Below are 144,179 nucleotides of genomic sequence, written 5' to 3'. Positions count from 1 at the left end.
TTTTCCTTGAGAAACGAGTAAAAAAAATTCCTATCCAACTTTCACGTCAAGATGTGCAATAGTAGCATAAAAGCAAGTCAAATGACATGCTATTCCACGGTAGCAATGCCAAGTTTTGGCACGGCAACCCAAAAATCATGCTTTAATGCCCAATTCTAATAGTTGTTTCAAATACAAAATATGTTATATCTTGAAACACGATTTAACATATTTCAAAATATAGAAAAGTGAATTGTTTTACTGATTTGTCGTCCAAAACATGCCAACGACTATAAATTAAATTAATGATATTTTTTTTTAGACAAAACAATGGGGCATAACATGCTAAATATAGTAGTTTTACTATATTGTTTCAAAAAATGATATTGAGAGAGATTGATATAGCATTATCATTCGAGATTCTCTTACTCTGTCAATTCTTTGTCCTTATTTTGTATTATTTGAATTGTTTCATCTAAGTTGATGAGTAGACTCTATGATTCATCGAGTAAACTTGTAGCTAGTTCCATTGAATTTCGGAATCAAGTCACCTCAAAATCTAATCGAATCAATCCGTATTTACAGCTGGCAATAACTATAAGAAGAAGCTTTAAATAAACAAATATATAATATAGTTTAAGCAACAAAGGCCAAAATGGGCGAAAGAGAAGGGTTTGTCTTTTGACCAACAAAATCAATATTTGAGATACCCATAACTTTGAATTAAGTGTAGTAAATGTACGAGAAGTTATTTTTACATGAAATCTTATAATTATTTGCATTTTACTTTCAAATTAAGTTATGAATAACGATGAATGCACACGGTTGACGTGGCAAGGGCACATACCGTACATCTTATTTATGTGTATCCTGATGAAAATGATCTATGACTCTTTTGTGTGGAAGCGTAACAAGATTAAAGAAAAATTAACAAAATGAACACATAGGATTTACGTGGTTCAGTAAATTACCTACGTCCACGGAGGAGAGGGAGAAAAATCTACAATCAACGATAAAGATTTCAGACTTTCTGTCCATGGTTTCAAGGAACCTCACAGAGTAACAAAAAAAAAAAAAAAACCATAAGAAACCCTACTCTAAAATACAATATACTGAAAAAAAATTCACCTTGGGGGCATTGCCCCCGAACCCCTGCATGGGCCCAATCGAGTAACTTGACTTGGGATGTAGCCCTCTCGCTTCGGATTGAGCCCACTACGCATCAAGAAAAGTCCTTTTTGATATTGTTTTGCCTCTTGAAGTCCAAACCCAATAAGAATGCTAGACATCTCACAACAGGTTATGTACCTTGCCATGTTAGCCGTGCATCAAAATCGCCTACATTCATCTCGATTCTTAAGATAAACATTCACAAATATATAAACAAATAAAATATTCAAACAATTCAAATATTGCGGATGTCTTGTTTGATTTTGTTGCATAGTCTTTGGGCGGGGGAGGGGGGGGGGTGGTATTTATATATTCATCATTTTGTTGGTTTAAGCCTAAATACCCAAAATTAGTTTATGAACTTTTAATATAAAAATGAACATACATATGTCCACTTAAAAATCATGTGAGGGGGACACCCTAATTTTCATCATTTCGTGAGTTTAAGCCTAAAATACCCTAAATTAGTTTATGACTTTTAATACAAAAATGATATATATATATATATATATATATATATATATATGGCCACTTAAAAATCATGTGAACCTTACATAATATTTTATTAATATGTTGACCCTATTAGATTTCATTCAAATTATAACAACAAGCATAATTTTATGGGCAACTATGGTAAAGCTTTTAAAACGTTTTCTTGAAAATTTATGAAAGGAGTCTAGTTGACAACTTACAAGTCAACTCAAATGAGTAAAAAATGTTGAATTTATATATATTTGATAAATAAATTTTAGTATCTTAAATGAATAATAATATTAATTTTGCATTTTATACACAAAAAAATATTAAAGATTGGGATGCCCTAGGAAGGATTTAGTACGTAACATATCATGATGATATATATTTAATGACCGAGAGTGCTTGTTTCTTTATGATTTTTTTCATCCCAAACAGAATATTTAAGAATAATACTGAAGTGACCTAAATATTGGTCGTGAAAGTGTATGAGAATCATAAATGTTTTTCCTTGAGAAACGAGTAAAAAAAATTCCTATCCACCTTCACGTCAAGATATGCAATAGTAGCATAAAAGCAAGTCAAATGACATGCTATTTGGCAGTAGCAATGCCAAGTTTTGGCACGGCAACCCAAACATCATGCTTTAATGCCCAATTCTAATAGTTGTCTCAAATAAAAAATTGTTATATCTTGAAACACGATTTAACATATTTCAAAATATAGAAAAGTGATTTGTTTTACTGATTTGTTGTCCAAAACATACCAACGACTATAAATTAAATTAATGACATTTTTTTAGATAAAACAATGGAGCATCACATGCTAAATATAGTAATTTTTACCATATTGTTTCGAAAAATGATATTGAGAGAGATTGATATAGTATTATCATTCGAGATTCTCTTACTCTGTCAAATTTTTGTCCTTATTTTGTATTATTTGGATTGTTTCATCTAAGTTGATGAGTGGACTCTATGATTCATCAAGTAAACTTGTAACTAGTTCCATCAAATTTTGGGGCCAAGTCACCTCAAAATCTAATTGAATCAATCCGTATTTATGGCTGGCATTAACTATAATAAGAAGTTTTAAATAAACAAATATGTAATGTAGTTTAAGTAACAAAAACAAAGACCAAAATGGATGTGAGAGAAAGGTTTGTCTTTTGGCCAACAAAATCAATATTTGAGATACCTGTAACTTTGAATTAAGTGCAATAAATGTACAAGAAGTTACTTTTACATGAAATCTTATGATCATTTGTATTTTACTTTCAAATTAAGTTATGAATAATGATGAATGCACACGGCTGACATGGCAAATGCACATACCATACATCTTTTTTTGTGTATCCCGATGAAAATGATCTATGACTTTATTGTGTGGAAGCGTAACATGATTAAAGAAAAATAACAAAACGAACACACAAGATTTATGTGGTTCGGAGAAGGGGGAGAAAAATCCACTATCAACGATAAAGATTGCATACTTTCTATCCACAGTCGCAAGGAATCTCACAGAGCAAAAGAAACATAAGAATCCCTACTCAAAAATACAATATATACCCACACAAAAATTCGCCTTGGGGGCATTGCCCCCCGAACCCCCGCATGGGTCCAATCGAGTAATTTGACTTGGGACGTTTCCCTCTCGCTTCGGACTAAGCTCACTACGCATCGAGAAAGGTCCCTTTTGATGTTGCCTTGCTTTTTGAAGTCCAAGCCCAATAAGAATACTAGACATCTCACAACAGGTTATGTATCCTTGCCATGTCACCCACGCACCAAAACCGCATGCATGCATCTCGACTCTTAAGATAAACATTCACAAATATATAAGCAAATAAAATCTTCAAACAATTCAAATATTACGAATGTCTCGTTTGATTTTGTTGGTTGGTCTTCTATAAAAAGGGGAAAAGGGGGGTGGGGGGGATACCCTAATTTTCATCATTTTGTAGGTTTAAGCTTAAAATATCCAAAATTAGTTTATGAACTTTTAATACAAAAATGAATATATATGTCCACTTAAAAATCATGTGAGGGGGATACCCTGATTTTCATCATTCCGTGGGCTTAAGCCAATACCCAAAATTAGTTTGTGACTTTTAAAACAAAAATGAATATATATGTCCACTTAAAAATCATGTGAACCCTACATAATATTTTATTAATATGTCGACCCCTAATAGATTTCATTCAAATTATAATAATAAGCATAATTTTATGGCCAACTATGGTAAGGCTTTTAAAATGGTTTCTTGAAAATTTATGAAAGGGTGGTTAGTTGGTTTTTTTTAATTATTAAGATGCTACTTAAGCCATAGTTTTTAAAATGACTCCACTGAAATGTTCATCTAGTCTAGTTGACAACTTACAAGTCAACTCAAATGAGTAAAAAATATTGAATTTATAAATATTTGATAAATAAATTTTAGCATCTTAAATAAATAATAATATTAATTTTGCATTTTGAATAATATATATATATATATTAAAGATTAGGATCCCGAAGGAAGGATGAAGTACGTAACATATCATGATGCTACATACTATATCTTGACGAATGGATTTTTTGTTTTAATGACCGAGAATGCTTGTTTCATTATGATTTGTTTCATCCCAAACAAAATATTTAAAAATAATGCTGAAGTGACCTTGATATTGGACGTGAAAATGCATGAGAACCATAAATGTTTTTCCTTGAGAAATGAGTGAAATTTTTTTTTATCCACCTTCACGTCAAGATGTGCGATAGTAACATAAAAGCAAGTCAAATGACATGCTATTCCACGGTAGCAATGCCAAATTTTGACACGGCAACCCAAAAATCATGCTTTAATGCCCAATTGTAATAGTCGTCTCAAATTCAAAATATATTATAACTTGAAACACGATTTAACATATTTCAAAATATAGAAAAGTGAATTGTTTTACTGATTTGTCATCCAAAACATACCAACGACTATAAATAAAATTCATGATATTTTTTTAGATGAAATAATAGAGCATCACATGCTAAATATAGTAATTTTTACCATATTATTTCAAAAAACGATATTGAGAGAGATTGATATAGCATTATCATGCGAGATTCTCTTACTCTGTCAATTCTTTGTCTTTATTTTTTATTATTTGGATTGTTTCATCTAAGTTGATGAGTAGACTCTATGATTCATCGAGTAAACTTGTAGCTAGTTCCATCGAATTTCGGGGCCAAGTCACCTCAAAATCTAATCGAATCGATCCATATTTACAGCTGGCATTAACTATAATAAGAAGTTTACAATAAACAAATTATGTAATATAGTTTAAGCAACAAAGGCCAAAATGGATGTGAGAGAAGGGTTTGTCTTTTGGCCAACAAAATCAACATTTGAGATACCCTTAACTTTGAATTAAGTGTAGTAAATGTGGATTACAGCCATATCAAATGTGTGATCTAATTATTGGATCAAATCTTTGCTTTTGAAACATTTTAGATTTTAAGATTTAGATGATTAATTGAGTACAGCTATCTTTGTTTTGTTTGATTGCATGACGAGGAAAGTAAACTCAATAAGCTTTCACCATTGTGATGTTTGGAGTGGGACTTCCACTTTTGATCGTTTTCATGCATCAATATGTTAATGGTTTTGGATCTTTTTATTTTGTTTTGTTTATAAGACACTAAAATTAATAACAAACCCACCACCAAAAACTGACATCATGTTAGCCTTTTGGGTTAAGTTGGTGCCTTTACAAGACCTAGGGCTTGACAACTGTCCAATTTTTTTTAATGTTTTAAAAAAATAATTATTGGATTGAGTATGGATATGATAGACTAATGCCCTATTATTTTCGGCACCAGTTATCATTTTAAAACTCGTCTGAGACCAAGATGACTCATCTCAAAGATGGTCCAAGTCGATATTTTGAAAATATCTGTCGAGCTGAATCATCTGCAACATTGACTTGTCGAAGATCCGAATTGAGGCATGTTTTGATATAAAATAACTTTTTTTTTATTGATCTAAATTTTGTCAGCTTTATTAAATATACATTGTGTTAATCTAGTAGTGCAGTTATAATAAGAAAAAAAAATCATAATTATTATTGGATGTGCTATTGGCACTTTAATTTTTACTTATTACACCCCAATTTAAACATAAAAATAATGAATGATTTGTGTGTGTGTGTGTGTGTGTGTGTGTGTGTGTGTGTTAGATTACCATTTTTTAGATTTTGGATTTTATATAAGCCTAATCCTAACTCTAAACAACTATCAGAATTGCTTGAATGAATGAGTGTTAATGGAGCCAAACCCTTGTAATGTTTGAATACAGGGGCAGAGCTAGGATTTTCTTGTAGTGGGGGCAAACTATGGTTAGTCGTATAGTTGAAGAACTTTAATGGTTTTAGGGAGATTTCAGTTAGAAGTTGAAGAAAAAGATATTTTAAGTCGTTTTCAAAAGGCAATGTCATCAACAAAAAAATTGAATGGAGGTGAGGGTGTGAGGACAAATGGGAAGAGAAGCGAGGGAGTGGGGACAAATGAGACATGTAATTAGTTGAAAATATAGGGATGTCGAAAGTCTTGTGGGGGCAATTGCCCCCACCAACTCCTTACTAGCTCCGCCTCTGTTTGAATAGCGTGTTTTGATCATTAAGTTGGAGTCAAGGAGGTAGAAAGCGGTGTCGGGTAGAGTAGCTCGACCGAGCAGATCAACATGATACCGTAATGCTCTGACTAAGGTCTCATCTTTTCCACACGAGTCATTCAATCAAAAGGTGGATGCCCATACTCAACCAGAAAAAAGTGACTACATGAAGAGAACACGGCAATCAAACTTGTTTGGTACGAGACCCCATTTTCCATCAGAGTGTAAGCAATTGCCGCCCGCATCAATTCAAGGCTAATCCCGCTATCCTAGTCTTCCACGCCAACATCGTTCACACATCCATCTCATCAAAGACTTTGAAGGTACGCTCGAGACTTCCATTCCAAACTGATCATACATATTCACAATAGCTATCCGTCACATTGACTTTTCACTGATCTCGTTAACGTGTGCCCTTAGGGCATACGTTAAAGTGCAATACATACACTTTGAAAATTGGATTTTATATCAAAAATGGCCTTTAAAAAAATCTTTTATTATCATATTACCCTCAAATGCTTGCTCCCAAGGTGTATTTAAAATGCACTTTAACATGTGCCCTTCCAGGTTAACAAAATCCAATCTTTAATTGGGGTGTGATAAATAATTTAAGAAATTGGGGTGTAATAAGTAAAAGTTGGGGTGCCAACTGCCAGTAACAGCTCTCTTATTTAAATATAAATATATAATATTAAATCCATTTAAATACTTAGAATCATTAGAGAGATGATTTATGAGTCAACTCGGTACCCGTGTCTGGTGGATGGCATGACAAGACGTGATAATACCTGGTTTTAAAACTATGGTGTCAATTGTCTGGGCTAGCAGCCCAGCATAAAAGGATTGGATTTAAAATAAGTAATTAGGCCCAATTTTTTATGGGCTTACATGGCAAGGTCTACTTAGATAGTGGGCCAGGCTTAAATAGATTTTTGGACCCCTAATCTGACTTCAATTTTAACTATAGCCGGGCCCATGAAAACTAACAAAAACATTCCCAAATTATTAACACCAATGCAAGTAAGTGGTTAATACCAACTAAATTCAACTCCAAAAACCTTATCATAACTAAAACAAAAAAAAATAGTAAAATCCAAACTAAAATTTGACACAAACAACCTCTTTTCTTGATTTTTCTCTGAAGATTCCCAATATCGATTGGCTCCTTATTGTCTAGTCGTCGCTTTTTTTTTAATCAATTTATAGTAGTGATTCTAATCATGGTTTTAAAAGTCGTTTTGATGTCTTGCCTTGTCCACAAAGGAGACCGAACCGTTTCAGACAAAATTTAAATAAAAAAAAAAAAGCCTTAGAATTAGAACAAACCATGTCTTTGAGACGACTTGTCTCGTTGGTGGACGATACCAAGACAACTTGGACGAGTTGTCTTGGTCTCGGACGAGATTTAAAACCATGATTCTGATAACCACTTATTAAGAGAGTGACTAGTTGCAGATCACTCATTACCAATTGCACTCCAAAACAAATTTAAAAAAAGAAAGTTGCATTTCTTTTTTTCCCTTCATCCTCATATATGCCCACAAACAAGGCAGCCAAGCAATGGCCTATTTATGGATCCCACCTACTCTATATGTAACTTTGAAACATAGTGGCAAAGTCGAGATCTGGGAAAATTCGAAAAAAGAAAGTTTCGGAAAAAGTTGATAAATTAAAAAGTAAAAAATAATTGTTTTAAGTATAAAAAAATGTATTATAAAAAATAATACTTAAAAATGCTAAGAAAAATAATGTGATTTTAAAAATAAGAATAATCGTTGAATAAATAACGATTAATCCTGATTTTTGAAAAAAAATATATATATATTGTGATTTAATTGACAATTGTTAAAATCGTGATTTTTTCAAAAAATCGCAATTTTTTGTCACTGCTTTGAAACTGCTTAAAATTTTACATTTTCACTTGAAATAAAAAATGAAAGGCGAACAAATGAAAATAAATACCTGGGTGCGTTCATCCTCAATATACAGTGTGCATGCTTATCATCCATTTATGAAATTCTTAGAACTTCCTTCCTAACCCTAAGATTTAAAGAGCAGATTGAAAACAAACCCAACAATTGAAAACCACAAGTCATTTGTAAGAAAGTAATGGTGTGCAATAGGGGTGCAACTTGGTCCGGTTCAAACTGAGAATCGAACCAAACCAATAGTTTTGGGGTGGTTTGGTTCGGTTTGATTCCAGGTTACAAAAATGGAGAACCGATCAATTTGATTTGGTTCTTGGATCAAGCTTGTATAGAATTGAACCAAATTGAGAACCGAACCCCTATGCAACAAAGATATATATATATATCTGTAAATAATAATTATTATGAATTATTTTGGGCATTAGGACATAGATTGGTTTTTTTTTTTCATGAATAAACTATTAACTTTTTATGGATAGATTAGTGATTATTGTATGAAATTTTATGTTTATTACATGTTTATTTTTTCACTAAAAATTATTACTTACAATATATAGAATATTGGCAATCCGTAGAATCAAATCGAACCAAACAGACTTTAGTTCGATTCTGATTCTTATTTAATGGAACTGACCTATGTCAATTTGATTCCAATTTGACCTCAAATTGAACCAAGTTGCACCCTTAGTGTGCAAGTAGTCGGTTCGAAAATAAATTTTTTCTTACATTATTAATTACTAGTAGGTGGCATGCCCAAATGCAAATGTATTACAAAGATTTATGCAATTTTTGTAAGAGCCTATTTATAATTTAAAATATTAATGAAGGTAATTTTGAATATATAAGACTATAAGAGGATATTTTTGCAATTTTTGAAAACTAACATGAATCTAACATTCGTGGAGTTATAATCTTATCTGTTTTGATGAAAATGACGTTAATAATATTAAGATTAAGGTTAAATAATATATTAATTGTTGGAAATCAAACTCAAAACTTGGTTTTTGATTGTTAGAAATACTAAATAAAAAAATAAAAAAAAAATCTCTGATTAAATCAATTTAGCTAAGAGACGTGTAAATGCTTCTTGAAGATAGTCGAAGCCCCTCGTTTGTGCAAGGAAACACAACAAAACTATTTTCAGAATTTAACCTAGTTTGGACTCAATCACATTTCTATATAAGTTTGCACTACTTGATAGAAACTTGTACCTTACCTTTTTAAGATGTTAAAGAAGAAAGATGAAGAAAATAAATCTCACAAAAAAGTGGAGAGAAATTAAGAAATGTAGGAAATGTGTGGAGTCAAGGAGTTTATAAAATGGTGGATGTATCATCATTAATTGATATGTGTCCCACAAGTTCTTTTAACTTAGGTGCATTGTACATATATTTATTGTATAAATGTTCCAAAATGTCTTCCTACCTCAAGTTCATCTCTTCTGTTAAATCCATATTCGTCTAGAATTTTTATTAAACATTAATGAACCTCAATTTATGAACAAAAATAATTGTATGGACCTTGAACTATGCACCTAAGACCATAAACTTAGTTTTAGATCCCCTTTTATAAATTTGATTTACTTAAACCAAAAACAATATTAACAAATGGAATTGATGTCTTAACACCTTTCGATTTTCATAACCTGACCCTCATACTTTAGTTCTAAGTATATTAGAAGACATAATCGATGTCAAACATAATTCTACATCATAAAATTAGGTGGCGACTCCAATCAAATCTGTAAAACTTAAAAAGGATTACATTTAGAACAAATTTTAGTACTTTGGCCCAACAAAAATAGAGATGTATTAATAGAATTGGATTTTCTAAACACAAGATCAAAGAATATATTAACAAATGAGAAAGCTTACATTGGCGATTTGAGTTCAAATCGAGGATCCATACAACACACAAGCCTATTAGCGATCTGGCCCATTGTCGGTCGCCCTTCAGAGTTTTCAAGTAGGGCTGAGTTAGCAATATCAATTACGGTATGAAGTTGTTCGACATTTGCATCTCCATTAAGCTTTGGATCCAACATTCTGACCATATCATTGACATGATCACTCTTACGGTAACCCTCAGTCCACTCCGCAAGTGATGCGGATCCTTGTATCGACTTAAGCCCTGTTATTAGCTCTAATAGAAGAACTCCAAAACTATAGACATCACTCTTTGACGATACTTGACCTGTTCTAAGGTAATTGGTATCGGTGTACCCAAACGAACCTTTTACTACACTTCGTACTTGAATCCTAAGATCGTGTCCCAACTTGCAAAGCCCGAAGTCTCCAAGCTTGGCATGATTGTTGTCGATTAAAAGAATATTTGAAGACTTGACATCTCTATGTATGATGGGCGGATCAGCTTGTGAGTGTAGATAATCGAGACCACGTGCAATGTCTAAGGCTATGTTCAAGCGGTTAGTCCATGAAAGTATGCCAAACGATTGGCCCCTGTGTGTGTGCATTCGGTCGAAGAGGCTCTTGTTCGGGACATACTCCAATAGCAATAGTTGTTCTCCTGCGTGTGTCAGTAAATTGTTATACCAAAGTTCTAAAACTCGACGAATCACCTTGAATAAAAGATTATAATTTTTACAATAATCATATTAAATTTTCAAAAAATTTCAAATAAATTATATTTGGTAAGTAAGTTATAAAGTTGAACCCATGATTTCAAAGTTGCATTACGACATGTCAACCAACCGATCTATGGGTGTGAGTTCTAAAATATTTAATAAATCAAATCATATCTGACCAATTTAACAAATCCTCAATCTAAAACTCAACAATAATTTTAAAAAAATTACCTTGAATAAAAGAAAATCATATTAATTTTTTTTAAATTTTAAATAAATTGTATTTTGGTATGCTCAAAGTACAATATGTCAACCAACCCATCTATGGGGTTAGGATCTAAAATCTTTAATAAGTATAAATCAGTCCAATCATCAGGTCAGTTCTTAAAACATTGGTTTGATCTTACCTTTTTCCAAGCAAAACCCAATCAATCCAACCAAATTGGGATGAGAAATCCTTAGCAAAATTGAAACTTCGTCGAGAAACATCTTCCGACTCCCTCCTCTCTCCTCCATTACTCGTTTAACGGCACCAAATTTCCCCTCACCGAGCGCTGCAAGATACACAAAAGAAGTCGCTCCTACCCCAATTCGAATGCTGAAATTGCCCGTCGCGATCTTTAATTCTTCAAGTGCATAAGTCCTTAAAACACCACAATCCTCTCTGCCTCTCTGCTTCTCAACTTCTTTCTTGTTCACTTGTTTGTTCCTAGACTCTACTTGTATACATCTTCCTTCTCTCTTTTGTAGATAGAGAAGCAATTTTCTCAAACCAATGAGTAGAAGAATTACAACCAGAATTAATGCTATAGCCTTTAGATGTTTTGGATCATTGGTGGATAATCCTAGGAACCACATTTTACTATACTAAGTTTTTAATTTTGTTCTCTTGTTCTTCCTATCTTAATATCTAAGAAAGTAAAGGAAGAGAAATGTATGAGTTCAAGGTGATCAAATGAGATTATCTCAAGTGGTAGGTGAAGTGTGAGAAGATTCTTGGGTTTGGATTTTAGTGTCCAATCAATCATTGGGAAACTAGATATCATCAATAAGCCCAAATTGATGGATTCTTGTTTTAGGTTGTTTCTAAGGTTACCCTTGGTTTGTGTTGAAGATTCTTACCCCAATAATATAGCAACACATGGAAAGAGATCTATTTTTCAAAAAAAAAAAAAAAAAGAAGAGAGAAAATAGGGGATCCCAAACTTTTCAAAATTCAGGATAGATTTTGTCCAGCATGGTTGGACATTGTATGGACAAAAATAGTTTTACTAGATGTGATTTTTTGACTCGAAAATTTTCACTCGGTCTCGACGTGGCAAGGGCATAGAATCATAGATCTTTTTCTTTCAGATACACAAGAAAAAAGATCTACAGTTCTGTGCACTTATCATGTCAACTGAGTGAAAATTTTCGAGTCAGAAAATCATTTGTGTAGTTTTATAATTTCTAGTTGAAGTGAAAATTGGAAAATTCGACATGAAAATTAAATGGTTCAAGGCCCATGAATTTTAGAAACTCAATTTCAACAGCTCAGGTTCGTTGACAATTTTAACTTGTTGAGAAAAATTTGACAGCCTTGAACCTTCAAATATGGGTTTTTTTCATGTTGTGTGACAATTATCTTACCGGTACAAATTTTGAATTTGAAGAACGACTAATGAGGTATGCAAGGACCATAATGCCCCTCAAAAAGTATCTTTTCATCTATTTTGGGGCTAGTGATAAGGGTATGTAATAGTATTGATGGATCAAGTTTAGATTTAGCACTTATTTACAAGATTAATTTGGTTTTAATTCGGATAGATCCTGAAAAAGTTCAGGGAATATAAAATTTTACTCTAGAGGTTGAAGCCAATGGAATTTTATAGAAAAATCAATGTCTTTAAGAGGGATATTTCTAGAAAAATTAAAAGATGAAACACCTGCTATGGAACCTTTAATAGGGGAAGGTGTTATAACAAAAAAATCAACGATTAATTGATGATTATCATCAGTGAAATTGACAGTTTAAGTGTTTATAATATCCAATTCAACGATGTTTTCTATATCATTGGAAATATTATTCGAAGTTGTGATAATGATGCAAACAAAATGTTCTTCTTGGAACCTAAAATATTTATCCTCCCTAAACATAATCCAAACATAAGTTCCATTTGGAATAAAATAACATAATAACATATAAATGGATATTTCTTTAATCTGTTTCATCAAACTCAAACCATCTTATTATACCTTTAATTGTCATTATTAGCCTATTAGATTCTCTCCTAATCTTCAACTAATAATATTATAGAGATGCTATTAGCACACCAACTTTTACTTACAACACACCAATCCGTATGTAAAAAAATTTCTTAATTTCAACAGGAGTGGTGTGTTGTAAGTAAAAGTTGGTGACAAAACTGTAGTGTTTTTAGTCCCAAGATTCAAGACCTTGGGTGTTCCCCGAGATTTGTACTTGTGAATCCCAAGGATCATGTCTTGTTTGTCTGTGATGAGATCAGACCAACCTCAAAATTTGTAGATGTTAAAAGTCTTGAAACTCATCAAAACTCCACCCTCACTGAAGTTCTATCCCTCCATCAACAATCCCGTAAAACACAAACATGTCTTCTTCTTCTTCTTCTCCACCCAACACACCAAAAATCCTCAAAGAGAACCATCTTTGGCTCATGCCTTTAACCTCATCAGGTCCTCCACCACAAGACCCAATTGCATGACCATCTCATCTCTACATTGTTTAGCCCTTAAACTAGGAGCTTTAGCAGACTTACAAACCTCCACCTTTCTTCTCACCTGGTACTCTAGAACTAGCAATTTGGGTTCCTCATGGAATCTGTTTGAAGAAATTCCCGAAAGAGATGTGATATCTTGGAATGCAATGATCACTGGGTGTGTTTATAATCAACATTTCCAATTTGCACTAAATTTGTTTGAGAAAATGATGATCAAAGAGGGAAGTGGGTTCGACTCCACGACTCTGTTAATTGTCTTATCAGCTCTATCTCATATGAACAATGACTCAAAACAAGGTCGAATTCTTCACTGTTTGAGCTTGAAACATGGAATGGATTCAGATACGTTTCTTTGTAATGCTCTTATAGATATGTATGCAAAATATGGTGACTTGAGCTCGTCGGAGTCTATGTTTGAGGGAATGAAACTTAAAGACACCACGACGTGGAATTCAATGATCCATGGGTGTCTCTATAATGGTTTTGCCAAAAAATCATTATGGTATTTCAGGGAAATGGGTTTATCCATTGGTGTTCGAGCAGATAATTTGAGTCTGTTGAGTGCTATCTCTGCGTGTGCTTGTTTAGAAGAACTACATTATGGACAAGCCAGTCATGGGTTCGGAATCAAATTGGGGTATGTGGAAACAAATCAAATTTCTGTTGAAAATGCCCTTATTTCGTTATATTCTCTATGTGGAGATATCAAGTCAGCAGAGATGGTTTTTAGAGGAATGATTCGTAAGGATGACGTGGTTTCATGGAATTCAATGATCCATGGGTTCATCAAGAATTGGATGGTTTTAGAAGCCTTTTGTCTTCTACGAGAAATGCAGATAAAATGGAATGTTCAACCTGACTCGGCCACATTGGTTACCATTCTACCACTTTGTGCCGAGTTAAACCTATTGCGTGAAGGAAGAACTATTCACGGGTTTATAGTTCGGAGAGAAATGGGGTTGGATTTGTCCGTAACAAACAGCTTAATGGATATGTACTCGAAATGTAACTATGTAAAGTCTGTGGAGCTCTTGTTCCACGCCATCCCTGAAAGAGATTTGATATCATGGAACACGATAATTGCAGGATACTCCTTGAACAAGCGCTCTAAAGAAGCTCGAGCTTCGTTCAAGGAGTTGCTTCGTTCGGGTCCTCAATGCAGTGTCTCGACTCTGTTGGCTGTTCTCTCTTCTTGTGATTGTCCCACAGAGCTTCATTTTGGGAAACTAATTCATTGTTGGCAGCTTAAATTGGGATTCTCGAATAATGTTCTAACAGTTAACGCCCTCATGTTCATGTACATTAATTGTGGAGACTTAGCAGCTTCTTTTGCTATGTTGCAAAGTACTTCAGCTGTATCAGATGTTGTTTCCTGGAACACTGTCATAGTAGGCTATGTACAGAATGATCATTTGTGGGAAGCTCTAGAAGTTTTCAACCAAATGCGGCACTGCCATCCCCATATAAGTCCCGATTCTATCACCCTTGTAAGTGTCCTATCAGCATGTGGGAATCTAGAATTGCAATCCAAGGGGAGGTTTCTGCATGGCCTCGCTCTTAAAACACCAATGGGTTCAGATATTCGTGTAAGAAATGCCCTTGTAACCATGTATAGTAGATGCAAGGATGTTGCAAGTGCGGTATCAGTGTTCGTTACCAATCCTTATCATAATTTATGTTCATGGAATTGCATGATATCGGGTTTTGCACAGAACAAGGATGGTATACGAGCACTCGAACTATCTCACCACCTTGAATATGAACCTAATGAGATCACCATTGTTAGCATTCTCTCTGCTGCTACTCAACTTGGAGCTCTAAGACATGGAAAGCAAATTCATGGCTATGTGTTCCGTTTCAAACTCGAACATAATTCTTTTATATTAGCTGCTCTTGTGGATATGTATGGTAAATGTGGAAGATTAGACATTGCAATTCAAATATTTCGAGACTCACCAACTAAATCTGTCGCTTCTTGGAATTCTATGATTTCTGCATATGGGTTCCATGGTTGTGGTAGGAAAGCGATTGAATTGTTCTCTGAGATGTGTGAGTCTGGCACCAGAGCAACTAAGAGCACTTTTGTGAGTTTGTTATCTGCTTGCAGTCACTCCGGGCTGGTCAAAGAAGGATGTTGGTATTATGAACGTATGTCGGCGTTTGGGGTAGTGCCAACTACTGAGCATCATGTTTGCATGGTTGATATGCTAGGAAGAGGAGGGATGCTTGGTGAGGCTTACAAGTTTATCAGTAGGATACCAACCCAACCTGCAACAGGTGTCTGGGGGGCTCTGTTAAGTGCTTGTAAATATCACGGAGATGTAAAGATGGGGAAACAGGTTGCGGAACATATTTTTGATACAGATCCTGAAAATGTTGGGTATTACGTTTCTTTATTCAACATTTATGCCACTGCCGGAATGTGGAGTGACGCTGTGGAGGTTAGGAGAATGATTCAAGATAGGATGTTGAAGAAACCACTGGGTTATAGTCTTATTGACGTTTGTTCAACATGAAAATCATTTTAAGGGTATCATAGGTGGAAGAAGACTCGCCATTTGTATGATATTTTTTATTGGGCTAGACAATGCGATGGCCATTGGAAATTTGTGACTAGTCTTAGACCAAGTCGTTTATCTGACATCCTGGGTATATTCTTCCTTCTAACAATGATCCTTCCTTCTTGACAATGATATACGACTACTTGGTACAAAGAAATTGTTTCCCTACAAGGAGAATCAATGTTGGAAGTAGATCAGTCACGGTGACTAACAAAGAACATCCAGGTTTGATCCAACTGTGATACTAGCCACTCACGAAGAGCTCTGGAGTGTCACTCCAGAGTAGCTATCCCACAAAGAGAAGAGGGAGCTTCAAAGAATCCTATAATTTGTTTGTCCCTTTTGATAATAAAGGAAACATGCAATTTTATTCTCATTCAAAATCATGTTAAATGAGGGAAAAAGTGGTTCTATTTGTGCTTGAGTTCAAATTACTATTATTAAACTATTAATACAATATTGTTCAGAAATCAAATTCAAATTCAAATTCAAATTCAAAGTGGGATGTGATGATCTTTCCCATATTTCTTCCATAGGGCAGAGTGCCATTTCAAATCCTGTTATTTGTATCTTCTTTTCAATAATCAAGGAATCAAATAGTTCCCCCCCACCCCGCACCACAAAAAAAAAAAAAAAACACAAAAAAAAAAAAAAGCACACAACCACATTGTCAAGGGCTTGAATTGCTTTTCCAAAGGCCAGTATAGAGCATGGATGAATCACAAAATAACAGAATCAACCTAACAAATGAACAACTCAATGCCATGCCGTAACCAACCCAATAAATACTTACTAGGGACTATGACCACAAGCATCACAAACTAAAACAAACTCTTAACGTAACACCTCTTAATGCAACCCAACAAATTCTTAAGGAAAGATGTGCCATAAAATTAAAAAAATCACAAGATTACAACATATCATTCAGAGTACAGTTTATAAATGGGTAAGTTACAGACAGCACAAAATGTAAGGATCATTTGGACACAAGTACCAATTAAAAGAAAGTTACCATCCAATGGAAAGCAATTGAGATAACAAAAAACTCTTTCAACATCTTTATCAAAATTCTTCTCAATTTAGTATATAAATAAACCACAATTAACAGATTAACAGTAGCGAGACACTCAATTCTTCTCGCCAAGCAGTTTCCATACATTTTACTAAAAACATGCCTTCAAAGTTACCAGGAGAGAAAACAAAGTGCAGTGATTATAATAATCACTATTAGCTCACCTCAATTTAAACAAAAACCAAGGACCGAAAGCAAACTCTAGAGAAGAATAAAATATGGGTAACACTAATACATGACTCGCCAAATTATTACTCGATCATGCATTGTACAAGCTTTCTCCAGTGGCCAGTATCAAGCCATCAGCAGATGACTCATACTGGCTCCGTAATTAGCAGATCAATGCGCGCTTGTTTGAACCTCACTTACCAAAGAAATACCTATAAAGAGATGGGGTAGAAAACTTGAGTTGGTGTTTACATTCAAAAATATAAAATAAAGAGAGAAGATGAAGGTAACCTGTGGAGATTATTTTAGTCATCAAGGTAGTAATAGGAGCCAGCAGATTTTTGATCCCTGTCTTTTGTGGAGTCCAATTTGTTAATCCTTGGCCGATAATTTGTTGGGTCCCGCCTAAATGTAATATCTAGTTGCTGCAACACAGTGGATAAAGTGCATAGGTGAGAAGATTACTCAAGGATCAAGCAGTAAAAATGTATGAAATGTGGCAAATACTATATCAGTATAAAAGTTCACATTCGTGTGATAAAATCTCACAATTCACTAAAACAAAAAATGTTAATATTAATAACTCGTCCAAGTGAAATTCAAAATGTACAAATTACTAGAATAAAATGGGCAATATATGTAACTATTTATAATGACATGAAACCAATACAGTTGAGTGTACAATATTCAAAATGGAATTTTTTCAGAAAATTGCCATCATTTTTTTGAAATTCAAGGGGTGTCTGAACCCTGGGTTTAAAAGGCAAATACATGAAAAAGTAATTTGCTTGTCGATAGCAGATTCTGCAGTTGCAATGGAAGTGGAGGTTTTCAGAAGATCGTGTGGTTCTTAATGTGAAAGGTTTACACAGACAAGACAAGTATAAAAACTGGAATGCTTCAGGTGTAATCTCCTTAATTTTTATATCTTTGGGATAAGGCTTTGTTTGTGTTGTTGAAGTACCAATATCTCATCTTTGAACTACAATAGATAAAAAGTTGAATCGCAGAATTCAGAGCCGTTCCAAGAAAAAAAGAAAAAAACTAAAGTAAACTAAAAGAACAGAAAACAAAGAAGTAAGGATTGAGGCTTACAGAAAGGAAAAGGTTCATCCCAGTCAACAAAGACTGAGGAGCATTTGCGATACAATCCACAGACGGTTTCCCCTCATACACAATAACTCTGTCCGCAAGGTAAGTTGCCATTATGAAGTCATGCTCAACGACAAAAGCAGTCTTCTTGGCATGGAGAATAAACCTCTTTATGACTTTTGAAGCAACAATACGCTGCTCTGAGTCAAGATAAGCACTCGGTTCATCTATCAGATAAATATCTGCAGGCTGCATCCACCAAAACAAACCATCAAAGCAATGTCAGCACAAAAACCACAATAATTATCAAGAATTTGGATAAAGGAAAGAATCTCTACATATTCACAAGTCAATCTGTAGTTATAACAAAGCAAGTTGCATTCCCAGAAATATATCCCACTCATTAAAGCTAAATAACCTACTATCAGGAGTTTTCACACACCACTCTTTTTATGTTCAGCTGAAAATAGATCTAGTTGAAGAATTTCAATAGGAAGCACCTTAAACAAAAAAGCCCTGAACCATTATCAACGCTTTACTAGAATATGCTGCTCAACAGTTCAACATTAGAGTTGAACTTTTCACCACTGTTTTGAGGTTCAAGATGTTGACATCTTACAAAGAAGTGTATGGACGTACTTTCCGATTTCAAACGTAGTTTTCCAACCCTGTGGGTCTGTGCCAATATAATGTTTGGATACTTGGTCAAATAATATGGCCTCTAGAAGTTTACTATCATCCCTTCTTCTTTTTTAATAAATGGCTCACCATCATTCTTGCAGAAGGATTTCAAGATTTAGGACCTCTCTTACCTGGGGCATTTGTTTGTCACAGTTTTAGTCAGGGATTGATTGTAAACCTCAAGTTTAATAATCCTGCTTCAAAACTCAGATTCTTGGTCACAAAGATTCATTAGTTATCTAAAAAGGGAATTAGTAATGTTATACAGTACTATTACAAAGTTTTCTATATAATTTGCTATTACACTAAACAACAAGCAACTTAGAATGCCATTAAGTGAACTGGGTCTAAAGGAGACATCAACCAAGTAGAAATGTTACAAAATGCGAACTTAAGTGGCACCAAATTGGCTTTTTTTAAGCATAACCACACTATTTGAAATACGTTAAACAAAAAATAGCATCCCCAACAGCTGCAGTACTGAAACAAAATAAAAATGCAAAACATAGGCTCAACCCATGGTCAGCATTTTAGAACATATCAAGTCTTGACAATTTAGTAAATTAACTACTAGGCCATGTAGATAAAACAACTTTTGAAATATTTGAAAGAGCAAGAATCACAAAATTAACAATTAAAAGCTATTTCACCATTAAAAAACTGCATACCTTCCCAAGACAAAGACAGAGTGCAACTCTTTGCAATTCCCCACCAGAGAGATTCACAACTTCTTGATCCATTAATTGCTCAATTTGAAGTGGTTTCATGACGTCTGACATGAACTGAGGATGCATGTACGAATCACGAATTTTTTGATGTAGTAAGTGCCTGACAGTAGATTGAAATTTTGGACTGATCTTTTGTGGCTTGTAAGAAACATTAAATTCAGGAATTTCCACATCAGAACCACCCTCCACCTCATCAGGTTTCAATAGACCAGCCTGCAGTTGTGAAAAAATTAAGGTGGTCCAGGAGAGAACACAACTCGGACCAAAGTCCATTTTACAAATATGAGAAAAGTAAGTAATTATTTTTAAAAAAATGGTAAGAAACTGTACCAGCATACGGATGAATGTTGTCTTCCCCGTCCCATTCTCACCAAGCATTACGATAATCTGAGAATCAGTAAACTCACCTTCAAGAACACGGAGCTTAAAATTTCCCTGAGTTTTACTCATGGTTGGGTACTTATATCGTGCATATGACTGAATCTCTTCGGCACTTTCTTGTGGAGTTTCTGCAACCTGAAAATGATAAATTGTATAAACCAAAGCACTGGAAAATCAGGGAATACGACCTACACCACCATATAGAATTGCTACCTTAAATGTGAGTGATTCTTCTCGGAATCTTAGATTCTCAGTAGGGACGAATCCAGCCAAGAAGATATTAATTCCTTCCCTAACAGAGAAGGGTAGGGTTACAACTCCATACGCTCCAGGCTTCCCGTATAAGCAGCAAATGAAGTCTGATAAGTAATCTAGGACACTAAGGTCGTGCTCCACAACAATCACATAGCTGAAGAAGACAACATAACATTCTTAAAGTTTTGCTTCACAAGAAAAATGTGCAACTTCTTAGAAAGAATATGTATGGAAGCAAACAAAACCTGTTGGCCCTGAGCAAAGATCGAATAACTTGAGCAGCTTTAAGCCTCTGTCTTACATCAAGATAACTTGAAGGTTCATCAAACATAAAAATCTCTGCATTCTGTATAGCAACCACAGCAATGGCAAATCTCTGCAGCTCTCCACCTGATAAATCACCCACATTCCGATCTATAACCTGATTCAGCTCAAGATTAGCACATAGTGAAGCCTTCATTTCTTTCTCATCTTTCTGATCAAGAACTTGCCCAACATTCCCTTGGACTGCTTTTGGAATGTGATCAACATATTGGGGCTTGATGATTGCCTATTGAATATTGAAGTCGTTAGTCAAAAGAAAAAAGAATGCAGAAGAATGATATAATATCCTAATTTTAAAGAAGGTAAAGGAAAGGTAAATTCTATCAGTTCAATCTATATAAGAAAACACAACAGTTGTCTTCCCCCAATGTTTATCCCCCATAAAGAGCGGTAATCTCACACGCATCTCGAGGACCAATTTCAACTTTATACCCTTTTCTCTTCTCACCTTTCCAAGATTACCCCTTCAACCTCATTGCCCTTTCTCTTTTACCCATTTCCAGTAATACCCCTCTAACTCTATTGTCTTTCCTCTTCTCCCCTTTTCCAATAATACCCTTCTTACTTTGCCTTTAGTCATTTACCCTTTTTCCAACAATACCCCTACAACTTCATTGTTTTTCCTCTTTTACCCCCTTAACTAAAAAAGATGATGACCATGCCATAGGCACAGGGTCAAACTCTAGTATCTCTATATTGTTAAGCACATCACATTCTGATGCAAAAAATGCCAGTAACTATCCTCCATCCTGTTGTGACCTCCTATGTATTGATTAGAAGCAAAAATAATTCCAAGAAAACATTGCTGCGATGAAAAGATACTGCAGCATTGCACCAGTTTAGACACTTTTGTACCTTATCATTTTATAAAATCATGCAGAGAGGAAAACCTCACTTCTGAGAAATACACCATGAAAATTATCTAAGAATTAGAGAGGAAATATATCATACTCAAAAAAAAAAAAGTGAAACACTATTGTGTGGTGAATGGGAAAAAAAGAAAAGAAAGGAAAAGAAACTACATAGATACAAAAAGAAGAATTAAAAACAACACAATCAACATAAATGAAAAGTTCAGATGCAATGTTGCAGACAGCAGCCATCTTAATGCTGCATTTATTAAGGGAGCACCTTCAGATTGTCTTCTAGAATTCGAGTAAAATAGTTCTGAAGCTCAGATCCTCGGAAGTATGTCAATATTTCCTGCCAGTCGGGAGGATTCTGCAAAGAAAATAACAACAGAGATTATCCATTATGTATGTGTGATGGAATGAGTATAAGAGAAAAGATTCACAAGAAAATGCAATTACATTGAAACGACCCAAATTTGGTTTCAGCTTCCCAGCCAACACTTTGAGGGCAGTCGACTTCCCAATTCCATTTGTTCCAACTAAACCTAGAACTTGCCCAGGTCTTGGAACTGGCAACCTGTAATTGAACTTGTCAGGCATCTCCAAGTAAAAAAACAAGGCGACTTTCATGTGCTCTAGGAGCTGAAACTTTATGCTAACCTGTGCAACTTGAAGGTGTTTGGGCCATAACGATGAGTTGTATCTTTATCCAAATCTTTTGGCAAATTGATAATCTGAATGGCCTCAAATGGGCATTTCTACTCATGAAAAAAAATAATCAGTCCGACATATTCAGTGCATCCAGCTATAACCTGGATTATAGATGAGAAGGCAGAAGCAATATTTTACAAACCTTGACACAAATACCGCATCCAATGCATAGCTCCTCTGAGATGTAAGCAAGCTTAGAAGCAGGAGTAACTTCAATACACAGTTTACCTACAGAAAAACACAAGAAGCTAGTAAGATATATGAATAGTGTATCACAAAATCACATAAAATAGCCTATCAGTATCCCTTTTCTATCTTATCAGTGAAATGAGATGCTTGATTATTGAAACAAACAACAAAGACGCGCAAAAAGTACAGCGGTCATAGTTGTGATGACCCAAATAATAGCAGATCCTGAAGCTCCACTTTCAATAGGCCAACTCATCCCACATAAAACACCAAGGTATACACTACCCACAAATGTTGAAGACCTCATTCATGGTCACAAATTTCCAATGCACACTCGAAGCATCGGTGGCCCATGCAATGACAATAAGAACCAAAGATATAACCGAAATAGTGAAAAACTCTTTCTGATAATTTTGACGTTGACATAAAAAAAATCCAAGTAAATATATCGATAAAAAAAAAATAGAAAAATAAAAATGAAAAAGTTAATTTTACGGGACATTTTACAATGCAAACATAAAGGGCCTAAGTGAGCCTCCTTAAGTGAGATACCATTGATAAAGTTTAATACAATGGAAGCTCCTTACAAAAAATAGTATATGTGAATATGCAACCGCGCTTGACAACACTGAGTCAACCTCACCCTTCTCTTGTTGATGAGCAGCAAGTCAACCTCACCCCCACTGGGTGAAAAACCAGTAAATTTTCTCTTGTTTTTTTGTCAGAAAAACATTGTCACTTGTATCAACAAACCTCTTAAGAGTCTTGTCTAGGGACCTAATGAACCTTCATCGACCATGGGCGCACAAATTTGAAAGATTTTGCAACCCCTCCCCCACCCGCCCTCTCCCTCCCCTTTCTATTTTCAAGATGGAAGTCATGGAAAACAAAAAAGAAACAGCTAGAGTGCAAGATAGCTAATTTTAAACGGTAGTGGAACATTGTAGACTTTGGAAGCTTACTCAACCAGTGGAAAACCCTAAGAGAAAGAAGCAAACAGAAAACCAAACCTAACAAACAAAAACCCCTCAACTCTGATCCTCGGAAGAAACCAGAGGATTTTAGAAATATGGAATTGAAACATGTTTGACAAGAGAGATCTCAAGAAAGTTGGGAAACCAGATAACAAAGAGCTAAGTTCACAAGAAAATACGGTACTAAAGACGTCAAATACATGGTGCTACGATGACCAAAAGGTGCCAATGTCACATGTGAACATTCATCTACCTCTTCTATCTTAACATGGTGCGGAAAAATCCTGAATGAAAACGTAATTGTACTCAAAACTTTTCTCATACCATATTTGTGTACATCAAATTGTTAGATATGGGTCAAATCATCCTAAGTGGCAATAATTCACATCTTTCTAAGTAAAGTTTGTAGCAAACCACAATCTCAAACTTATAATCAAGGTCATTTAAAAAACCATCGGTCCGATTGCTCAATTGTGTGTAATTGAACAAAGGTAATGTTTAGTTCCTTTCTCACATAGAAATCAAAGTGACTAAGGTAACAAGAGAAGAGTTTAAAGGGTACTGGTATCAGAAGAAAGCTGGATCAGTTATGTCACTTTACATGATGCCCCATACCCAAATCCCTCTTCAAGCTAGAGTTTCACTGTTAACAGACACTTGAAACATGCGGGTCCAAAACAAATCTGAACCTAAAACTTTTCAGTGACCCACACCCAAGCAAAACATCATGGGCTTGTCAAAGGCCCAAGATATAAGCAAGTTTAATGGCCTATTTTCCAAGCCAAACAAGCTCAGCTCATTGGCATCCTAATTTTGTGCCAAATAAAATAGCCTACTTGACCTAATACTTCCACATTGGTTGTACCATTATTGTTGAAGATTGTGAAAATTGTGTAAAGGAGTTCCTGAAAGGAATTTTTTCCGACTAAGTCCAAATATGGTTACCAGACATATAACCCATGAGAGGTAACTCCTTGAGCACATGAGTGTGGATGTGGATGTGGATGTGGATGTGAGGATTATAGTTGGGTTTCATTTGAAAGTGCACTCAACATGCCTATAAGAGGTGAAAACGTAATTAACATGTTGTTAACACTCCCATAACTTATTGACCAACTCAATCCAAACAAGAAGGCATTCAATTTGAACTTAATTACAAGACACCCCTAGATGTGCAAGCTTCTATCAACATGATAAGAAGTCGTATCATGTGGCCTAAAATCAAATTAGACAAAATAAAAATAAGAGTACAGATTGGAAAAAATACTGATATCTTCAAGAGGATGATACCTCTTAGACCACTTTGAGGGTTAACGACAACCTCACCCAAAGCCAAACACTCCACTTGTTATCAATTATGCATTAGGATTTATATATAAAGAGACTCCAGAATCAGCCCTAAATCTGTAAGGCTTCTTAATTGAAACCTAACCATATTCAAATAAACTCAACTCCAACAAATATTTAAACTAAAAAATTACTCCTAAAATAAAATTACTAAAACTAGCACCCTGTCACAAAATATACGAATAAAATTATAATCTTCAATTACATAAACCCAAATACCAAATCAGGAATCGTTATCCCTGGAACTAGAGGTTTATACAATCGAATCAATCATCAAAAACATATTTTTGAACAAGAAAAGTGAACCATTTCTGCAAATTCAAGAAAAGAAATACCAGTTTTGACGACAGGGCAGCTCTTCTTGCATTCTTGTCGACACTTCTTGGGCTTGCATCGATCAGAGCTGACTATGGCGATACGAGTCAATCGATCCGTCATCTCTGATTATCGAGGTCGAGACGAAATCTCAACTTCTCTGATTCAAAGATTTCGAACAAACGATTAGCAAAAACACAAAATTCAAGAAACATCACAATTAAAATCTAGATCAAACAAAGTACCGAGAAGATTTCAGAGTAGATGGGTCGATCAACCTGGATTTCAGACTGAGACAGAGCGAGATTTGAGAGAAAAAGATAGGGTTTTCGTTTTTCCTTTGTCGTGTGTTGGGAACTCGCTCGCTCTGTGGCAGTCCAGGCGTTTACGCTACGCAGTTACGTCAGTGCGCGCGTGGCTAGGGTTTGGTAATTGGTACTTATATCAAGAAAAAAATTACTAAAATTTGACAAAATTCTTTTGGGTAAACATTCAAGGCCCAATGGGGCCCGTATTCGTGTTAATCAAGTTGATCAAAATTCTTTTGGGTCAAACACGCAAGGCCCAATGAACCCCTATGGAACCAGATATAAGTGATTTAATTAATGCAAGAATAAGAGAGTCGATTTTGCAACTCAACCGGACAAGGTAACTCAAAAATTCACTGACGTGGCAGGAGCAAGAATTGTAGATTTCCTTGGGATACACAACTGCACATGTTTTATGGGGATGTGTAGTTGTGTATCCCAAGGGGGAAAATCTATGACTTTTGCAAGGTATACATCAGTTGAGTTTTTGAGTTACCTAGTAGGTTAAGTTACAAAATCATTACACCAAGAATAATGTTAAATGGACTCTGACGTACATGCAGTCGTGTATTCTAAGGGAAAAATCTATGGTTCTATGCACATGCCACAACAGGAGAGTATAGGGGGAGTCAAAAAATCACAACTCTTGATGTAAATGGTCCATTGGTTGATCAAAAACAAAAATAAAAAATATGATTTGAATGTCTCACGAAATTAGGAAAAGTGTGAAATTCATTGCATTTCACACTATGTTGATGTGGATGTGTGTATGGAACTATATAAGCTTTTCATTGAGACTCATTGAAAAGCATCTATGGTTTTTGTATGCACCTCCACGTCAACATAGTGTATTTCGTAATTACTCTGGCACAACTTTAAAAATTTTGTTGTTTGAGAATTGCAAAGGTGAGCTTTCAATCACATGCTTTAGCTATAACTAAATTGATTAGTTCAAGTTTGGTGTATGTTAACCTCGATGATGATAAATATTCGATGAGATGCATATAGTTGAGTTGATTAAGCCTTGTCTAGTGTATGTTGTATTCAAGCAACCTCTAAGTTGTGAGTAGTGACATTGGTGTATTGCTTGCAAGTCAATGAATTGATATTTTACCAAACCAATCACTTTATGATACTTTTCCTTATTCTTTTATAGAAACTGGTCCATCTTCATGCTCATCAACCTCTATATTAAATCTTTTGTTTTTAATCCCACCTTAATCCCTTGTACAAAATTCTAGATTTTTCTATCAAATAGTCTCACGATCTTTTACTTAAAAGTCCTATATTGTTCTTTAGGTTCGAAAGTAAAAATAAATTAATTATGAGATTGAAGATTGATCTCAAATTGATGAGTTAGCGTGAGTTTATCCATGCGGTTATGCACGCTTCGAATAGGAATCCATTTTCTGAAAGATCCTGACTTTCATGCTTTGGTGGGTCGTCTGAGATCCTTTCGATGACCTATGTTGTGTTGAAGGGATATTTATATGATCCAATTGATTATGTAAGGCTTGCAATAGTAATAGAATCGGGGAAAGTATACAGAAAAGATAGTTCTTTTCTATTATATTAGTATTAGTTAGTGATCCCAGCTCGATGAGTCCTTCCTTCCGTAATGAACTATTGGAACTAGTCCTACATTTTTTTCTTTGAGAACTGAGGAGAAAGAGGGGTTCAACGAGAAGAGGATTGTACCATGAGAGAAGCAAGGACAAAGAGGTCAACTTGTTTCAAATATACAACACGAATTCTGGCAATGCAATGTAATTGGACCTTCATGTCGATCTGAATGAATCAACCTTTCCACGAGGTTAATATATGACTATTTGGGATACGAAATCTAAGGGTATTCAATTTCAAGTTAAAGATGAGAGTGTTCAAATATTTTTACATTAATCTATTATAAAAGACCGGTGGAAAGGGGACATGTAAGTGTTTTGGTGAATGTTTGAGATACCCTACATTTTATATGTAATGATATTGTAAGCTTGACTTCGGTCTTCCCTCATATACTAATGAGAAATTATGTAAATGTAACGTAAAGGAAGCATGTGAATCAATAGATTCAAAACAAATTAAGAGATTATGTTTAATGGAATACACAATTCAAGCTCGGAAAAAGAAGGGAAAACTAGAAGAATAAATTGAAATAAGATAAATATTTAAATTCGAAATATATTGTATGAATCGTGGAAATGTGTGAAATAACAAGAGTTATGATACCACTTGATGCAATAGAAGCGTGTGAATCAATAAATTCAATAGATAAACAAGTAATAATTGTAAAATAAATATTTAAATTGTTAAAAATTAATTATTTTATAAAAAAAATTAAAATTAATTTAGTCAATCATTTTTTGCAAATTCCTGATTAAATAATTAATTTTAAATTATTTCAATATTTTCTTTGTAAATAAAAATAAAGAGCTATTATTAGCACTATAGGCATCTCAATTTGCACGAACCCATTAGAAAAAATACAAATTTTCAAAATTTTAAGTTGATTTCAATTAAAAGTTTAAAGTCCTTCAATGAGCTCACGTTTCATAATAATTGTCACTTGACACATCTCTTCTTTCATACATACACACATGTATCCTTTCAAATTATTTTGCATACCCAAACCTTGTCCCTAACCTATTTACATAACTCAATCAAATTTCATACTCACTTCCCTAACTCATATCTCCAAACCCATGAACCAATCTAATTTCATATCTACTTTCTAATCTAAAGTCACTCTTTATGAACCAATCTATTATCTATATCCTAACCCAATACCAAATTCACTTTCAAGACTAATCCAAATACCCAAATTTAAATCATCTTAACCTCATAACCCAAGTCCAAAACCAAAATTCAATGTCAAACCCATAGTCTTACACCTCCCCTAAGAAAAGACACATGGTGGTCTTTCATAAGTCCCAACATCCAATTTTCCAACCTAATTGGATAGTCAAATCTTTGGAGAAAAATTCAAGAATGCCCTCTTTAAAAAGTGACATCAAATAAAAAAAGTGATTGTATTTGGTGAAAATCTCAAAAGCTTGGAGAACTTCCTATCATATCCCCAAAAAGTAGAAATTTTTAGGTACATACATGAAACTATCTAATATTATTTTTTGAAATATTTATAAGAGAACCCTAGTCTACTTTTTACCTACCACTTCACATTTACACATATCATTCTACCACCCACCCTCCCAAAAACAACATTGTTCTCTCACATCTATATACTAAAAGCAAAAGATATAAAAGGTTTTTAGGACTTCATCTCGCAAATTCCACATCTACCCTCATAAAGATAAAAAATCTCAAAAGAAACAATCAGAACCTCATATTCATTCTTTTTATTTTTAGGGTTTGATCACTTTACCCCCCCAAAAGTTTTCTAAAAACTCTATAAGTAAGTCTCATTTCTTATGAGAAATACATGATCTCAATCTCCCATCTTTTAATTTAAAACTCTATCAAAATCCTTACTCAACATCTATAACCCTCTTTCAACTTAATCTTGAACGCAAGAACTTTCATCCATCTTTCAACTAAAAACCCGCATCTTCTTTAACCTCCAACCCTCAACTAAAATTTTCAATCTTTAAATTTTTTCTTTCAAGAACACCAAGAGACAAGGTAGGTGTAAATTAAGTCTTTTATTTAAGTATTTGAATATTTTATTTGTAACCCTCTATTTATTTTGCGTTCTAAAAAGTCTTTAGGATATAATGCACATCCTCTCCCACCTCTGGTAGGTTGGACCCCGGTTCAGCCGATCAGGTTGAAGTCTTTTTTCACTTATAATGTCTTTCATGCATCGTATTGTACATTATGCACCCATTCACATATGTTTGACAATGATGAAAAAATATGTCACCATCTTGTTGGGGTTAAAACATTAAGAGCATATTCGTTTGGGCTTTTAGAACAGGTTTTTTCTTTTAAGCCTAAAAAGTCAAAAGAATGATGTTTGTTTCAATTTTTTTATTTCTACAAATTTCAAATGAAGTCCAAAAATAACTCTTAATTGAAGTCGTCCTAAGCCTACTTCTTCAAATGGTTTTTGCGCAAAACCAATTATCGTAAAATAGCTCATATGAAATTACCAAAATAACCACAATTTTTTATTGAATTTTTAACTAAAAATTAATTTAAGAAATCCCTTTTTCAAAAAAAATTCTCATCTCCTGCAAGTGCCCAAACAATCGCGGCTTGTTCCCAAAAAAATTTGTGGGTTTCAGGTTGTTGTAAAGATAAACGAAAAAATCAAACTAACTAGATGAAATGATCGAACCAACTTGATGAAATGATCGAACCTTTCATCTTCGAGGATTTGCTTTGTGCAAAAAAGGTTATGATTCTCATCACAACATCACCTCTATGATTCTCCTGGTAAAACATTAAAGCAAGTCGATCAGTGAGGTATATTCTCGATTATTCTTTCTTCAAGTAAAGATCACATATGAATTTTTTCTCTTTTGCATGTCTGATTTGTTAAACTTTTTATGAAATTGAAGGGATTATTAGAATTATTGGTGAATTTCTATTTGTTTTTATTCAAATTTTAGACTTCATTTATTAATGAAAATTGAGGTTTTGAGTATTGAAAAAAATCAATTTGTTTTGTGAAAATTAGAATTATTTTCATTTGTTACTCGTATTTCATTATATTCTTATTCCTTATTCTTATCCATTATTTTTTCCTTTTAAAAAAATGAATAATCAAGTTGTTAAATGCCAAGAGAAAAAGTAACACAACTAAAAGAAATAGAATCAATAATTGATTTCGTAAGATAGACACCTTATCTTCATAATATTTGGGTTGAATTTGTATGAAATTAGTTTAGAAGGGGAAAAGACCTAATATTTCATTAAATGTATTAGGGTATTCATCTCTAATCAAATAATTTTACACAATAACGGAGCTTAGTTACACTGAGAAACGACATAAAAATCACTAGGATAAAACTAAAGGTATTTGGGACTATAAGTTAAAAGCATGTGGTGGTGTGAGTTACAATGTTGTGATCAATAAGGTATTGGTGAGCGATGAATAGTGAAATTCTTAGTTAGAGGTAATTTTTTATTAGATACAAAATATGAATGTTACGCTTACCTATTCAAACTTATAAAATAAATTTATTTATTTTGTAGAAAAATAAAATTGACGCACAATGACGTTATGAGGGATTAGAACATGTTGAAGAGTTGGACATACTATTTGGAAGAACCTATATTATTGGAGAGTACATTGCAAGTTCTTCTAATCCTGGTGCACGTCCATCCATTAAGTCATCTAGAAGAGTTAATGTGGCGCCCCGCCGAACGCTAACACAAATCCCCATGTCAGATCTCGAGGTATTATGTAGCACCTCGAAATTTCGGCATGGTCTCCTCTGTTTATGTTAGCATTCCAAGGCGTTCAACCTGCACCTGATAAACGACATACAATCCTGCATACATATACAAAATATAATACTAGCGGAAGCCTATATAAGTCTAATAACGTACGAATTATCAGAGTGCGGAAGAAGAAAATTTACGGGATTATACAAAATTTTCTCACTCTAACAAGAATCCTAACGCTCAATACAAATCTATAATACTCCTAGACAAATGGAGTATAACTCCAATACTTACCAAGTGACAAAGTCTGGCTATCTATTTGACCCACCAGATGATTCTCACTCGTGCTCTATACTTGTCTCGCCAAGCTTTAGATCTGAAACTAAAAAAAATAGAGAAGGAAAGGGTGAGTAACAAGGGTTACCCAGTAAGGAAGCAACAATTTCTGCCAATAACCTCTCCTAACATGAACGAATAAACATATTGAATCATTTTAAAATAAACAAAATTTTACAGAAGAAAACTACGATTAACTGGTACATATAGCCAGGGATGAGCAACTAAACATTTTAAAACTCACATTACATCGATCAGCAGTACTCACTATAACATTCTCTTTTTATACAAATCTAATTGATCAAATGGAAACAATAAACATTCATTTCATCTTATATATCAAAATAAGTAACAGATACATAATACACAATGGTGGAGTATTGGAATTAGAGAGTTGGGATTCACGACTGGATCGCTCCCAGTCGGGACATGATGTTACAATTCCTTTCTGGCTTTTAGTTCCTGATTTTGTGGCCGGTCGCTGCCCTTACCACGTTTGGTTGACCATTTATCCGGCTCAGGCTGGCCGTTTGACGTGACCGTAAGCAATGGGTCTCTTTTCGATGTGTCAGAACGTTCGACTACTATAGATTGTTAGTGATCACTGACTAATCATCTTCGTCTATGCCTATCAGGCGTGCAAGTGATTCCCAAATATACAAACCATTCGTATACGACCACCTTTACATTACAAGTTCACTGGTAAAGATAGAGAGGAATAAACCCGGATTCCAGTTGTGACTCCACTCTCATACGCGTCCCATACCACGTATGAGTTTGGTGGTCCCTACCGTACATCCCAGGATAGTACACCACTCCGGATGATATGACGCACTATCCCTTCAGGCATTCACAAACTCTTTAACAACTCACAAAATAGCTACATATGTATATTATTTTTATTTGAAAACAAAAGAGAAATTAACAATACAAGGTTGAGAATGGATATCCAGTTTCCTACCATGCAAGTGTGGCCACCCGGCCTAAAATAAATACATAACGGAAACGTAAACAGCGCCTCGCGCTAACAGAAAGGAAATAAACATGCAACCAATAATATTATCCCTGGATATCTGTTCACCAACCTACACACAACACAACAACGTAAAATGCAGACATCACCCCTCGGGTGTGACTCTGACATTTTACCGTTTCATACCCTTTTTCCCTCTTTCTGATTTTTACAATTTTCAATCTCTTTAATAAAACATCCATTTTCTGATATTCATCAACTCAATATGAGTTCATTGAATATTAAATCACATTTTCCAACTAAAGAATTTATTTTTTATCAAACCTTGAAAAAATACAAAACTTATTTTAAAACGGGTTCCGAGCAGTGCACAGGACCCAACTTACAGAAATAACCCAATAAAATACCTCACCCACGTATAATTTGTTAAAAATACAATTAAACATATCAATCATGCAATTTCTAGCGTGAATTTTTGAAATAACAAAAGAATTCTACCTTTCAGAAATACATCTAAATTTTTTCAATAAAATCTTAAATGCAATTTTCACAATCTACGATTACTAATAGAAATTGAGAGTTCCTTACAATGACTAGGCAAAATGATCAAAGCGTGTGCGCGGAAATCGAGGCGATTGGCACGGAAATCGAGACGGACCGAACTTGGAAGCGGCTGATTTTTGAAATCGACCTGGTGGTTTCGAAGATCTCGATGTGCTTGTCTCTTCTCCCTTCTACGGCGAAAGACAGTTTGACCCCGAAATCGATGAAAACCGAGGTCGAAGTTACGAAAATCTCCGTATAAAAATACAGCTGATTTTTGACTATACGGGGTGAAAAAGACGAGAAAACGAAAGAAACTTGGTTGGGTTATGTAGAGAATGAGACGACGGACGTTTCTCCCTTCTGCGTCAGAAAGCGATTTGACCCCGAAACGGACGAAATCCGAGGTCAAAGTTTCGAAATTTCCGTATCCAAATACGGCTGATTTTTGACGATATCGGGTGAAATAGAAAGTGAAACGAAGAAAGGTTGGGTGGGTTTTGTAGATAACGTAGCTGCGGACATTTCTCCCTTCTGCGTCGATCGTCGACGGCGAGCCGTTTGTGAGAGATCTATGGTGGAAGAATCGGAAGAAAAACAAAAATTTATTATTTTTTTTTTTCGTTTATTATGCTGTAAGGACGAGTTGGGGAAGATGAGTTATATAAAAAAATTAAATTTTTTTTATTTTTATAAAAGTTAGGACGAAATCGGTATTTCGCCTATTGTTTTGATCGATGATAACTTGATCATCCGGACTCCAAAACTGACAAATGAATACTCTATTTCGCCTAATTTTTCGTTCCGGATCTAATGGTACAGTTGATTTCTACAAATCTTGTCTCTAACAGAAATTTACATTTTTAGCCTGACGTGACCCCTAAACTTGATGTCGTTTTCGTTTTTGGCGATAATTCAACTTCCTGATCTCCAAAATTGACAAATAAATAGTCTATGTTGAATAATTTTTCGTTATGAAACCAATGGTATGATCGAATTTTAAAAATTATTACTCCAACAAAAAGTTACTGTTTTAGCCTGGTCCGACCCGGTAATCAAGGATTTTACAACTTTTATATTTGGACTCGCATTTGAGCGTGCTTACAGGCTAAACTATGTTTTTCGATCATTTTGAATCTAATGGTGAGGTCAGATTCTATTAAAAATAATCAAAATAAGGTCCCACAGTTTTACCCTAAGTCCCACTTTCAAGATTTTCTTAAAATTCCACTATTTATTTTTCCTCGAGATACGAATTAAAAATTCGGGGTTTTACAGTTAAGCATGAGCTTCATGATGATGATCTTATATTTGTTCAAGAAATACAACCACCAGTTAATATTTTTCATGATATTGATGGTAATGGTGATGGTATCCCTACATTTATTACACCATCACGTAGGAGATTTGAAGGTAATCCAGATTTTCAACCTTATTCTAGATGATAGAAATGACAAATGCAGTTATGTTGGGATAATAGATTGAACGTTTGGTTGAAACAATTTCATTGAGGACGAATACAAGTAGTATACCGCCTGATAGCATTAGGGAATGTATTGGATGCAACAATAGAAATCATCCCTAATAGTGATCATTATCGATTTATATTGAAATTATTCGATATAAAAGAGTATAAGCAAATTTTATGCATATTACAAATAAATAAGCTCCGTGTTAGGTGGTGAGATGGAGGATGCTCGAGTTTATCATTCTAAATAATATTTGTGTGTGATTTTGATATGTTTGTTTATTGTAATCCTTCATTGATGGTTATGACTATATGTCACCCCTATGGTGATATATTATTGACAATGTTCGTTATGTGGTGAATGTTAAATATGTTTATTTTATTATTTATATTATTTAAATATTATGATTTTAATTTATATAATTTGTAGTTATGTACTTATACAGATTTATGGATTCTGATGATGATATTTACACCCATGATGATATGTCCAACTACAATGATATCTAATAATGATGAAGTTCATGACATTAATACTGTATATGATGATCTATCGTTAGATATTTTAGTAACAAATGTTATTATTACAATACAGCAATACGTTGACACCTTTATCTATATGGAATCATATATGAATTTTATTTATACTGGAGTAGATTATGCGCATGACATTATTGATGGACAGGATAACACATGTAATGATTTATTTAGGATGGAACGACATATTTTCCTAAATTTGTGTGACATATTAAAATGGAGAGTTCTTTTAAAAGACAAAAAGAATATCTCGATCTAAATACAAGTTGCAATTGTTTATTTATACCGTAAGTCACAATAAAAGGCATAAGGTACTGATGGCCAATTTTAAACATCCATTAGATACCATTAACAAATATTTTCATGTAGTTCTAAGAGATTTAACTGAAATTTTAAAGTTTTTTATCGTTCCTCATAATCTCAACGAAGTCTCGATGCATATATAAACCAATAAAAGATATTAGTCATATTTCAAAATATTTTTTTAATGATTTTATTCATTTATCATTATTTTTAATAATGCCAAATATAGTTATTTATATTTAAAATATGTAATATATAATATTGTGTTAAGATAATTGACGGGATATACATTAGTGCACATATCTCGTTCGTGCATCAGAATAAATTTCGAAGACACAAATGCATAACATAAAATAGTATTACCACTTGAACTTTTGATATGACATGTACATATGTCGTAATTGTATAAAAGGGATTAGCTAATAATTCTCGTATGTTCATCGACACTGTTACAAAGTCATCGTTACAATTTTCACATACACTTCTATGTTAATTTTTTTGAAGTTAAGATAAAATGTAATAATGAAAATGTCGTTCTTAATAAATTATTTTCTTTTTTCAAGACAATTATTATTTGTTAGACTATGAATATCCATTGATAGAAGGCTATTCGCACATTACTAGCGTACAACATATTATTTATAAGATTTTAAAATAGAGTCGATGCCAAGAACATGTAAAGAGTTATTTAACTAAATGCAATCTTCACTTAGGAATGTCATTGAATAATGTTTTAAAGTTTTGAAAGAAAAATAGATAATTTTGAAGCAAATGTCACCTTATAAATTTCAAACACAAGATGTTATAGTGACTTACATGACACTCATAATTTCATAAAGAAGAATGCAATTACAAATGAAGAATTATTACATTTTAATAAATAACGAATTATAAAATATGAATGGATATAATTGAACATGATAATAATGATGAGCATGTAAATCATCGATCTCATGTTATCATGGAGATGATACAAGGAGTGGAATAACTAATGTACTATATGTTATTTATAATAAAACTTAAAAGCTTTGATCTATTTTTGATGTGTTTTTAACGAAAATTATATTTCTCTTCTTATATGACATTGTAACACTTGATATTTGATAAAATGTGGTGTATTTGTAGTATTTATGGCACAATATTTTTCTTCCCGTTGTTTTTGTGACTTAATGATATAACAATTTACTGCTTATATAAAGAATAATGGGAGAGTGTTTATAGATGTCTATCATGATAGATAAATTAATTAGATCTAGTTACATACAATTTAAGTTTTCTTACAAAATTTTTTTATTGATAGATCAACTATTTGTTTTTAGAAACACAATGGTATATTTTTATGAGTAGATGAACGTATATTGGTTAATGTAGTAGTTAAAAACCTTATGATTGGCCTAGAGAATAAAAAGAATATTAGATATGCATTGAATGGATATAATATTTTACTTCTAATATTTATTTTGATTTTGATTACAGTGTTAGTAGTAACATTTCTCCTTCAACGATGATGAAGTATAATGGTTTGTGCATAGGATGTTATGTGAATGTTGAATGATGTATTATGCAGGTATTTTCTTTATCAAAAAAATTTTATATGTCCATTTTTTAGAGGAGATGTCAAAATTTCGATAGAATTATAAAATTTATTAATTTATTTAAATTAAAATAATTTTTTTGAACTTTTTTAATATATATTTAGTGTAATTATATATGTATTAAGGTATCCTACTAATTTTTTTATCACAGTGTTAATAGTAACATTTCTCTTTTAACGATGATGAAATATAATGATTTAAAACATGTTGATGTATGTATTATGTACTTGTTTGAATGTTAACATCTATGGAATGTTATGTGGATGTTAAATTGTATATGAGATGTTATGTGGATATTGGATTATGCATAATGCTAGTATTTTATTTATTATAAAAAATTTATATATTCATTTTTAATAGGAGATGCTACCAAAATTTTGATAGAATTATAAAATTTATAAATTTATTTAAATTAAAAATAAATATTTTTATAAATATTTAATATAAATTTAGTATGTATATAGATATAGGAAAAGATTAGCAGTCAAAATCTCAGACCAAGATCTGCACAAAATGATATAGTCGTTGGATATAGGAACATCTCATTAGATCTGACGATAGAAAACGTCTAAAAACCATGTGTTTTTTAAATCACTTATTTTTTTTGTTATTACAACTACTTCCCCGCACAACCCAATCATCTATTTTAACCAAAATCAAATAAATAAATAAATAACTCAAAATCATTTTCTTCTTCTCTCTTATTCTATTACCAAGCCCTAACCCTTCAACCTCTCTATTTTCCACCTTCCCCACTCACCGACGACGACGATGGAGAGGATTTAAGGCGACAAGCCAAGAAGGTGAAAAAAAAGCATTTTCTTAAAGAGATGACAACGATAAACAAAAACCCATTTCTCTTTGCTTGTCTTCTTCATCTCAGCAACTGATTTTCTAATTAAGGTTGTTTGCTAACTCTAATCTATTTTTGAATTAGCTTTTGTTTCTAACATTTTTTTTAAAATTAATTTTTTTTTCTTGATTTACAAAAAACTTGTTCATCATCTCATCTTCTTGATAAATCCTAAAAGGTAATTATTGTTTCAATTATGTCAAATATCAAATTTGACAGTGGAACCATAAAATCTTGTTACTTCATTTTTGTTCTTAATCTTAAATCTAAAATAATTTGTGATATTTCAAGGTATTGAAATAAATTGATTTGTAGTTATTATTTACTTATTTCCTATAAAATTCATGATGGAACCTACTTCCCTTGCACTTGTATTTGGAGGATTTCCCGACCTCCAATAAAGACTTAAATAGCCCAACAAAAATAATTAGGTGTTAGCAAAGCAATAAGTTAAATCCATATCAGTTTGAGTTCATAGACAAAACATCACCAGGTTTCACCATGGTTTTATATCTTAAAAAAAAAGGTATTTTATCGACTTGAACAAGCCATCATGTTCTCTTATTAAAGGGCTAAACCATGAATTATATTCACAACTTGGTAGACACACACCTAATGTAATATACTGATATCCATGAGTTACACACTTTGTTTTCTTGAACAGATATGATATAGCTATACTAATATCCATGAGTTATACACTTTGCTTTCTTCATGTCTGTTCTAAAGAATAGAAAATTCACAAAAAATATGATAACTTTAATTGAACATAATTATGCTAATTGAATAGTATGATTGATACAAGTTTCATGAGGATGTCAACTACTTTGTTACCCTAGTGCAAGTTGAACTTTTAAAACACACTTCGGTCAATGACTCTCTTAAACGTCTTTTATTCCTGTCCAATTTGGTTGTTTTTCTAAATATTTTTTCTAGTCATACCTGAATGGATGTTGTCTACATGTTGGTGCAGGCATTTCAAGTGGTGGTGGTGGTGGATGAGGAGGAAACACTTTTTAGGATTTTTATGTATGAAAGGATTTTAATTTAATGATGAAGGATGACATGACGACTCCAGTCAATGACTCTCTTGATTTTCTTTTTATGGTGTATTTATTGTATCTTGAATGGGTTTGATTGTATAACCTCTAATGTTGAGAGCTCAAACTACTAGCCTAGGTCCAAGGAGCCTTAGTTTTCATTTGTAAACCTTATGGTATGTTTGGTAGAAAATCTCTCTCTCTCTGTTCTTATGTAACAATGGTTTGGAAGGGTGCAATTGTTACTCAGATTTATATTCTAATTTTTTGAGTGAATCATTTATTGAAAATTGTATGGTTGGAGGTTGTATATGATTTGAATATTTCAAGAAAAACTTTATCAATGAATGCCATATTAATTTATTTTGGTTGGCATTTCGTCCATTTTTGCTGAATGAGTAGGGATTGGAACCATAAAATAGATTTATATGACATTGTAAGTTACAGCATATAGTACGACATTCGTTACATCCTAAAATCACTTTTAGAAGTCTCAATTTCTCTTAACTACTTAATAGAAGTGAAAAAATTGGGATTTCATCCAAACTGTCAAAGCATAAACTTAAGTTTTTATGGCTCAACAAGGTCACAAGGTATACAATACAAGCATGTGTTATTGTAAAATCATTTAGCTCAATAACCTAACAATGGATTACGCCGTGTTAACCTGCATTAAAAGGTCCTTTTGAAAAAAATTTAGAATCCAAAACTCGAAAAAAAGTTAATTTCAACTATACCAAGTGATTTTCTTGTAATGCATTAACACATCCTAATTGTATGCTAAAACATTCATCTACTCAACTTTAGTGATTAAAAGGGAAAATCATGACTTGTAGGCCAAACAAAATCCTGAGGGAACAAAGTATAGATGTGAAATATTACATATATTGATACCATGACTTGTGCTTCTGGCCTGTGAAATATGAAATCTATTTGAGAGGATTCTCTGTTAGTGACATACAAGTGTGGCCAACCAAGCTCATGCACAAAGTAGTGTCGAGTACTTTAAGATTGCTAAGTTGTGTATAGTTTATGGTTGAGTTTTGTCCTGTAAGCAAGTGACAATGCATAGGGTGTACGCAAAGGTTTTGTAATTTGGGATGTGGATGAATGTTCGTCTATGATTCATTGTCAACCATTGAAAATTCATGTATTAAATCCAAAAAAAATTATGGTAGATCCCTAACTACTTAGTGCATATGGTTGTTTAACTTGTTTTGAACTTGCATAAGCCAAAGAACGTGAACATATAAGGTTTTCAGGTGATTTGAGATGAGTTTGAATGTTATTGTTGTTAGCCAATGTTCCCCGAAACAACACTCATGAAGAAGCTGATCAAATTCAGACCATAAGAAAGAATCTGTTTAATGAAAGGACAAATCCATTTACTAGAAACATAGGAGACCTTATATTATACTTCTTGGGTTGATTTAAAGTTACAAAGAATCAAACAATCAAAAGAGTATTAAAAGGCCCAAGAGAGTGATAAGATTTGAAATGAAAGTTGGCAATGCAGTCCACCCCGTTGCCATTAATAGCTTCCCATGATGCACCGATTTTGTAGACTCCACCAATTCCTCACTCACCACCTTAACGATAACCTTCATAGCATAACCACTTGCATATTTCTTCCCCTACGCACAATAACAACAAGATGTTTCATCAGATGTATGCCTACAGGTATGCTACTCCATCATCATCCATGGAAAAAAAGTCCAACAAAATAACATTAACAATTAATTACGTGGTTGAGGCCAAAAGATTTTAGATTATTTGTTAAATATATGAATGTGAAGTAATAAAAAATTATTCAAGGTAAGTTTAAAATTTTTTGGATCTATAATTTAAGAAAATTAAAAATTAATTATCTTTTCTTAATTAAAAGTGTGCTATTCCCCTTCTCAAATAGGTAATTGTTTAGGTTTAATTTATTCAATTACAAAGCTTTTGTTTTAACATATTTACCAATGTGACTAACTTTTAGTTAGCCTCAGAGTCACCCAAATGATCTCTCATTTTCATATAAGAGCAACTATAGTTATGAAAATATTAGTTTTATGATCAGAAAATAAGAATGGCACACCTTCTCTAACCTAAAAAAAAATTTGAGGTTCTCCATTAACATATCAAAACTTAATTTTTAGAGATTCATATAATATTGGAGAGAGAAAGAAATAGAGAAATAGAGAAATAGAGAGAGAGAGAGAGAGAGAGAGAGAGAGAGAAAGAGAGTTTGTGAAATTAAAAGAAACAAGAAATTAAACCTTGAAGGCTCAAACGAAACTAATGCAAAGACTAATTTTTTGAAACCCTTTAAAAAAAACACACAAAATTATATTTGGGTTCTTCGTCGCCTTAAATCGTCGCAAAGATGGAAGGTTGTCGTCGTCGATGAATGGGGAAGGTGAAAAAATGAAGAGGTTGAAGGGTTGGGGCTTGGTAATAAAAAAAGGAGAGAGGAAGATAATGATTTTGGGTTTTTATTTATTTATTTGATTTTAGTTAAAACAGTAGATTGGGTTGTGCAGAAAGGTAGTTGTAAATAAAAATAAAATCAAGTGATTTAAAAAACACGTGGTTTTTATACATTTTCTACCGTCAGATCTAATGAGATGTTCCTATATCCAACAACTGTCTCATTTTGTACGGATCTTTGTATGAGATTTTAGCTGTTGATCCATTCCCTATATATATAGTGTAATTATATATTTATTAAGGTATTTTGATCATTTTTTATTATAGTGTTAGTAGTAGTATTTCTCCTTCAACAATGATGAAGTATAATGATTTAAAACATGTTGATGTACGTTTCATGAGCTTGTTTAAATGTTAATGTCTATAGGATGTTATGTAGATGTTGGATTATGTAAGAGATGTTATGTGGATGTTGGATTGTATAAGACAACTTCTAAAGCCGGAGCTGACTTCTATAAAGAACAGATCCTAAGTTTCTAGTTTTGCATATATGCATCAAGGTTATGGCACTAAGGGAACTCAATCATGAAATTTCTCTAAAAAACCTAACCCAACATTCCCACTCATGAAAATAATGTAGACTATATGGGTTATTCTTTTCCATAGGATATCCCAAATGTTTCACATTGATATCAAAACTATTTTCGAAGGTATATTTTCACCTATTGCATACACCACCTCTAACCATGCATCTTAATGCATTTTTGAATTTCTTAATCTTTTTAAAAAATTAGTCAAGTTTCAAGGTACCACCTTCGATGGAGAAGATAGGGTGCCTAACACTTTTCCCATCCTTTTACCAAATCTCTCTACTTAGATCTTAAGTAAATCATGCCTTTTTCCATATATGAGAGTTACTACAATGATAAAACCACTTTCAAAAATCATTCGGATGTCCATTCACAACCATTTTCAAAAAAGAATAATGACGACTCCAAATAACGTAGTATTGAGGTTCTATAATGAACATCTCATGTCTACATGCACACCAACTTTTATTGATTACACCCTAGATAAATAAAAGAAAATCATAAATAAAAGTTGTGATGCCAATAAAAACTTTCTTAATTTTGTAAGAATCAATTTCAATTGACAAATGTACAAACTTAATATAGATCTTTGGTACAAACCCATTGAAACTATCAACTCTCTCTCTAACCTTAAACAACTAATCTAAATCCAAAATAAATGTCCTTAATTATATAAGGGGGTGGTTCATGGACATCTTAGAAAATTATGCATGTAAGCCGTTGGATCTGGCGCCATTCAACGGCTAGATTATGTTTTAGGGAGAGAAAATGCAGGCCAATTGGATCTTATTGTTGGCTTTAAAATTTATGAGGTATTTTCAAATGTCTCTCTTTTCTCTCTCAAATCTAGGACAAACTCTTTGTCTTCTCTCTCAAGAGTCTTTTCTCTCAATAGAAATCATAGATTTCAAAAAACCCTTTCGGTCATGATGAGCTTTCTCTACCCATATTAGAATTGAAACCAACATGACTGTTGAGAGAGTAACCAATGATGCTCACACCATCTTAACATATTTCTTCATTGGTTTGGAGTGTTTGGAAAGGATCTTATTGAAAGTGTTTGCCAAAATTTTTAAAGCTAACAGTGGATCCAGTTGGTCTGCATTTTCTTTCCCTAAAAGAAGATCTAGTTGTTGAATGGTGCCAAATCTAATGGTTGACATGCATAGTTTTCTAAGACGTCCCATGAATGCCCCTATTATATAAATATACTCATCAGATCATCAAACAATTCAAACCTGAGACACTTGATATGAGGCAAATCCTAGCATCAACCAAACAGTGACAACAAATATCAATGCATAGCAAGATCAAGGAGTCGAATAAGTATGTTTAACATTATTGGTTTGCTACCTATCATTTTCTATATTTCACATTAATTATTTGATTATTTTTATATTTTCTCATATCTTCCACCGCTTTAAGGACACAAGTAGGCACCAATGTTTATATTCTAGCTCACGTTAATGGTGGATTGAACCAGATGAGAACAAAAGTAAGTATTAGCCTTTCACAGGTTTTGCAATGTGTTTTGCAACTTTCAACCTATTGAGATAACTTCTTTATCAAATTATAGATATGTGAAATGGTCACAATAGCAAAAATCATGAATGCAACTCTAGTTCTTCATTCTCTAGATCACGATTCCTTTTGGATGGATCCTAGATATTGATTCTTACTTTTGTTTTTGATGATACAATGGAAAACTACAATAATGTCAATTAAATATGATTTCCTTCATAACATTTTTAGTGATTTTAAAGATATTTTGGATTGGAAACACTTCATGGAAGTGTTTTTGATGATACAATGGAAAACTACAATAATGTCAATTAAATATGATTTCCTTCATAACATTTTTAGTGATTTTAAAGATATTTTGGATTGGAAACACTTCATGGAAGTGTTGAAAGACAATATCAAGATAGTAGTCTTTGCCCCCCCCCCCCCCCCCCCCCCCCCTTCTTATGCGTCAATATAAAGCCCTCAATTCTTGGTTGAAGGTATGAATATCATTAAAAAAAAAAAAATTAAAGTCTTTGGCACCCCAAACTCTCCCCATGTGGCTGTGCTGAGTCTTGCACCCCCTCCCCCCATTATCGCAATGGCACACTTTTAATGTTCGAGGTATGTTTTCTTATGATTTTCAATTCTAGTTGTGGTTGTATTTTTATTTTTTATTTTTTGTATTTGCAATTATATATATTATATTAGTTGGTTAAGCTACAATGAAAGCTTAGATCAAGCATATACATAGAGCATAATCTTTCCTTGTACACTTTGAAAGATCACATAGTGAATATGATTTTCAGCAACACTTTTAGTTATGATTCCCCTTTATTTATTTATTATTTATATTTATGCACTTTAAGTTTTGACATGGGCTTTAAAGATAATTTTGTTGTCAGCATCTCTTTATTTTATTCCTATGACTTCATTCTTTCATGTTTCAACCAGTGTTCCACATTTTATGTGGACATTTTATTGCATCTCCAAGAAAATATATTTTAGCAATTGGTTTGGCTTCTGTAAGGTGTATGGGCAGAATCTCTGCTATTTGACAAAAAGAAAAAATTCTTAATCACAAGACTCTTATTATGATGTGGAACTGATTATGTTTTATGCCCTATTTGACCATGATGTTGCCGATTATAGCTATGTGTCAGTTGTAAATTTCTCTTGAAGCAATTCTCTTAATGTTTCAAGATGCTGGTTGAAGGTTCAATGACAAAATTTGAAGATATAGCTCATTGAAGTTTCAAATATGTCTAACAAGTTACAAAGCCTTTTTAATATATCAGATTGTAAAGTTTTAGTCTCCCTTATGGAAATATTTGTTTACACAAACTAGGAAATAAGTTGAAGGATTTCTTAACCACAATCTAGTCTAAAACACATATTCAATATGAGATTGCGAAGCTTTGTCACGAGGTCGAGTATGTGGCTTCGCTATGGATTCTCCATAACTTATCTTGTAATGTAGGAACCATATTTTATTTCTTCAACTTACAATCCACAACAAGCACAATGGGGAGGTGTTGGAGGGGTTCTGTCTCAGAAAGCTGAATTGAGGTCTCACCAGATAACGAGAGGGCAGTGCCAGCTGCAATTCCCCTGAGAGCCACAACGATGGACACACTTTCATTATACTTAACAAAACTAAGTCAATGTACTTCCTATATCCAAACTTGGGTCAATGCCAAATTATATGTTAGATGGCCTCAAACCTTTATTGCATTCCTCAATTAATTTATGATTTGCCATTTACTCGTTTAAATGTTGACGTGATTGTAATATATTGCTTTAATAGTTTTTATTTTTATTTTTATGATGGATGAAATCATGGATGTTGTGACGGAAGTCCATGAATATTTTTCGTGATTATTGTTAAATATTTTAGTTTCTTTGATATCAATTTTTTGCATTAGTATTTTAATGTTTTCTCTTGTCAATCTTTTACAGAATTATTTTTAAATCAAGAATAGCATGAAATTGTTTGCAGGCTGGAAACCTAACCACACAAAATTTAGGAAGGTTTTAGAACCGCAATGAGGAACAATTACTAAGTGCTCTTAAATATTATGAACACCCCACTTGGAAACTGTTTATAAGCGTTCCAGATGCATTAAGACCGATTAATAATTATTCCTAATTGTATTTTTGGTATAGTGAACTCTTGACCTATAGGGCAAAACTTATGATCAATTGGACAATTCTTGAAATATTCATCTTCTTTTTCCCTTCCACCACCACCACCTTCAACAATGACATTCAAATTACTACATTGTCCAACTTCCATGATTAATAAAAAACTGAAAGCTAGCTAATAAGAAATAAAATACTATAAAAATACTAAAATTGGATAAATAATTCGATAAGTTGGTTTGTTTTCTATCTAACAAAGGAGAAGGATGAAGTGAAGTGGGTTAAAGAAGGATTGGGTAACTTCAATCAGAGATTATCAAACAAAAACATACAACTATTCTGTGTTTTAACCCGAGTATAATACGTCAATACTAACTCTAATCATGATCCTAAGGGACGTTTATAAAGCAATGAACGGTGTCTACATGCGAATTATTTGTATGTAAAAGCCAACATGTGAATAATTATTGAATTTACTTCCCCATCTAGCTACTCTAGGTTGTGGGGTGGGTGCTAGTGTGAGGATACCTTCGAGATGCACCTCACCAATCGCTTTCCCTACGATGAGTGGTTTCAAAAGGTATGGATCCTGTCTCCACACCACAAAGATTTGATCTTTCATAATGACATTGACTAGAGGTTGAAGATGAGGGCATTAAGGTCTTTTAACATTAATCTATAGGAGAAGACTGAGATCAAGGGGGCATATTATCAGTTTAAAAACATGGGGGTATATCGAATATTCACCAATGTAAAGGGGTATGTCTAAATCATCCAATACAAAATACAAAACCCTTAAATCTCAAATGGCTCGCTTGTTCTATTCGATTGAAATATGCTGTATGTCGTCTTCCTTCATCGTCTTCTCCACCAACCTCTCTCTCTCTCTCTCTCTCTCTCTCCTCTTCTTCTTGTTCTGTTAATGGGTTTCTATTCTTATATATTTTGTTAAAATTTTCAGATTCTTTGAGAAAGTCAACAAGTGAATGACAGAGAAACTTCAAACTGCAAGTAAGGAGTAGTTAGGATTCCAAACTTGTTAATGTAGCTTTGCAAAACATTCAATTATTTTTTAAATGTAGCTTTTCAATAGTTTCCAATTGTTCTTATATATGATCATGCAATGATTGGGTAGAACGTTTCTCCTGCAGAAATTTAGGAATTAAAAAAAAAAAAATTGTTACAATTCTGCAATGATTAGGTAGATTGTTAAGATTTTTTAATTTTTCCCCAATTCTAAACTATCTTTTTTTTTTTTTTTGAATTAGTCATTATTCATTAGTGTACTTAATTTTTGTTTTTTAATCTATTTTGACAAATGGGTGCCTATGAGGTTTACATATATTGCCTTATAGACTAGAGGAACACTTCGCCTCGTGCCTTTGTGTTTAGTTACACATTGATCATCCACACCCAGATACCAACCTATTTGTGGATTAATTATGCTTTTGAGGAAACCCAACATGTTTGATTCTATAATACTTTAGTTATATTTAACTGATAAATTTTTTTAATAAGATTTCTATAAGTTTTTTTTTTTTTTTTTTTTTAAAGAAATAGAAAAAGGAAAGTGCGAAAAGGAATGTGTGAAAAAGTGAAAGCAAACTTTTCTATGCACTATAGACTATCCATAACTTAAAAATAGAAGATTAAGCTATGAACTGAATCGGTTTAATGGACATTGTAGTCGAACCATTTTTCGAGTTTTAAAAACATTGGTGGATATAAACTGACTTGGATTCAGGTTGGATATGTTATTGTGTTATGAATTGATCTGGTTCGAATCTCATTGTGGATTTTGACCCATTCATATCTTTACCATCAATGCAATATGATTATGATTAATTGTATTTGTAGGTTGGACTTGGATAAGACAATAGGTTCATGAGTCAAACATGTATCCGAATTGGATCTGAGGTTAGGGTGACATGTACAAAGTTGGCTATGGGATTTGGGTATACCTGGATCAGGGCCAGAACCATCCCATTAGATTTTTTTAATTTTTTTTGGCTACGTAGAACCATCCCACTTGATGCCCTTGGTGCTCCAACAGCATCTCTGTCATGATCAATCCCATTGGAATTATACTTATATTTTGGATCAATCATTCCCATTTGATAATAAGATTTCTTTTACTTCTACAACTACTACTTGAAAATGTTCTACGGATTGATCATTTCCACTTGATCCAAAGATCTCTTCTTCTTTTACTACCACTTGAAAATGTTTCTATGAATGCATAAGAATATTATTATTCATTACTTTATAATCTATTCTGGATAATACTCTTTTTTGTTTAGTTTAATACTATATTTTTCCTTAAAATTAGAAGTCTGAATATCATATAGTTGTCTTCACAAAGGGAAGCTCCATCCAATCATGGGTTTACTAGTAAAGAGAGAAATCTCAGATGATGATATGCTTTTGCAAGTATTAGAAAGACCATGTACTAAAAGCAACTGAATAAGTAGCTTGATGAGTTTCATGTCATAGTACATACTTGCGTGGTCAAAACTCCCTTAATTTTTAAATAATAATAAGGGAAGTAGCATGATTGGAAGTTTTAGTTTTGGTTACTTCTAAAGTACATATGAGAGCTTTTGGATCTTAAAACTTGGTATCCTTTTTTTTTTTTCTGGATTGGTAAGCAGGTGAAGGTAGGGTTTTGATCTTGGGATTGTAATATACCCAATCACAAACTTTAGCCCAAGGTAGGGTCATGATTTACTATCCTTGGTCCAAAACATTAAAGCTATCTTTAGTCAAGGCATGTGTATTTATATATTTTCTTAATATCCCCATCCTCATTTATTTTGACCCCTCTCTTGCCTTTTCAAGCCTCTGACTTGCACCATAGCACCCCTTATTTATGTTGCTATCATTGATCTTTGTTATACATGCCCAACACATCCCAATTGGTTTCCCTTCATTCTTCTCATGTTACATTTCTAACTTTGTCTTTACCAGTCTTACCGATCATCCATCTCAACATCCTCATCTTTGGTAGAATAATTATATGAACATGTTTCTTTTTTTTTTCTTTACTGCCCAATATCCATCCCTATAAAGCAACAAGTTTTCTTTTAGTTTGGTCAGTACACATGCACTTCTCTACATTATCCTCCCAATGCTATATCTCTTGGTCACATCCTTACTAATCTCGCCATTTTTATGGATAATTGAACCAAAATAAATGGAAGTCTCTGAATGGGCTATTTCTCACCATTTCAATTACATCTAGATGATAGAAAGTTCGACATAGAAGAATGCCATTTCTGCTGCATCTTTTGTTTTGTGTTATTAGTTAGAAAAAATTTGTTCGCTATCTAGTGTTGAAGGATTCTATAGATCACATGTCAGTCATGGTAGTTGTTGGAATTGTATAATTAGGTTCTTCCCTAAAGAAAACTGGGATTTTCTTATCCAAAAAGTTTAATTAGTGCTTGTTATTGTGTATTTATCCAGGTACTTGGACATGATTTCAAGTGGATGCACCATGACTTCTGGGACTATGGGTATGAAATCCTTGTTCTATAAGCCCCTATCACAGAAATCAGCTTTGGCATCCTTCTCTCATGCGTCTACCAAGGCCACTCTTCCAAGTATCAGGAACTCATGGGGAGCTTATCAGGAACAAAACTGGCCTTCAACAGGTACCTCACTATGTGACCATATATGATATTTATTGTTTGAACTCTGATATATATATTTTTATATATATACAAAATCCATTATATAGGTAAATATTTAAGTTACAGGAATCTGGGAATTGTTATTTGTTCACCCTTAGAAATATCAAATGGCCATTGTTGGCCGAATTGATTGTTTGAGGCTTCAAAAGCTTAACATTGCAGGGAATTGGCCTTGCATGATATTTGCTGCTTAAACTCTTGTTCATAGACACCACTCATAAATTCTTAAGTTACAGATATATGAGAATCGTAACTTTTTTCCCCTGTTGTCACACTCTTAAAGAAATTAAAATGGGCCCTGTTGTGTTGATTGGATTTTTGATGCTTCAAACCTCACGCTGAATGAAATCCAAAACCAAAGTAGTTATTTCTATCTTTATCTCTGAATTTTTATTTTTATTTTTATTTTACTAGAAGGTGGCATGTGCAACTGCACATGTATTAAAAAGGTTTGTTTGTAATTTAAAATATTGATTAAAGGGTTTTTGAAGATTATAGAGTAAAAGGATATTTTTGTAATTTTAAAAAGCAAACATTTTAGGGATGTGGGATTGCAATTTTCTTAGTTTTTGACCAAAATGACCCAGATTATATTAAATTTAAATGTTAAGGTGGGGGCATTTTTGGAATCTAAATCTTGGTGTTTCAAACCACTTCTACTCCGCCTTCTCTCATTATAATAGTAAAGATTTTTGGAACTCCAAAATGTTTCCAACCTAAAATACCTCGGAAAATTAAGGTTTCTATGCCAAACTGATTAAAACATCGATGTTTTTTACCATTCCTTTATGCCAAACTTTTTTCACAATATTTTTGCTCATTTAAACGGGAACGAAACATACCCAATTTTCTTAATTTCTTCTTTTTTATATTCTTTTAACATCAGGATTGCCGTCATTGCACCTTTCTTCTGCATCAACCTCACTTTTTAATGGGGATCACGGTAGTCTGACTCACACAATCCCAGAGCTACCTAGGCGGCACAACCTGACACACAGATCATCTATGATACCAAGAGCATCGAAGGATGTCCCCAACAGTTTCCGTTACCCTCCAATGACCAAAAAGCCGAAATGGTGGTGGAGGGTGTTAGCGTGCCTCCCCTATCTCATGCCACTCCACGAGACATGGATGTATGCAGAGACCGCATACCATCTACACCCGTTCTTAGAAGAGTTCGAATTTCTGACTTACCCTTTCCTTGGAGCCATCGGGAGGTTACCGAGTTGGTTCTTGATGGCTTATTTCTTTACTGCTTATCTCGGAGTGGTGAGGAGGAAAGAGTGGCCTCACTTCTTTCGGTTCCATATTGTGATGGGTATGCTTCTTGAGATTACCCTACAAGTGGTTGGGACTGTGAGCCGTTGGATGCCAATGGGCTTATACTGGGGAAAGTTTGGCATGCACTTTTGGACGGCTGTGGCGTTTGCATACTTGTTTACGGTGCTGGAATGCATAAGGTGTGCTCTTGGAGGTATGTATGCCGACGTCCCATTCATTCGTGATGCTGCATACATCCAAATCCCTTATGACTAATTGAGGTCATACAGACAAGGAGAGACAAAACTTTTAATAATTTTTTTTTCTCATTTTCCTTTGCCTAAGGTAATTTTTTTAAATGTAAGATCGATTGAATTCACATATATCATCCAATTGGTACTTGGTGCAAACTATATTATTTCTGTATTAGTATTCGGAATTCAACAACGATCCAACCTGATAAGGATCTAATCCGGTTTCTTGAAACGAAGTGCTCTGCAATACAAGTGGAGATGAATCAAGGGCTGATTCTTAGATAATCCTTAACAAAATGAACAAAGAAAACATTACTTCTGTTATGCGAAGATCACTAGCTAAGGATGAGGGATCCATTGTTTAAAAAAAAATGAATTTGATCTGCAGCCTTGCATGCCTCTTATGAGAATTGGATTCATCTTCCTACTGAAAAGATAGAAGACTTCAATAATGTATATGGGCCCAAACGATGCCTCAGCCCTCTAGAGTACATGGTTTGGATTAGATGTTTAAAAAAAAAACTTTCTTTTTGTCAGATCAAGGACATTGAAAATGGATAGCCACTCCGTTCTCCCAAATTTAAATTCCATTTGTGAAAAATTATCTGTTTTTTTTTTAATTATTTTTTTGAGTTCTTAAAAATTTGTGGCCTACATCAATGTGAAATTCGATCATGTTTTTGGATGCTACATAGCCTTGTGATCACCAACATTTTCTTATAACACTTCAATAATATAATTGATGTGTGGATAACTTTATAAAATTTTAATTCTTTCTGTTCAGATAAAAATCTAAAATCATAAACTTAAATTTCACCCTCAATCTTCAAATCAAATCACTTTTTTACCAACATAATTTATTGTCACTTAACCTTATACTTCTAATATTTTTAATCATTAATCCATCATATATATATATATATATATGTGTATATGGGTAGCGATCAATGGCAAACTTTTTGGCAAAACATTTTTTAAAACATGAGTTAGAGATTTTGGAATGGGCTGATTTTTGGTGAGGATGATCTTTACGGTGAGCAGATCATCCTCACCAAAAATCAGACCATTCCAAAACTTTTAACCCATGTTTACAAGTTGAAAAATCGTGGACCGTCCTGTTTTTGATAGGGTTAGAAGTTTTGGAATGGGCTGATTTTTGGTGATGATGATCTCCTCACCTTAGAGATCATCCTCACCAAAAATCAGCCCATTCCAAAACCTCCAACTCATGTTTTGAAAAATGTTTTGCCAAAAAGTTTGCCATTGAACACTACCCATATATATATATATATATATATATATGGGTAGCGTTCAAGGGCAAACTTTTTAGCAAACTTTTTGGCAAAACATTTTTCAAAACATGGGTTAGAGGTTTTGGAATGGGCTGATTTTTGGTGAGGATGATCTCTACGGTGAGTAGATCATCCTCACCAAAAATCAGCCCATTCCAAAACTTCTAACCCATGTTTACCAGCTGAAAAATTGTGGACCGTCCATTTTTTGTAAACTGTTTTTGATGGGGTTAGAAGTTTTGGAATGGGCTGATTTTTGGTGATGATGATCTCCTCACCGTAGAGATCATCCTCACAAAAAATCAGCCCATTCCAAAACCTCTAACTCATGTTTTAAAAAATGTTTTGCCAAAAAGTTTGTTAAAAAGTTGGCCATTGAACTCCCCCCTATATATATATATATATATATATATATATATATATGTATGGGTAGTGTTCAATGGCAAACTTTTTGGCAAAACATTTTTCAAAACATGAGTTGGAGGTTTTGGAATGGGCTGATTTTTGGTGAGGATGATCTTTACGGTGAGGAGATCATCCTCATAAAAAATCAGTCCATTCCAAAACTTCTAACCCATGTTTACAAATTGAAAAATCGTGGACCGTCCATTTTTTGTAAACTGTTTTTGATGGGGTTAGAAGTTTTGGAATGGGCTGATTTTTGGTGATGATGATCTCCTCACCGTAGAGATCATCCTCACCAAAAATCAGCCCATTCCAAAACCTCTAACTCATGTTTTGAAAAATGTTTTGCCTAAAAATTAGCCATTGAACGCCCACCTATATATATATATATATATATATATAGTTTTTGGTTAGTTTGAAGAAAGGACTGAATTTGTTTTAAGAAGTGAATACGAGGGGATTTTATGAATTTGAAAAAGTTGAGACAGAATGGAAGATTAGAATTTAACCTTTTGGAGTGACAAGGAGGTCTTATTGAAACGAGAGAGAGAGACAGAGACCTACAATGGAATATTTACAAGACGTGTTTGCAACAATGAATTATTGTGTAATAAAAAAGGTTAGATGTGCCAATCTAATTTCCATTCCATATAAATAACACCAATGCCGCCTTGTTCTTGAGATTATACCCAGGATGATTTTATGTATATTTTGAGTCCAATTTTTCTTTTTTTTTTGTTAATTCATAGTCTTCTTCCAGAGATCTAGGGCGCTCAAATAGTGAGGATTTTCCCATCTTTTTAACAAAAAAAAAAAAAAAGTGATACGTAGATGAAGAGGCACTAGCCTTCTCCTCACAATTACTCAAAACTAAAATCAGTAATAGTAGAAACCAAATACTAGTGCTAATAATAGTAGTCAGTTGCCTTGTCATTAGGATCACTTCCATTTCTTGAACCTCATGAACTTCCCTCCATGCTTCCAACGCTTACCGAACTTGCCGTGCTTGAATTTTCCATGCTTGAACTTGCCGTGATGCCCAAGGAAACCATGTCCATAGCCCCCATGACCAAGATGATGAGAACCATGTGCCAAATGGTGAGCCCCATAAACAGCAGCGGCGGCAGCAGCACCACCAGCTAGCATTCCCCCAATACCAGGTCCATGCCCTGTTTAACATTTCATCAGGTTTCAATCGAAATAAAGTGTATAACTTCCTAAACAGGGGTCTTGACTAGTCTTGGTCAACTCTGAAGGCCACCCAAAAACTTGATTTTTAACTCGCGAACATATTATATTCTAATGTCAAATTAGTCGGTTCTACAACTTATCACATCTAGAAACTACGGTTGTAAGTAGGATAAAATACCGATCACACAGGGAGGGGGAATTTATATGATAAATGTGTTTATACAAATTTAAGTATTTTAATTTGAGAATTTCTTATTGAATGATGTTCTGACACTTCATACTATCGTTGGACACCACAACAAGTGAGGTTATAATTGATAGTAATTCAGAAACAGATTTAAAATTTCACAAATGCAGGTATATTGTGATATGTATTACACATGTATATACAAGAAGAATGCAACTGAATTAGCTGATACACATTATATAAAGAAAATTAATCTATAATCACGATATTAATAATAGGTGAAAACAAAATATCTAAAAGAAATTGAAATATGTTTAAAAATTGTTGGCATTTGTATGACACATGATATGACACGGTCTCTGCACAACACTTTTTTCTGGATTAAGGAGTGTCCAGTGATTGATTATGAAACTCAGGACCATGTTTTCTCAAACTACATTTCAGAAAATTCTAACGATAGCAAAAGATGCCTATGCATCATCCTTATGAAGGTGGAAGAAAAGATAAAACTGATTTTAAATAAAAATTAAGTTTGAAACTAATGTAAATGTAATTAACCTCTTCTAGTTAACCCGGGAAACAAAAATGGGATAGATTTACGGGAAATCTTAAGTAGAGGATAATTGCAAGGATACCTGCTGGTGGGTACCCATGTGGAGCGGGATAACCGGCTGGTGGGTACCCAGCTGGAGGTGGTGGATGATATCCTGCTGATGGGTAGCCTTGTGGTGGATATCCCTGAGGAGGAGGAGGAGGATACCCAGGGTAGCCTTGTGGAGGATACCCCTGTGGAGGGTAGCCCTGTGGAGGGTATCCTTGTGGAGGGTAGTACGCCCCATGCGGTGGGGGGTAATGTCCATGTCCATGAGGATATCCAGCAAGTCCATAAGCAAGGTTAGAGAAAAGCCCTTTGTCACTCGACTCTGACATATTATTGTTGTCGTTTCCACCTCCCATTGTTCTTCACTTTGAAACTGAATGCAGCAAAAACTGGTAGACAAGGAATCCGTTAGACGTTATCTACATTATAGAAAACTAAATTTAGAAGAAGAAAAAAAAAATTAGTCAACATTATATGTTTGTAGAACAGCTGCCATTGCAGACCCATTGCACATCTTCCTTCTATTTTAGACCAATATGATATGGTAACCAATGCTTCCAAGCCCAATGAATGGGAACTGCACCAATAAGATAACCATGTAATAGTTTCATACTGTCTCGGTTTTGGCTGAGGCCAGCCTTAAGAGAGATTTTAAACATTGGTCAAAACAGAACAAGTTGAGCACATTATAATCAAGGAAGGTATTTTCCTCTTTATTTCACTCAAGTAGACTAATAGTTTGAAAAACATTCCTATTTGATGATGAATGAAGCTGAGATGGAGTGAAAATTTTGTAGAACTATGATATAGATCTAGAGTGTTAAAACATTTATATTTAGGGTGGCGTTCGGAAGCCCTAAAGAGAGCCAAACATTGTGCCAAACATTTTTTCAATGTATGGGTTAGAGGTTTTAGAATGGGCTGATTTTTTGTGAGGATGATCATCCTCACCAAAAATCAGCCCATTCCGAAACTTTTAACCTAATCAAAAGTGGTTTATAAATATCGGACGGTCCACAATTCTTCAACTTGTGAACTAGGGTTAGAAGTTTCAGAATGAGCTGATTTTTGGTGAGGACGGTCTATTCACCATAGAGATCATCCTCACAAAAAATCAGCCCATTCTAAAACTTCTAACCCCTATTTTCAAAAATGTTTGGCACTATGTTTGGCTCTCTTTAGGGCCTCCGAACACTTCCCTTTATATTATGTTATATTATTTATTTAAAAATTTTATGTACGCGAGGCTTACGCCTTATGCCTCAAAGTATCGACCAATCAAACGCCTAGCCTCAACATCTGAAAAAACACTAATCCCTAGAATCTAGATTATGAATGAATGTTACACATCCATGTTATTTCTTCTATTAACAGCTCTAGCAAGAACTACAATAAATGAATGAACAAGAATCATGGAGGTACTACACCAGTTGCCAACCTAATGTATGTCCTTTCTCCAAACTTCGGTCCATCAACAACATGTTTTTAAATCTCGTTTGAGACCAAGATGACTCACCCGAGCCATCTCAGTATCGTTCAGCAGCAATACGGATATACACGGAGTCTTAACATCCACATTATCTTGCGAGATAAACGAGATGTCTCGGACAATATTTTGAAAATCTCGGTCGAGTCAGTAAAACTCGACCAAGTCAATTGGGATTTTATAGATTTTCATAAAAATAATTCATTTTTATTAGAATTTATTTGATATAAATATAAAATAATTTTATGACTAAATATCTTTTGGGTCCCGTTCAGCAACAAACATTTTGACAAACATTTTGGCAAAACACTTTTCAAAACATGGGTTAGAGGTTTTGGAATGGGCTGATTTTTGGTGAGGATGATCTCTACGGTGAGGAGATCCTCCTCACCAAAAAATCAGCCCATTCAAAAACTTCTAGCCCCAGTTTACAAGTTGAAAAATCGTGGACCGTCCATTTTTTGTAAACCATTTTTGACGGGGTTAGAAGTTTTGGAATGGGCTGATTTTTGGTGATGATGATCTCCTCACCGTAGAGATCATCCTCACCAAAAATCAGCCCATTCCAAAACCTCTAACCCATGTTTTGAAAAATGTTTTGCCAAAATGTTTGTTGCTGAACATTTCCCATATCTTTTAGTCAACCTTATTTTATTAAAAAAATTATAATTATTTAACTTAAATATTTGTAATTCAATCATCATAAACCGAGTTAAATGGTTTGTCTAGTCTGAAACAAGTTGACTCGTTCAAGACAACTCGGTCTAGTCCATGGACGAGACCAAACGTCAAACTGAGTTTTGAAACCATGGCCAACAATGAGTCGTGTTGGAGTGACCTCATATCACACTTTCCTAACTTGAAGGTGCGGACAAAACCATAGATACTTTCACTCGTATCTCGATGAAAAACATCTATGGGCAGTACACATCTCTCCATGTCAGGAAAGTGTGAAATGAGGTCACTTCTGTATTATATTCATCAACAATATTAAAAAAATAAAAATAAATAAAAAAGAAAGAAGATGATCTATTCAGAGAGAATCATGATAATTTGACTTAGGTATGTGACATACTCATTAGACACCCCTGACAGACACCCCTGACGTGACAAGCTCGGAAACCATAGATATGCTCTCCTCGGGATACAGAACTACGGTTTCTCATAAAAAAATGCAATTTTATATCCCGAGGAGAGCAGATCTACTATTTCCAAGCCTGTCACGTCAAGGGTGTCTATTAAGTATGCCACATGCCTAAGTTAGATTATCAGGACTCATTCAGATATTATGCTTTCATCTATTGTAAAATCATCATTAAAAGTCTTATCCCAAAAATCTGAAGCCATTTATTATATAAAAAGCCCTAACATGGACTGAATCAAGTAAGTGATCAAGATTCATGTTAGTTAACCCTAAAAATATTAAACAGTTGGCAAGATATATTTTGATCTATTATATAAAATTATTATTTTTTGTACTAATTCAGGAAACTACAAGGGCATTATAGTACAGATTTGAAGTTTTTATGAAATAACATTTACATCATTTGAATGTAAATCAAGTTATCTATCAATTTCTCATTTTCTCTATCTCTTCTAAGTATTAGTAGTGCAGAGAGAGATGGTTTCCTAATCAAACCCGTCACAAGAACACAAATTTTAAGCAAGAATTTGATCTGCAAATATAATTTTATATCATAATCTCAGGAATCAAAAACATAAAACGACTCAAATTAAACAGAATCTATATTTTAAAAAAATATATATTTATGTTTCAAATCAAAGAAAGAAGAAAAGAAGGATTACCAACTGATTTCTTGTGAATCGATCAAGAGAATATTTGCGGTTTGAAAAGGAAAGAGTTTGGGAAAGATTTGAAGTTCATATATATCTATATAGAGAGAGAGAGAGGTCATTTTCCATTATTTATTTGGCCGCGTTATCGTTACGTATGAGATAAGCGTTCTTTCCACGCGTCAAGATCCTTTGACGCACATGTGGACCCATTATGATGCGAAAGCTCATCGCATCGAACGCCGAAATTGGAGGGAAAATTTAATGTCCGTTATTTACATCAAAAGTTGATGAAATCTATTGGGAATGTATTCTCTCTTTTTGGGGGCGAAAGGGTTTTGTTAAAGTGCAATAAATACAATTTGGAAATTAGAATCTGAGGGTATTTTAGTAAAAGAATAATTAAGGTCATTTTCGATATAGAATCCAATTTCCAAGGTGCATAAGAAATGAATATTGATTTTGTAACTTAACCTGACATGGCCTTGGGATACACAACCAACTTGCCATTTGCAATTGTGTATCCCGAAGGTGAATTTGTATAATCGAATAAAAGAATTTACGATTCTTTGTGCATGACACGTTGATGAATTTTTAAGTCACGCTATCAGGTTGAATTACAAAATCATTAGTCTTCTATACTTGAATAAAGAGTAATGATTTTGTAATTCAACCTGATCGAATAACTCAAAAACTCCAACTGACGTGTACCCTATAAGAATCGTAGATTTTTTCTCTTGGGATACACAACTGTACATCCTTGCACTTGTCACATTAGTGAGTTTTTGAGTTATCCGATCAGGTTGAATTACAAAATCAACATTCAATGATTTTCTATTCAAAAATTGATATGGCATGTACAAGAATTGTCGATTTTTTTCCCTCGGGATACACAACTACATATAATTGAGTTCGAAAATCAGTCCTCAAAAAAATAATGAGAATCTCCTGTGAAGATGATTAATCCTTTAATGACCAATAATTAATTAGAGATGTGGAGATTTGTGTGGCTTGACATAATGCTTTGATGTTAGGTAGTTGCATCAAACTCAAGAAACAAGTTTCCTTAGCAGCTAAGCGTCGATCTAGACATACCCTACACGTTTTGGTGAATAGATGAGCTAACTCCCTATGATATGACTCGTTTCAACTCGGTCTAGACTCTCCAATTAGAGAGAGAGAGAGAGAGAGAGCGCTTCTTCTATCACACCAACTTTTTATGGTAGCACTCCACTTTGGTGGTAAAGCCAATATTTCTTTTACACTGTGGTTGGATTGGGGGAAAGGGAGAGAAGAGAAGAGGAGAGAAAATAAATGAATTTCTCTCCATTTCTCTTGTTTGGATTGTTTAATGGGGGAGAGAAGAGGAGAGAGAAATATATGAGTTTTCTTTCTATCTAAAAATGGAGAAGAGGAGAGAAATAAAGAGAAAGCCCTTTAAAATATTTTATAATTCTAACTCTACCCCTATATATCTTTTAAGATATTTAAATTTTTTAAAATTATCCCCAATTCTCTCCTATCAATCCAAACATGATGGAGAGATATTGAATTTCTCTTCTCTCAATCCAAATATAACGTTATGTTGTGTTTGGATTGAGAGAAATGAAGAGAAGAGAAGAGAAGATAAATGAATTTCTCTCTATTTCTTTTGTTTGGATTGTTAAGTAAGGAGGGAAAAAAAAATGTAGACAAGAGGAGAGAAATGGAAAGAAATCCTTTTAAAATATTTTATAATTCCAACTCTACTCCTAAATCTCTTTTAAGATATTGTAAAATTTTAAAATTGTCCCAAATTCTCTCCTATCAATCCAAACAAGTGGAGAGAAATTTTCTCTTTTCTTCCATTTTCTTCTCTTCTCTTAATGAATTTCTCTTCTCTCCACTTCTCTCAATCCAAACATTGCCTTAGGCTGTTTTAGATATACCTACTTATCTTTTTTTTTTTTTTTAAAGAATATTTGGGAAGAAATATTGAGGATTTTCTCATTAGAGTGGTTGATCATGATGGCATTTAGGTCATTCAGTTTTAACCTGTAAGAGAAGACCAAGATCGAGGGGGATGTCATCAATATGAAAGCATATGGGGGCATCTCAATTACTCACCAAAACGTACAGTGGATATGTCCAAATTCACTTTAAAAACAAAAGGGTCTTGTTAACGTGTGCAATAAATACACTTTGAAAATTGGATTTTGTACCGAAATACCCTTAATTTTTTTATTTTTTTTTTTAGTAATTCTAATTTTCAACCCTAAAAATAAAGATTTGTTCAATCGCTGATGGGTTGACATTTGACAATTTCCTCAACAAAATTCATGAGATAGCGACTTCAAAAGAATGGAAAGAATCACCTCCTTCTATATGACACGTGTCAACTTCCCATTTTGACACACCCTTTCGTCATACTAGACTAATGAAAATGACCAAATAACCCTTTATTTTTCTTCCTGATATACAGATTCAATCCTTTGGTAATAAATTAAATATATTAAAAATACAAACCAAGAGGCTTACCCTTAAATCTTAGCTGCTCTGAAGAGGAATGGATGGCAAGGAATATGTTCATCACTTACGAGAAAGATGTATACACAATGTGGAGGATCAGACATGTCCTATGCTTGAAGCAAATTATAAGCGACCTGTTTTAAAAAAAGTAAATCACTTGGGATTTTGGTCACAGTGTCGCACCTGGTTTCAGCTCTCTCTCCACCAGGGCTCATGCAAGAAACCATCCCTGTAAAGGTGAAATACACTACATACCCCCAGAATGCCGAAAAACTTCTTTAATTAGCTTCGTTTGCAATTTTAGGATGAAGTAATCCACCGGCTCTAATCTGACCCGGATGTCAAATCACTACGATGATGATGATGATGATGACGATGACGACGGTGATGATGATGACGGGGTTTACTTCTTTTATGATGTCTATAAGAGTCAGTATCGTCCGATGAACTAGAAACAGAAAGTCGTTGTTTATTTCTTTTATGATGCCTATTGAAGTCTGAGTTGTCCGATGAACTTGAATCAGAACGATGACGCTTCTTTTTCTTATCCTTCTCTTTCATCTTCTTCTTCTTTGACCTCCTCTCCCTGTCAACATCGGAGTCAGAAGGCGATAACGATTGGTTCTTGTGAAAAGCCTTGGAAGTGTTTTCAGTCGCTGAAGATCGGCTTTTGTGTTTGCTCTTACTTTTGGAAGGTTTCCTAGTTTTTCCAACAGTGAAGTTGGTTAGAAGATCAGGGATGTTACCTCCACTGAGGAACCCTACAAATGGGAAAAGATATCCAACCCAAGTTTAGCATAGGAACAAGTGAAAAGAAGGAAATTTTCATATAGTTCAAAAGCTTTTACCTCCATATTCGTCAAATATGTCCTCCGCGACTATTTGCTGGTTGGGATCGTCAGGCTTGAACCCACCTCGAGGAGGACTCATACCTGGTTTTTGCTTCAGCTCCCACTTTAGAGGCTACATGAAAAACCAGTGAATAAGATACAAAGAACTATTACTAAAGAACATGTCTATGGGATCATGTTTTCTTCTTTGAAGTACAAAAGAAAAAAGAATAGTGTTCACATCTACTTTTACTATCTCCATCCATGTTCTAACTTGAATATTTCTTCTAACTGAGCAGTAAGCCTACTTCATTAATCATGCCCAAACCATCTCAGTCAACTTTTTCTGAGTTTATCGCCTACTAAAGGTACTCCAACATTTTTGTCAATCATGTTCATTTCTCATTTTATCTTTCCTAGTCATTCCACTAAACTATCTCAACATCCTCATGTCTCTTGCCCTCAATTTACAGACATTATGCTTCTTGTCTGTCCACAGAAGATCCCAAAGAAACCAAGAACGTTAAGAAACCATATAAGATCTTGGCCAAGATTTCAAAGATCTTGTCCAAATCATCTCAATCTTTTCCGAGATTTAAACCAAGTAAGCAACCCTCTGGTGCTCCTAAAAGGCATATATTGGGGAAGTCTGCAAAACTTAAAACCTACAAGACTTGAGTGGATTTAAAACTTAAGACTGAAAAAAATGGTGGATAATGAAGAATTTCAACTGAATATCACAGTGGAGTGGAAACAAAGGTTCAGATTATTGCTGAATCCTCACTTGGTTGTCACTATCATGTATCTTTCTTTTCTTCTCCTTGGGTAACGGAGCCCTTCTTCCTTTTCTCCTACTTGGGAACAGAACCCATTCAAAGTCCCAATGGACATGGCTGGGACTGAAATCGGAGATCCTTAGACTGAATTACAACAATGATGTAATTGTTTGGAACCCAATCGCAGTTTGAATTTCGAACTGAACAGCAAAAACTGGAGAAATCTCCCAAATCTTCTACAAGTTTGTAGTTTCAGGGGTTGTCTCTGGAAACACAAATGAAAATTTCCCCAAAATCACCAGTTAAATCGTTGAATAACAGTTTAAATCTGCTGAAACCCACCAACTTTTCCCCCAAACTCTCCTGTCAAACCTTTGAATGACAGTTTTAATCTCATGAAACCCACCAATATTTTTCCCCCCAGAAAAATCACAAGTAAAACCTTTGAATGCAAAATTCAACTCTCCTGGAACGCACCAATGGTAAAAAAAAATTTGACTTAGCCAAGATAAGACGAGAAACTGAGCATGAAGGACTGTGACGAGAACTAACCCATCCCATCTCTCCCAACATGGGCACACACACACACACACAATTGCAAAGTTACAACACCCGAAGGCACCCACAAGCACATTGACAAATTGAACCACCCTTCTGTCCCATAATAACATAATTAATCATGTCAAACCCGTTGCTGGGAAATTCCACCACTGGACATCCCTATCCCTCAAAGTTATTGCCATAAGTTCTTGATAGGAGGATTATTTTAGGAAGGTATCATCAAATTAAAGTATGAATGCAAATTTGTTTTATGGTACCCAACCACTATGTCCTACAGAAGAAAGTGATATCATGAAGTATCACTGCATACATCAAGGGTATGAGATTAACCTCTAGAAAAAGAGATCAAAACAGAAGTCTCAATCTAGCTAAGTTGGTAAGATGTGTGGAGTGTTGCTCCTACGTCCTACATTCAAACCCCATTGAACTCAAATTCATTTTGCTAACTACCAACACTTTACAGAAGTAACGTTCTTTTAATAAACACATCTCCCATTTAAATACCAACAGAAGTAAAATATGGCACTAACCTCGGCAGAATCAGTGTTGGCCATGATAGCAGTCAAGGGGTCATCTCTTTTCAACCGATTCTCCTCTATAGGCATGATTGCATCCCTCAAAGGACATTCACGGTCACCACTTTGGTGACCAAAATTTCCGCATCTTAAACATTTAACGTTACGAACTTCAACACCAAATGGTTTTACCCTCGCAGGTAGACCTGTTTCCAGACTGAAACATGAAAACATAAATAAATTGTTAGCAAGAACAAGTAATTACACAGGTAACCATTGAAAAGTAAAAGAAGCTTCGACCTGCCAGCAATGTTTACCATTTCTATTAAAAGCAACGTTTACCATTTCTATTAAAAAAACGCTTAAATAGGATGGTAGCAGAAACATATTTTCTTTTGGACCACAAATTTCATGGAAATTTTAAAATAAAATCGAATTTTCAGCAAATTTAGGTAAATTATGTTGATTTATCAGGTGGGAGGTAAACTTTACATATAATATTTTAGCGACACTCACTATTTAGAACAGAAAATTTAAAACAGAAGAGACAATTTAAAAGCATCTCTCTCTCTCTCAGTTTTTTCCACTTGCTTCTGGAAGGTCATTAAATGAAAAGACAATACTTGATTCCTCATAAAATGGCACAGTACAAGACTGCAACCACAAAACCAACGAAATAACTACATTAAGGTTCTTGAGTCACTAACAACTTTTAGGGGTTGAAATCAAAATTAAACTCTGGTCAACTGGTCAGATTGCTCAGCTAGAAGCCCCCCCCCCCCAAAAAAAAAAAAAAAAAAAAAACACATTTTTCTTTCTAAGTTGCAACTCCAACAATCTAGCAAATGTTTAAGCTATTGAGTATACAAGAATATGTAAAATGCAGCAGATCATTCGCTATTTTAGGATTTTTAGGGAAAGGAAAACATTAAAAAAATAATTAGGGAAACCACAATTTCCTTTCTTATTAGTTATCACCCCAAATGAACACATTTAAGGTCAGCTAGTTTGGTGATGGATGATTGGTGCTGTAATTGAATTTTATTTACATTACTGTCATTATGTTGCTTTGTAGATTCAGACTTTAAATACTTCTGTCCACATGTGTGGAATGCTACTCATTTTGCAAAAATTATTACAAATGGTTGCCTTTTGTGATACAATGAGCTATGGTTGTTGATATGTCTGTTCTATCATTTCCTATGATAACATTGAATTTAACAAACTTATGGTAATAATTCTCCCGATCTTCTCTAAATTCGTGAATTCACAAAACTTCACAATGTCAACTAAAACTTCCTTGAAGGCTCGAATTAAATCTGAATTTCAACTGATCAAAGCTTAGAGAAAAATCAAATTTTAGTACTAAACATCTTTTCTGATCTCTTTATGAATAATAGACCACTAAAGTGATGGCATGCTTCCCTAAACATCTAAGATTGGATATCAAGCTTGGATAAATGAGGAGGGTTAAATCAAGTTGATAGTTTCTGCCAAAATCATATCTCATATCAAATTTCTTCAAATGGGTCTGAATAGTTGCAAGGTAAATGGGCCAGATTAAAACTATCACAAGGGAGTAAATTATTTTGACTCACGGTTAGGGTGTTCTCTATAAACAATGACATGGCAATGACATCCGGTTGCATCAATGAATTAGCAAAAGTTTCACCACAAAGATGGAAGAGTGTGAGTGAACAAGCTAATTAAGGAAAATAAGATTCATTCAACCACTTATACTTTAGGGAAGTGGGGTTGGCTGATTCTCCGATAAGAATGAGAATTGAAATGGCATGCCTACAAGAAATAAAATATATTGGAGAAGTTCATGAGTTGGTGGGAATGGCTACAAGCTTTTTGCTAAAGGAGATAAAAGTGCTAAAGATGTAGTAGTAAAGAAATCGAGAACAATCGTAAAAATATTCTCAAAAGTATTAGAAGAGCAAGTGCTGGGTTTTTGAGTTTTGTCAATTAAACTAGTATTAGAAGATAGAATAATATGCAACTGAAAAAGATGGATCTGATATTACAAATTATTAGTCAAATACAATAAATATATACATGCATTTCACATTTTTGGTAACTGATGTTATTAAGCAATTTAGATATACCGTGGAGCATTTTTCAGGACTTCAAATTCTTCTTCCGTTGGCAAAGCACGACCGAAAACATCTTTGGGCCTTGGTTTTTTCTTTTCTTCACCACCAAGCCTAGATGATTCTGATGGCCTAGAAGGGGCAAAAAATAACTATAATTGTTAATGAATAATTACTGAATGTCATCAGGCCTATAGAACAGCTATTGTATAATATCAAAAACTTCCGGAAGCTTGAACAACAGATAAAGGAAGAAATGTTAGTGAACAGTACATTGCGGGAGGAGGAGCAGTAGCACTGTCGGTAGAAAGATCAGGATTGGATTGTTCCAGCCTTTTCCTCTCATCTTCAAGCTCTGCAGCTTTGGCACTCTCTGCATTATAACCGGGCGGGCGTACATACATAAAGCTTACAGCTTTCATTGTCTCCACCTACACATGAATTATATGTGAGAGATATGGTTTTAGAATCAGTTCTCACCAAGTAAGTCAACTTGGATTGGAGTCAAACCCTCCCACACTGAACTAAACAATTGAAACATCAATTAAAAAATATATGCACATATGTCAAAAAACAAATCTAAAAATTGGCCAACTTGACCCATTTTTCATGCTAAGTATTAAGTAAAATAGTCTATGACTTCTTTGCATCTTTTGAGGTTTTGTGACTCTTCAAAGAGTTGTATCCATTGAGGGTTTTGTCACTCTTCAAAGCATTTGTGTCCATTGGATCTACTTGCACTCCTTAAGAGAGACATTATATATCTCCAAAGAGGTATTTTAAATCCTATATATATGTGCAAGGGCTTCAAAACAAGCAAAAATATGTATTCATAATTAATCTTCTTCTTCCTTATTTCAAAATTAGTTTTTGTTTCAGCATAGTTGAAGATATATTGTGTTCAGAGACAAGCTTACAATTCAGAAAATTGAACTTGTAAACAGCCTACGAGTTGAGTTCATTGTATCTTGGGATATCATTGTTTTGGCCTGTTTTCTAACTTCCTTGTGGAGAGTGGCGATGAATAAAGACTTTTTAACGCACCTAAGACTTGACCTGTTATATTTAGAAATATCTGGATTGTGGTATCCAGTTCCAACTTCCAACAATTTCAACCCTTCATCCCAATTTTTCATGGCTTCTGGGAGTCAGAACCTGTTGAATCCGAAGCCACCAAAACAAGAAAGTTTCGAAAGATCAAATTCCAAAAGATGGGAACAAGAAATTCAATTTTTGCCCCAATGTTGTTGGAATTTCCCCCATTAATGAAATCCAGAAGAACCAGGAATGGGAAGCACACAATTATGCATCATGGTCACATATAAGTATAAAGAGACATACAAGAGCTGTCATCAAAGTATGATATTACAAATAAAATATAGAAGAACCTAATAATGAACTTGGAATCAGTAAAAGAGCCAGCAAAGACACAAATCTAGACGATTATTATTAACTATATTTGATTGAATGTGCTAGAGATGATTTTATTCAAGAACATCCACACTGTCATAACAACAAAAATGATCCTTTAACTTTTAAAGAAGCTGTAAGCTCTAGTAATGCAGATTTTTGGAAATAAACCATTAATAACAAAATCGGATCCTTAACGTCACACAAAACTAGAAAATTGTAGATATTCCATCCAGTTCAAAATCCATATTACCCTGGTTATCCAAATGTATTAAAAAGCAATTGTGATACTAGTTGGAATTCACAAGACTTAAAAGCCACAAGTGGGTGGATTTTCACCTTAGGTGGGAACGTGATTTCATGGGGATCAAAGAAAAAAACTTGTTTAACACATTCCACTATTGAACATAAATGTTTTGCATTAGGAACAAAGTGGTTGATGAATGTAATGAAGGAAATTCTTCTAATGGTTAAACCATTGCCCAAACTATTTTACTATGTGATGGTGAAGCCAAACAATCAAAGACTTGTTGTAAAACTTATAATGGAAAATCTAGACATATTACTCTAAGGTTTAGCTAAGTGAGAGAATCACTCAATAGTTTGGGCAATGGTTTAACCATTAGAAGAATTTCCTTCATTAAATTCATCAACCACTTTGTTGATTTCCTGCATCAGCCTTTGAGGCTAAGGTTTAGCTAAGTGAGAGAATTACTCAGTAAATAAATAATAATTTGTCTCGAGTATAATTAGACCCATAACTCAGTTGATTTGACACGTTGCAAAGCAACTTTGAGGTTGTGGGTTCAAGTCCAACTTACCCACACAAAAAAAGGTATAAGATCATTACAAAATCTATTGAATCTATTTACAGAAGAAGGCATGTGAGGAAATGAAGTGTATAAGACATCAATTAGAATGGGTTAAAAGAAATTAACCAAATGAATCACTTAAAGCAGAAACACAACCTAATATACATTGGGTTCCATGGGAAGAACAAGCTATAGTATGCAATAGAAAGTGTATTATAAAATACATTTGAAAACTTTAACTACAATGAGGAGATAATTAACTTCTCTTCCTGTATCTATAACAAGTATGTCAAAGTTTTAATATATATACTATGTAGGTGTGGAAATTTGACTGTTTATAAAGTGAGAGATGCCTTTCTTTCATCAACACTCATAGAAACCAATATCAAACCACAGGGCCATAAAAGTGCTAATGTAAAAAAACATAAACAACTTTTGAGAAAAGTATGTGTATTATAGTAAGCCCAGTTTATCAAAAAGTACATACAATTCAAGACTATGGTCACTGAAAACATTGATGAACTTTGACTTAGTATACTTAAGCAATTATTAATATATGCAAGACACCAATCATATTAAACTTCTTGTATATTTGAAAGAGTCGTGCAAGAGTAACATTGGAATTGACATCAATTCTCACATTGCTGGTGTGGAGGTGCACACATAGACATAAATGCTTTTTACTCGTATCTCAATGAAAAGCAACTATGGTTCCATACATACATCCACATCAGCAATGTGAGAATCGATGTCAATTTTGATGTTACTTCAGCATTTTTCCCATTTGAAAGAGTAGGGATTTGTGTCTTTTGGAGTTTTGTGACTATTTAAAGATTTAGTATCCACTGAGGGTTTTGTGATTCTTCAAAAAGTTCGTGCCCATTGAATTTCTTGAGAGTCATCAAACTGTTATTGTATCACTTAAGAGGATTTTAAGACAATCTTCCTTACGTCAAAACTAATTTTCGTCTAAGCATATTTAAAGATAACGTGTCGAAACTCCCAATTCAACAAATTAAACTCCTAAACAATGTTAGAATTGAGTTTGTTATTCATGGGATCATATTGGTTGGACCCATTTATTGACCTTCGAATGTATGTACGTGTGTGCGTGGACAAATAAAGTTCAAAAGAATGTTTTTTACGTGTTTCGATCTCGACTTAAACTTGAATTTTGAATTTTCTGATTTTATATATCCAAGTTCCAACATTTGGGGAGCATATTTGAGGTGCCCAATTCACATTTGAGTATTTCGCTTAGTTCTAACACCAATCCAAGTTCACTCGCCCGAATCATAAAACCATGGATCAAGAAAACTGCAATAGTAAGTAAAAGCTATCACCTTTTCTTTCTCTTTTTTGGAGATGAGAGTGGCCTGTCTGAAGAACTCTTGTTCCTGAGCAAACTGCACAGAGAGAGAGAGAGAGAGAGAGTTAATGAGAATCGAAACAACACATAGAGGAGGAAAAGAAGAAGAGAATCAAAACCTCTCTGGAGATTTCTTCGGCTCGACGATCGCGTTGAGCATTGGTTTGCTCTGCAATCCATTTGCGGCGTTGGTTGGGATAAGAGAGAGGATGCCATGGTTTCTGATTTAGGTACGAATGGCTCCAAGCCGTGCCTGCCTTGGTCTTGTAGTCCACCTCACCTGAGGACGACATCATCCCTTTCTTGCTCATCCGCATCATCCCTCCTCCGCCTTCATCTTCTTCCATCGTTCCTTCTCCTCTGCTTCTTTCTTTCTTTCTTTGTTATTCGATCTTCAACGATGCAGAATTGTAGATTATGAAACTAGGGTTTGGTTTGGCCATGAAAATCCAGCTTCGATTTCTCAATTCTCCTTCTCCCAACTATCTCATGTGAAAAGACAATTATGCCCTTATGGTGTTTCGGAGTCTGTGGATACGATTCGATACCGAAACCGATTAATAAGACCTCGAACGAATCAGTTTAAGGCCTTGGGTTTTGGATCTTTGATTCTTATAAGTAGAAGCGTTGGAAGCAGAAGCTGCTCAAGAAGCACTTATTCCAGATTGAAAAAAAAAAAAAAAAAGGAACTACTATTGCCACATCAACTTTTACTAACGCCACACCAACTATGAGCAATTACATTGAAATTGTTGTGGCATTGGTGAAAGTTGGTGTGGCAATAGTAACTCTCCAAAAAAAATGGCTTCTTTAAATTATGTTATATATGACCATAATGCCCCTTAAATAAAAATTGAATCGTTAATATAACATATGAGCTACTTTTCAAATTCTCCCTTTTCTTTTGGCTCCTCGAGTGTATTTTAAGAGAGATTTTTTGCTCACAAACTTTTACTGTCATACTGCTCACAAGCTCTCTAGTGCGTGTCATGTCAAGTCTAACAAGGATAATTTTGTAAATTGAAGAAATCATTCAATACACGGGGGATCATGTGATTGGTGGTCATGTTGAAAAGGAAATGTCATCTACATTATTATTCTTAGGATCAATACACTATAATCAATTTAATTTTATAAAATAAGATAATAAACATTTTATTAATTGTCATGATGGACATCTATAAAAATGTTCCCCTAGTTTTCTTTTTAATAGTTTTTCTATATATTTCCATTAAGGCTATCGATGGGTACTTAGTTTCGATACATTTGAAACTGATTAGTTGATTTTTGGACTACCATCATGAACCCAATCATTTTTTGGTCCAATCCAATTATGGGTAGTCATCTTCAGGGGTGGAGCCAGGATTTTGCTCATGTGAGGGCAACTAAGAGTATAAAAAAATTTGTGGGGACAATTAAGGGTATGTTTGACTGCACATGGAAAATATGGTAAAAATGAATTTCCATGGAAAATGACATTTTTCAAGTGTTTGATTGCACATGGAAATGGAAATTCATTTTCTATCTCAATCAAAAAATCCACAAAAACATGGATTTCACTTTCCCACCCATATTTTTCATCCCTAATTTTTTCACACTCATATCTTCTTTTTTAATATCACCACCACCACCATTACACTAACCTCACTGTAGTCACCATCATCGTCACCATCATTACCATTTTCAACCACATTTCCTCTATTTCTCTCTCTCTCTCTCTTCTTCTCATTCTCCATCTCTCACCTCCTCCACCACCACTACCACGTTCTCCCCTCATCTTCTTCATCGTCTTCTTCCTCACTTACCTCTGTCGCCACCGCTATCACCGCCACTGTCGCCACCGCCACCACTACCATCGCTATCGCCACCGTCGCTATTGCCACCACTGCCACCGCTACTCATCTTCTTCTTTCTCTCCCCCTCCTCTCGTCTTCTTTCTCCTCCTCCTCCTCTCCTTTCTTTTCTTTTTCCACATTTAATTTTCCCATGATTTTATCCAAGTAAAATCAAACAATAGAATTTAATTTTCCAACCCTACATATTTTCCATGGATTTCAAATTCCATGGAAAATCACTTTCCATGCAATTAAACATACCCTAAGAGTGAAAAAAAAATAGTTGTGAGGGACAATTAAGAATGGAAAGAAATAATTTGTGGGGACAATAGTGGCAAATTTCTTTATCTGCTACTAAAATATGTCGCAATAGCACATTAATCCATAAAATTTGAAAACTCTTGTGGGGGCAAGTGCCCCCACTCTAAATCCGTCCCTGATCATTTTAGGGACAACTAACTAGGTAAGAATCAGATTTCCTTCAACAATATTTGAACATTTGTATTCTAATTAAATATTACTCGAAAGGTATTTTAGAGTAGTGTACTTTAACCATAATGGAAATTTAAAGAGAATGTAGAGTTTTTTTTTTTTATAAATACTTTCTCCTAGAACAAAGGTCTATTCAAACTCCTAATTCTTTGTATCTCACAAAGCAGATGTCTTGAGTTTGAAGCCCTTCCCTTGGGGGTCACCCTTAGGGATTTATACCATAAATTACCTAGTGTGTGGGTGCGGGGGGAGGGGTCTACACATGTCCTGAGGATTAATCGATGCTCTAAGAAGAGGCCTGGATACCTCAGATCCATAAAATAAAATAAAAATTCTATATCATAATTATCTAAGATTTTCTTCTTTGCTAAGAATTCCGAATTTATTCATTCAAAACATAATTGACTATTTTAGTAGGTATTCAATTTTCTTTCTCATAAAAAAAAACTTATTTTTCTCAAGTATAACCCCCCCCCCTCTCTTTGACACAACGCCCCCATCACAAAATTGTAGATCATTTGCCGCGGGATACACATAATCATAAATCTTTTTCTTATGTATCTCGAGGCCAATGACTACAGTTCTTTGATGGGACGTAGGGGGGTGTGTGCCAGAGAAGGACATCATATTACCACGACTCTCTTCTTAATGGGTATTTGATGGGTATTGAGTATTTGTAAGGTCAGTTCTAGTGTCTCAAACCCAAAATTGAAATCAATAACAATCGGGACGGTTGTTTTATTTAGATTTCTGTTATGAATATACGTGGAACTAAACAAAAATCAACCCCTTGACACCCCTAATGTTCACTTTTTTTTCCATCCGAACAATAAAGAGATGGAACTTGAACCATTAAAACAACAAACAAACGATGAGTGAGTTGAATTTTGATTTATTTGTTATTGTCAAAATATAATTTTGCTCTCAAAAGTACTTGTCAATACTAAAACTTGCTAAACCCATATTATATGATGATCTGATAGATTGAACTACTTATATAGCATGTTTATATATAACCATATGTATCAAAATAAAATGATTTATATGTCTCCAAAAGGAAAGTGTCTCCCATAAGCTAGTCCTAAATCGGGTTTAGAAGTAATGATAGAGGTTAGTGATGAGTGACTAATGTGATGATAAGAGTGCCTGACTAGTGAGCACTAAGCACTAACTATCACTAGAATAATAAGAAAATAAAAAAAGAAAATATTACTTAATGGATCCTAAATAAGGGGTTTTATTTCTAAATACCCCAAATTTTAGGGCTGTAACTTATTAATCCAATTATTAAATATTTTGTTTAAATGCCCCCCTCACTTTAAGAAAAGTTATGCAGTCCCCAATTCACCTTTTCCTCAACTATTTTTTTACCTGTGTTATGATTTGTGATGGTGAACAAACGAGATTATGCCCTTAGTAGAGTGCTCTCGATCGTTTTTCAAAGAAGAAACCCCTGTCCAGTAGTACTTTCATGAAAGCCGATCACCAATGGACTACCTCTAGACGAGATTGAGAACAAGAACTATGACATTGGCAATCTCTAAAAATGATACAGTAATAATTTCAAAAGGTTTAGACGTAACTTTTGATCTAATCTAGCAATTTATAACAATGAATGACAGACAACAAATGACGTACTCATATTTTTTAAGATGTAACTATAACTTTTGATCCGAGTGCCCATTTCATTATTATTATGTATACATTTCAAGTATTTGTTAAAAATCTATCTAGTAGTAAGCTCGTTGCTTGAAAAATCAACAAGTGTTGAACTCGATGATTGAAAAATCAACAAATGTCAATTTCGACACTTTAGATATATTTTCACAAAATATCCAAAATCGCATACACAATAATAATGGATACTAGGATCAAAAGTTATATTCTTGTTAAGATCATCCAACTCCAATCTTCTTAACCAAAGGACAACTTTTGATCCAAGCATTCATTTCGCTATTACTACATTTGCATTTAGGGTATTTTCATGAAGATATATCTAACATTGAGCTTGTCTCTTCATCTCAATGCTTACTACCTGAGATGCATTTATAATAATAATGACACAGATATTAAGATCAAAACTATGACTAAATCTTCAAAGTTATGTGTATGTCATTTATCATTCATTGAAATATTTTGTAATTTACATCTAAAACTTCAAATTTATGAATACATCATACTTCGTTTGTCATTCACCCTCACAAATCCTGAGGAATGGATCACAATTCATTGAAAAACTCAATTAAGTTAAGAGAGGTGTGAAAATGATATTTATGGTGCTTTAAAACTTTTGTCAAGGTGAGGGGTATTTTAGAATACTCGTGTTAAATGTACCCCACAAATTTTTTGTCGCCCCTCCCCCATCAATTTTGACATACGTAATTTTAAAAAAAATTTATTGAAGATTTGAGTGCCTCACCTTCTTCTTGGTCTCTCACTTCTTCAAAGTAACCAACAAACTGGGGTTTTAGGGCATTTTTTCGACCTTTCAATCTCCAATAGACACCACCGGAGATCATCACATTTAGGTTCTCTCAGCCTAGTCAATCAATGGTAAACATCACTAGAGAATGTTAACACAAACACATTGTATTTATCACTTCCCACTTCACCCAAAATCATTATGAACCATGGAAAACGATTTTTAGTGCCATTTAAAGATAAACAATGAAATCCTAATTTGCAAAACTTTTGATCCTTTTTTAATTTTAATTTCCCTATTTTCAGGAAAAAAAAGTTTGGTCTATCTTGGCATTGCTTGATTCATGTTGACAAGTATCTGTTGACTTATATATATTTTTTATATTTAGGTTTGTGTCAACATGAATTTGACTATGGCAACAAGATCTTATTGACATTGTCAAAGCCATGTCGACAACCTCTTGTTGACACAAACTTTAATCTTACTTTATTTTATTTTTCTTTTTTTTTATTATGTACTATGGCAATGAAAAAAAAAAGAGGAAAAGGGATGTGGACTATTACAATTAGGATTGCAACCTGGGTGGGATGGCCTGAACTCAACCTGGGCTCAACCCAATAGATGGATAAGCTTGGGTCAAGTTATGTAGAAAATGAGTTGAGCTTGGTTTAGAATATCTCAACGCGATTTCAATTCGGGATAACTCAGCTCAACTCAAACACACTACCATATGTTTTCTTATTATTCTAGTGATAGTTAGTGCTTAGTAATCACTAGTGACCAACTCTTATCATCACCGTAGTCACTCATCACTAACCTCTATCATTACTTCTATACCTGGTTTAGGGCTAGCTTATGGGTGACACTTTCCTTTTGGAGACAAATAAATCATTTTATTTTTGCTACATTTGGTTATATATAAACATGCCATGTAAGTAGTTCAACCTATTTACCCCCAAAAGCCAAAGGGGGAATTTAGAAAGAAGTCCTTTCTCAAAAGAAAATAAAAAGTAAAATAAGAATAAAAGTTGGTAAATTGTGGACACAGGCCGACATGTCTGTCCACATAACAGACCGTGTCACATTTGAAAGATGGGGTGCTTCTTCGCGACTTCAAACTTCAGAATTCAGCCAATGAGAGAGACGTTATTTACAATTTTACCCTCTTATCCATTCATCTCTCTCTCTCTCTCTCTCTCTCTCTCTCTCTCTCTCTTTTCTCTACTCTGGTTATGTAATCTAGAGACCCTTCAGTTGAACTGATAATTCATTTATACATCTATGTATATAATCGAAGCAAAAGGATGGCGTGTATGTTACCGCAGTTCAAGTGCCCACCACACATCCATTTCAGATCCCACACCCACACTAACCTTTGTAAGTCTACCTTTCTTTCTCTTCTTCTCTAGGGTGTGTGTACGTTTTGTGTGTGTTTATTTGTGCATTTCGTTAAGTATTGGTATGAAGTTGGTTTTCTTTGAGGCTTTGATGTATTATGGGGTAATTTGGTTCTGTTTCCTCATAATTACTTTCACATTCTCAACACTTAAAAACCCATTGTGTGTGTGGATGTGTCTTTCTTTCTTTTTTGTTAAAAATATATCTTAAAATTAGTTTGACTTGATGTATTATTGGGGGTAATTTGGTTCTCTTTCCTCACAATTATAATCACATTCTCAACAAATAAAAACCCATTACTCATTGGGCATATAATTTGTTTAAATATTTCCATCATACATTTTTTATTTATATATGTATGGTTGTTGAGAGTATGAGAAGTTCTTTGGAAGACTAGATGATTCTTTCTTCCGAATTTCATCTTGGTTTTTTTCTTTTTTTTTGCTTCATCCATTTGTTAATTGGCTGAATTTTCAGCAAATTCAGCATTTTCAGGTTATTGGGGGGTCAACCTTGTTGATTGGGCATGAATGCCTAGTCCCCAGAAATGGCAAGACCTTAAAGTTAGAATGACAATTGAGGTGAAATTGGAGGATTTATTATATAACTTACCCAAAAATGGATGCAAGATGATGGGTTTTAACTTTAAATTAGGATGGAACAAGAAGTATTAAAAATGGAAAAAAAAAATATATTAAAAAGTTGTATTTTTTTTTTCTTGAAATAAGTATTGCTTCTTTTCTATGAAGCTTTATCCTTCCATTCCACATTTTGGACATATAATTACAAGTTAACCCCACCCCCTAGATTTGGAAAGCACTCAAATACATTAGCATATTTGCTCATACTTCCCAAGTGAAAATGCGTAAATCTTCATGGGTGATTAAAAACAATCTAAAATAATACTTGGTCCTTTTGATTTGTTGTGAGATGTCTAGTATTCTTATTGGGCTTAGCGATAAAAAAAAAAGTATTCTTATTGGGCTTGAACTTCAAGAGGCAAAACAGCATCAAAGGGGACCTTTTCCGAAGCAGAGTGGACTCGGGAGCAACGCCCCCGAGGCAATTTTTTGGGTATATATATATGTATGTATTTCCGGGTAGGGTTTCTTTATGTTTTTTTATCTTTGAGGTTCCTTGCGGCTGAGAAAGTTGTAGGGGACAGAGAGTGTATAACCTATATTACCTATAAAAAAAAAGTGTATAATCTTTATCATTTTTTTTATAAGCGTATAATCTTTATCGTTGATAGTGGATTTTTCTCTCTCTCCTCCGTGGACGTAGGCAATTTGCCAAACCACGTAAATCTTGTGTTCTTTGTGTGTTCATTTTCATCTTTATTTTCTTTCTCGTATTACGCTTCCTCACAACCTTTTAATTTATCTTCTTACCAGCTTGACTCTTTTCAGAACCTTTAATTGTATTGACATTCTTTTACTAATTATGTGGTTGAAATGTGCAGTCAAAACTAGACAACCTGTTTGTTTCCGTGTACAATGTATTATGTCTTCAACAAGCACATTGACAGCAACAACTACAGAGGTTGAACTAGAGAAGTTGCAGTTACCTTCTTTTGAAGCTCATTTAAATTCAGTAGCAGCTGACAAACCCTTGACATATGCAGGAGCTTTTGGTCCACCCTCAAAGGTTAGATTTGGTTTATTTAGTATTTTGGCAAAAAAGATCTTGGTATTTGGGATTTTGCAACATTTTTTTTTTATAAATGTAAAATTCATTGAAGCTAAGGAGAAACATACAGGGAGGAGGTCGAGGAAACATACTTTGAATATAACAAACACCTATGAAAAAGCCAAAATCACCTACTTAATGTCATCTCAACCTACAAGCGCCCACCTAAAAATGAATTGCCCAAAAGAGAAATCCCTAAATTCTTTGAAAAGCTTGCACCAAAAGGAAATTAGTGCTGAAATGTTGATTACCCCTAAATTATTTATCTGACTAGCTTCTCTGGACAGATTGCCCACAATTGACCAACTCATAAAAAGAGATTTCCAAGTAGTGAGTGTGTGGCCCACTTTTTATTGGGCTGCCCCCGTTACCTTCTTTCTTTGGTCATATTTTGTAACCCTCTTTGATTTCACTTGGGCGCTTCCAAACTCAGTTTTATCTCTTTTTCAAAGATGGGACCATTCATTGTTCTCTAGGAGGAAAAAAAATTCTGTAGAGGTTACTTCGATTTGCAGTTTTTTGCTGGGGATTGTGGTTAGAGAGGAATAAGAGATGCTTTGAAGGAGTGGAAGCCTCCTGTCAAGATATCAAATTGTCGATCCTTGGTTTACTGTTTTTTTTTTTTTTTGGTGTGTATGTTCAAAGGTGTATTTTTTTGAAGAATTTGTTTTTAGGTGGGAGTTTGTGTGCTCCAGGTAGCTTTTGTATTGCTTTCCTTTTGTGTTTCTTCCCTTTTAGAAAGGTCATCTTGACTGCCTTGTACATTCTTCTATTTTTCAGAAATAAAATTACACTTATAAAAAAAAAAAAATGTTAGACGATGAAACTAACAGCATATCTCCGATCTCTTAGATATCAATGGTCTGTTACTTTTGTTTTGTATACATCTGGCAAGTGTTACTGGTACAAACTCAAGTCCGCTGTACAAGCAACTCTGCCAAGTTGCATAAACGCTATATCTTAAGTGAGTACTGAGTTGCAAGCAATATGATACTGACTCATCTTGGTTCTACTGCCAGCCAGTCACATAATAAAATCATTTTGTAATTCTGTACTGGAGAGTCTCGTACCATTTAGAAAGATGGCTGCTATTGGTCATCTAGCAGGCAATTTTTTTTTTGGTTCATTAAAACTATGTAGTTGATGTTCCACTTTATTGGACAGAGCCAAGTCGCCAAATCATACTTATAATATGAATATCCATCCAATCAACTTTAGACTACATTGCACAGTTTTGTTTGATGGTTAGCGTTGAATTTCTCATAAGGGCTCTTTACTATGAAGATTCTCACCTGACTCTTCCTCTTTTTCTTCATATTACGAACTATGCAATATTTGTCTGCTTTGATTCTTATGTTGTTGTCGTCTTAGACATCATCATCAGTGATGTCTTTCCCCAACTATTTGAATTGGCGACATGAATCCGATTCTTCATTTTTGTTTTGGATAAGTATAGATGATAGATTTATTAAAGAAAGAAAGCAAGGGAGGTTGAGAAGACCTACCTAATATAGAGAAAAATGAAAATAAACAATGAAAAATGACAAAGCTACCCCACAAAGCAACCAAAGTTATGAGTTCTTATCTCTTCATCATTATCATCGTCAAAGCCTTATTCTAATAATCTTGGGTTTGCTGAATTATTCTGTTCCTACATTAAATTCTATCTAAAGCCATGTCTTCTGTCAATTCAAGACTCTTCAACAGTTGGGGTTTTTCCTAGATTCCCCCATCTATGAACACATTGTCCGCTGATTGTCCGAAATCCATCTTCATAAAGTAAAGATGGTCGTACCTTTTTTTCATAAAACTTTTCCTTTAGTTTGATTAGTATGAGACTTCACATTCCACTTAATATAAACAATAATTATATGGGTAATCTTCTTGCCTACTTCACCATCTTATGTGCAGGTGAATCTTGAATCAACTTTGGCTACAGAAGCACTTATTATGAGAGAAGGGGCTGTAATCGCCGCCGCTGCTTCTGAAGCGGTCACTCTAGCAAAAGCAGCAGCCGAAGTTGCCAAAGATGCATCCTTGATGTTCAGCGATAAACCCGAAGAAATTCCATCTGATGCTGATGTTCTCCAGCTTATGAGGTTTAGGATTACTGATTTGGAACGGGTTAGCACAGAAGGCCTTCATTCTTCCTTGGGTGCTGAAATCAGACCAGAAGAAGAAAATTCTGTAGACGTTTCCAGTAAAGTTTATGAGAACTTGAATCCAAAAGATGATGAACTCGAACTTCTGCAGATGCAGCTTTCCAAGGCCGTAGCTGTGAGGTCTGGGCGTCAAATGGAAAGAAGAGTCAGAAGAGCAAGGGCAGCTGAGAATGCTGATGTTGATGTTGTCTCTGTGAAACCTCGATCTTCTAGTCGGAAAAAGCGAGCTGCCACACAAGATGTGGACTACTCTGATCCATTGCGTTATTTGAGGGGTACTAGCAGCAATTATAGGCTTCTAACTGCCCCTGAAGAACTGGAGTTGTCAGATGGAATACAGGTGATAACTAATTTGACAAAATTAAACCAAAAAAAAAAAACCCCTCTGAATATTATTTTTGCATGATGAGTAATTTCTAGTTGAAGGTGCCAGGTTGCTAAATTTTTGAAGTCAATTAGTGTTGATGCTGTGACCTGGGTTCAATACCTGCCTTCAACTACTAATCACTAATCTTGCTTTGCCTAGCAAAAAAGTGAAAATAAAGATGATTAATTTCTAGTCAAATGATCTTCACTGGAAAATCTGTCTTCTTAGAAATGGTCTGTAGAACTAGTTTTTTTAAAGGGTATTTTAGAAACATCTCCCTGTTAAATTGGTGATATTAGGTTTACCGCCTTACAAAATGCAAGATTAGGTTTACCCCCTTGACTGTAAGTCAACGTTAAGTTTTCTTGATTATTTAATGGTGAAATTTTGATTTTGATTTTTTCTTTCAAAATGCTCTTCAAATACTTAAATTACTAAATCAAAATTTGGAAAAAAAAAAAATTCTCGATTATCCTCATCTCTGCTATGGATATGTATATAATGCAGGACCTATTGAAGCTGGAAAGTCTCCATGAAGAGCTTGCAGGGCGATGTGGGCATCAACCCACTTTTACTCAATGGGCAAAAGCAGCTGGAATTGATCAGAAAACCCTGCGGAGGCGCTTAAACCATGGCACCCTTTGCAAAGACAAAATGATTAAAAGTAACTTACGACTTGTTATTTCTGTTGCAAAAAATTATCAGGGAGTCGGGATGAACCTGGAGGATCTTGTTCAGGTTAAATTCAATTCCCCTTTTATGCTGATAAATTAATGAACTTTCTATCGTTTTTCAAACCTTTCTGATATTTAGTCTTTTTAGTTCTCAGGAAGGATGTCGAGGACTTATAAGGGGTGCGGAAAAGTTTGATGCTTCAAAGGGTTGCAAATTCTCAACTTATGCACACTTGTGGATTAAACAAGCAGTTCAGAAGTATCTTTCTGATCGTTGCAGGACAATTCGCCTACCAGTAAGTTATCCTTCTCTCTTTACTAAACTCAAACCCAAAGCACAACTGGCGTAAAACAGAAATACACAGAAATAGAAGGGTTGTTATTTGGCCTTCTCTTTCTTTTACAAATCACATCAGGTTGTCACACTTTAAGAAAATGGGCATTTTTCATTCAGACTTTCCTTGGGACTCATGTTGTGTACTCCAAAAACCTTGCTATTGCTAAGTGCTAAGTAAAAAACTAATGGAAAAGCTTGTTTAAGTTGGAAGAAATTCATATAAAAGAGTGTAAAACAACAATTTCAAGGAAATGATGACTCATCTCAGCAGGATTTCATTGTTTCTTCGTTGGCTTTGTTGTATTTTTAGTGTAAGCTTTTCAAGGATTTTAGGAGTGTCCTTTTTGAAAATCTATATAATAAAACAAGACTGAGTTTGTACAGTTGTTTGGCACAAAGCTTTGTGTGGGACCCACTTTAATCACTTTATTACTTTTTCTCTTTACTCTCTCAATTTTATTTTGACTATTCTGACTTTATTATATTTCCTTTCTTTACCCACTTTATTGTTTTCTTCTCTTTACCCCGCAACTTTATTGTTTTTCATTAATATCCTTCTAACTTTATTTTTTTCATTTTTATTTTCTTAACCCTCCCATCAAACTATAGTTTTGTGGGACCCACTTTATTTCTTTTACACTTCATCCCCTATAATGTTACTATATTTCCTCTTTTATCCCTTTAATGCACTTTATTATTTTTTCATCTTTTCTCCATTTAACCTTAAAAGTTTTCAATAATACCCCAAACTTACTAATTTCGTGTTGTTTTTGAGTCATGTTCACAGGTTGTGTTAAAATTGCCCCCACCTACTCCAACTTTATTTTTTTCGCTTTTACCCCCTTAGCCCGAAAGAGGATGCCCGTGCCTCGGCACAGGTGAACTCTAGTTTTCTTATAAGATGGGAGAGGGTGTGTAAATTAGTGGCAATCTAGATTTGTGTTGGGAGTCGTCGGTTAGGGTTTTCTGGTTGTCCTTTTACTTTCTTGTACTTTTCTGGTTGTCCTTTTACTTTCTTGTACTTTAGGGCTGGTCACATCGACCTCCCTTTTCTCGTCTGTTACAACATTTTTTTCTCTCCCCAAGAACTATAAATTCTGACACTTAGCCTCTACAACAGCAACATGCCCCCCCCCCCCAACACACACACACACACAAAAAGAGCAACCCTTGTTGAAGAAGCTTCTCTTGCTGCAAGAGCAGTAATTGAGAAAAAGGTCTGATTCTACTTGAAACCATTGAATCCAATCTTTGTGATGTCCAGCCATTGTGTACGATCTTCTATAAATCACTGGTTTTTGCTTTTTTGTGGAAATGTAATGCTAAGATTGTGGACTTCGGTTTCTTTAATTAACACAATCCAACTCTAGGAAGGAAAAAAAATGAAACAAGAACAGTATAAAAATCCACTCTATTCTTCTTTCTGTTACAAATTATAAGCTTTCATCTTTATCAACTTGTATTTAAATCTGCTAATTTAACTGAATTGTCAATTGCAATTATAGAAAGTTGTGATGCAACTTTTATTCTTATCTGCAACAAATCTCCTTTAATCATTTATTACAAATTCATGGTAAAATGAACAGTATTACATGGTCGATGCGACTTACCGAGTAAGGGAAGCTAAGAAGCAACTTTATAGCGAGAATGGAAGACATCCTGATGACAATGAAATTGCAAAGGCAACAGGGCTGTCAATGAAGAGGGTTATGGCTGCACAACTGACTCCCAAAACACCTAGATCTCTCGACCAGAAAATTGGAATCGACCGGAATTTAAAACCGTTGGTTTGTCCTTTTTGCTTCCCTTTCTTAAACTATATCACTCTTAAATATGGTTTTAAATCTCGTCAAAGACCGAGATGACTGGCCCAAGTCATCTCCGTATCATCCATGAACGAGATGGATAGACAGGGTGGACGTGGATAGACAGGGTGTCTCACGTCCGCAGAATCTTGTGAGATAAACATGACATGTTGACTTGGATGATTTTTTGAAAAATCTGGGTCGAATCAGTAAAACTCGTCCGAGTCAACCGGGATTTTGTATATTTGAATGAAAATCATTAAAAAAAATTTGTACAATTTTAACATTTATTATCTAAATAAAACATGATTTTATGACCAAACCTTTTTTAATCTACCTTATTTCATTAAAAAAATTATAAATTTTTTTAGGGGCGGAACCAGGATTTTGCCCACATGGGGGCAAGTAAGTGTGGAAGAATTTGTGTGGGGGCAAATAAGAGTAAAAGAAATTTGTGGGGGCAGTAGTGGCAGATTTTTTTATCCGCTCCTATTATATGTCGCAATAGCTCATAAATTTTTAAAGACTATGAAAACTGCCTCCACAAGAATTTCGAAGTCTATTGAGGTTTTATGAGCTATTGCAACAGATAACAGCGGTAGATAAAGAAATCTGTTGCTATTGCCCCAACAAAAAATTTTCCACCCTTAGTTTGCCCCCACAAAAAAACTTCCACTCCAAAATCCTGGCTCCGCCCCTGACTATTTTTATTTAAATATATTCATTCTAACCGAGTTAAATGATTTATCTCAACCGACAACTCGGTCTCGTCCATGGACGAGACAAGACTTCAAACCGAGATTTTCACTTGATGATGGGTTACTCTCATTTATTTTTCAGGATGTAATTGCACATCCGGACGCTGAAACGCCAGAAGATCTGTTGAGCAAACAATTCATGAAGCAAGATTTGGATAAGATACTGGACAGTCTCAATCCGAGGGAGAAACAAGTGATTCGATGGAGATTTGGGTTGGAGGATGGAAGGGACAAATCACTTCAGGAAATTGGGGAGATTATGGGTGTGAGCCGAGAAAGAATTCGTCAGATAGAGTCTTGTGCCTTCAGAAAGCTAAAGAATAAGACCAGAACCAAAAATTTGCACAAGTATTTATTTTCATAAGCAAACTTTAGTGATTCCAAAATCGCTTCTGCCAAAGAGTAAGGGTTCGAAGGCTTCTTTTTTTTTTCTTTTAAGTTATGTTTTCTATATTTATTTTCGTTTTCCAGCTATGGAAATGCTTCTGCTCTTTTGCTTCCATTTTTTTTAATACACATTTGACTGTTTTAAATATGAGAAATCGATCGTGTAGAGGAAGAAAACGTCCATGTTTAGTTTTGTTAACTATTACAGAAAAATTTACATGCAAATCTATAACAACAAAGAGGATCAAAATATCAGAAAACGTAATTTTTTTTGGCTAAATTTCTTTGACTGTTTATCGTGGCGAATGAAATGGATCCTCCTCTGATGGCAATGGAAGGATGATGCATGGTTATTAGGTTGTGTGATTGTTCCTATCAAGTATAGTGACAAAGTCAGGGTTCTAGTTTTGGAAAAAATTGGCAAAAATCGATAAAGTCCGAAAAACATTGGATAAATTAAAAATTAAAAATAATTATTTTAAGTATATATATGGGTCGGGATCTATAGACGTATAAAGCTACTCATAAAACCACAACATGTTTTATCCCGTATGGGCAAAAAGGTTCGGAATAGACTGATTTTTTGTGAGGATAGTTTTTATGGTGAAGAGATCATCCTTGCAAAAATCAGTTCATTTTGAAACTTCTAATCCCATCAAAAGTGGTTTATAAAAATCGGACGGTCCACGATTCTTTAATTTGTAAAATATGGGCAAAAAATTTCAGAATAAGCTGATTTTTGGTGAGAATGAATTTTAATCATAGAGATTATCCTCACAAAAAATCAGCTTATACCGAATTTTTTTGCCCATATAACACAAAACACGTTGTGGCTTTATGAGTAGCTCTCTGTGTATGTGGGTATATATATATATGGGTCCCGTTCAGCAACAAACATTTTGGCAAAACATTTTTCAAAACATGGGTTAGAGGTTTTGGAATGGGATGATTTTTGGTGAGGAGATCATCCTCACCAAAAATCAGCCCATTCCAAAACTTCAAGCCCCAGTTTACAAGTTGAAAAATCGTGAACTGTCCATTTTTTGTAAACCATTTTTGATGGGGTTAGAAGTTTTGGAATGGGCTGATTTTTGGTGAGGATGATCTCCTCACCGTAGAGATCATCCTCACCAAAAATCAGCCCATTCCAAAACCTCTAACCCATGTTTTAAAAAATGTTTTGCCAAAATGTTTGTTGTTGAACATTTCCCTATATATATATATATGGGTCGGGAAATGTTCAGCAACAAACATTTTGACAAACATTTTGGCAAAACATTTTTGAAAATATGGGTTACAGGTTTTGGAATGGGCTGATTTTTGGTGAGGATGATCTCTACAGGGAATAGATCATCATCACCAAAAATCAGCCAATTCCAAAACTTCTAACCCATCAAAAATGGTTTACAAAAAATGGACGGTCCACGATTTTTCAACCTGTTAACATGGGGCTAGAAGTTTTGGAATGGGCTGATTTTTTATGAGGATGATCTCCTCACCGTAGAGATCATCCTCACCAAAAATCAGCCCATTCCAAAACCTCTAACCCATGTTTTGAAAAATGTTTGTCAAAATGTTTGTTGCTGAAAGGGACCCATATGGGTCAGGTTCAAACGACAACCATTTCAACACACATATAGATAACGTGTTTTGTCTTATATGGGCAAAAATGTTTGGAATGGGCTGATTTTTTGTGAGGATGATCTCTGTGGTGAGGAGATCATCCTTGCAAAAAATCAGCTCATTATGAAACTTCTAGACCGTCCAATTTTTGTTGAAAAATTATAAACCGTCCAATTTTTGTAAATCAATTTTGATGGGGTTACAAGTTTTGGAATGGGATGATTTTTTGCCAGGATGATCCCCTCATCACAGAGATCATTCTCACAAAAAATCAGCCCATTCCAAACATTTTTGCCCATATAAGACAAACACGTTGTCTATATGTGTGTCGCAATGTGTGTTGCAGGAACCCGACCCTATATATATATATAGGGTCAGGTTCAAGGGCCATATGAGAAAACATATGTAAAAATTTTCGTTTTTAATAAAATTTTAAAATATAGGTTAGAAATTTTGGATTGAGCTGATTTTTTGTGAGGATGATCTCTATGATGGGAAGATCATCCAAAAAAAAAAAAAAATCAGCCCAATTTGAAACTTCTAATCCCATTAAAAGTGATTTAGAATGTGGACCGTCGATTTTTTACCAATTTTTATCACTAATTTGTAAATCACTTTTGATGGATTTAGAAGTTTCTGATTGAGCTGATTTTTTGTGAGGATGATCTTTTCATCATAGTGACCATCCTTGCAAAAAATCAGCTCATTCCAAAACCTCTAACTCTTATTTTGAAAAACGAAAGTTTTTTCATATGTTTTCTCATATAGCCCTTGAACCGCCCCCATATATATATATATAGTGTATTTTATATATTAAATGAAAAAAAATTAATACTTAAAAATGAAAGAAATCTTGATTTAAAAAAGGTGATTAAATCGCAATAAATCATATTTTCTTTTTTCAAAAATTTGTGAATTAAACTACAAATAATTCACTAAATCTTAGATTGATATCATTCATATGTCCACAAAAAAATTATTGTGAGTCTACAATACCTTTAAGATTTATAATGTTCAAATTTCAAAATATGAAAACTATTATAATCAAGGATTCATCAAATAGATCATACATTCTCCAACACTTCATTGGCAATGGGAAAGTTGGAATTTTATTTAGGGGGGTAGATCTAGATTACTAAAGAGAACTACTATTGGCAACCCAACTTTTATTTTTAGCATTCCAATTAAATTAGAGAGTTTCTATTGTCATACCAGTTTTTGTTAATGCCACCCCAAGATGTGTATTAATTCTTTGATGATTCATGTATGAATTGAGGTGGCCTTAACAAAAATTGGGGTGCTAATAGAATCTCTCTCTCTCTCTCTCTCATATTATTGTTATTATTATGAGTCAATCCTTATTGTAAACAATTGTTGAAGTTATTTCAATATACCATATGCTGCCTCCATCACAGAAATGTAGATCACTTCCCTCGGGATGTATAGAATTACAAATCTTTTTCTTGTTTATCCCGAGACAAGTGATTCAAGGTTTTGTGATGAGGGCATATATAGAGGGGAGCGTTAAATTATTACGACTACTATTAGGGATAGCATCCCTAATATTCACCATTGTCCAAGTTAAATTCACCTAAAACAAAAGCTTTAAACAAGAGTGCTTATGTTGCTACCCCAACTTATGTTGGAGTTCAATAAGTAAAAGTTGGAGTGCCAATATAACCTCTTTTGAACTATAATCCTGTCTCGTGGAACTTGGAAGAACTGAAGGAGAGAAGAAGATCTCACTTCGTCTTTCAGAAAAAAAAAATGGCGATGAGATCCAAGAATTAATCTGTCTGGGAGAATTGAAGAAAGAAATCATGGCGGTCTCTCTCGCTCCTGGATTGTCTCGGAAGCTGAAGAAGGTGTTGGATTCACGAACCGATTCACCAGATCTGTTGGCATCTCTCAATACACTCTCTTCGTTCTACACAGAGAACACACAGAAATCTCGAAGGAATCTCAGATCTACAATCGAGAAGAGATCTCTCTCCATCAATCATGAGTTTCTCCAAGCCTCCGATGCAGCTCAACAGGTTCACCATTTTCCCCCAATTATCCATCGATTTCGCTCTCATCACGTATGCATTTGTTTTGATTTTCGATTCTTTTTTTGTGGATCTAGGCTTTGGATCAAGTCGAGGAAGAAGTTAACGCTTTAGCTGAATGCTGCGACAAGTAATGAATCGCTATTCTTTTTTTCTTCTAATTTTTTTTTTTTTTTATTATCTCATTATCTTATTGTAGATTGTTTCTGAGCATTTGATGGGGTTTTTTAACATATGGGTCCGAGTTCTAAGAAATTCCTTCATTTTATTATATAAAACTGAAAAAAAAAAGGTTTTTTTTTTTGGAAGTTCCTAATCTTGGATGGTTTTGGTGATAATTTGGATATCTGTACATCAATTTATCTAATGGGGTTTTTTTTTGTGAGTTTGATTTAAAATACAATCTGTTTCACAAATTGTGATTATAGATTTGGTATGAGACTTCCAATCATAGTCACAAAATTCTCCGAATTTTTTCATTTTTTTTAAATTCTCCAAATAAGGGACTGGCCAATTGAATCGGTGAATGGAGAAGTTAATTGGAAACTTAGTGATTAATCTCGAATATGGTAAAAAATTTACCCTTTATCTTCAAAATTCAAATCCCAAGGACAAGATAGGGGTTTTAGTGAGGTTGAATTTGATGGATTTTGGGAAGAAACCCACAAACATCATTTATATAATTCCCAAAAAAAATTCTGATTTTTACTGGAATTTTTACAAACTTATCCAAATTAACTGAACTGAACCCCTGACAAATAATTGTTGAATCTGAACTGGTTTCTATGCTTCCAATTGCATACATACCATTGAAGTTAGATGCATTAAGAGTTGAGACAAGAAGGATCTGAATTCGTTTGATTTTCTGCATCTTGTCATATATATCTAGAGCTGAAATTGCGATAAGGCGCTGTTGATTATGATCACTGATGATAATTCTTGTTCTTTTTGGGTCCTGATTTTGTCAGTATTGCTAAGGCGTTGAGCAGTTGCAGTGCAAGTACTGGAGATATCATCAATACCACTGAAAGGCTTAAACAGGAACTTGAGATCACTACACAACGCCAAGAAATTGTGTCGTGCTTTCTTCGGGACTATCAGCTTTCTAATGAAGAGGTACATTTGTACATCTTAAGGAACATCTCTCGTTAATTTATCTCTGTTGTAGATTGGTTCACTACTTGCTATATATATACTAATAGCTATTTTGATTTTTTTTTTCCCCATTATAGATAGTAGCACTGAGGGAAGAAGACCTGAATGAGAATTTTTTCAAGGCACTTTCTCATGTTCAAGAAATTCATGCTAACTGCAAGATACTTCTCAGGACTCATCACCAGGTATTTATTTTGGTTGGATATTATATTCATAGAAAAGGTAGGAAATTTCTTGCTGATAATTTAAACCAAATTTGGTGTGAACCAGTCTGTTGATGTGCACAGACTTAATTTCCCTTGAAGGGTTATTTGCTTTAAATGATTAGAATCTCATTTGAAATGAAAGTTGTTCTACAAGAATTATAGGCTTTGTATTTGTCTTTAATTCATTCAAGGTCTCTTTCACAGCGAGCAGGTTTGGAGCTGATGGATATGATGGCAGTCTATCAAGAGGGAGCCTACGAGCGTCTATGCAGGTGAAGCTTTTTCAGAGCTAAACTCAAACATGTAAAGTACTGTTGTTACTTGTCAGTGTATTAAAGTATATCTTCATAAAATATTGACCAAAATATGATACTGTTGGATTTGTTTTTTGATCGATAAAAAGATAATTTTATTAAGAAGAAGAAACACAAGGGGGGTCGAGAAGACCAACCCAAAACAAAGGGAAAAAAAAGCAAAAAAGCAAAACAACGAAGGAAAATGAACACAATTATCACGACAATGAACAAACCCTATCCCATCTCACAACAAAATCTTCAAAGAAAACCACCTTGAACTCCTTATAAAATTTACTCCAACAAATCATGATCTCTAAAATAAAAAGAACAAGACCCTCCATCGTGAACTCTTTTCCTTCAAAGATGCAGCTGTTGCGACGGATCCAAATACCCCAACAAATCGCGAAGGGAACTAAGAACCAAAGAATCCGCTTAGAAGCTAAGAAAGAACCTCCCCACGACAACCAAGACTCCAGAGCTAACTTAACAGACCTAGGGAAGTAACCCACAATATCAAACAACGATAAAAAATGCATCCAAATGTGATTAGCCACCCGACAATGAATAAGTAAGTGATCCATCGTTTCCGCTTGCGATTTACACATACAACACTGGTTTGGCGAAATGAAGGCCCTCTTAATTAACTGATCCATTGTTGTAATTCTTCCTAAAGCCGCCATCCAAAGAAAAGTCGATATCTTTGGAGGAATCTTACCACCCCAGACAAAAGAATGAGGAAAGGACGAAGGAGTATTAGGAGCCATCCCATCATACAAAGACTTGACTGTAAACTTCCCATCCCTTGTACCTCCCCAAACTCTCTGGTCTTCCGAAGAGCTCTCCATGCAACTCTTTACTGTTGGATATTTCAATTGTCAATGCAAGCAATTGCTCTTCGATATTTGTTCTTTCTTGAAAGAGAACTCTTTAGTAATTCTTATTCCATCAGAATTACTGAAAATGCAGTATCTGCATATACATCTACATAAATTCTTCCAATGTTACATCTATGAAGATTTTAGATTTTACTTCTAAGTTTTAACTGATAAAAATAATAAACATCATCCAGAAGGCTCACACTGATTTTGATTCTTTTTGTATTTCATCTTTAGCTAGAAACCTTGGTGATTCCTAGCCACACCAAAACCATGCATCTGTATAGACCCAATACTTCATTCAAATTACTGAAATTTCCAACAAAATAACTTGTTCGAGTAAAACTTTTGTAATCACCCTCATAGAAGGTATTAGCTGCTGCTTTTGATCGACAGCTATGTCTGCTCTTTAAGAAAGCACAAAATTTGTACCATAAACTATATGTTAGGGCCAACAATATGAATCATAATTCACCATTCAACTCTATTTTGAAGTCAAAGCATTGACTTCGTACCATCTTAGTTGGTGTTGGAGCTGAGTTTAAGCGAGACACTTTCACTTTGCTTTCTCTTGTTGTAATTTGGGCTTTTCCTGCCTCTTTTAGTTGCATCCTCCTTTACTTGATGATAAAAAAAAATTGTTGGCCTTCATCTCACCCTTTTAGAGCCTTGAACTTGCACCAAGTTCTTATTCTCATTGGGACCTTCATCTTTGTTTTACATGCCCAAACCATCTCAATTGACTTTCCTACACCTCATATTGCTGCTATCCCAAATTCTTTTGAATGCATTCATTTTTTTATTTTGCATTTCTTAGTCTACCATTCATCTATCTTAACATTCGCATATAAATCTTCTACATTCTTACTTCTCAAAAAAAAAAAAAATCTTCTACATTCTTTCTATGGATGCTCTGTTTCTTGACTGCCCAACATTCATTGAACTTTCCTGTTCAGTATTTCTTTAAAAAATAACTTCCTGAAGTCTTTCATCTCCAATGAAACCCCTGAGTCCCTATAATAAGGTAGATATGTTCTACAAATTCATTGATCCAGGCTGTCAACTGGTGGTTGCTCGATTGTACATCGACAAGGAATTATAATTGATTAGAGGATGTTAACCTTCTAACTTGGATTTAACAATTAGCTAAAAAATTACAGTGCTACCTTTGTATAGCCATATTTCTAGAAGTGCTGATAGGGAAGTTGACTTTTTAGCTAAAAATGGTGCATAATGTCATTCCTTGTACATTGAAAGTGATTGGTTGCCTTTCTCTTTTTAACAAGATCTGATTAATTATCACAGTGGTTCAAGGAAGCTATTGGGGCATGCCTATTTTAGATAAAGAAATGCCTGTCCATGTGAAAGGAAAAAACATGTCCTTATGTACTGTGCAAAACATAGGAGGTGCTCCAATCACCTAAAAGTGTTAATGGCCAGAAAAAGGTCCTAGATCTGGTGTATTGGAAGTGTACAGTTATCCCAGCTTTTAGAATGTCCCATCAAGAGGTAGCCCACTGATTGAATGGTCCAACTTTACAAATGGGCAAAATAGGCATGGGGATTCATGTATTCACCGAGTTTATCAATCTCGCCCATGACATCTTTCCTATGCTGATTTAATCACATATATCTTTTCACAGTGCATGAATGAGGAGACTATATTGGCTCTTTTCGTTTGTTCCAGGTGGGTTCAAGCAGAATGTAGGAGATTGGGTGACACTGATAATCCTGAAGTAAGTGACCTTTTGAAAACTGCGGTTCGCTGCCTGAAAGAAAGGCCGGTCCTTTTCAAGTACTGTGCAGAAGAGGTGATCATATTCATGAAGTATAATTTTCCAAAAATGTTCTTAAACCAGCAACTATGTGGCTCATATATCCTTTTAGATCATTAGTATTAACTTATTGCTATATGATTTTTTTTAAAGGTAGCAAATATGAGACATAATGCATTGTTCAGAAGGTTTATAAGTGCTCTTACTCGTGGAGGACCGGGTGGGCTGCCTAGACCGATTGAAGTGCATGCTCATGACCCTTTACGTTATGTGGGTGATATGTTGGGGTGGCTACATCAGGTCTGAAACTCTGTCTTCTTGGTTGGAATCCACTATTAGTCTTGTAACAACATTAATGGATCTCTTTTGCTCTGTGAGTAGGCCTTGGCATCTGAAAGAGAACTTGTCCTCGTATTGCTTGATCCTGATGCAGTGATAGATACTGGACCAACTGCACGTCGATTCTTCAAGAACATAGAAAATGATTGTACTAAAACTGAATCTGAGGTGACATTTGTTCTCGATAGAATATTTGAAGGGGTTTGCCGGCCATTTAAAGTGAGAGTGGAACAAGTTTTGCAGTCTCAACCTAGTCTTATAACTTCTTATAAACTTAGCAATACATTGGAGTTCTACAGCTACTTTGTAAGTCAAGCGCAAGCCCTCGGTCATATTTCTCGTCTTCTGATTTCCTTTCTCTTACCTTTGTTGTTGATTCTGCTATAGATTTCGGACTTGTTGGGTAGAGATACGTCTCTCTGTAATACACTTTGGCTACTCAAGGATGCCGCTCAACAAACTTTCTTTGACATCCTGAAGACTAGAGGGGACAAACTTTTGAGGTACCCTCCCCTTGTTGCTGTTGACCTATCACCCCCGCTGGCAGTAAGAGAAGGAGTCTCTGTATTGCTTGAAATAATTGAGACTTACAATAGTATGATGTTTCCTGCTTCGGGAAAGAAGCCTGATTTTGAGCCGGTGATATCTGCTTTACTAGATCCTATAGTTCAGGTATGCTTATGCTCATATTTTTTATTCTGTTACTTATGTTTTTGTGGTCCTACTCCTGGTAACCTGAAGATGAATTAGAGTAAAATAACTTCAAAGAAAATATATATATATATATATACTTTAAACTCCTTAAACAATCTGCTCCACGAAAGTAATAATCCTTTATTGGACAAGTGCACCTCATGCAAAGAGTGGTCTTTCCCTTTAAAAGTACTGCTGTTCCATTCCAACAAGATGCCCTAACACACACACAAACGGGCTTAAGGACCAAGGGATCCTTTTCTTCCGAGGAATGGCTAGGAGACTCCAATTTTGAAACAATGCTAACGGAGATGATGGGAAACACCAAGGGACTCTGAATATCGATAGGAAATGAACCCACACCTCATTTGCCAAGGAACATTGAATAAGAAGATGATTGACCAACTCACCAATGATTTGCCCTAAAAGCAGTAATTTGCTGAATGAACAACCCTTCTCCATGATGTTGTCCATTGTTTAAAATTTTTCCCATGACAGCTGACCAAATGGTACTCATATCTGCCTTCACTACCTCGAACCACGTTCTTTTGGTCCGTTGTGATTGGCCTTTGTTGTGCATGACCAAACCATCTTAATCCACTTTCTCATACCTTTTTAATATATTGAGATGAAATTATACTGAAGAGCTTGATTCAGGTTGAGTTACTGAAGTCCTTCAAGTATTTGGTTGGATTTCAAGCTATACTACTCTTGTTAAAACCACTTGGTTGTAATGAAGCCTTTCGAGTATTGCATTTTGTTTTCTTTGGTTCATTTACTAAATATGTTCAATTTTGGATACCACTGCAGATGTGTGAGCAAGCAGCAGAGGCACATAAATCCAAAGTAGCAACCCACTCATTAAGGAGAAACAGAATGAGTTCTGATCCAGGCCAATTTAGTAGAGATTCTTCATCATCAGTTGATGCAATCTTATCGAACAGCCGTTCCAATCCATCCGCACAGGTTAACTAGTTACAAACTTTCTCAATCAAGAACTCTACTTTCCCAGTTATCGAATTTTAAAATATTTTAGTTGAGACTAAAAATAGCTTTCTTAACTATGCTGGTGCAGCTACTGATTAGTACCTATTTGTTTTGAGAAAATGTCTAGTACTTGTAATGACAGTATCCTAACGTCAACAGCCCAGCAATTGCATGTGCCGTGCACTGGACCTCCATTTGATGGGTCCACCACTTGAATATAGGGCAGAAAATGGGTTGGATTTTATCCGAAATCCAAGTGATCCGAATCCTAATTTAGCGGGTTTCACTTGGAGTATATCCGAATAAAAATGGGTCGAATATGGGTTGATGTCCCTTGATCCAAGTCCGATCCAGGTCGTATACAGATCCATCCCTATATCCACCTAGATCCGAATGATCTATTGCTTTAAAAATTATATTTTTATGTTTTTCAAGATATGTTTCTTCTACTACTTTAGTATAACATGAATTCTAATAAAATAAACGAATTATAATGGTAAAATAGAATGGTATAGAAATTAGGAAAGATATATATCAAAAAAATGTTGAACGGCCTGAAATTATCAAAGCAGGCCGACCTGAATCAAGTAATTCGGTCGGATCTGGATCCAGGTTTAGTGAAAGCAAAAGGATTCAGATTTGGTTTTAGCTAATCAGATCTGAGTCGGATTCGAATATTGATCCAGATAAAAAAAAATTCAATTCTGGACATGGACATACTCAGATCCGGCCCAAAACCCGACCCATTTAAACCTTAAAATTTTTCTGAAGCCGAATTTTGAAACCATTCGACCTAGAGCTTTTTGGACTTCTCGCCTCATTTTTTTCGGCCATCTGAAAGACTAATAGAGTAGATAGCTATAGATTTCTGATTAGGACTGATCCCTGCATGAGTGCATCTGAGCTATAAATCTTTCATAGATTAGGCCTTATGGTCTATACCTCACAAGTACTTCATATTTAATCTCTTCTTAGTACTGCATTGATTTTGTCTCTGTGGATGCACGCAGAATACCGAAATGCCCTCCAAGGTCTTCCTCATCAACTGCTTGTCTGCCATCCAACAGCCACTGTTAGGACATGAAGCCGCTGCAGAATACGTTAATAATCTCGGATCCATGATTGAGAAACACATCAACTTTCTCGGGGAAAAAGAGGTGGATGCCATCCTAAGAAGATGTGGTTTATCAAACAAGATTTCTCGAATCCAAAGTTTGGAAAACGAGGAGGAAGATGACGAGACTATCATTGGGGTGCCATTAGTAGAGTTAGAGGACATGTCACCAGCCTCACTTTCGGATTGTTTGAAGTCTTTCTTTGCACTCGTGTTAGGAAGCGAAGGTTCTCTACCAGAGTTTGAACAAATGCAGGACCCTCGGCTTCGTTCAGAGGCTTGTATCCGTGTGGCGAGGTCACTTGCGGAAGCTTATGAAGTTGTTTACAAGGCAATCATGGATCCCAAAAACTGTTACCCTGATCCCAAGTCGTTGGTTCGGCATCCACCAGATCAGATAAGGACGATCTTAGGGATTTGAAACACTACATAAAAATTATATCTTTCTTGAATGATTTACACAGGTAGGTGGTGAAAATCCAATTTGAGCTTTTGATGTTTCTTTGTATTATTGATGTTTGTTTAATGAAATATTTGCTTACCAAAACAAAACAAAACAAAAGTTGCAGGTGGTGTGTGTCTGCATGCAGGCATGTTTTGGTAAAAAAGTGGACCAAAATGACCCTGATCAGCATGGACTTTATGCTGGTGGTTTTACTGTGAACCTGAAGTGGTACAAAGCGAACCAATCTGTGATACGGTTTGTACTAAGTTCGTAAAATCAAGCATGCCACAAACCCACCGGATTTTGATTGGGTTCGACAAATCAAAACATTTGTTTTCAATGAACCAAAGCATTAAGTTCGGTAAACCAAACCAATTTATTTTTTATTTTTTTATTTTTTATATTTAAATTTTGAATTATTTTATTTTTATTGAACTTAGAATTTTTTAACATTATAATTGTAGTTATAACTTGAATGCTTGAGTTAGATGTACGCACAAGTGAACCAAGCTAGTGAAACGAATTATCTCTATATCGTATTTTAACGAAATTACTGGCCCAGCCATCTTTTGGAAATATTTAATGCGAAGGTCATATAACTGTTTTGGTATTTATTTATCTTTACTATAACAAGGTTATTGTAGGTAGGGTTTAAAATGGGAATGATTTTATTCGAATTTCGAGTGCACTGAATTCAAATTTAGTAGGTTTGGTCCCAGCAAATATATTCGAATTAAAATATGATTTGGATATGGGTTGATATCCCTTGATCTAAGTTGGATCCAGGTCAGATATAAGTTCATTTCTATATCTATCAAGATCTAAATGATATGTTACTTTGTAAATTGTATTTTATATTTTTCAAGTTATCTTCCTTCAATCCATAATAATTGGGCGTAGTGATTAAGACTTCTTTTTAAAATGGAAAGGTGTTGAGTTCAAGTCACCATTTGATTACATTTTTAATAATTTTATTTAAAATAATCTTAAATAATTTGACATTATTCAATCTAAATCAATTAATTCAATCGGATCAGATGAGGATATGAATCTATAAAAATAAATGGTTCGGATATGATTTTAACCATTAGAATCCGAGTCAGATCCGGATATGGATATGGACATACTCATATCCGGACCGTGCCGTTTTAAGCCCTAGCTGTAGGAACATTAAATTGAATTTACTTTTATACAATTTTTTCAAAGACATACAAATGAACTAAAGTTTTTCAAAAATAAAAGTAAAAAACAAGTACCCAGACCTTTATATCCTTATTTTAACATGATTAAATTGTTGGGACTTGTTAACGTGTTCCCTTAAGGCACACATTAAAGTGTATTGATTACACCTCGAAAATTAAATTTTGTGCCAAAAATGCCCTCAAATTATTATTACTTTTTAATCAAAATACCTACGCGCCCCCCCCCCCCCCCCCCCCCCCCCCCCCCCCCCCCCCCCCAAAAAAAAAAAAAGAGCTTATTCCCCAAGTGTATTTAATGAGTGCCCTTAGGGCACATGTTATTACAAAGACCCATAATTAGTTTAATAGTTTGTTTTAGAATTTTCGAATTAATAGTCTAATTTTATACAAACTTTTATAATTTTAAAATCTAAAAATATTAACTAATATGGATTTGCATAAAAAACACTCATTCTCCTCTTAGTAGTTGGGGGAAGTGGCATATTATGACGTAATATAAACGTTAAAATAATATTGATTTTATATCAATATCGGTATATTATTTAAGTTAATTAATGGAGAGTATTTTATAGTTTTAAAAAATTACTGGTGGGCAACTGCACGTGCCCAGGGCCCAAAATCCTCGATTGCTGAAAAAAAACAAAAAACAAAAAGTAATTCACACATCTTTCATTAAAATAGTAATGATGCTTGTAAGGATAGGTTAGGTCCAACTTGACATATATTAAAATAAGTTGGGATAATCTGGCCTTCTTTTTTCATATATTCTTTGTAAGTTCTTTTCACAAAATCGTACAAAATCATAAATATATGTATTTGTGTATTTCGATGCAATAAATCTATTGCTCTGCGAAGGAAGTATACAAAGAACATATAAATAAAGAGTGTCAAATTATCACGATCTATCAAATATATATATTAAAAGTAGATATTATATAAAAATTTCAAACCCTTTTGCATCGTAGTTTCTACTTACTAGTAGGGGTGTCCATGGGTTAGTTCCTAAGGAACTTAGAACCATAATCATGATATTTAGTTTGGTTTCGGTTCTTGTCGATTCTGGATCTGGTTTCAAAATAAATAAAACCAGAATCAGAACCATCAAAAATCACGAGTACCCATTGGTTCCGATTCTCAAGAATCAAATGAGAAAAAAAGTACTTCAAATCGATATCTAAAAAAAAATATTCCTTTAAAAAAATTAACATATTATCAAAAAAATTATTAACTTAGTTATAAATTGTTATATTAAAGATATAAATTAATATAAAAAAATTTCAAAAATTAAAATTTATCTTTATTTAAAGTAATAAAGTTTTAGAAGAGTAGTTCATTTTAAGATCCAACAATAATTTATATGAAAAATTGAAGAATTTTATATAAGATGCATTTAGTTTGAAATTAAAAATACCTTAAATCATCTATAGAATAAAAAGAAATAACAAAATAAATCGGTTCCAGGTACCCATTGGATAGAACCTAACGGTTCTGGTTCCTATTGGTTCGGCTCCATTTTAGGCCCAATTTTAATTGGTTTCTAAAAAAAAGGGATTCGGAATCAAGGTTTTCGATTAAATGGGTACCCATTGACACCCGAACTTACTAGTCCTACTTTCAAAGGTGACACCTTACATCAATATAAAATTAATAAACAAATTGATAAATAATAATAAAAAATCTTCAAAATATATGAATATTTATTTCTAAAAGCACCGTGTTCTATTCAGTGCTGCGGAGAGGTTGAGTAGTTTTTAGATGCTTGGAAGTGCATGTTTTTCTCATTTTTTTGAAGGCTTTTCATTTCTTTCTAATCTTTTATTATCATCTATATTTGTATCATTTTGCACTCTCATCTTGTATAGTTTTTTGTATTGCACTAAAATGTTTTTTTTTTTTTTAATTGGTGGACCGGGCTTGAATCTAGGCTTTGCCCAATCCATAGATAATGATCTTGTCTAAGGACTAATCCTAGGGCACATGCAACACCTCACATCACACGCTCAAGTAAGGGATGGTGCGTCCTCATGAGTGGCCTCTAAGGAATTAATTCTCGTACTAGGCATTGAACTCATGACCTACGAACATTAACCGCTTATCGATCCGAAATTGCCACTGAGCCAACTCCTCAGGATTCACTAAAATGCCAATTTCATTGGTGGTGCTATTGATTTTTATCATACATCCTCAAGTCATCTTAACTGACGGTAATCTATTTTGTCTCTGAATCAATACGATTATATTAATTCGTAAATATCATAAACATGGTCATATGCTAGTTATTGAACATGTTATTTCTTCATTCCCAATATTTTACTCTACAAAACATGACTAACCTTATTGTAATATGTAAAAAAAAAAAAAAAAAAAAAAAAAAAAGGATTTTTCTAATTTTATCATACCCAAAAAAATCAAGTTACATTAAAAAAAAACAAAAAACAAAAAAAAAACCTCCTCTCCAATCTCTTTATCATTGTGGATGACTAAATAATCATTTTTGTGTTATTTATTGTCTACCAATCTTAATTACCACCATACCCTTATAAGTGCCAAGTTGGGTGTCTTTTAATATTTTCTTTTTTCTTTTTCTCTTTGATACAGTCAACCTGACATGACCCTCCTTTGTCCAATCTAGGGATTAGCACGTGCCTAGGTCCCAGAATTCTGGTTACGGCACAAAAAAGAAAAACAAATAAATAAATAAAATAATTCACACATCTTTCATTAAAATAGTAATGATGTTTGTAAAGACGTGATCCGATATTAAGATTTAAATTTATTTAAATCTAAGTTCGGTCCATATTTCCTAGATCCAACTTGACATATATTAAAATAAGTCGGGATAATCTCACGCTCCTTTTTCATATACTCTTTGTAGGTTCTTTTTATAAAATCATAAATATACATATTTGTGTATTTCGATGCAATAAAATTATAATTTTGTGAAGAGAGCATAAAAAGAGCATATGAATAAAGAGTGTCAAATTATCACGATCTATCAAAAAGAAAAATTATATTAAAAGTAGATCTCATCTAAAAGTTTCAAACCCTTTTGCATCGCATGTACTACTTACAAGGAGGGGTGTCAACGAGTCGGTTCTTGAAAAACTTAGAATCATAATCATGATATTTAGTTTGTCGGTTCTGGTTTCAAAATAAATGGAATCAGAACCAGAATTGTCAAAAATCACCAGTACCCATCAATTTTGATTCTCAAGAATCAAATGAGAAAAAAAGTACTTCAAATCATTATAATAATAATAAAAATTAACTTATATCAACAAATTTATTAACTTAGTTATGATTTGTTATCCTAAAGATGTAAATTAATAAAAAAAATTCAAAATTTATCTTTGTTTAAAGTAATAAATTTTTAGAAGAGTAGCTCATTTTAAGATCCAATCAATAACTTATATGAAAAATTGAAGAATTTTATAGATGCATTTATTTTGAAATTAAAAAAAATTATATCTTAAATCATCTATAGTATGAAAAGAAATAATAAAATTAATCGGTTTCGGATACCCATTGAATAAAATCTAACAGTTCCGATTTCTATGGGTTTGATTCCATTTTAGACCCAATTCTAATCTGTTAAGAAAAAAAGGGATTCAGAATCAGGGTTTTCGATTCCAATTCCGATTTCAGTTAAATGGGTACCCAGTGACACCCCAACTTACTAGTCCTACTTTCAAAGGTGACACCTTACATCAATATAAAATAAATAAATAAATTGATAAATAATGATAAAAAAGCTTCAAACCTTTTACATGAATATTTATTTCCAAAATCATTGTGTCCTATTCAGGGCTGCGGAGAGGCTGGCACCTCTCTCATCTTGTATAGTTTTTTGTGAGGGTACGTGCAACGCCCTCACATCACACGCATCGGGTAAGTGATGGTGCATCCTCATGGGTGGCCCCTGAGGAATTAATGCTCATATTGGGTATCGAACTCATGACCTACAGACATTAATCACTCATCGATCTGAAATTACCATTGAGCCAACCTCTCGGGTTCACTAAAATGCCGATTTCGTTGGTGATGTTATTGATTTTTGTCCTACATCCTCAAGTCATCTTAACTAACATTTATCTATTTTATCTCTGAATTAATACAATTATATTAATTCGCAAATATCATAAACATGCTCATATGCTAATTATTAAACATGTTATTCCTTCATTACCAATATTTGACTCCACAAAACATGACTAACCTTATTGTAATATGTAAAAAAAAAAACTCCTCTCCAATCTCTTAATCATCGTGGGTGATTAAATGAAAAATGATCATTTTTGTGTTATTTATTCTTTACCAATCTTAATTACCATCATATCCTTATAAGTGCCAAGTTGGGTGTCTTAAGAGTTTCCTTTTTTTTTTCTTTTCTCTATGATACTGTCAACCTAACATGGCCCTCCTTTGTCCAATCATGGGCCAAGTTGGGTGTCTTAAGAGTTGCTTATAAGTGCCAAGTTGGGTGTCTTGAGAGTTTCTTTTTTGTTCTCTATGATACTGGCAACCTAACATGGCCCTCCTTTGTCCAATCCTGGGATTTGCAATGCAAACCTAAATCTCACATGCACTAAGCTATATAAATTTATGCCCTCGACGTCTTTAATATTAAAAATTAATGAGTGACACTACCTTCACATATGAATTATAAATACTAATAGGAAAATGTTGAATTGACTTCGTTGGACACTGAGTTCAATACTGCGCTGACATGATAATGCATAAATAATCATAAATTTTTTTTACTTGTATCTCGAGATAAGAAATCTATGATTATTTGTGCAGTACCACATCAGTGCAATGTCCAACGAAGTCAATGTAGCATGACTCATAATAATAAAATAATAGTTTTTAGTAAGTGTCGTGATAATGTGATTCCCCCACATGGTATATTCAAAATACTCTCCTGACGTGGCATGTCTAAGAATCATACACTTTATGCCTCGGGATACACAATATGTACAATTGTATATCCCTGTTGAAGGAAAATCTATGGTTTTGACGCATCCCACATGTCAGGAGAGTATTTTGACTATGTCACGTGAGGGTGTCCGATTATCATTACTCTTTTAATAATTTAAAAAAGGTGTTCACGTATTGACCAAAACATGAAGAGGTAAGTGTATGTAAATCCTTTAAAAAGTACACACGTAAAGGTGTATCGTATATCACTCTTTAAAAAATCACTCTTTAAAAAATCATAGAGGGGGTATCTCTAATATTGATCAAAATACAAGGGGTATGTCTTAACATACCCTTTAAACTACTTGTCTTATTAGGGTTCCGTGTTTATGGGAGAAAGAAGAGACGTACGTAAATGTAACAATGAAACCCAATTGGTTGAAGTCACAGGTTTTGTGATAGATGCATCGAATCTAACCTGGTGATGGGTCACCAAAGTCATTGTTGGGATGTGACACCAAAACCAAAATGATTTGAGGAATCTTAAATATAAAAAAACAAGCTCAAGTATTACTATATCTTTTGGGGACAATTTATAGTGAAAACATATTTTTGTGGAGATAATTAAGAGTAAATTTTTTTTTTTTGTTTTTTTTGTAGAGATAATATTGGCAAATTTCTTTATCCGTCGTTAGTATCTGTCGCAATGAGTATATAACAAATATATGTTTCAAATATAAGTTTGATTTATCAATGAATACGACTTGATTCAATCAAGTCAAGTCCTTTGAGATTGATTTGGACAAGTTGATAATTTAATTATGTTTAAAATAATAATTTTATTTATTATAAGTTTGATCAATAAATGCTATAGTTACAAAATCTTATTTTATATCAAATACGGAAACATACCTCAAGACGTAGTATTCAAGTCAAATTGAACTTGGTACCATGGCCACCTAAACAATAGTTTAAAGGGAGATTTAGACAAATCCATCTAAGTTTAGGCGAATATTTGAGACAACGACACCTGTATTTTCATCTAAGGATATTCCCCTTGACCTTAACTTTCTCCAAGAGACTATTAGAAAATTAATTTAAACACCCCGTTTTCAATAAATCAACAACAAAACCTCAACCCAATGATTTGGGTCGGGGTCAAGGGGTCTACTCCCCCTGTGGTCTCAAGTTCAACTCCTACCGATTGCTAATATCTGTGACCACGAACCGCAGGATTAAAAGTCCTATTTAGTAAGTCTTGTTCAGGGAAGAGGGATTATTTGATGCACGCAAGCTGACTCAGACACTCTTCTTTACAAAAAAAAAAATGGTGTAGGATATAAATGAATCCTATTCTTTTATTTTATTTTGGGTGTTCTTAATGGCATTAGGGAAAATAAGAAAAAGCGAGAGAGAGGGAGTGAGTGACCAATAACGACTGTGATGGTGACAATTAATGGTTATGATGTTGGTGATAGTGAGGAAGAAGAAGAGATTAGGGTTTTGATTTGGAGTGGAATTTGGGGATAAATTTCATTTTCCCATAAATATAGATAACAAAAATAAAATCTAGTCTTTGTTAGATTTTTGATTTTTGGTGAAATTCCATTTTATATGAAAATGACAATCAAACACATTAAAAATAATATTTGTCTGAAGCCAAGTCTTTCGCTCTCAATCTTTAAAATATCATCAAAAATCAAAAATAAAAAAAAATGAAAAAAATTGTGATCATCCAACTCTTCGACTTTTCCCAAAACCCTATCTTGCTCTTAAAGTTTGAAAAAAAATTAGAAATAGTTTTATCCTAAAGGTGGTAAATCCCAATTTTTAGAAGGAAAATATGGATTATTTGTGCGAGAATAAAAACAAGAACATTTAAGTCATTTTTTACTAATCTCTTTGAGAAGACTGCAGTCAAAGAATATGCCCATCAGTTTGAAAACATGTGGGGGGTATCTCAAATATTGGTCAAAACCTAGAGGGTTACATCTAAATCATCTAAAATTAGGGATTTTCTAATACTTGTAGATAAGACCCAGACAACCTGACAAATAGAGACCAAGTACCTACCTAACCCCATAAGACACTATTTTATCCAACAAAACAACATAAAATAAAGAGAGATTTTCCTAGAAGACCCATCCGTTGCAAATTTATCATAAAAACTCCCTTGCTTATCAAGTTTATTACCCGACAAACCTTACTTTATAAATCAGACTAGCACAACTAACATAATAAGATTTCAAATCTTATTAAAGATCATTGGGCCTACATGAATTATCAAATTGGAAATCCAACCCTTTCTTCTAGATTTCCTAGAAAAACTCAAATCCAAAAGAAAAAAAAAAAAGAAAAAGAATGCTTTTGAACTTGATCGAAGGTGTTGTAAATGAATGACTACTGAACTCCCAAATTTAATTCTAAATTCAATGGTGAAAAGTAACTCCCTTTTTTCATTTTTTTTTTTCTAGAGTTCTTAGAATTTCGTCTTTTATAACAATGTAGGATCAGATCATGTTTTTGGATACCACAAATTGATGTGGTTAGTATCTATTCAAAGGTATGTTAAGTAACAAATTAACCCCATCAATTTGAATTTTATGACTTGAATCACTATTATAAGATTTGTTGGGTAACAAATTTGATAAAGTAGAGTTCCCTTGGAGTTGTTAGAATTTCAAGGGAGTTTTTGTAATAAAAATACAACAGTTGGAATTGTCGGGTAAATCTCTCTAAAATAAATTCTTGTCTCAAATGTGGTTTTAAATCACTCCATCAAACAAATGGATAAGATGAGAAGATATTCTTAATGATTCTCATTGTAGAAACTAATACTAATCCCTAGGAGATCTATATTTGTCTTTGAGAATTGTTATTGGCACCCCAACTTTTACTTATTACATACCAATTAATAAATAAAGAAAGTAAGTAAAAGTTAGGGTGCCAATTGAAGCTCTTTCTCGTTTATTTATTTGGCTAGATTTTTATTTTCTGGTCATAATTGTAAAGAACTATTGGAATTATTTGAAGAGTTAGGTTTATCTTTAATTAGGGTGTGATAAGTAAAAACTGGGTGCCAAACTGACAATAGCAGGTCTCTTTTCTTCTACAAGTTTAATTGAGAGCATCAAACGTCGTTTGACGTTAGAAACAGACTTGAATTTTTCTACAACTAAAGACAGAGAGAGAGAGAGAGAGAGAGAGAGAGAGAGAGATTTATAAATTGAGTTGAGTTGAAGGAAGAACTCAGGATGAAAATGGCCGCCATTAGTGGAGGAGGAGGAGTTCTTGGAGGAGAAACATGGAGAGCTCATACAGCAATGGCGATGGTTCAGATTTTCAATGGAGGTTACCATGTTATAACCAAAGTTGCTCTCAATGTTGGTATTAATCAGGTCGTCTTCTGCGTCTATCGAGACGTTATTGCCCTATGTTTGCTCGCTCCTGCTGCCTACTTCCGAGAAAAAAGAGTTCGACAACCCCTCACCAAATCCCTTGTAATCTCATTCTTCCTTCTCGGATTAACCGGGTAATCAATTTCTCGGATCACAATTCCCCCCTCTTTCAATGAAAAAATCTGATTTTTGTGATACCCAAATCCCTAATTTGTTTGTTTTTAATTTGATAATAGGATATTTGGAAATCAGCTTTTATTTCTAATTGGACTTAGCAACACAAATCCAACTTATGCTGCCGCCACACAACCTGCAATTCCAGTCTTTACTTTTCTCTTGGCTGCATTAATGGGGTCAGTTTGAATTTGGGTTCTTTTTTTTTTGAAATATTCCAATTTTATATTTTTGTGTTGTTTTGATGTTCTTATTTGTTCAAAAATAACTATGCAGCACCGAAACTGTGAACTTGCTTAGAATTGAAGGCCAAATGAAGATTTTGGGCACACTTGTATGTGTTTCAGGAGCCACTCTGATGGTTTTATTTAGGGGTCCAGCTGTCCTTGGGTACAGTGAATTGGATCTCATGGTACAAAGCGAGATAAGTGGGATGGCTCAACCAGAACCCGTTGGATGGGTCATGTCTGCCTTGTTGGAGTTTGGTATTGATCGGTGGCACGTTGGCGTGTTGTGCTTAATTGCGAATTGTATGTGCATGGCTGCTTATCTAGCCATACAGGTATTGGTTTTGTTTTAATTCTACACTACTGTGTTAGGACCTTTTCTAGATAATAATAGCTTGTCGATCTTATCTATTTTGATCCCGTTTAAGGTAATTAACGAGTACAAACTTTGGACTCAAACATGTTTGGGAGGACTTTATCTTACATTATGGTTTAGTTAAAGTCAAGTGAAACGGATTGATTTTCATAAGCAGCAAACTAGTTTAAGAATAGTCTATTTGTGTTCTTTTTTTTTTTAAATGCTATGTGTAGACACCCCATTTTTGCCTGGGCCAATCCCGAGAGCATCAACAACCTTCGGAGAATGGGCTTGACCCAAGGTATTTTTCAGGAGGCTTTAAAGCCCATCAGTCAAGTAGCAGCATGGCTCAAAGGCCTTAATAAGCTCCTTGTAGAGAGTAAAACCTCCATGTGAGGTGATCTCCCCCTATAAGACCTTAATAAGCTCCTTGTGAGCATTTTAATTTCCATTAAGAATGGTTTAGTTTACTTTATTTCTATACATTTAAATTCCTAGTTATAATTTGCTCTTTACTTTGAATGGTTTAAGAGCTAGAGAGTAATCCGTCACTTTGGTGGGGTAATCTTCTCTTTATTAGTCCATTCATGTATACACATTTGCACACACCACTCTTTATTTGCAAAAAGGTTAAGAGTCAAAGATGGTGATCTCTTTAGATCCCCACTTAGATCTCTAAACTAACACAAAAACAGTCCCAAAGTAGACACAACTCATGCATAGAAGGTCCCTAGTCCTATGGTAGTGTCCAATCCATGGATGCCTCCTAAGGGCTAAACGAACAAAAAGATGCTCCCAAGTGAGCATATAACTTTCTAAAATGCTTTGGGGATCAAAAACGGTAGAATCCAAGTGGCTTCCCACCAAAATCCCAAGCACACAAAAATTTTCAGCAAACACTCATTTGTGTTTTTAGCTTGTTCATTGTATTCTTTTCTTTGTTTTGTAAATCAAACTATAGCTCTTTTGCTTCTTAAATTTTCTCTATAATTCCCTCTATTTTCAAAATCCAAAAAATGAGTTTCTTATTTCACTTTTTGTCAATCTATTGGTAACCATCTTAGGATGGGAGGGACAAGGTGCCTAACACTTTCCTTGCCCTTCAACCGAACCTCCTTAACCTTAGATTCTCTAGGTAGAACTTTTCCCCTTATCTTTGGATATGTGGCTCAGTACAAGCTAAAAAAAAAAATATTCAAAAAATTCAAAACTCTTTTATGGTGCCCATTCACACCTTAATTGAATGGTGGCGACTCCTAAACCCATGTAGATGAGCTCAAACCTCCCCCCAAAGGTTTCGAAGCCCACGTATCTACACTGTGATTTAGGTTTAGTTTGTAGAGGAGATTATTCTTGGGGGAAAATGCATTAAACTCTTAATTTGCTGGGAAGCGTACTTGTTTAAACAAGTATTATCTTGTATCGTACATGGGACGTATGCCGAGCTTGATATCACTGAGGTTGAAGAAATTTTTTTATCACATGTTGATTGGAAAGTTCATCGAAGTGAACAAAGACTGGAAGTCTAATAAAATTAACACATTGAAGAAAAATATATTTTTTCAAATAGCAAGGTACTATCTTGGGTACTGTCATTATGTTTTGTATTATATTCATATAATTTTTAATTGTATTTTCTACTTATAATGATAGATTTCAGATCGCCTTGAATGGATTGAATTCTTATCCTGCTTGTTATGTGATACTTCCCTAGTACTTCATTTCTTGTGTTCTCACATGCTTCTATATTTATTGCATGTTTTTCCTGTGATGGGATCACACAAGGGATACACATTGGGATGTCAAATCTCGAAATGAAATTTAGTTTAGAAGATATTTTGTAGAGGACATGTGTGGCTTATTGTTATACTTTCCTTGGTTGATATTCCTCTTCTTTTATCAATATTTTTTAGGCTACATTTGTGAGGGTAAGGAAGTACTACATACATCATTCTATATAGAACTACTTTACGGCATCTCTGAAAAAAACATTTTTATTTTTTAGATTGTTTGGTGTAATTTTGTTCAAAATTTCAGGCTCCACTTTTGAAGAAGTATCCGGCCAGCCTATCATTGACGGCATATTCGTATTTTTTTGGTGCTCTTTTAATGGTTGTGGCTGGAGTTTTTTCAACCAACGGACAGACAGACTGGAGCTTGACGCGGTCTGAGATAGTTGCAGTTTTCTATGCGGTTAGTTTCTAAATAATCTTCTACTTTCATATATCATGGTTTGAAAGATTTTTCAAGTTGGTTGCACTAGATTGGGTAACTTTCTACGGAAAAAAAAAAATGCTTGCTAGATGCGAGTTCGAGGTTTCATGGTCTTGACTCTACCTGAGTTGGATCTTAATAAGACTAATTTTCTATGCAATATCTTTTGTTTTTTACCCTTCAACAATACCATGGTGGTCATAGCTCTCTAGTAGCACCATCATGTTGAGGTTTGAGACCTACTAATGGATTATTTGCACTTAATGTGTATGCCCTGTTGGACCTTGATGAATTCTAATATAGTCACAATTTGTGTGCCATACGTAATTTTCACAAGCAAGAGTATTGGGGCCTTAGGTGGGACTTTAAGGTGGTGTAATATGTCCAGTTTGCATGAGCTCCTGCCTCACTAGGTCCTAAGCTGCTATTGACTTAGCCCTTCCTAGCATAGGAGCCATGCAGCACTTGAGCTAATCCCCCATGTTAGCCACCCCCAATGAGTCCTATGACTTTCCTATACTCTCCAAGGCACCCACCCACTCAAAGAAAACTTGAGATTGAGAATTGCCAACTTAGTTAAGTGGTAGGAACTAAGACATGTTGAGTGTTGTTCCCATATCCTAGGTTCAAACCCCCCGTGAACCCAACTTCATTTGCTACCACTAACCTTATACCTATCAAAAAAAGTATATATATTGGGATGCAAGGAATCAAAACTTGTATCACTCCCACCTTTGAGTGGTCTGGATGATTCGAAAGAGATGGATACAAATCAGAACCTCTCCCTCTCTGTATCCCTTTTTATCAGTATAAGGGTGAAGGTGGGGTTTCAATTCTAGGTTTGTGGAATACCAGTCACATGCTTTACCAACTTACCAAGTGGGCACTGTATTTCCCTTTGATTTATTTGGAGAGGACATTCTAGAAAATTTAACTACCATGAACATGTTTCTGTACTCTGTCTAAGATAATAAAGGATTGGTATTCCATGCCCAATATATGTATCTTAGTATCAAGAAAAGTAAAAATACTTAATTAAATAATAACCAATGGTAGAAATTGAATTTCCTTTTTTTTTTTTTAAGTTGAGGAAGTGGTGATGTGTGTGTGTGTGGGGGTGTTGGTCAGATGTAGCCAAGTGGCTCAAGGCAGTGGATTGTGCATCCACCATGCTCAGGTCTAGAACAACCCTGTTCTAGAACCTTCCCATGTATGCAAGATGATCTGTAATTCTTATGATAGAGAATCCCCTAAATTTCTCTAGATCCTTCCAAACTTCAATATTTTGCTGCCTTCTATAACTTTCTGGGCCCTTCCAAAACTTTCTAGATTTCGCATGAATCGTTGAAGTGTCGGACAATGGGATTGTGTCTTGCTACTCAATTGGCTCTGCTTTGAAATGTGTTTTTTGCCTTAATCATTGTGAATAGGGGCAAACATGGAATATTTCCGTTATACAATTAATGTGGGACGCTAGTCAAGTCAACAGTCACAGGTTCCAATGGTAATGTTGTAATTATTTGGGTTTTCACTCGTTTAGGTTGATGTTTAAATTTTTTATCACTTTGTTAGTTTTAAATTAGTTAGTTTTCTAATTTTGAGGGTTTTTTTTGTTATTTAATGAGTATGATTTGAGTTTGAGTACTGTTTACCATACTTCTCTTTACACTTTATTTTCAAGAGTCAAAACTTATCCTATTAGGTTGATTTTGTGTTATTTGAAAGGTTATTCTGTTATCTTTCCAACAAGCCTAGGATTTTGCGAATCCAATGTGTTTTGATAAAGTTATAACCAAAATATTGGTAGAGTATTAATTTTTTATGGGATTTTATCGGAGGATAAAAAACATTGAAGTTTAAGTCATGTTAGGGTTATGGTTAGAATCTCAAACGTGAGAGCTTATATAAATGGCTATTGTAATTGATTTCTCTCAGTTCTATTGAATAAGATTTATAGATTTCTTTTGAGTTCTCCTGTAATTAGTGTGGTGTGGTGTGAATCAAAGGTATGCTCTCTAATATTTTCTCCATCTCTATTTTTCACAAATCTTTTTTTTTTTTTTAATATACCTTACTGGAATCTTAAATCAGCAACTTTTTGTTCTAGTTAAACTTGCCCATAAGCTTTAAACTCAGCCGAAACCCTTCCAAACCCTATATTTGAACTTCCAACCTTAGGTCTAAATTTCCAAAAAACAAATTTAAATTTCAGTCAAATCCATCTCAGCCTTCCCAATCCTCGATTAGGACCTGCTTTTGTGTTTTACTCTTCTCTTCTCATTTTCTTCTATTTTTCTCTAATACACTTTATATAATCTTTCTTCTTTTTCTTCTCCTAGTTAGAATTTTCCTTAATCTTCCTCAAATAGAACTAACCTAGAATCAATAAAATTTAGGTTGTCCTACATCGACAATGAGAGATGATTTTCTTTGCTGATGGAAAAGAAACTTGATCTGGTACTTTTTCATTTGTATTTAAATAGATTATATTTATTCAAAGGGAATAAAACTTGAGAAAATAGAAGAAATGGTGAGTAAATAAATGTTAACAACATCCAAAAACAATCTAGGAATCGTATGTAATGTCTCTCCATCTAAAAACAAGATACTCAAATCTCTACTCTTTGCACTTTGGGATGATCAAGGACCAAAAAAAAAAGACATTCTTTGGAGGCAAGATGCACATCACCAACATCCTTTTCTTCATCTTTAGATAATCAATTGTTTATTTCTTACCAGATCGCCTAATACATGACAATGGGCATTAGATCCTAAAGGGCCTTCCTTTCCTGTTGAAAGGAGAAAATGTCCATCTAGTGATCACCTCCATGATAGATTCCAAGAATGCTTAAGAAACACACAAAGTCAACAATAGGCCATCCTGGATGGGTTTTGGAAGCTGCAGTGAGGAAAATGTAGCAAATAGATTCCCCATTTATCATTTTTTCTTTCTTTTGTGAGTGATTCCCCATATATCTTACACATGATACAAACATTAGTAATAAAATTTTCTTGCCAATCAAGCTATCAATAGTAAGGGTTGCCACCAAGAACCGTTGTTCTCATGATGAAGATTGCTTTTGATGGGACCACAATAGTCCAAATCCACTTAGATGGACTGGGGATTCTACTTCTACCATGAATCATTTGGTAAAAAGATTTGACCAAAAAGGTCCATGGGAATCCCATCTCCACATTCACCTTATTAGAGCATATAAGTGCATTGTATAAAGGTGCATGAGATATACTGAAAAGCATTTTGATGCTCTTATATTCCTTATCTTTCTCATCGAGAATAACCCTCGTATCCTAAATGATACCGAACAACCTGCCTATGGATTCAACATCTCAATCATTGAAGTTCAATATAAATAAAGATCCCATGAAGACCGGTCATTCTTAGATGATCAACAATCCTTTACTGAACATCTCTAGTATCTAAGATAGCAATCGTGCAGGGGCAAGGCTATATTTGGGAGCTCATCCGCCATTATATGTCCTACTAAATCTCTTTGCCCCCTTTCCCCACATGGAAAGAGATGTCTTTTTTGAGCTCACTACAAATTGGTTACTCTTGATACACTCAAACCATAGGGAAAAGAAGGAATGGTGCTCTTCCACTCATTTTGGCAACCATGTCTAAGATACATTTTAAATATTTAATTTGTAACAATGAAGGTTTGGCAAAGAAAATATATATTATTAACGATCTTATTCGTTGTGTGTTAGCAACAATTTTCTTTAGGATTTTGTTTAGAATATTATTAGTTGCAATTTCGGGGGGGGGGGGGGGGGGGGTTGGAAAGTGTAATGGCAGGATGTTTAATGGGAAGGGGAAAGCTTTTTTTTTTTTAAGTATAGTATATTAAAAAGAGAAGAACAGAATACAAGGAGGCCAAGAAAGCCTCACAGAGGAAAGCAAAGAAAAGAAACAAACAACATCAGTGGTTACACAATGAGTTCCATCTAAAAACAAAGTCATCAAAGGAAAAAACCCACGAACTCTATGTTCTATTTAGACCAAAGATATAATAAGCCCAAGATCTCCAAGAATTCAGCATGAAAGCTTCTAGCCTTACTATTGAACACCCTATTATTTCTCTCGTTCCAAATCCCCCACGCAATGGCCAAGGGGAGCATAGCCCACAGGTAATGTTTTCTGGTGTGAAAGGCATTGCTATTCTATTCTGCTAACAACGAGGAAAAACCCAAGTAATACGGAAAAGACTGAGGAAAGTTAACCAAATGTTATAAGAAAATACGCAATGAGGGAAGGGGAAACCTTTGCACGACATCATTCTGAGTATTTTTTTTTTTTTTTTGAAAAGTAACATCATTCTTAGTATTGAAGCATACATGTTTCAGGCTTGTTTTTTGAGGACTTTGTTTTATTTGGGACCTTGTGATGTTTGGATATAGCTATTGGTTTGATTTTTTGTTTTTGTAGGCCATGATAGCTCCTTTCCTTGGTAGGTCTTTCACCATGTCATTGTATTCTTCTTTTGGGTTAATGATGTGTTATACTTATAACATGGGAACAACTATTGACACACCACTTAGAATCAATTTCACCCCATCACTAACAAAAATCCCTTTTGCACTCTGTTGGTATGATTGTAGTCTCAAAGAAAGAAAAAAAGTTGCACTCCTTTGGTCCTTAATCTTCTTCTTCCCTTCAACAAAACAAAACAAAAAAAAATGGAGAGAAAGAGGGGGGTATGCAGAAAAAGTTTTTTTTTTATTCTAACGGATTGGATTCCCTTGTGATCTGCAATAGTTGCTCCCGTATAACAATTGGAGATGAGAAATTTCATCTCATTGCCCCCTACTACCTACTAAGTAGCCTTCATTCATACACTCTCTACAACCCTCAATGTAAGCCTACTCAAATCCTCCCCCACTAAGATAAAAGGAAGGTGAGATGAGGGGTCATCTTACCTAAGGATTTAGAGTGGCTGAAATACTAGTTGGGGAGCCATTTACAAATATTGTAAATATAATATGCTAGTTAAATGCACATGCGATGCATGTGAGTGAAAAATCAAACAAAAACTATAGGAAAAAGAAAGAATAGGCAGGGTTACAATTTCAAATCTTCAAAACAAATCCTGCGAAAAATATAGGGGGAAAAAAAGAATAGATTGAGTTACGTTTTGGATCTTTACCCCAAGGAGATTAATTGCTTAAACTCAAATTCATAGAACAAAATTTGATCTATTCATTAAGAAGATAAGAGGAGAGGTGAGATAACTTGCATGGTTTTTAGGAGAGAGGGAGTTTATGAGAAATTAAAGAGAGGGGAGGTGTGTCTTGGTCGGCTTTAAGGAGGGAAAGAGTTTAGGAGAAATTGAAAAGTTCAAAAAAAATTAATTAATGCAAACAATATCTACCTATGTTTAGGACAAATAAAAGAGTTCAGAAAAATTAATTAATGTAAACAATACCCTATCGAAACTTCACTTTAGGAGAAAGCAAAGAAATGTCTTTTGAAAAAATAAAGGTACTTTTGTAATTTAAAAAGATTATTTAATGTGGATTTCGGTCTACAATACTCACCATTCTCTCTCATTATATGGTGTCTACATATATAAAGACCTTTATGTTGGGTGTTCAATTTATGTCATTCTCCAACAACATAGAAAAATCCTATGAAGCTAAGAGAAGATTTAGAGAAACATCATATTTTTCATTCTCTTGAACAATGTGGTATGCATAAAAGAAGTTTTGCTCCCTTAAGTTGCAGTGTTTTAGTCTATAATGTTTCTGACTACCAACGATGGCTTGGCAATTTTGTTGTATACATGCATTAGGTCATAATTGTGAAAATTTTGAGAGTTTTTTATTTTATTTTTGTATCCTCATCTTTTCTTTTTTATTTTTGGCTAATTTTTTCTGACATTATTTGCGAAAAATGAACTGAAATTAAACCTTGTTTTGGCAGGGAATAATTGCATCTGCTGTTAACTATGGACTCTTGACATGGTCTAACAAGATATTGGGACCCAGTTTGGTGTCTCTGTATAATCCACTTCAACCGGCAGCTTCTGCCTTTCTATCAAAAATTTTCCTTGGCAGCCCTATTTATCTGGGAAGGTTCTACTCTGAACCCTCGTACATCCTTTGTTTTTTGATAAGTTTTTTTTTTTCTAAAAAAACAGAAAAAGAAAAACAAAGGAGGATGTGTCGCTTTGGTTAGGTGTTGGGCGTGATGCCTTCAAGAAGTCCTAAATTTAGAAACCAAAAGCTCTGAAATTTTTAAATAAAAATAAATGGAAGGAAAATATGAAAAGTAAATGAAAACATTTTTACGTCATAAATCTATCCAATAACTTAATAAATATAAGTAGATTTCATAAGAAGGGAGATTATCAGAACTATATATAGTAGTGTGAACTATGAAGTATGAAAAACACACTAGCCCTCTTTCAGACATCATCTTTTGATAAAACATAAATAAATAAAGGGTGACACTGATGTTCATCTCAGCATTTCTTGGGATGTGTCAGTCCATGTCAAATGCAGTAAAGAAACCCTAAAAGTGATCTGACTTTGTGTAATTTTCATGTGTAAACAGCATTTTAGGGGGCGTTCTAATCATTGCTGGTCTTTATATGGTCACCTGGGCATCCTATAAAGAAGGACAAGCGATTATTGTTCATGCCACTCGGGACTCTGAATCTCTTCTCCACAGGGACCCACTGATAAACAAGACTTCCTACCAGAAAGGACACATTTTCTCAGGGACGTCCACCACATTACCAAAGGGCCTGGATTGAGGAACATATCATGGGTACTTTGCCCCTAGTTATTCCAATAATTATCTTTGTTGTTTGTTAGTTTTAAAGATAAAAATAACTACATTCATCAATGTTTTTTCTTCTTGATGGGTATGTGATTCTTTCAATTCAACAGAGAAATCATGTTCTACATCTACTGTTGTTTTTTCGAATTATTTTTGAATCAGCCCTTTTCTGCATTCCCCACTTCAACTTCTTCACAATCCCTGCTGGAGAAACCATAAATCAATAGCATTGCAACAGAAAGAAATCATGGACTTAATGAATGTTAAGAAAGCTCAGGGTTCTCAAAAACGTTGAGACAATGGAAGAATGCACTGATTAAGGTTGACGTGATGGAGTGAACCAGGCCTGATAGATCAAAGCAAAAGCCAAGGAAGCCAGAAAGATCCTAGTCTGCTGTGTGGGAATACCACAGACGTGGGATCTAAACTCTGCCTTCACCCTTAAACCTTTATTTTTTTTTTCAATACAGTTTAGTAATTAGTAGGTGAAGGCAGGTTTGGAACCCTGATATCTACACTCACCGACTTTAACCAACTTAGCAAGCTCGCAATATCCACCTCACCCTTAAACCTCTTCACGAAAAGAAGAGACAAAAAAGCCCTTTGTTTGCTTGTATCATTTCCCATCTCTCTTTTTAAAAATGTTAAATTTGACAATAAAAATATTGAACTCAAAAATAAAAATTGTTGACCTCGACACTGTAAATCCCACCTGTTTTCACTTTTTCAAGCTTTTCCAAATAAAATACATGGAAGGATCAACTTAAAATTTGACAGAACAACTTGTGTGGATGATTTCAAATCAAAAGAACCATCCTTGATCGATTTTCATTCAAAAACAAAGTAGAAGAACTGAAAAATCCTAATTTTTTACATACATCTTCAAAATGCTTGAAAAAATCCAAATCCTTTTCCTCAGAATGGAGTCTCCAAAACTCAATCGAGATGTCGAAATGAACTGATTTTTATTGACAATATCATCAAATAGTTCATTGAATCCAAACATCTCTTTGTATTTGTGACCTAAATGCCCTCTTAAAATAAATACATGTGAAAGAGTAGCATGGTTGAGTTTTTTTTTATATTCTGGGCAAACAGATTTTGAGCCCAGGTCCTGGAATCAACACTCGCTCACAAATCTTACCACCAAGCAAGCTGGCACCATCGAGTTAATAATTTTTTAAAACATTAGACTATCCCTTCCTTAATACTCCAAACAAAATCATGTGTTAGCATATTTGATGTAATACATATTCAGTTGTAAGGTACCTCATGCATACATTGTTCAAAATGTTTAAATATTTTAACACCTATCGAATCGTGATACCGTCTGATCCCAATCCAATATCCTCAAAAATGATCCTACCGCAACAAACACAGGTCAAATTCTTTAATCTGCCTTTTTTCAATTGGCTATCCACCTCTTCGAGATGGTTTCATGTAGGGATCGTACCACATCCCCGCCGAATCCATGTCACGAGCTTCATAACTGCCACAACAACATCTAATGCAATTGAATTGGTTATAAAAAAAACATTTGAAATCGACCTTCTAGGCTACAAGAGCTTTCAACTTCTCTCACTTGCCCTATTTTCTTCCACAGAGAAGAAGAATGACACAATAAAGCTTGCAGCAGTAAGGGACTTATGGAGATCATCAACCACGTATCAACTTATGGGAGGTGAGGTATCGAAACCCAGACGAATCCTGTTAGGTAATGGTCTTGCTACAAGCCCATCAGTGATCCACCCAACTAAATTACCATCGTGTTTGACATGGTTGAATTCCCTTCGCACATAATCCAAAGATATTTGCAATCTTCCTCCTGGTTTGCAATCATCTGCAGTACTTCTCAACTTGAAGCCTACGTTTTTCTCCAACCAGTATAGATAATTAACATGGAACAATGATTTGAGCATGTCTTCTTGCGTGTAACCCTCTTTGAGAACAACCTGAGTAACCATATGAAAACATTTTATAAAATTTGGAATTACTATCAAACCTTCTTCTCAGACTTGAGTACAAATTTGAAGTGAAAAGGGAAGAAAAAAAAAGAAATCTATGACACTGATCAGATCCAACTTACGCAGAATCTTCCCTTGTGCTCAGTTAACATGTAGCGTTCATTTCTGTATAGATCAAACAGTGCAAATGCGTCCTCTTTACTGTTAATAACTTCACTAAGCTTGGATCCGAGGTGCAGCCGACGCTCAATTTGATCGGCAGCCGCTTTGGCCTCCGTAGAGAGTACCTGTGACTGTGATTGTGCCTGAGAACAAATATCAACAATATGTTCAATGTTGAACCCCTGTGTTCCCCTCTTCAACATATGCCAACAAAAACCAACTGCAATTTAATTGGTTGTGGTACATTTTTTGGCGGTGAAACTTAGTTTGTGTGTCATTTAATTTATGTCGATAGATATGGATTTATGGTTTGTGTGACTTTATTTTTAGTAATGGCATTTTATTTTTGGTGGTGGAAATGGAAATTATTTTTTCCATTTATTAGAATTTTATTGAATGGGTTACATGGGTCGGGTCAGGTTACCTATTTAATAAATATGCCGGGTTCGGGTTTAAGATTTTAACATGATTGTTAAATGGGTCGGGTTTGGGTTGGGCAAATTTTCAGAATATCCTTACCACAACACAACCCGACCCACTGCCACCCCAAACTGCAAACTATCTATCAAAAAAATAATAATAGTGAAGAGTATCAATTGCAAACTGGCAAATGCACAAGGAAAGTTCTAGATTGCTTGATGAACTATAAAGCATTAAAAGAGATAATTATAGTTCTTGCACTATATCTGAACAAAAAATAATGCTTACAACACTATAAGGTGGAAGAATCGTTAGTTTTTATTAAACCGGTGGTTCAACCGTTAAACTGAGTAAACAATCTGTTTATGTGAACCAAGTAAAAATACAATTTCTTCTTCTTCTTCTTATGGGGTGTGGGGGAAGAAACCTTTTTTTTCAAGATAAGATGGTGGGGAAAAATGATAGATGTCCATAGATGCTATTCTTGAATAGTTTAGATTTGATGTTATTATCCCTTTTATGAAAATAAAAAAGATAATTTAAGAAAAAAAAAATCCTTAATCTCAATGTGAATGATTGAATATCTGATCGCTTCACAAGTAAATTACTTGAACATATTTTTATAACTCTTTCATAAATATAAAGCTCCTCAACAAAATTGAATCAGAGGGTTGGAGGGTTTTTAGTCCAATCGTTGGCTCGGTTCTTAAAACAATGACTATTATGGATTGCACACATGAAATTTTCAATAGGCTGAGTGCCAACTAGAGTCACGTTAGCCCACTAGAGGATATGATCCTCATATATTTCCTTTCTTAGCAAGCATTCTCCTGTATTCTAAATGAATCTCACACGAACTAAGGTACTACAGGACCCATAAAAGTGCTTGCTACATCGCAGAAAAAGACTTGCCATTCAAAATACCTCAAATTGTAAAGGATTCCCTGGAATTTTAAATTTAAAAAGTCAGTCCCCCCTGAAGGTAGGTTTCCTGGTACAACTGAAATAAGGATGTATAGAAATAAATTAATGCAATTATGTTTTAAAAATTTTCAACGGTCCCATTGAGGTGGCAATCTAACGAAGCAGAGATTAAAACACCGCTTCAAGGCCATACAGAGATCACTTCTTAGGCCCTCTTGAGTGGAAGGTAACTCATCCAAATGCATAGGATGGGTAAGAAGTTAAGCACCGGGCCTTGGAGATTGGCTCGCATTATTACCATGTTAGAGAATTTACTAGAGGTTGGAATACTATTTCACTCATATGCAAAGGGATGCAAATAAGCTTACAGACCAAATATGGTTTACATAGTGACTTTTTCATAAGAAGAATTTCATTCCCTAAATTCAACATCTTCTTTCATCTTTAATACAATACTAGAAGGTGGCAATAATATATAGTATTAATTAAGGGGTTTTTGAAGATTACATAGTAAAAAGGATATTTTTGTAATTTTGAAAACTAACTGACGTAATTATAGGAACGTGGGATTGCAATTTTCTTGTTTTTTTTTTATCAAAATGACCCTCTTTATATTATTAAGTTCAAATGTAAAAGTGGGGGCAGTTGTGAGATCCAAATATTGGTGTCGAACCACTTTAACTCCACCTTCTCTCACTATAATGGTAAAGAAATAATCATAGCACATGAGAAAAATCATTTACCTGATATGTGAACTATCATATAGGAACAGTAGAATCAAAACAATAAACAAGAAAAGGCATGTGTAGAGCTACTCACATTATACATAAGGTTGACATTAGTAAGTGGCAAGCCTGGAAAGAGTGGCTCCTCATCATTGACCTCTTTAGTAGGAGGAACTTGTCCACTAAGTAGATATTCACTAAAGACCAAACCTATTAAGAAAATGAAGCAATAAATTTCAGTTGATAGGCACAAAGTGGCGGGTACGGGGAATAAGACAGTGGATGAGTAATTCAAAAGTGGAAATGACGTATAAATTGACTGAAATATATTTTCACATATTCCAACAATGTTTAATTTGATTTGTTCCCTCATTCATTCGTCATCAGTATTCAATTTCAAATCATCAGATGTTAATACATTATAACTATAAAATCACACGTCATGAGCAAAATGTATGGAATAAAAAATGGTGGTAGATAATTTCAACAGCTTTATACTTGTTCATATAAGATGTTATAATGATTCTAATTTCATTTCACTTTCTTTAGCAGCGGATCGAGTTCATCAAGGTCTTTGACCTACATTGGATTATGCCAAGGAAATCTACCGACTTGCTTTAGAGATTTTTCATGGACATTTGTAACAAGCTGTCATATAATTTGGTGATCCATTCCTTCCGCTTCCTAGTAATTGGGACAAGGTGTAATCAATGATGATGATGATTCATTTTGCTTTATGTTTGAATCTATAGAAGGAGAAGAATTCAAGAACTTTTCTGAAAAATATGGGGCAGTTAAGTCAGTAGTAGTGAAATTGAAGCTGTCCTTGTTTTGATGAGTCAGCTTCAATGGCATCTCAATCCAAGATATTTTCTTTATTGGGATTGCATTTTATTTTTAGCATGGTGGGTTGTGTATTTTTTTACCCCTAAACAACTTTGGTGTCATTTCTCATTTTGGTAGTTGCAGCCAGACTGTTTGGTCCTTTTTTTATCTTGATAACGTAATTATGTTTACTAAGGGAGAGAGAGGATTACCTATACTATTGTTTATCTACACCCTATTTTTTCTTGCAAATCAGCCATTACCACTCATTGATGCTATACCATTATAGAGAAGTGGCCTTCCACCTACCAACATGATCCTGAAAGATTTGAAAACCTTGAAAGAAGGGCTTAGACCCATAGCTCAGATGGTTTGACAAATTGCAAAGCAACTTTGAGGTCGTGAGTTCAAGTCCAGCTTACCCATCAAAAAATAAAACCTTGAAAGAAGGGTTCTTCAGTGGATGTCCACCCAAAACTAGGGGACTGAAAAGACCTTATAATTTCACCGCAATAAAATGAAATACTTCAGCAATGCAATCTATGCTCAGAGCATTGGCTTCAATCTTCAGTCAGATCCATGTAGACTTGACTACAGACTCAGATCAGCTAGAATGAAATTTCCCCGGTTACAAAAGAAATCCAAGACAAAATTCCTGAAATTCCTTAAAATTATGACTCAAAACGACCCTCCAAAATGATTTGCAAACAAAGTTGGTGTACTTTATTATCGAAATTTCTCCTATTTTGCACCATCAAAACTACAAAAGACACACAAGAGTTCTCTGGAAAAAAATATATCATTCCCCTAACACCCAAAGGTCCCTCTCGACAAACCCATAAACAAATCTACCATATCCCTAGGTTAAACCTAGTCTAAGCAAGAAAGAGCCAAAAAGTTCCCTAAGATTAAAGTTGCTAATCTAATAGAAACAAAAGCAGTAAAATCTTCTACAACATTCAAACATTAAATCTAGAAGCAAGAAACCAAGGGAAACCTATGGGGAAACAGGTTTTCATGAACCTTAACAAAATGAAGAGTCCTAAAATGTTTAAATTGTCCATATAAGTTTTAGAAGAGATGGAAGGACTTACTTGCACGATATGGATTCAGAGTTCTTATTAGAATGGATTGATATGACTTCAGATTGCAAAACATGTGGACCCCAGTTACCACACTAAAAGTAGCAAGAGCGAGAGGCGTGGAGGAGCCAATGCAATTAGCTAACCCTATACCAAGCATGATACCAATAGACTTGCTCACCATTCCTTGAGCTTCACCCTTTGCAATTACCTGTTAGAGACATCACCTTTTAAAAAATGAATGTAACAAGCTAAACGTTACTAAGCCAAAATCACGGGAAACTTGAAAATAGAAAGAACATAGGGGCCCAAACTAATACGTCACCTCAGCGAAATTCCTTTGAGCAGCGAAGCCTGCGTAGAAACAACTCCTAGTAGCAGCCTGCGAAGTAATGAGTTTCAATTTTGAGGAATAAAATCATTACATATGAGGTGTGATAATAACAGAAAGTTATGAGGCAACATATTTGGAGTACAGGAGTTGTTGCTAAGGCATATATAGTACCGAAGTTCCAGAATATGGTCTACCCTAACAAGGATTGTCAACTGAAAGGTATTAAATAATAAACTGAAATCAATAGGTGATAGTGGAAAACATGACCACTGGTTATTCAGTAGTTTCTATTCTAGCTAGATGTGTCGATCTATACATATCAGATTCAATGTTTATGCAAGAGTGAACAGAAATATTGTTGAGGAAGCTCGTCTTATTTGGATCAATGCCAATGCTTTGCCTTTTTTTTTCTATCATCATTTGAGACTAATTTGCTGAATCTATATGGCACATATGGAAAGAGCAGAATATTTGATGGTGTTACACATCAAAAGAGGGAGGTACTTAGACACAACTGCGAAGAGGTCTCTTTATTTTTCCACAACCACAAATTTGTGGGAGTTGCAAACGACTCAAACATGGAAACCGCCAACATGTGGGGAATTTTTTTCATGAACCATCTCATACTACCATTCAATGTAGAAGGATTCCTCCTCCAATGGGTTCATAAAGTATGACAAAGATGGTGCTATTCATGGCGAAAAATCTGGTTTCGGCTGGATTGCAAGAGAGTCTGAAGGCCAGTTTATTAGATCTTCCTATACTCTTTAATAGGGTAAATATATTAATATGGAAGAGTTGCAGGCAATTGTAGAGGCCGTTGAATCTTTGAAAGACAGTAACACTAGAAGTATATACAGTCTCCAATTCTGAGAACACAATCAGCTACATCAACAACAAGGTCCCTACTCCTTGGAGATGCTACCATTTGGTCACCAAAATGAAAAGAGAGTTGCTATTGGCACCCCTACCTTTTACTTATTACACCCAAATTTCTAAATTATTTATCACACCCCAGTTAAGGATTAAAACACACTCTTCAAACATTTCAAAGGTTTGGCTCAAATTATAATCTCAACATTATAAACATTATAAAACTCGTTCAAACAATTTCAGTACTTATTGACAATCATGATTAAGCTCATATAGATCCTAAACCCAAAAAATAGAAATCTAGTAAAAAAACACAAGAGAGCTTCTATTGGAACCCCAACTTTTACATATTCTCAACTATTCATTTATTTTCTTTATTGTTAGTTGGGGTGTCATAAGTAAAAGTTCGGGTGGCAATGGCAGCTCTCATAAAAAATATGGGTTGCTTCTTCGAGATCATTATTTTTGAATATCAATGGAGCGAAACAAACTAGTGTGCTGATTTCCTTTCCAATTTAGTCTTAGATGTAATCTTGATTGTTTGGAGGAATGATACCAATTCAATACATAGTGTGCTTTCTCTTCTTTTATTGAGAGAAATCATACACATTCTTATGTAAGACATATTTTTAGCCATTAAAGAAAGGTTAGGTTCCATCAACCTCAATGCGTAGTTAACAAAAAATGAAAAATCGAATATATGACCACTAAAAAGATAATTCACAACAGTAGGAATTTGAACTCATGTTTATCACCTCTTTCACACAATACTCACTCTTGAACTAGGCAGTAGTGGAAACAATAGCAAGATCGTTATTATTTTGATAGGATACTATTCAAACATTTTGTCTTCATTCCTGATTTTCGGATCAAGCCCTTCTCTAACCCCCTTTGTTGTATGTTGGGGGGACCTGAAAGGAAAGGAACAGAAGAACCTTCGAAGAAACTCTCATGAGTATCTTAGGGATTTTATTATTTTGGTGTAAAATGTTTGATGGACTCAAAAAAGTGTACTTTTTAAGGATTTTGTTTAAAATGGAACCTTATGCATTCGGGGTTGGTTGATCTTTGTTCTCTTGTTTCTAGGTAAGTCTCTTCGACCTCCATTTCTTTAATGAAATTATATTTATTAAAATAAAAAAGTAAAATACAATATAAAAAAACATAATTAACAGCACAAATATTCTGTATATTGGATTTCTGACTTCCACGAACCTGAATCAACGCAGCTGCAGATCGACCTGCACCAGCAGTTGCACCAATTAAAACAAAGAGATGAGGAAATGCAGGTGTTATTATCTCCATTCCAAATGCAGCATTTTCCAAAAGATCTGCAAACAACCTCCATCCTTTCGGATTCACATCAAAATGGCGACCATATTTCGATAATAAAATCTTACTGAGATACCCAATTCCATCCTTAAGTACCCAATTGATTGCAGCTGCTGTCGGAATAGCGCCTTTCCCCAATCCAACAGCATAAAGTAAAGCCTAAAGAAATAACAATTATGGGGAAAAATCATACAAAAGTAGACTACAACAAATCAACAGAAACCCAACAACAAAAAAAAAAAACCATAAATTGGAAACCTGGGTAGCAAGAACTCCACTGATTTGGCTGGCAACACCTTGAACACCTCTCCATAGAGAGTACTCCAAGTAATCATTGGTAACACTATGAGGATACCCTTCTGGGAGCATCAGTTGTAGAAATAGATCTCTGCAACGGGACCACAAATTCAATCCAGCCTTCAGAGCGAAGAACTGGACATCACCCATTGAAGTAGATGAAGGTGGAGATGTGTGTTTGGGTTTAGATGGTTTAAATGAATCCTCAGAATCATCTGGGATGAGTTTGATCCATTTTCCACCTCTGACTTCCCAAATGAAATTTTCCTTATTTTCAGAATCAGTTATTGAGATTGCAGAAGCCAATTGAGAATTTGAAAAGAAACCCAAGAGAGCTAAAAGGGAGAAGAAGGCATCCCTCATTGGGTTTTCATTGGTGTGGGAGAAGGAGAAGATGAGAGGAGATAAAGGAGACCCATCTCTCCATTGTCCCTCATTATCAAATGGATTCCATCCATTGTTGTTGTTGTTGTTGTTGTTGTTGTTGTTGTTGCTGTTGTTGTTGCTGTTGTTGTTGCCATGTTCTAGAAATGGAGGGAGGAGAGGACTAAAGAGGGGGAATTGGGTTTGTTGAGGTGTGGTGGGTGAAGAGGTTCTGAGGTTGAGAAGTGGATTGAAGGGTTTGAGAGGGAAAGAGAGGGAGGAGAACCAGTGGTCATGGAGATGTAAGAAAGAGCCCAAAAGTGGTGTTGGTGATGCTGAGTGATTGACATTAGAGAACCACCTATTGTTACTCAAATTGGAGAAGATACATGAGGAACTGGAGATCATCCCTCTCTCTCTCTCTCTCGCTTTCTCTCTCTCTCTCGAATGCCAAGGCCTGTGAGCCTTTCTTCACTGAAATTTTATTTTGAATAACTATTTCCGCACGATATTTTATTTATAACACACCATTTAACATATCTCATTAAATTTTTTTTTAAAAAGCTGTTCTTGGCACCCTAACTTTTACTTATTACACTCCAAATAAAAATAAAGAAAATTAAGCAAATTACCATTTCATGTGATGAATATGATGAGATTCCAAATCCGGTACACTATTCATTTTCTTTCCCAAACATGTTTTCGAGCAAGTTCATTGGTAAGCATTTTAATTTGAAGTTGATGATCTCATTGATTATTCCCAGTGATCTCATCGTTAAAAAATATAATCAGTGAAATCGTCACTTTTTATCAACGAGATTGTCACTTTAAAATTAAAGATATTTTTTTCTTTAAATTTATCAATGAAATTTATCAATGAGATTGTCCTTTTAAATTAGAATACCTACCAACAAACTCGTTCGAAAACATGTTTTGGGAGTTGAACTAAACAACATACTTGAATCAATTTTTTTTTTTTTTCAAATTTGCACATATTCCGGGGAAAATCTCAAGAAAATAAGTGAATGATTGAAAAATAGTAAAAGTGGGGGTACTAATAAAAATTCTCTCATTTTTATTTTATTTTATTTATATAAATCTATTTTTTGGGTTTAGGATTTAATATGACCATCATCTTAATCATATACAACTACTGAAATTGCTTGGATGAGATGGTTTGTAATGTTGAAATTATAATTTGGGTTAAACCTTAGTATTTAAAGAATGCATTTTAATCTTTAATTAATTACAAAATTAGTATGTAATAAGTAAAAGTTGGGGTACCAATAACAGTTATCTTAAAAATTTACAAAGAATAATGATTTTCTAATGCCCCCTAACATGTGCTTCTTGACGTGACATGTGCTAGAACCATAGATTTTTCCTCAGGATACACAATTGCATATATTTCTGAGAATATATAGTTGTGTATCCCGAGAAAATATATATGGTTCCAATCCATGCCAGGTAACGTAAAGACAAAATCCAATTATCAGAATTTGTTTCAAGGGAAAATTACTTAATACACCAGTCAGATAGACTTCTTCCTAAATACCCGCTTTTGGGTGGCATCTTGAGGGTACATTAGTAAACTTTCTTTAATAATCCCACTCGATCTCCTCAGGGCTATAACTTGTGAGGGCCGGTACGAGCTCAACTCAATTGATCGGCAAGCCTAAGTTGGGTTATGTAGAAGATGAGTTAAGTGTGGGTTAGAATATCTCAATTTCATCTTAATCCGGGTTAAAGGTTTGGGAAACTTAACTCAACCGAATCCGATGCCATATACTAATACATAAAAAAAAATTATATTAGTTATATATATATATATTTATTTATTTATTTTAAAGTGTTTTTTAATTATCTCTGCATCCATACATTTTGGTTCCATTTCATCATTGTGGCTGGTAAATATATAATTGGATATTATTAATGTGAGTTTTGATTTAGTCGAATTTATCTAAAATATTTTTTCAATGATGGATTTAGAGGTTGTACATTATTTTATTTATTAGTGGTTACTTTTTCTAATATTGTATTTTTTTGTTTTATATATAAAATTTATTTGTTGATTAAAATGAAATTAGAGTTATTCAACGAGCCCAACAATTACAACTCATGTCCAAAACTAGTTAATTCAGGCTAACCTGAGTTCAACCTGATTTTAGAAGTTTGAGTTAATGAACTCAGACCCGGTGGTATGTTGAGTTGTGCTCAGATTGACGGCTCGGTCACATGGTTTGAACCTCCAACCCGCCCAATCCGCCTAGATTGCAGTCCTAATCTCCCTTATGATACTTTTTAAAATATCCAAAATATGTTTTTCCTCACCATTTTCAACATTTATATGTCCCTTTCAATGGAAATTGCCATCCGTTCCTACAATTTTTTATGATGAATAATCAATAAAAAATGATATATTTATAATTTCAAATATTTAAATGTAACTTTCAAACTATTTTAACGACTTGTGACAAAATTAATAACGAACGTAGAACAATATTCATAATTTTAAAGATTTATTCGTAACGTTTAATCTGAACGTTTGTTTCACCGCTCTAATAGATGCATTTTGGGCATTTGGAGAAGATCTATATAGTGTCAAACTAAAAAAGTATTTATTTATTTATTTATTTATTTTTAAAGGAGAAATTGGTATCATTTGTATTGTCAAAAACAATGTTCAAATCGACAATTGGAATTGTTAATCTTGGTAATATCAACCTTACGAATTGTTGACCTCAACAATTCAAATGTCGACAATCTCAACGTAGTAAATGTCAATCTCAACAATTCAAACTTTTTTTTTAACCTCGATATTTAATAAATTTTCTTGAAATACCCATAATGGATAAATACCTTATCCTTTAGAAGAAAACAACGAGTCTGCCACCATAAATGGAGTGCCATTTCGACGTTGAAAATCTCAAATAAGTTTAGGAAGACAATTATTTACAATGAAAAAGGTATTTTAAACAATTCATATTCTTTTAAAAGGGCATTTAGTTGAAAAAACTTTAGAGAGATTTACCCAACAAACTTAATTGTTGTATTTTTATTATTAAAAAAAACTCCCTTAGAGTTTTAACAACTGCAAAGGAATCTTACTTTATCAAGTTTGTTACCCACTAAACTTTAAAGTGGGATCCACATCACAACATTCAAATTGATAGGGTTAATTTGTTACTTAACACATCTTAGAATGGAACCTAACTGCATCAATTTTGGCATCCAAAACATGATTTGATGCATAGGGTTATAAAGGGTAAAATTCTAAGAACTGAGAACAAAACATTTAGAAAAAAAAGAGCTAATTTTCACCGTTGAATTTTAGTTTTAAAGATGCTCTCCTCCGAATCAAAACGAACTCCAACAGGTTCCAACCTCTAAATCATTATTCATCTCTCTAATTTACTATTCACATAATTAAAAATAATAAAGTTACTATTGGCAACCCAACTTTACTAGTTACACTCCCAATTTAAATATAAAAACAATCCACCAATGAAATAATTAATTTTTTTATTTACATTTCTTTTGATTGAATTTAGTATTTTATATGATTGAAAATAAATATGGAACAAAAATTATATTTAAAACATATTTTTATTGAAAAAGGGAATTCAAGGATGACACTTATATAAAATAATAAGGACACAATTGATATTTGTACAAGATGAATAGTGAAATAGAGAGCATATCTATTTTTTTGCTTCGTCTTCAAATCTAAGAGCGTGAATGGTGATTTAGAGGGTTTGTCAAAATTTTATAGACTAGTTAGAATTAGGTTTGGAGGGCTCTATCACTAAATGTAGAGATATAGAAATCAATTGGAGTTGCTCTCGGTAAAATTTGAAATCTTACTAAGCTAGTATGAGCCTGATTGATTAAGTAAGGTGGGTTCCAGTAACAAACTCAATAATGTAAGTGAGTTTTTTTTAATAATATTGCAACAGATAGGTCTGCCCGGTAAATCTCTCAAAACATTATATTTGAGTTCTTACTCATAAAAGAACTTTGGGCGCATTTATCAAGAAAAACTATGGTAAGGGGTAAGTATCACCAACATTTTTTTTAAATTAAGCAATAAGGGTTACTATTGCCACATCAACTTTTACCAACACCACACCAACTGTGTTCAATTCTTTGGTGATTTACATACATGATTTTAAATCTCTTCCGAGATCGAAACGACTCGTATGATACTTCTCAGTATTGTCCACCAACAAGACGGATAGACAAGTTAAACATATTTGATGAGACTTAAAACCAAGATTCATTTTTCTCATTGTTGAACAAGACAACTCAAACGTATCGGAAAACTCATCCGAGACAACTCAGTCTCGTTCATGGACGAGGCTAGACGTCAAAATAATTTGTGTGGCATTAGTAAAAGTTGGTGTGACAATAGAAGCTCTCTAATAATTTGTAAACATAAGCAGAAACAACACTTACAAGTTACAACAGCAGCATTGCAGCCATGCTGTTTAAATCAAGAATCAGAACACCACCACCTTCACGGCTCTTTCTTTCGCGCCATCTGACTTTTGAAAAATCCCATCTATATCCCAACCAAGAACCACAACAGAGCCTCACATACAAACTCCTAAACCTCTTAAAACAATGCAATTCCCTCATATCTTTGAAACAAATCCACTCTCAAATGCTCCTCAACTCCATACCCAAACACAATTCTCTACTCTCAAAGCTTATCGATCTAAAAGACTTCCCTTACTCTCTCCTTCTCTTCTCTCAAATCCCCGAACCCAACGATTTCTCTTACAACATCATGATCCGTGGACTCACCACTACATGGCACAATTTCTCTCTTACCCTCCAATTATACTACCAAATGAAGTTTTCAGGCCAAAAACCCAATAATTTCACCTACCCATTTTTACTAATCTCGTGTGCGAATCTCCCGTCGTTGGATCATGGCAGAATGGCCCACTCTTCGGTTTTAAAGTTTGGGTTAGATTCAGATGCTCATGTTGCTCACACATTGATCACAATGTATTCTAGGTGTGGTGAATTGAGTTTTGCACGAAGGGTGTTCGATGAAATTCATGAAAGAGATTTGGTTTCTTGGAATTCGATGATATCAGGGTACTCGAAGATGGGTTTTGCTGGAGAGGCTGTCGGGATTTTTAGGAGGATGAGAATGGCGGGGTTCGTGCCCAATGAAATGACGTTGGTTAGTGTTCTTGGTGCGTGTGGGGATCTAGGAGATTTGAATTTGGGGCGATGGATTGAGGGGTTTGTAGAGGAAAATGGGATTGAGGTGAATTCATTTGTGGGATCTGCGTTGATTGATATGTATGGTAAGTGTGGGAATTTGGAGTCGGCGAGGAGGATTTTTGATCGAATGCCGAAGAGAGTTTTGGTTGCTTGGAATGCCATGATCACAGGGCAAGTAGTCTATATGGTTCTTCATTCTTTTTTTCTTTGCATTTACATCGTATTTGTAGTACAGTTTCAATTGCTACATTTGAAGAAAGCTAGCATTTCAATTTATAAGGCATAAATTGGTCCAACATAGCAACTAGGGGATCTACAGATAAAAATGACATGATTGGGTGATTATAACCATCTGATTAAGAGATTTTTCTTGTTGGATCAATAAACATTAGTTTTTTCCAACCTTCCCAAATAATGCCAGATGTTCGATGATTACAACCATCCATTTTGGGATTATTTTTAACTGGAAGGTGGCATGTGCAAATGCACCTGTATCAAAAGGGCTTAATTGTAATTTAAAATATTTATTAAAAGGTTTTTGAAGATTACATGGTAAAAAAATGATACTTTTGTAATTTTGAAAACTAAGCAACGTGATCATACGGTCGTGGGTTGCAATTTTCTTGGGTTTTTACGAAAGTGACCCTGATTATATTAAATTTAAATATAAAGTGGGGCCATTTATGGCCACTCAAATTTTGGTGTCGAACCACTTCTACTCCACCTTCTCCCATTATAATTGTGAAGACATAAGTGGTCTCCTTGGTGATGGACCAACTCCACATTTTGCCATTTCTATGCCTATGATGTTTGTAGATTATATTTACATTTTACAAAGATGGGGTCCTTGGATTTCCCAAATTTAAATGTCTTTTGATTGAACAATTCTTGATTGTCTATGAGATTTTACATACTAAATATCTATTTTGCCAGATACAAACAGATATGCACAAAACGGGGCATCGGATGAAGCAATCAAGCTATTCCATTACATGAGAGGGGAAGGTGTGGACCCGAATGAGATCACAATTATAGGTGTACTATCAGCGTGTGCCTCCACTGGGGCCCTTGACTTGGGGAGGTCATTAGATGTATATGCATCACGAAAAGGCATACGAGACAATATCTATGTTAGCACAGGTTTAATCGATATGTATGCCAAGTGTGGGAGCTTAGACCGTGCATTGGAAATCTTCAAAGAGATGCCCCACAAAAATGTGGTCTCTTGGAATGCCATGATTTCTGCCTTTGCCGCCCATGGTAGGGCCCGGGAGGCCATATCACTATTTAAGCAAATTTTAACGGAGGATGGAGCTGTCAGTCCAGATGACATAACGTTTGTTGGAGTTCTTTCTGCGTGTGTGCACGTTGGATTGGTTGACGAGGGCAAATACTGGTTTGATTTGATGCAAACTACATTTGGATTGGTCCCAAAAATCGAGCATTACTCTTGCATGGTCGATCTTTTGGCACGTGCGGGACGTTTACATGAAGCGTGGAAGTTCATTGAGAAGATGCCCGAAAAGCCCGACGCGATCGTTTTAGGAGCATTGCTTGGCGCGTGTAGGAATTTTGGGAATGTGGAGGTTAGTGAACGGGTAATGCATCTCCTTCTTGAGTTGGAGCCTTCAAATTCCGGAAACTATGTTATTTCGTCAAAGATATATGCGAATTCGAAGATGTGGGATGATTCTGCAAGGATGAGATGGTTGATGAGAGAGAGGGGTGTCGCTAAGACTCCTGGTTGTAGCTGGATTGAAATTGAGAATCAAGTTCATGAATTTCATGCTGGTGATGGTTTCCAACTTGGATTAGGAGAGGTTCATCAAGTGATTAACTTGCTACATGACAATATGAAGAAGGAGGGATATGTTCCAAAGATTGATTTTCTCTAGAGGCAAGGATGGAGAAGTCACCTTTTCCCCAATCAATAAATTCTTTTGAGATCTTGAGTTTTATCAGGTCGGTGAAGTAACATAATTCCCTTGGATAACATGCTTATGGTTCGCACAACAGGGAGCTGAATGTGAAAAATAGGCAGATCGTTGCAATCTCTTATCAAGGAACAGTAGCCGTTGTAACCTATTCTAAACAAATCCAGACCAATGTATGGGGTTTACCCATGAACCTTAGCTTATTGGGCACTTTTTTAGCTCTTTATTAGATGGTTGAGGTCGTGTGGTCTGCATAATTTTCTCTGTTGACCCTTTAACTTGTCGAGTACATTCTAGTCTAGCCCGTAATGTGACTTTCTTGTGTCTAATTCTCCTTATATTTTCTGCCCATAAATGGAAATTTGAGGGAGTTGCAAGATACTACTCCGGTTGGTAAACCTTGTATAAGTAAATTTTACTGCAATTTTTTTTATGGCAATGTGATTGTTGTTCATAAATTTAATTCTTGCATTTCTATTTTATTTGGACTTGATTACTTGTCTTTGGTTCCGCTCAACCTCCAAGATAGAAGAAAAATCAATCCAAAATCACTTCATTGTTGGGATTTTCTCTACTTATTTCAAGTATTTTATTTATTTATTTGTTTGAGGGTGATGCACATGTAGAGTCTGCTAATCCCAGCAATTGATTTTGTCGACTTTGGGTGGGACATCGGTGTTGTATCATATAGTTTCGCAAACAAATGGGGTGATTTAACACCTTAAGAACATGTTGAACATGTGCCTTTGGGGTGTTCTCTAACAAAACAAGTTTTCTTTCATATTATTTGATTTGCTTATATTTGGTGAACTGATATATACATTAATTTCCTCAATTCTGGTATATATTTATTTGAAGTTTGATTCATAATTTCATATTTAGGTATTTTAACCGAGCATTAGTCAAGAAAAATTATTCAGAGAAAACACAGCATTGTGACCTTTAAATCCACTGACACCTTGGCTCACCTCTTAGTAGACTATTTATGATTAGCCTCTTGATCATTCTTAGTTCATAGTAAGCAAAGCAGAAAAAGCAATAGCAGTAGTTCAAACCCACGTGATATAATGGGATAATATTAAATTTTGCGATATTAATATTCAATTTCTTTCTCTCATTAATCATTAACTATATACCCTTGTCTTTTCCATTAAAAGACAAGATGATTAGGGGTATTATTGAAAAATGAATGTGATAAAAAATACTAACTTTCAAGACCTCATAGGGACGTTAGTATTCTTCATCACATATTTTTTTCCAATAATACACATGCTCATTTTGTCTTTTAGTGAAAAATACAAGGTATGCTAATCTTTTTAGGGGTGTAACTTAATTTAGTTCAAACCGATAACCGAACCAATCCGTGAATTTTGGATTGGGTTGGTTCGGTTTTAAGTAAATGCGGTTCAATTTCAGGTTAAAGAAAATAAGAATCGATGAGTTCGGTTCGGTTTTCGGTTTGGGGTTGATAAATAACTGAACCAAACCGAAACCAATTCTATTTATAAAAATAAAATGTTTTTTTTTTTTTTTCAAACGAAACCCTCGTTTCTCTCTTTTTCTCGTCTCTGCAACCACCAACTGCCATAGACTGCAACCCTCATACAATGAAACAGTGAGCGATCCTAAACCTTACTTTTTTTTCAAACCCTGATCGTTTCTCACTTCGTCTCTCTCTCTCTCTCTCTCTCTCTCTCTCTCTCTCTCTCTCTCTCGTCTCTATGGCAGCCACCGACTGCAACTTGCGGCTGCCTCTCTCTCTCTCTCGTCGTCTCTGCGGCTGCGACGGTGCGACCTGCAATTGGTTGCCACCAGCTCATCCCCCTCTCCCCCTCTCTCTCTCTCTCTCTCTCTCTCTCTCTCTCTCTCTACTGCCAGCGAGATACGACCTGCGATTTTTATTCGAAATGTGGTCGAACAGATGATGCTCATCAAGTGTTTGATAGAATGCCTAAAAGAAATGTCGTGTGTTGTACTTCTATAATTGCTGGTTACACACAGTTAGGTTAGTATTTCTAACCCATGGAACCGAATTAAAGTCGGTTTGGGTTGGTTCGATTTTAGACTAATTTGGTTCAATTCTGGTTCATATATAATGGAACCGACCAAGGTCGGTTCGGTTATGATTTTACTTTAAACCGAACCAAGTTGCACCCCTAAATCTTTTACATAATGCATGTTTGTTTTTTACATAATAAATGCTAAGGGCGTTTTAAATGTCTTGTTTGTACTAAATGTCAAATGCATTTATTAAGGGTATAATAAATGTATTTGTTATGTAAAAGACCAACAAATATTGTCTTTTTTCACTAAAAAGACAAAAATGGTGAAAAAAAAAATGTGGTGGATAATGCTAATGTCCCTATCTCCATGGGGTATTAGACGTTAACATATATATATATATATATATATATATATATATATATAGCGAGAGAGAGGACAACGTTCGGTAGACAAAGTTCTATTTTATATGATTAAAAAGTTTCAGAATGGGCTAGTTTTTTGTGAGGATGGTCTCTATGGTGAGGAGATCATCCTCACAAAAAACCAACCCATTCCAAAACTTATAACCCCATGAAAAGTGGTTTACAAACTAACGGTAAAAATTGATTGTCCATGATTCTTCAACTTGTAAATTAGGGTTTAAAATTTCAAAATGGGCTGATTTTTTGTGAGGGTGATTTCCTCGTCATAGAGACTATTCTCACAAAAAGTCAAATCATTCAGAAACTTTTAGCCCGTATAAAACAAAATACTTTGTCTACCAAAATATATATATTTGTAGGAACCAAAAAAATCACACTCCTTGGGATTATTAAAGTTAATAAATTAAAACATTAAAGCCCAGTCCAACCCGAACCAAATATTTAATGGATTGACCCCTAGGCCAACCCATCTTCTTAATGTGTTCAATGATAGGTGGTTCAATAAACCCATCATCTCAACATGTCCCTTGATAGGTGGTTTGGTCAAGTTGGCCAACCCCTTCTCTTAACATCCTTCACCTTATATGGTTTGGCTCATGTGCCTTTTTCACTTTGAATAATGATTTTTTTATGCCCACCATCTTACATATGCCCCTCACAGAATCATAGATCATTTGCCTTGGGATACACAAAATCATAAATCTTTTTCTTATGTATCCCGAGGCAAATGATTTACGGTTCTGTGATAGGGGAGTATGTAAAAGGGGGACATCAAATTATCACGAATCTTTCATCTTATATGGCTCGGCTAATGCGTCCTTATCACCCTATATGGTTTGGCCAATGTGCCCCTTCACCTTATATAGTTCGGCTAATGTACCCCTTCGCCCTATATGGTTCGCCCATGCGCTCCTTTTATACTACATGGTTAAGTCAAACGAGCCCCTTCACACCAAGAGGTTCAGCCACCCAAACCAAGGAGAAATTCACGCAATAACTAAAGAGACAATCTTATGCCGAGCTACTCGAGTAGCACAAATTAAACACTGTGTCCAAAGGGATTACAACTACATAACTTGAATGAGTCAACTCAAGAACTGAGTAGTTATCAAGTTAAGACAATTATATATTTAAGGTCACTTCTTATGTAAGTTACAAAAATCATAAGGAGTGGGTCTTCATTGCCATCAATGCATCATGAGCATTAATTCTCATAAATGAAGGATGGCATGAGAGAGTAATTACATCTTAGTTTACTACTATTTTCCATGAATCTAATCTATAAATAGGAAGAATTCTCCCATTCAAACCCCTGGTACAAGTCACACCAAACTACTTATCTTTCGTTTTCTTATCTTCTTTTTGCTATACAATTTTTACAAAGTTCTAACTTGATCGTTGGAGACTCATTGGGCGACACCACATCGGTGTCCTTTTAGGTTAAGACGACTAAGGATTATGACCGGGAACTTAGAAGCATCGTTAAAGAAACGACCAAAACTTAGAAGCTTCGCCAAAAAAGACGACTGGAACTTAAAAGCTTCGTTGAAGAAGAGTACCGAAGTTTATCATTATTTTTATTTATTATGACACATATCTCGAAGAATGGGGAATCCAAAAAAATCAGCCACGTTTTCTATTTTAATTCTTCTCAATAAACACCACAAGGTCAAATTTCAAGTAATGATTTTATTGAAATTTGGTTTCTTTCAAAAATGTTTTTTAGACACAACCAAATGGATCCACAACCCCTTTAAAATATGCCCTATGATTTGGAAAAAGGTTTGTCTTTTTTATCAAAATAGAAATTGTTTTCGCTAGGGAAGGAACAAAGTTTGGTGCACCATTCCCTAGAAAATGGCTTGAGTGGTGTATATATATATTTTTTCCCGACCTTTTTGCTCATTCCTAAGCAGACCTCATAATGGTTGGGATCAACTAAAGAAATCATGCTCCTCCACTCAACTTTATTTGATGATCATGTTTTTTGTTTAGAGTTGTGAGTTTCTGACTTGAAAATTTTCACTCGGTGTGTACGCAACTGACATGGCAAGGCCACAAAACCATAGATATTTTTCTTCAAGATACACAAGGAAAATGATCACCGGTTATGTACCCTTGCCACATTAGTCGAGTGTAGACCGAGTGAAAATTTTCAAGTTAGAAAATCATTAGCGTTTTAGTTTATTCATGTATGTTCCAAACCACTCCTACCACATCCACATCATTTCTTATTCTCCTATTTTAGAACCTTCAACTTGCATTTTTTTTAATTGAATTTATAGATCGTTTGTAAGCTAATAATGATATGCCTAATAGTTGTTCCATTACTGTGTATACGTTACTTGAACGAGAATGAAAAGACAATTTTGCTACCACAAAACAAGAAAATAATGAAAATCACCACTTATTTGTTTAATTTCATAACAAAGATTTTGCTACTTGCTGAACAAATGACAAAACCATTGATGCTTGTGCTCACAACAACATCTAAATTGCTGCGACAATCTCTTAACTAGTGTTGGCAATGGGTCGGATGAAGTTATTTTCATGTCCTTATCCAACTCTATATTTGATTATCCATTTCTGATTTTTTACCCAATTATGTTAAGGATATCTATATCGGACTATTTATCCACTTTTTTAAAGGATATTCGTATATGACTTGTACCCAACTTTCAAGCGGATATCCAAGTCATATATATACTCATTGTGAAGATGATGAAAAAACCTTAATTTTGGATTATACATATGTTTTGTTGTTAATTTACTGTATTAGACTTGGATAAACAGATATTCGGATTAGATAGGATGCATATCCATATTCAATCCTACAAATATCGAATAAAAATAATTGCAGATAAATTTACCCGAATTCTTAAACAGATAAAATATTTGTACCCATGTCAACCTTATTCTTAAGCTTTTATATAAGAAACCCGACAAAATACTTTGTGCAACTTCGTGAGTTTTAATGTATGATAATTAATGAAACTCTAATCTAACATATTCTCATAATAATAATAATAAAAAGATTGACTTACTTATTCTATGCCATCCTCCCATTTTACAGGCAACGTTTGATGGCCACAATATGGATATGGTTGATTGTAAAAAAATATTTACTAATTAGATTAATTAGTTGCCACTAAAAAACTGGGCAGGGGGGGGGCGTTTAAAGGAAAATTCCTATATGGGATTTATGGAGGAAATTTCTCATGAGTTTTTTACTTGAAAAATTACTTGATGAACCTTGCAGGAGGGACTTCTTTCTAAATCCCCTGGTTATAACTTGGTTGATGGTTCATTTGATAAACTTTTTTCTTAATATCCCCTGAAGTGTGACCCCATTTCAATTGGTGAGACAATGATTCAAATTGTCAAGATTGACAATTCAAATCATTAAGATCAATATTTATTTGAATCGTTGAAACCACCTTTTTATTACAATTATCGAGATCAAAGATTGTAAATCGTCTATCTCGATGTTTCAACATGAATCATCGATCTCAACAATATATCGATATCAACAATTCACATTGTAGAGATTGATGATTTGAATCATTGATATCAATAATTTAAATCATTAATCTCGAAGATTTGAGTTTGTCATTTTAGAAATCCAAGGTTCATTTAGAAATATATCCCACCCGCACGGTCTATTAAGTAATTTTACCTTTTTTTTTTCTCTTTAGACACGATGTGCGTATAGCTTAACCATAGTTATTTTTTACTAATTATAGTCTAACTATAGAGTTTTTTTTGTCACGAAGAAGTCAATTTGGGATTTCACATGGTCCGAATGACTAAATCACATAAAGTCAAATGAGAGAAGTTTTATATATTGGGAATACCTTCAACCCATGCGCACTCATGAGATCATGATTTCAAATCTTGTTCGAGACTGTCTCTATAATGTTCACTAGCAAGATGAATTTACACCACGTCTCAAGTTTGAAACCACTCACAAGATGTACATGATGATTCAACCAACATTTTGAAATCTTAGATGAGTTAATAGAACTCAATAGAGTCAATTGAAATTTTATATTTTTTTATTAATGTTTCTAAAATATTTATTATCTAAGTTAAATATAATTTTATAACTAAACATCTTTTAATATCTATCTATATAATAAAACATAGCTGAGTTGTCTTTTCTCTTCACCCCTTCTAATTTTTTATATTTTCTCTTTGATCCATTTTATTGTTATTTATTTTTTACCTCTTAACCTCAAGTTATTTTTTAATAACTTTTTAGTTTTGTAGGATCCACTTTATTCATTTACTCTTCACTCCTAACTTTACTATATTTTCTCTTTTACTCTTTTTAACATATTTTATTGTTTTCATCTTTTACCCTTTTAACCCTCTTGCCAAGCAATAGTTTTGTAGGACCCACTTTATTTTATTTACACTTTATCCCCTATAAATTTTATATATTTCTTATTTTACCCCTTTAACTCACATTATTATTTTTCATCTTTTACCCCTTCAATCTTACTAATTCTTAGTAATACCTCTCCCATTTAACCTAAGAGAGGATATTCGTGCTTACATCATGGATGAACTCTAGTATATAATAAAATACAACAATGGACCTACTCCCCAATCACCTATAAAAATGGGTTGAGATTTAATATCTGTCAATGACATCTTTTAACTTTATTATTTTTTTTCTTTTTTTCTCTTATTTTTCAAGAACACTCTTCTAAGTTCCAACTTAATTGTCTTTCCTTTACTATCATTTTTACAATAATACCCCACAAAATTTATTACCTTTCCTCTTCTACCCCTTAGGCATGGTAAACTCTGGTCTACTTTATTTTACAAAAATAATATTATTTGAATAAATAATTGTAACTAGAGTTAAATGGTTTATCTCTTAAGAGGGAGTTGACTTGTTTATCACATCTCGATCTTGTACATGTAGGGGTGCACATGGTTCAATTTGATTCGGGTTGGGGGCAAAATTGAAATAAAATCAAATTTGATTTTTTCTACAAATTTGGAATTGAAATCGAACTGACTACCTCTAGAATCGAACCAACAAAACCTTAGTTCGGTTTGGTTTAATTATTGGATCTCCTAAACATAGATATGGAGACACCAATTATCAAATCTTACAACTAAAAAACCTACAACCATCAATGATTTTAGTCAAAAGACACAACATAGAGAATGACATTGGCAATATAATCTTAATTATCTACATGTTCAAAATTGAAACTCATTAGATAGTTAGGGTCATGCCACTCAGGTTGTTGACTAAAACTTTAAAAATATACAAAACAAACAATGAGAGCTCCTTTTTGTTATTTTTAATTTTTTTTGTTAAATAAATATATTTATATATATATAATAATTTTGATTCGATTCTAGGATTCTCTAAACTGAGAATTGAACCGAATCAATCAATTTTTTAAAATTGTAAATTAGAATCAAAATCAAATCAAACCAATTTGAAAGGCCTTGTTTCCATTCTAGATTTGACTTTATCCAATGTCCAACCCTACGTAAATAAACGAGTCTAAACCCTTGTTGGTAATATCCCGTTTAATTATTGAAAAATTCACAAGTTTTTCATTTTTTTCAATGAAAGTATTAACCTACGGATTATCGATTATCGAACTATTCTGAATAATTCACAGATTTTAAGTTTGAAAAGAATAAAACATAGTTTTTATGAATTTTTATATAACTTGGTGGAAAAAAAAAAATGCTATTATAACTTGTTTTATGTCGTAAAGTGTAAACTTGTAAGTTGTGACATGTAATACAAGTTGATTTTGAAGCGGTCATGCTTAAAAGTCGCTTTAAAATTTTGGAGGAATCCACATTTTTTACGTTACAAATATTCCTTTTATCCTTAAAAAAAATAATTACACGATCTTCTGCATTTATCTAAGATTAGACTTTATTTGTTCAAATCGATGATTTATCCCTTGACTATGGTCTTCTTTTAAAAATCAACTGGATAATAACTTCAATGTCCTCATCATCACTACGATCACCATCATTATTAACATCACTATCATATGGTCGAAGAATCCTTATCATTATAAGACATGTGGTATTTTATATTTATTTTACGCTTCTATATTTTTATTAAAATTTTAAATACCTTTAAAATGCCACGTGGAGTCCAATGGAGAGGGTTACTTCAAAATTTTAAAACGACGTACTTGCTTCAAAGTTTTTTCCTTGAATATTCTGTGAGCAAAGAAGCTCGCGCGCCGACATAGAACGAGGCGCACCACACACTCTTATACTGTGTTTGGAAGAGCCATGAGCCGGCTAAATTCATTCAAACACGCTCGATTTTTTTAAACTTCAGTGTTTGGAATGGACTGGACCTCTTTTTAATTACAGACTCTTTCGTCAAAATCAGCCGATTCTATCAACTACCATCACTTCACCGAGGCTCCGCAAAAACATAGTGAACAACTTGGCGTCATCTCTCTCTCTCTCATCTGACAATCAAGAATTCATCTCTGCAACTCACACAGGTAAGCAACTTTTTTTTTTTTTTTCAATTTTCGTGTTTTAAGCAATCCATTGTCATCTTCTCCAAGAGCTCAATCGAAAAATTTCAGAGATTCTAGAAGTAAAAGAGGAAAAAAAAAGAAAAAGAAAGAAAAGTAAGACAGAAATTTACATCCATTCGTCAATCAATTTCAATGCTCACTCACCTACAAACCTTCGGTCTCAACACCATTGTCATCTTCTCCAATAGTTCAATCGAACCCAAACTCACCCTCATTCTCTTTGTCTCAACACCTTCATCTCCCTCATTCACTCATATTCACCATTAACGCACAAACATCCATGTCTTCTCACCCATCATTCACAAACCTTCATCACAGCCATCCATTAATGGCCAACTCTCTCAACACCAAATAATCGCTCAGTTACACAACAGCACCTCAGTCATCCATTAATGGCCAACTCTCTCAACACCCTCTCTCACTCACGACTCACCCATGGAACCCACATTCATCGCACTCAACTTGCCTTTGGGCTCTCGACAGCACCCACAGAACTCACCCACACACCTCTCTGAATCAATCGAACGTGAGACCCTAAAGACAACAATGTTCTCCCACAACCACAGAAAAATTGTGTGTTAGAAACAGATTTAACAAATAAAGTTATATTGCCACACTAACTTTTGTTAACACTACACCAACTTTTTTCTAATCATTGACATTGAACAATCATCAATCCCAACATTTCAACATGAAACATCGAGATCAACAATTTAAAATGTTAATTTTGATCATTTGAGTTCATGGTTTTAAAAGGTAAGTAATTTTTCCTTTTATTTTACTTAAAAATCCTTTTAGTTTTCTAGAGACTGTTCACTAGCTTGACAACAAATAGAGATGAAGCAGCAATTTGAGATACTCATTTCCTACATTTTTTTAAATATTTTTTTTAAAATAAAAAATAAGATACATTGAAATGCTTTTAAAGGGATTAAATAAATATTATCTTTTAAAATTATAAAAAACGTTTTGTAATAAAGTCCAATTACAATGGGAAATAAATAATGATTGAAGCTAATCAACAAGTCAAAACGTATTTCACAATTTGTTATTTTCTTATCCAATTGATGGTTCTGTCATTTTCCTATAGATTTGGGGATAGTGATGGAATTTAATAGTGACAATGTGAATTGGTGTGCGTTTAGTAAACGTGGGTGTAACATATTTTTTTCCTTAACATTACAACCGTTGGATTGAAAAAGATTTAACATGACGGTTCGGATATTTATCGGATCGGATTGGATATCTAAAAAAAAAATCGATTCATTGCTAGGCCCTAGATCTCTATTAAAAGGTGGTTGAGATAAGTGGAGAGATTAAAAATTTTCAAAAATGAGTTCTTAGTTTTTAGGAATTAGTTTAGATCTACAATTTTCTGAAAATCTTTGAGACTATGCACCCATCTCAACTGTTTGTTTAATGAACATTATTAAAACACGTGTAAGACTACTAATAATGTTATTTTTAAAGAGACTCGATTGTCTCAACAACTTTTACTAACAACACCACCATTCCTATGATATCAACAAGGAATTAGCATCTATCTTGCATTCTTCTTAATAAAAGTTTGTGTGGCAATAGAAGCTCTTTATTTTTAAAAGTGAACACTTTCGTATCCTTTAATTTTTCTCGAAAAATTGTAGTGTCCAAGAAACCATTGAGATATGAAGATATTTCCTAAGAAATCTAAGTGTGTTTATATATGTTTTTAGGATTTTGTTATCGTGTTTTTACTATGTCAATTTATTTTTTCTTAGATTCTTTTGTTTTAGGTTTAAGATTTTATATAAACCTTTTTTTTAATTGTAAAATACTATTGAAATTATTTGATTGAGTGCTATAATATTTTATTATGTTGAAATTGTAATTAGAGGCAAATCTTAGTAATAAATAAAGAAAATAGGGGAATGGTTGAGAATAAGTAAAAGTTGGGGTGCCAATAGAAACTCTCATTTTTTTTCCTTAGATTCTTTTGTTTTAGGTTTAAGATTTGTATGAACATTTTTTTTAATTGTAAAAAACTATTGAAATTTTTTGAATGATACTATAATATTTTATTCTATTAAGATTGTAATTAGAGGCAAACCTTAGTAATAAAAAAAAAAAGGTGAATGGTTGAGAATAAATAAAAGTTGGGGTGCCAATAGAAACTCTCATTTTTTTCCTTAAATTCTTTTGTTTTAGTTTTAAGATTATATATGAACCTTTTTTTTTTAATTGTAAAAACTATTGAAATTATTTGAACGAGTGCTATAATATTTTATTCTGTTGAGATTGTAATTAAAGGCAAACCTTAATAATAAATAAAGAAAATAGGACACAACAATACAGAAAACTTGCAGAGAAGCTAAAAGATATATCTTTGGTCCATATTTGATATTGTAAGTGGACATAAATATTAAATTATTTTATAGAATTTTAAACCTTTAATCTAGATAATAATTATATTTTAATCAAATTTTCTTATGTGAATGAAAATTTAAAGTCCTGTCCTACAAAATGCAAACTCATTCTATATTTGAATTACAATAGTTTTTTAATTAGAGTGCTTGGTAACATGTCTACAAGTAAGTTGAACAAGAACTTAGTCAGGTTGATGCATAGACAAATTTGTGTGTAGATTAATTTATTATATTCTTTTTCTTAATTTTTTTTTTAATTTAAATTTTACTTTTGTAGTTTTTATCAAGATAATGTCTAGTTAACCATCAGTAAAGGCATATTGGGATTCAACAATACATAGAAATTGGGTGGAATGTTATGTTGAAGTAGTTCAAAAGTATGGTAAAGGAGGATGTGGTCTAACCTCAAAAGGACATGATTATTCTATAACTATAGTTAAAGAAAAGTCAAAAAAATCTTACACCAAAATTCAATACAAGCATCGTTGGGATTACGTGAATGATAAATGGAAAGCATGGAAGAATCTTATGATGAAATCTGGATTAGGATGGGATGTGAATACGGGATCCTTTGAAGCAACTGATGAACAATGGAGGTCATATGTTTTGATAATTTTTTTTTCATATGATAATTGAAGTTAAATGAGTTAGTTAATTTTTTTTTTCTGATTATGTTTTATATCTTTTATCAGTTAAATAAACATTCCAATCAATTTCGATAAAAGACATTAGAGTACGAAGATGAAGTAAACCAAATATTTGGTGGGACCGTTGCAACTGAAAAATATTGTATGACCCAAAACAAGACGTCTTCTTCAATTATGCAAGATAGTTGTGTTTTTCTCGATGATTTGGATGCAGATATTGATAATGTGAATGAAGGGTCAACACCAAATACTTCAATTGATCAAGTTGAAAAATCTGTTGAAGAGATGCCTAAAAGACATCATAAGAGTCGAACGAGTTTGACCTCTCTTCTACCACAAGTGTGAAAGCGAAAAGGAATGAAAAAATAGGCGATGTTGAAGTTCATAGAATGCTTTGTGTGATGACTGATAGTATATAGGCGGATTTGAAAAAACAAGAAATGACGCAAAACGCAAATAAAGACACTTCTATTATCTCATGCATCAACCTGTTGAGTACTTTCCATGACATGGATTGATGTGGATCAGTATGAATGTTTTTAGTTGACAAATTGTTTAAAGAGTCTTCTAGTAGAGAGATTTTTGTTAGATTGATGGATATTGACCGTACGTCTGCATCAGAGTGGATTAAAATGAAGTTTGAAGAGGCTCATGGGATCTCACGATGGACAATCTTATGATGATTGAGTAGATTTATGATTACAAATTCTATTAAATACTATAATAGAATAAAGATATTAATTATTATTTTTATTACCATAATTGTTAGAAGATATTATTTTAGATTATTAAATTATTAAATTCTTTTTTTACTTAATAGTTTTACGTTATGATTGGTAGGAATGTTTGTGTTTAAATTTTTTATTTTTTATTTAAACTCTATATGATTTGATGATTATGAATTGTTATATGTTTATAATCACGTTATTTGCATATATGCAATAACAGATGGATGATAGCACAAAGAAGAAATTTTTTTCTTTATTTTACTGTGACATTACTACCGTAGAAGGAATCGACGCATGAAGCAACCATGTCGAACTTCATTACTTTCTGGTGATTCATATGTCAGAGAAATACTTAATTCAGACAACCCAATGCCTTGTTATGACAATTTTCGTATGGATAAGTATGTCTTCAATAGATTATGTTATTTTATAAGAGATAGAGGATTACTTTAAGATAGTAGAGCAGTTAGAGTTGAAGAACAAATTACAATTTTTTTTATATACAATTGGGCATAATGTTAGGAATAGAAATAATTATGATAGATTCCAACATTCTGGTAAAACGATAAGTTGATATTTTCATCATGTATTGCAAGCATTATATAGTTTTACCCATGACTTAATAAAAACACCTGACTTAAGCGTCACACCACTAAAAATATTAGCAGATCGACGATATTTTCCATGGTTTAAGATAATTAATTATTTAATATTTGAATTAATATAATTAATAACATAATAATTGTTTAATGTTTATTTTTAAATGAAATATGATTGCGTGCAATTGATGAGACTCATATACCTGCAGTTATACCATTTGACAAACAAATACCATTTCGATCAGGAAGAAAGACCGAATGTACACAAAATGTCTTGGCTATTTGTTCATTTGACATGCAGTTCACTTTTGTTTTGGCTGGATGGGAAGGTTCGACACACGATTGGGGAGTCTTTCAATCTACGCTTAACGATCCGAGTTTGAATCTCTTACATTCTCCTGCTGGTAATGAAATGTTATTTTATTTTTTTATTTTTGATATTTTTTATATCCATTAAGGTAATTTAAATTTATTAAAAAAAAATATCTTAATTGTCTTAAGAAAATATTACATGGTTTATGTGGGTAACCAAAATATGCGAGGATATCTTGCACCATATCGTAATACACGGTATCACATTCATGATTTTCGTAGAGGAAATGGGCCAAGAACAAAGGATGAATGGTTCAATTATTATCACTCTTCATGTAGAAACGTTATTGAGCGTTGTTTCGGTGTACTGAAGAAACGATTCCCGATTTTGAAACGGATGGCTTCATTCTCTTTTGTGACTCAGATACGTATTGTATGCGTATGCGTGGCTTTACATAACTTCATTCTCTTTTGGTTGTTAACTTGAATATTATACGAGATGAGATTGCTCAACAAATTTATAATGTTATGTATACATGATGTAAAATTGTATTTAATTATTTATTATTTATTTGATAAACATTAAATATGTTAGTACAGAAAAAATGAAATTGAATTTTTATTTTTATTTTTTAATATTAAATCTTATGTTTATATTTATGGTTAACATATTATTACTTATATATGATAAATAATAAAATTTTTTAATATTATT

At 34.1% G+C, this 144,179-nt stretch overlaps 11 protein-coding genes and 1 long non-coding RNA gene across 15 annotated transcripts; 6 read left to right on the top strand and 6 right to left on the bottom strand.

Annotated features, from left to right (window-relative positions):
- Window positions 1–9,995: 9,995 nt before the first annotated feature.
- On the bottom strand, window positions 9,996–11,790 carry LOC147389261 (pto-interacting protein 1-like). The gene is made up of 2 exons (XM_086419481.1): window positions 11,185–11,790; window positions 9,996–10,719 (listed from the first exon to the last, which is right to left on the bottom strand). Exons 1-2 carry the CDS (start codon window positions 11,633–11,635, stop codon window positions 10,064–10,066), a joined length of 1,107 nt encoding a protein of 368 aa, XP_086275607.1. The 5' UTR covers window positions 11,636–11,790; the 3' UTR covers window positions 9,996–10,063.
- Window positions 11,791–13,065: 1,275 nt separating this feature from the next.
- LOC147389260 (Tetratricopeptide repeat (TPR)-like superfamily protein) lies at window positions 13,066–16,469 on the top strand. The gene has a single exon (XM_086417694.1). The coding sequence runs from the start codon at window positions 13,305–13,307 to the stop codon at window positions 16,029–16,031; it is 2,727 nt and encodes a 908-aa protein (XP_086273820.1). The 5' UTR covers window positions 13,066–13,304; the 3' UTR covers window positions 16,032–16,469.
- Window positions 16,470–17,134: 665 nt separating this feature from the next.
- Window positions 17,135–25,599, bottom strand: ABCE2 (RNAse l inhibitor protein 2). Of its 2 annotated transcripts, none has more exons than XM_086417696.1 (13): window positions 25,443–25,599; window positions 25,185–25,324; window positions 22,482–22,567; window positions 22,289–22,386; window positions 22,088–22,205; window positions 21,909–21,998; window positions 20,699–21,003; window positions 20,412–20,607; window positions 20,148–20,333; window positions 19,758–20,030; window positions 18,412–18,657; window positions 17,608–17,741; window positions 17,135–17,528 (listed from the first exon to the last, which is right to left on the bottom strand). In XM_086417696.1, the coding sequence occupies exons 2-12, from the start codon at window positions 25,285–25,287 to the stop codon at window positions 17,622–17,624; spliced, it is 1,821 nt and encodes a 606-aa protein (XP_086273822.1). In that variant the 5' UTR covers window positions 25,288–25,324; window positions 25,443–25,599; the 3' UTR covers window positions 17,135–17,528; window positions 17,608–17,621. The 2 variants fall into 2 exon arrangements, with proteins under 2 accessions (XP_086273822.1, XP_086273821.1); XM_086417695.1 differs by having other exon boundaries at window positions 25,410–25,581.
- Window positions 25,600–30,936: 5,337 nt separating this feature from the next.
- Window positions 30,937–33,287, bottom strand: LOC147389258 (uncharacterized). The gene is made up of 2 exons (XR_015170772.1): window positions 32,716–33,287; window positions 30,937–31,200 (listed from the first exon to the last, which is right to left on the bottom strand). It is a non-coding gene; the product is annotated as an uncharacterized LOC147389258 (long non-coding RNA).
- Window positions 33,288–45,916: 12,629 nt separating this feature from the next.
- Window positions 45,917–51,138, top strand: LOC147389257 (protein TIC 20-I, chloroplastic-like). Of its 3 annotated transcripts, none has more exons than XM_086419594.1 (4): window positions 45,917–45,956; window positions 46,078–46,127; window positions 48,582–48,769; window positions 49,695–51,137. In XM_086419594.1, the coding sequence occupies exons 3-4, from the start codon at window positions 48,592–48,594 to the stop codon at window positions 50,342–50,344; spliced, it is 828 nt and encodes a 275-aa protein (XP_086275720.1). In that variant the 5' UTR covers window positions 45,917–45,956; window positions 46,078–46,127; window positions 48,582–48,591; the 3' UTR covers window positions 50,345–51,137. The 3 variants fall into 3 exon arrangements, with proteins under 3 accessions (XP_086275720.1, XP_086275722.1, XP_086275719.1); XM_086419596.1 differs by lacking the exon at window positions 45,917–45,956 and adding an exon at window positions 46,974–47,033 and having other exon boundaries at window positions 45,973–46,127; window positions 49,695–51,138; XM_086419593.1 differs by lacking the exon at window positions 45,917–45,956 and having other exon boundaries at window positions 45,973–46,127.
- A 1,650-nt stretch (window positions 51,139–52,788) lies between these two features.
- On the bottom strand, window positions 52,789–57,430 carry LOC147389256 (uncharacterized). The gene is made up of 3 exons (XM_086417573.1): window positions 57,291–57,430; window positions 54,033–54,387; window positions 52,789–53,188 (listed from the first exon to the last, which is right to left on the bottom strand). Exons 2-3 carry the CDS (start codon window positions 54,352–54,354, stop codon window positions 52,959–52,961), a joined length of 552 nt encoding a protein of 183 aa, XP_086273699.1. The 5' UTR covers window positions 54,355–54,387; window positions 57,291–57,430; the 3' UTR covers window positions 52,789–52,958.
- Window positions 57,431–59,692: 2,262 nt separating this feature from the next.
- LOC147389255 (zinc knuckle (CCHC-type) family protein) lies at window positions 59,693–68,613 on the bottom strand. Its single transcript, XM_086417572.1, has 7 exons — window positions 68,275–68,613; window positions 68,130–68,192; window positions 64,838–64,995; window positions 64,580–64,696; window positions 62,484–62,685; window positions 60,635–60,749; window positions 59,693–60,547 (listed from the first exon to the last, which is right to left on the bottom strand). Exons 1-7 carry the CDS (start codon window positions 68,500–68,502, stop codon window positions 60,111–60,113), a joined length of 1,320 nt encoding a protein of 439 aa, XP_086273698.1. The 5' UTR covers window positions 68,503–68,613; the 3' UTR covers window positions 59,693–60,110.
- Window positions 68,614–73,961: 5,348 nt separating this feature from the next.
- Window positions 73,962–82,741, top strand: LOC147389254 (RNA polymerase sigma factor sigB-like). Its single transcript, XM_086418949.1, has 7 exons — window positions 73,962–74,281; window positions 75,765–75,949; window positions 77,903–78,493; window positions 79,028–79,258; window positions 79,350–79,490; window positions 81,118–81,318; window positions 82,177–82,741. Exons 1-7 carry the CDS (start codon window positions 74,209–74,211, stop codon window positions 82,456–82,458), a joined length of 1,704 nt encoding a protein of 567 aa, XP_086275075.1. The 5' UTR covers window positions 73,962–74,208; the 3' UTR covers window positions 82,459–82,741.
- A 3,073-nt stretch (window positions 82,742–85,814) lies between these two features.
- LOC147389253 (oligomeric golgi complex subunit) lies at window positions 85,815–94,103 on the top strand. The gene is made up of 11 exons (XM_086418298.1): window positions 85,815–86,140; window positions 86,230–86,282; window positions 87,121–87,268; window positions 87,385–87,492; window positions 87,718–87,785; window positions 90,372–90,495; window positions 90,613–90,759; window positions 90,841–91,104; window positions 91,186–91,470; window positions 92,302–92,457; window positions 93,489–94,103. The coding sequence occupies exons 1-11, from the start codon at window positions 85,925–85,927 to the stop codon at window positions 94,011–94,013; spliced, it is 2,094 nt and encodes a 697-aa protein (XP_086274424.1). The 5' UTR covers window positions 85,815–85,924; the 3' UTR covers window positions 94,014–94,103.
- A 9,242-nt stretch (window positions 94,104–103,345) lies between these two features.
- On the top strand, window positions 103,346–113,456 carry UMAMIT2 (nodulin MtN21 /EamA-like transporter family protein). The gene is made up of 6 exons (XM_086419226.1): window positions 103,346–103,688; window positions 103,791–103,907; window positions 104,005–104,290; window positions 106,351–106,506; window positions 112,469–112,620; window positions 113,102–113,456. The coding sequence occupies exons 1-6, from the start codon at window positions 103,411–103,413 to the stop codon at window positions 113,301–113,303; spliced, it is 1,191 nt and encodes a 396-aa protein (XP_086275352.1). The 5' UTR covers window positions 103,346–103,410; the 3' UTR covers window positions 113,304–113,456.
- A 1,126-nt stretch (window positions 113,457–114,582) lies between these two features.
- On the bottom strand, window positions 114,583–123,100 carry RUS1 (root UVB sensitive-like protein (Protein of unknown function, DUF647)). Its single transcript, XM_086419225.1, has 7 exons — window positions 122,229–123,100; window positions 121,854–122,129; window positions 119,757–119,813; window positions 119,444–119,642; window positions 117,619–117,734; window positions 115,416–115,598; window positions 114,583–115,281 (listed from the first exon to the last, which is right to left on the bottom strand). The coding sequence occupies exons 1-7, from the start codon at window positions 123,036–123,038 to the stop codon at window positions 114,997–114,999; spliced, it is 1,926 nt and encodes a 641-aa protein (XP_086275351.1). The 5' UTR covers window positions 123,039–123,100; the 3' UTR covers window positions 114,583–114,996.
- Window positions 123,101–126,986: 3,886 nt separating this feature from the next.
- LOC147389250 (Pentatricopeptide repeat (PPR-like) superfamily protein) lies at window positions 126,987–130,131 on the top strand. Its single transcript, XM_086419534.1, has 2 exons — window positions 126,987–128,039; window positions 128,812–130,131. The coding sequence occupies exons 1-2, from the start codon at window positions 127,111–127,113 to the stop codon at window positions 129,761–129,763; spliced, it is 1,881 nt and encodes a 626-aa protein (XP_086275660.1). The 5' UTR covers window positions 126,987–127,110; the 3' UTR covers window positions 129,764–130,131.
- Window positions 130,132–144,179: the final 14,048 nt, after the last annotated feature.

The sequence above is a fragment of the Akebia trifoliata genome, chromosome 12, assembly GCF_017979445.1.
Source record: "Akebia trifoliata isolate Shusen 1 chromosome 12, ASM1797944v1, whole genome shotgun sequence".
In the NCBI taxonomy this organism is placed as follows: Eukaryota; Viridiplantae; Streptophyta; class Magnoliopsida; order Ranunculales; family Lardizabalaceae; genus Akebia; species Akebia trifoliata.
Note: the sequence above shows the minus strand (reverse complement) of the source record. Positions and strands in the feature narration are given on the sequence as shown.

Excerpts from the sequence above, each read along its gene's own strand:
- LOC147389257 (XM_086419596.1), top strand. The coding sequence starts at position 48,592 with ATGATTTCAAGTGGATGCACCATGACTTCTGGGACTATGGGTATGAAA. Across the intron at positions 48,770-49,694 it reads ACAAAACTGGCCTTCAACAG|GATTGCCGTCATTGCACCTT; the intron begins GTACCTCACTAT and ends TTTTAACATCAG.
- LOC147389261 (XM_086419481.1), bottom strand. The coding sequence starts at position 11,635 with ATGTGGTTCCTAGGATTATCCACCAATGATCCAAAACATCTAAAGGCT. Across the intron at positions 10,720-11,184 it reads TGGGTTTTGCTTGGAAAAAG|GAGAACAACTATTGCTATTG; the intron begins GTAAGATCAAAC and ends TGACACACGCAG.
- UMAMIT2 (XM_086419226.1), top strand. The coding sequence starts at position 103,411 with ATGAAAATGGCCGCCATTAGTGGAGGAGGAGGAGTTCTTGGAGGAGAA. Across the intron at positions 104,291-106,350 it reads CTGCTTATCTAGCCATACAG|GCTCCACTTTTGAAGAAGTA; the intron begins GTATTGGTTTTG and ends TCAAAATTTCAG. Across the intron at positions 106,507-112,468 it reads TAGTTGCAGTTTTCTATGCG|GGAATAATTGCATCTGCTGT; the intron begins GTTAGTTTCTAA and ends TTGTTTTGGCAG.
- RUS1 (XM_086419225.1), bottom strand. The coding sequence starts at position 123,038 with ATGATCTCCAGTTCCTCATGTATCTTCTCCAATTTGAGTAACAATAGG. Across the intron at positions 122,130-122,228 it reads GTGGAGTTCTTGCTACCCAG|GCTTTACTTTATGCTGTTGG; the intron begins GTTTCCAATTTA and ends TTATTTCTTTAG. Across the intron at positions 117,735-119,443 it reads TCTGAATCCATATCGTGCAA|GTTTGGTCTTTAGTGAATAT; the intron begins GTAAGTCCTTCC and ends TTTTCTTAATAG.
- LOC147389250 (XM_086419534.1), top strand. The coding sequence starts at position 127,111 with ATGCTGTTTAAATCAAGAATCAGAACACCACCACCTTCACGGCTCTTT. Across the intron at positions 128,040-128,811 it reads TGGAATGCCATGATCACAGG|ATATGCACAAAACGGGGCAT; the intron begins GCAAGTAGTCTA and ends AGATACAAACAG.
- LOC147389256 (XM_086417573.1), bottom strand. The coding sequence starts at position 54,354 with ATGGGAGGTGGAAACGACAACAATAATATGTCAGAGTCGAGTGACAAA. Across the intron at positions 53,189-54,032 it reads ACATGGGTACCCACCAGCAG|GGCATGGACCTGGTATTGGG; the intron begins GTATCCTTGCAA and ends AATGTTAAACAG.
- LOC147389260 (XM_086417694.1), top strand. The coding sequence starts at position 13,305 with ATGTTAAAAGTCTTGAAACTCATCAAAACTCCACCCTCACTGAAGTTC.
- LOC147389254 (XM_086418949.1), top strand. The coding sequence starts at position 74,209 with ATGGCGTGTATGTTACCGCAGTTCAAGTGCCCACCACACATCCATTTC. Across the intron at positions 75,950-77,902 it reads CTTTTGGTCCACCCTCAAAG|GTGAATCTTGAATCAACTTT; the intron begins GTTAGATTTGGT and ends TCTTATGTGCAG. Across the intron at positions 79,259-79,349 it reads ACCTGGAGGATCTTGTTCAG|GAAGGATGTCGAGGACTTAT; the intron begins GTTAAATTCAAT and ends TTTAGTTCTCAG.
- ABCE2 (XM_086417696.1), bottom strand. The coding sequence starts at position 25,287 with ATGACGGATCGATTGACTCGTATCGCCATAGTCAGCTCTGATCGATGC. Across the intron at positions 22,387-22,481 it reads GATGCGGTATTTGTGTCAAG|AAATGCCCATTTGAGGCCAT; the intron begins GTTTGTAAAATA and ends TTTCATGAGTAG. Across the intron at positions 20,608-20,698 it reads TCTTTGCTCAGGGCCAACAG|CTATGTGATTGTTGTGGAGC; the intron begins GTTTTGTTTGCT and ends TGTCTTCTTCAG.
- LOC147389255 (XM_086417572.1), bottom strand. The coding sequence starts at position 68,502 with ATGGAAGAAGATGAAGGCGGAGGAGGGATGATGCGGATGAGCAAGAAA. Across the intron at positions 64,996-68,129 it reads CCAAAAAAGAGAAAGAAAAG|GTGGAGACAATGAAAGCTGT; the intron begins GTGATAGCTTTT and ends ATTCATGTGTAG. Across the intron at positions 60,548-60,634 it reads CATATTTGACGAATATGGAG|GGTTCCTCAGTGGAGGTAAC; the intron begins GTAAAAGCTTTT and ends TCCCATTTGTAG.
- LOC147389253 (XM_086418298.1), top strand. The coding sequence starts at position 85,925 with ATGGCGGTCTCTCTCGCTCCTGGATTGTCTCGGAAGCTGAAGAAGGTG. Across the intron at positions 87,269-87,384 it reads ATCAGCTTTCTAATGAAGAG|ATAGTAGCACTGAGGGAAGA; the intron begins GTACATTTGTAC and ends TCCCCATTATAG. Across the intron at positions 87,786-90,371 it reads GCCTACGAGCGTCTATGCAG|GTGGGTTCAAGCAGAATGTA; the intron begins GTGAAGCTTTTT and ends CGTTTGTTCCAG.